At 43.6% G+C, this 121896-nt stretch overlaps 2 protein-coding genes and 1 pseudogene across 3 annotated transcripts; 1 reads left to right on the top strand and 2 right to left on the bottom strand.

The window, feature by feature from the left end:
• Positions 1-669: 669 nt before the first annotated feature.
• On the bottom strand, positions 670-15805 carry Rpn8 (regulatory particle non-ATPase 8). The gene is made up of 7 exons (XM_084590094.1): positions 15520-15805; positions 13333-13425; positions 12976-13073; positions 2094-2174; positions 1934-2025; positions 1739-1850; positions 670-1679 (listed from the first exon to the last, which is right to left on the bottom strand). The coding sequence occupies exons 1-7, from the start codon at positions 15692-15694 to the stop codon at positions 1389-1391; spliced, it is 942 nt and encodes a 313-aa protein (XP_084446220.1). The 5' UTR covers positions 15695-15805; the 3' UTR covers positions 670-1388.
• A 202-nt stretch (positions 15806-16007) lies between these two features.
• On the top strand, positions 16008-116856 carry Cpsf160 (cleavage and polyadenylation specificity factor subunit 1). Of its 2 annotated transcripts, XM_084590090.1 has the most exons (35): positions 16008-16160; positions 16502-16678; positions 22145-22279; positions 25432-25512; positions 28685-28839; positions 35454-35597; positions 35979-36032; positions 40046-40185; positions 43475-43585; positions 43680-43773; positions 43869-43956; positions 44059-44187; positions 44355-44412; positions 44491-44582; positions 46095-46250; positions 57427-57516; positions 58660-58773; positions 58860-58967; positions 60158-60367; positions 62443-62579; positions 66596-66697; positions 66802-66880; positions 67067-67173; positions 69809-69911; positions 69988-70077; positions 70410-70538; positions 70616-70768; positions 82448-82655; positions 88327-88553; positions 96987-97139; positions 101911-102087; positions 110016-110082; positions 113726-113935; positions 116343-116611; positions 116693-116856. In XM_084590090.1, the coding sequence occupies exons 1-35, from the start codon at positions 16146-16148 to the stop codon at positions 116738-116740; spliced, it is 4410 nt and encodes a 1469-aa protein (XP_084446216.1). In that variant the 5' UTR covers positions 16008-16145; the 3' UTR covers positions 116741-116856. The 2 variants fall into 2 exon arrangements, with proteins under 2 accessions (XP_084446216.1, XP_084446217.1); XM_084590091.1 differs by lacking the exon at positions 35979-36032.
• LOC146205425 (uncharacterized) lies at positions 40856-42424 on the bottom strand (annotated as a pseudogene).
• Positions 116857-121896: the final 5040 nt, after the last annotated feature.

Here is a 121896-nt window from a genome sequence, read left to right as displayed (position 1 = left end):
CTAAAAGACTATTTTCGATAAAATTTCATTTTTAATAAATGTCTGGTAGGGAGCTAACAAGGAACAAACTCTCAACGTACAGTTACATTTCCTCCTACAGTTCTGAAGATGTGCAACACCGAGTAACCGTATACAGCACCCACTGCATAGCAGCTATAGGTCCGATAGTGTGTGCCTAAACCTCAAACTAGCACTGCTGCTGGTCTACTTTCTCTCTCTCTAAACTCAAGCAGGTGACCTGGTGCCAGCTCCTGTCCCGCACATTTCTATCTACAGCTCGCCTTGTGCTCACCTAGCGTTTTCTTCCCTGTATTCACTCTTGGTGGAGCACCTAGAGAAGACTTTCACCATATCCTCTATATTTGTTCTAGGCTCCAGCCACCCTCCGAATGGCAACAAACCGACACAAAGTGATGGGAGACTGCAGTGTCCAGCTCGGACCCAGCTGCACAGAAGCAGCTGGTGGGCGGAGCTCCAAGAGTCACCGACAGCTCCTGGTCCTGGCCACACTATGTGACATTAAGCCGACCCAGCAGCATATGCTGCAAGCATAAGGCTCAAGCATCAATAAATGTTTTCACCACCATTCTACCTTGTCACCATGAAAAAAGTGCCCGTTCTTTAAAGCAGGGCATGTGATGTAGTGAAGAAGGATATAACACCAAAAAGCTGAGTTCGAACCTTTAATGAAAAAGAAACTCGCTTGTAAATACCTTCATAATGAACAAGCAGCTTCTAACAGTCACAAAAAACATACATTTAACAGCCGTTAAGCTTGCAATGAAAACAAAACTAGTTTCTTCCTTTCAATGCGCATAAAATGCACTGAATATTACCAGTGGCTTACATCAGAATGAAGTTAGAATACTATTCAGTATTTCCACCAGAATTAACTGGATAGAAGATAAAAAGGAACGTGGAAACAAAGCAAAATGCCAAGAACACTAAGAAATAAACACACTGAATTCTTCGTTAGATATAAACTTGAAAATTCAAAATTGCAGTTTAGGTATACAAAAGTAGCTCAGCTGTAATTGGTACAGATGCAGCATAATCTAGCATTTACATATGGCTAGTGGATATTCTTAACTTTCATCTGCTGGAACGGTTCCTTCGAAGGAAGAAAAAGAAAGGGCAGCGGCTGCCCCAGTAAGCAGAAATTCTCACTGGAAGCTTTACAAAGCATATAAGCAAGTAGCACACAATCACGCTTCACACTAGCTGGTTCAATGCCATCTTTACTATTGTTCCTCAGCAGGCAGCCGCTAGGTAAAGTTATATTGCAGACCAATGCACAACTTGCAGGACCTCGCAGTTGCGTGGACATGGCGAAAGATAAGCCTATGCAAATAGCAGCGCGAAAGGCCAGCTCTTAAGCAGCAGGTGGCTCAGGCCTTGACTTCTTTCTTTTTCTCCTCAGGCTTCTTTTCCTTGGGTTCATCTTTCTTTGCAGATTCTTTTTTCTCAGCATCACGGTTAGTGATCTTGTTGTTGATGAGGTTATGCAGGGCCACAACGGAGCGCACCAAAGATGCCAGGTACACAACCAGCATCTGGTCATTGGTCTTGATGTAGAGAGACTTGACAAAATCTTGGAGGCCCACATTAGGCAGCAGGTTAAAGATGTCCTGCAGCTGGTATATGATTGTGTGGTTCACTGGCAGTGTGCCTACGACCACCTGCAAAGGCCCATAAATTAACAGTGACACACCAGACGCAAACCACTCACATTACTTACCTGCTCCAGATAATCTCGTATGTGATGCACCTGTCCCTGCAGTCCCTTCAGGCCCATCAACTGGTTGGTTATTCTTTGTGAAAGTGTGCCCAATGTGGTGTCCTTGATGTCCCTGCATACGAAAAAAAGCGACCAGTGGTGAGCTCAAACTCAAAGACATGGTTCTATGCGTGCAAAGTTCATGCAAGCACTCACCGAAGAAGGTGCTCGACTCCAACTTCCTCAGCTTCTTCTGCTCCTATTTCACTCGGGACATGCTCGAACGTCTTAGTGGTGGGTGTACCATCCTAGAAGCACAGATGGAGACTGCTGAGTCTCCACAACAAGCTAGGTTACAAGGCCAGTTTTCACTCACATCATGAACTTCTTCAACAGCTATGTATGCCTCAGTGGGAAGGCCAATGGACAGCAGCTGAGCATCAATGATGACAAGCACCTAAAGAGAAAGAAAAGAACTGCTCCCTCAGTTTCAATGCACATTTAACAAAACATTAAACTTGCCACACACTATGCCTGACAACTAAGAAATTAGGAATTGTTTAAATATCCTTAAAAGATGATGAGACAGCTTAGCCACATGGACATATGCTACGGATAGGGTTCTCCCAATGGCGGACAGTCCACCTTTCCAGCTACCCACCCACAATAACCCCCCTTTCAAGCTTCAAGTTTGCAATACTAGGGGACTATTTCTGCGACTGTAATGCGGCCTGCCACGCCATTTCAGATGCTGCAGTGCGCGTCACTAGTCTTTGTTTTCTTTTTTCGGGATGGCATAATGCCATTTTAACGTCAAGTCAATTTTAATTTTTTTTTGCATCCATGTGCAAGCCGCTCCTTAAATATGACAAACGGTTGCATTTTGAGGATGCTTCACCACATGGGTAACAGTGAATGCGGTGAAGCATCCTCATGACGCAAAGGGGGCTGTTTGTAACGAGGCACCACTGCTAAGGCACTGCACTGCGAAAAGGGACACAGTGATATCTGTGAGCACTTGACAAATCAATGAAAAATCGCTGTCACATAGTTTAATCTGAAATGTATACAAAATCATATTCCAGGTGTTCGTTATATAAAATTGCTGTGATAAAAACTGTTTTCAGCAGTTTTGTAGAGCTGTTCGATAATTCAAATTTTCAGATAATTTGAACATCATTCTTGAAGGCTGAGAACAAGTTTTTGCTGCATTCAAAAATTCAAAAAGAAGAGCTGCATAGTTATCTGTGCTGTCCTATCTTTCTCTCTCAAGGCATCTGCTGTGTTTTTATTATCTGGTATATAGTACTGCTGCTTGGCCCCCATCTCCCCTGGCTGTAATATCCACCTCTCAATTTTCTGGGTGAAAAGAACCCTGGTTATGGATCATAGCTAAGTAATGAATTCATGCAGCGGCATTTATTAGTGTGAAGCAGTTGTGCTAATTAGTGCTCTTTGTTTCAATGAAGTGGCGTATTGGTTAGGGTGCTTGACTGCTAAGCTGGAGGCACCGAGTTCAATCCTGAGCACGGCAGATGACCTCAATGGAAGTGAAATACAAAAGGCATCGATGTAGTGTGCAACGTTAATGCACATTAGAAAGAACCCCAGGCAGACTAAATTAATGAAGAGCTCTCCACTACACCACCCCTCATAACTCATGTGTTGCATTGATGCGTTAAAACCCCTAGTTTACATTTTCAAATAATTTTTCAACTAGTGCTAAATAATAGCTATGCTTGCACATATTTCGTACCTAGTGCTCACGAGAGCTAGCAAAACAAGCTAACTAGCCATGGTCATGCTGTGCCATGTTACATATGCAAATGCAGGGTTGAGGGGCTGCTGGTGATGCAGCAACCCCTACAAGTTTGATGTGATTTACCTTGCCTACCGAGCCTGCACATTGTAATCCTTCTAAACATACTTACCATAAACCTTATTCACAATATACCTTGGCCACTATGCTAAAAAGACGGGCAACTAGAGAGCAGTCAAAACTAGAAAATTAGTTGATTTTGTACACATATACACATATAATATGGAATTGTAAATTGTGGGGTTTGGTGCTTGACACATATGCAATGAAGGACACTACAGTAGAGGGCTCCAGATTAATTTAGACTGCTTGTGGTTTCTTAGTGTGCATTGACAACAAAAAGCCTGTGTGCATTTCATCTCCAATAAAATACAGCCACTGCAAAAGCAGGGGTGGAAGCAGGCTCGAGCATTTTAGAGCAGCTCAGGGGGCAGTAATAAAGCCAATTTGGAGCAGCTTAGGAGCAATAAAATGAGAGTTCGGAGCATTCAAATTATGTCTTGGAGCACGTTTCTAGGGTCAAATGCTTTTAATAATTGCAAGTTTTTGTTTCTGACATACAAAAATATCCAATTTGATTCTTTTCTACTCAACGTTCAATGCTGTGCTGACTACGCCTGCATCTCTGACAAGACAAACAGCCAAAACATGCACAGAAATTTAAAATAACACAACTGACCTCTCGAGAAATTTTGAAAAGACAATAAGCAAACCAAATGCTTACTTCTATACGTCATAACAGAACTAAGTCTGACTATTTTGACACGACAGATTGAAGCATGGAGTCTATCCCTTTGAACTCCAAATTTGGAGTTCACATCAATGATCAGCCCATTTCCGTTCTCCTTGTGCATATCCTTTTTGATCCTATGCCTATGCTGAAAAATTCCAGGGCACTGGTCACATGTACCTTCAAAAAGGATAGACTGCACTTAAGGGTAGCCTTTTCCTCCTTCAGATTCTTTTGCTTCATAGCCTTCTGCCAGTAGCTCCTATTTTCACCTGAGCAACAGTGGCACTTCCTAAATTTGAACACATTGGTAATAGGCCCTGTACGGTTTTTCAACACTCTTGAGAAATACTAGAGAATGGCACCTTTGCCGTTTCACCCGTTTACGCTTCAAGTATGCTTCTGCTTGATGTCTGATGATGAGGCTTGGCACGCTTGGTACTAACAAACAGGAGCGATGGTGAAGTGCCTGCTTGTTTTCATAGCTGAACCCTTAGAACAACTCAAGTTGTCCGGTGCTGTTGGACAACTTTTCTAATGGCTTGAGGTACCCGCCATGACCGTTTCGCTCACTTTTCTCAATTCAAAAAGCTTGGAGAAAGTGCTATGTCAAGTGCACAAAACATTTTTTTTGTAATTGCTTCCCTCCAATTGCTTGTTGTGACTTTTAAAAGCTTACTTGCATATTTGTTATGCTCTATGCTTTTCTAGTTTATGAACCTTTTATACGTACTAAGCTCAGTGCAAGGTGCATTATAACTGCCACCGTTGTGCTGCCTTTGTTTGGACTAAAGCGGCCCCTAGTGTGTACACGGAGCTCACAGCATGCCACTGCCCCATGTGCTTCTCACTGACACTTAATCGAACTGCATCGAATCATATTCTTTGCAGGCAATACAATCGTTCACTGTGCAGAGCAAACCAGCCTTCCGCTCAATTTGATGGCAGAACATTGAGACAGCCGGTTTGGAGCAGTTTTGGAGCAATATTGTGGTTTGGAACAGGATGGAGCAGGAAAAGCAGTTTGGAGCAGAATGGAGCACCCTGCAACAGGGATCCAGCCTACAGCTTTGGGATCAGTGGCTGAATGCAAGAGCTACAGAACCACAAAGAAGGGCAAAATCAAAAAATGCTTGAAATCAGTCCTGGCCCTCCAACAGAAAAGGCAGGTGGCATCTTGAAAGCAGTTCTAATAATTATGAAAAAAAAAAAGCCAAATTATGCTTGGGAGTCATGCAAATGACCTTAGTTTAGAAATGGTCCGACATGCGTGCAGGCTACAAAAGTAGTACGGTGACAGGACACTGTGATAAATGCTTTCAAGCAGAAAACTTTTGGCTACTCCAAGTGACATTAGCACCATTAATGAATATACTGAAAAGTAGCAGCTGATGGAAAAGTATAAATGGCTCATAATAAATAACACGAGAGCTGCTAAGACGCACAACTGAAATACTGCAAATATTTGAAGCCATTGAGCGGGCTCAACAGAGAGCACTATATATATGTGTGTTTAATTAGACTAAGAAGCCACGATAATAGACCAGTTGCAGAACGTACAAGCCAGCTTACCTGTGAAGCAGAAATCAATGCACAATGGTGGCGGAGCCTGCCTCAGGGACAATAATTGAGTGCAGTGTATGCATCTTTACAAACATTTCATTGTTAGAGAACAGATTTTCGGGCATTACTGGCAAGAGTATGAAGACAGCAGTGACAAGTGGGGGCGAGGAAGCTGACTTGTAGGTTTTGCAACTGGTCTATACTGTATCAATGTAAGTACGGGCTCTTCCAGCATACTCTGTGGTAGTGTTACTCTACGGAGTAATAAAAATAAATTTCACAAACACATTGCCCTTTGGCAGCCATGCTATGCACAGCTTCATAGTAAAAGATTGAGAGGCTAGTCAATAAGAAAGCACTCTAGAGCAGTGTTTCAGGTGTGTATTTCCCCATCTTTCTGAATTATTTTGAGGCTGTTTCATGCCAGGTTCACTAGCCCCTTTTTCTAATAAGGTTTCCAGAAAGGATCACTATGAAGAACATTATGACGTGTTGTCATTAGCATCAGCGGCAAGTGAGTTGAATGAATTGAACCTCTACTATTGCGAGATGACCAACAAAGAATGAACATAACATGTCTTTTTCGTGGCATTAAATATAACGAAGTGGTAGAAAGGCCCAATGATCTTTAGCCCCTCCTGTCCTGTGCCCAGCTGTGGCCATGTTATTGCTGCAAACACAGCTTGCCACTACGCCAACCACCTGACCACTACAAACTCCATTTTCCTTCCCTTGATATTAACATTCAATAACAGACTAACGGTCTTCAGTTTTGCACATTGCATATCCTAACCAGGTCCATTTCTTTAATCAGCTTTCAGCCAGAACCATGCTTTTAAAAGTCCAGTTACATGTTTTTAAAGAACACTGAGGACAAATTGAAGTCGGTTTATACACATTATGATGAAAAATGAAAGACACTACTTCCCCTGTAAACTGAGCTAAACTGTAAGAAAAGGTCAGGAAATAAAATACAAGTGGCACTAGTACTGTAACCTCTTTTCACTAACTGTGGCGTATCAGGAAAGTATTTTTCCTCACAAATCCCAAAGACAAAGCTATGCTGCCATTCACTCACACAGTAATCACAGTTCTTCCGGTATTGACGTTAAAATACTGAAGTCTGAAATCCATTTTTATTTTACTATACCTTTTGCTGTTGGACAAAAATATGATGGGCTATTTTCAGGGTTGCAAATGCTAAAATAAGATTTGTAGCAATTTTTGGAGCAGCAAAACCTTAAGTTTTGGAGCAGCTTACAGGGAAAAAAATTTCACTTTACAGCACAAATTCAAATAAACCTTACTTCTGGGGCGCGTGCAAGCGTGCGCGCACACACACACAAATGGAGATGTGAATATCGGACGATATGAAAGCAATCCAAAAGAAATCTAGCAACCTATCACCAGTGCTTAGTACATTTCCTTTAGGAATCTGGTGTGTACCTATTTTTGTAAATAAGCATTTTATATTGCAAGGCAAGCTACCACACTAAAAAAAAAAGAAGAAAGAATGTCAGCCATAAAACCGAAGAGGTTAATTTTTCAAACATTGGGGATGGAATAAAAATGGAAAAAACTAGAGAATGTGTATTTCCTTTTTTGGTTTGGTTTGTGGGGTTTAATGTCCCAAAGCGACTCAGGCTATGAGAGACGCCGTAGTGGAGGACTCCGAAAATTTCGACCACCTGGGGTTCTTTAACATGCACTGACATCGCACAGCACGTGGGCACTTTGCTTATCGCCTCCATCGTAGTGGAGGATTCGATCCCGCGTCCTTGGGAACAGTAGTCGAGCGCCGTAACCACTGTGCCGCCCCGACGGGGGGGTATTTCCTTTTTTTGTATCTTTTTTTGCATTATCTTGCTCACAAGACTTACAAAACAATGTTCTACTCTGCAAAATCCACAGCTTGTGTCGTGCAAGGGCAGCTCAAGAACAGCCCAATTCAAAGCTGTGACTGCAATCAGCCTGTGTCGAAAAACGAGCGCAGTACAAAAACAAAATAAAAGATAAAATGTTGATTTAAAGCAAACAGAAAAAAAAAAAAGAAAGAGAAAACTGCTACCAAAAGGCGAAAGGGCAAATCCCAAAAGCAGATTGTAAGCAAAGTTAATTGATGAGCAAGTGCGTCTTCTGCCCGTGATTTGTATTCTAGGGGCTGGCGACGACGACTAAGGATGTTAGGTTATATAATTCGTGCACAGAGCAGACTTTATAGTATTGAAGCGAAAGCTTCACTACGCCAGCTTTTCGAGCCTCAGCGTCACGGAGGTTTTCAACTTCAAGTCACCTTAAAAGATACTGCGCCTTTCCTTTCTTATAAACCAATTTACAATGCAAGCAAAAGCTTCACTATGCTAGGTATAGCAGGTCTTCGTGTGACACTAAATTTGCCCTTCAAATGACCCTGACCTAATTAAGCGTAGGTGTCCAGGATAGTTGTTTTCTCTTTTCCGGGTCCTTTGTCTTTTTTGAGCTTTTCTACAATATGTGTCCACAATTTCGTGGTGTTAACCCAAATGTATACTGCGGATTCCTTTCCCTAAAACCGAACTTAAATAAAAAGCCCCGGCGCGGCAGTGCAGTGGTTAAGATGCCCCACTACTGTGCCTAAGCACCCAGGTTCGATCCCGACCACTGGTAGCTGCGCTTTGATGGAGACGAAGCAGAGAGGCATCCATGTGCTGTGTGATGTCAGCGCACATTAAAGATCCCCAGGTGGTACTCTGGAGCCCTCCACTACGGCTCCTCTTTCTCTCCACTTTCACTCCCACTTTCCTCTCTTCCCTTGTGGCGGCACGGTTCAGGTGTCCACAGAGCAAGTGTGAGATACTACACCTTTCCTTTCCTTCGAACCAATTATTTTATTTATAAACGGAAAGGCCGGCGGCTGCATTTAGATGAAGGCGAAACGAAGAGGAGGTGTCCCTGTGCTGTGCGATGTCAGCATACGTTAAAGACCCCCAGGTGGTCGAAAATACTATGCAGCCCTCCACAACGGCTTCTCTTTCTCTCTCTCCACTTTTATTCCCACCTTCCTCCCTTCCCTTACGGTGCAGTTTAGGTGCCCACAGAAACAAGCGTGACAGATACTGCGCCTTTCCTTTTCTATGAACCAATTATAAATGGAGAGGCAGCCCTGGGTTGTGCGATGTCCGCGCACGTTAAAGGCCCAGAGGTGGCCAAATTACTCCGTAGCCTTCCACTACGGGACCTACTTCTCTCTACTTCCACTCCCATCTTCATTCTCTCAAGCCTGGCAGATACTGCGCCTTTCCTTACTTATAAACCAATGTACAATATACAAGAAAAAATATGAAAATATGATTTTGACCTGGTTAGGTGTAGGTGTTCACAATTCTGTAGAGTCCACTCAAAAGTATAAGGCTCCTTCTTTTCCCCAAAATCTAATTTAAATAAAAATTATGAAAAACCTGATTGAAAAGCAGGTGTTAAAGAGGCGATAACTGCAACACTCAAAGCTTTTGCTCTATCACTAGGTTCAAGCCATGCTCAAACCCGAACAAATTCTTTCAATATTCCAGCATCGGCAAATATTAATTTTAGCAGCCCTGGGCTCCACTGCGGCATTATAGAATTCAAAATTTAAGGCTGCTGCGCGTTTCCCAACCTGCTGATACCCGAAAGATATTTTACATGTACCAGCTCAAGTTATACAGTAAAAGCTCGTTAATTTGAACTTCATGAGACCGGGAAAACAGTTCGAATTATCCGATGTTCTAATCATCTAATGGCCTTGAAAAAAACTGAAAAGAACCATTTTCATTACGGTAAATTTACAGTATTTACTCGCGCGTAACAACCCCCCCTCACACACACGTTTGCCACTGAGCATTTGAAAAAGAAAAAGCATTTGTCAGTGCGTCGCTCCGTTTCGCGCCGTCACTGTAGCATACCTCTGTCAATTTCTTAGCAGTGAGCCAAGATACTGCGCAGTAATAATATCACGGTGTGTTTACCTTTTCTAGTTAGCTCAAGCAGGGGAAGAAAGGGAGGGGGGGCTTACTTGGCAGAGTGCCAACACTCGTCCGGTTGTGCAGGCATCGTTTTCACTTTATCATGACGCGTTTGGGGCGGGCACGCACATGGTAGTGCAAACTCCTTTTGAAATGAACAATACTAAAACCCGGCGTCATGATCGAGACTGACCACGCGCTTTCGTTGATGACTGGTGGGTGGAAGAACGGACTGTCGCAAAAAAAAAAAAAAAAAAAAAAAAAAGTTGTCCTGTGTAATGATTTTTTTTCTCTTTCCTTGGAAACCCCTAGCATCCGTACGACGTCACAGCCTTTCATGGACATTGGCTGGGACTGCGCCGACATTAATACTTATCCGTATTTCCGGACTAACAGAGGTCGAATTGAGTATTTAGGTTGCAGGCTTCGAAGGTTGCGCAGAAGAGAAGAGCAGGCAGGTGCCCCTGCCCTTCAGCGCCGCCAGCCGCCACGCCGGTCATGGCGCCATTTAGGCTTTATCCACTCTTCCAGGGTTTTACCTGGTCTCATCTTCTGCTCCCGTTTCAGACGTGCGCAGCCTCTAACTATGCCTCATTATCACGGAGGCGTTCCTTTGGCCATGTGCTCGGCGCCAGGCCACCTAGACGCGGCGGCGCGTAGGTTGAATTATCCATAGTGGAATTGACTCGCGTTCTAATTAACGGCTTTTTTACACATGAACCTTTATGTAGCTTGGCCGGACTAAGTAGTGTGGTTCAAATTACCCGAAAATTACAATTATCGAGGTTCGTATTAATGCGCTTTCACTGTATTAGCACCTGGTGCACCTTAGCAACTGGTGCACCTCCTGCACTATCTAACGACAGGAAAGTGGGTCTATCGACAAAACAGCATAAAAACAACTTTTCTGTACCTGAATTGCCAACAAAATACCGGGAACTTGCAAGAGCCACATAAAAAACTAGATATACATTCATTAAAAGCATGCGGTGCCTAAAACACAGTGCTGAAGTATTGCTCCAAGTATTGCTCCACGACCCTCTTTGCAGTGTGCCGCAGTAGCAGGTGGTGCCTCGTTACAAACGGCCTTTTCGTGTTATGGGGATGCTTCACCGCACTGGCTGTGACCCGTGCAGTGAAGCATCCTCAAAAAGCAACGGTTCAGCGTACTCGAAGAGCGGAAGAAGCGCGTAGATGTATGAGAGAAAAATATTAGGAGCTAGAACCGTGTGACCCCATCTCAAAATAAAACCAAAATGCCAGTGACACGTGCTGCACTGTCTGAAATGTCGTGACTGGCCATATATCACGGTCGCAGATAATTTTCCCTCAGTATGGCAAACCTTTTCAGCTAATCGGGGCATTTTGATGTAGTGCGGCGCAAATTCAACAGATTTCACGCTCATGGCGCAGAAATATGCATCTGTAACAAAATGGTGCAATTGGCGCAGCTGTTGCATCCCTGTATTTGCGGACCGAGTAATGTTGACCTTGAGCTGAAGAGAAACCACGTGACAACCATGATGTCACTCAGCCGAAGCTGTGCAGAGGCCGCACTGCCGCCGGAGACGTGAGCTCGCCTCTGCCTAGTCACGTGATGGCCATGATGCCACTCTGCAACTGTTCCATCGGGGCTGCCTCGTCTCCGCAGGTGCCGCCACATTGCAATAACTATCGACATTGCCTCACCAATGGGTATAAAGTGACTTTGCTGCCATGTTAAGGGCAGCGGTCGTTATCCAGTAGATGTAGCCCACTGAGAGGCTACCGCACAGAGACGAAGAGAGGCCGATCGAACAAAATGTGAGGCTTTCGTTTTGGTTACTTAGGTTTAGCCAGTCCAAACCTTTGCTTAATTTTTTTCTGTTACATGCAGCAGGTGACAGCAAGCAGACAGGCTGTTTCTGTGTAAAGCTCTCCAGTTTTCACATCAAGTGCACCACATTTCATCTAGATGATGATGGTGGACTTAAATGACGTAGGGGCATCTTAGGCCGAAGAGTGGCAAACATAAGGAGAACGGTCAACTCAGGTCAATAAAATGTGCTGGGTGTGAAGTTTTGTGAAGTGCTGAAGCAATGGTGTATTGGGCCTAAAAATTCATTTAAAGGCTTATAATGACCTGTGCAAAAAATTAAAAGGAGACATGCATATTTTAAAAGGCTAAGGTGTTTCAGGAACAGTTCTTTCAAGGGAAAAGAAGGCAAGGTGCCTGAGAGTCGCATTAAAAAAAGAGCTCAGCCATCTTCTTAAGAATGAAAAATGGGCTGATGCTCACGCTGGGAAGAAATTTTGCGTAAAAAGCCTATTTTTGATAAAAATTTAAGAACTCTTTTAAAAGAGAACAGTGGAATGTTACCGAGAAAAATGGATGGGTGTGTGGATATTTGATTCATGCACAATTTGGGAAAATAATGTCTCCTTTCTGGTTGAAGTCTCAGACATACAATTAAAACATGTCTATAGTATTTTGGAGGGCAGCTGGCACAAGGAGTCTATAAGCTTCCTCATTGCCTGGTATGCAACAGTGGCCTGGCATCCAACATAGTGGAATTTTAAGTTTTGATTTCGGAGTAGACATTAAGTCCTTGATCAGGGAATTCAAGACTGTGCTCTTAAGCCATTTACAAGAGGATAGGGAAGTTATAACACTTAGGGGGTCTGCGTAAATGATGGATGTACATACTTGCTTTTCTATGATGTGTCTAACAGTTAAGAGGATACCATTACATTCAGCAGTAAATATGCTTGTCTGTCGAATGTTTTTGACTGAACACTACGGTCCATGTGCTACACATGAGACTTGAGTAGGCTTTGGAGAGTCAGTGTAGCACTCATTCAGCAGGAGCAAAAGTTTGGTTTATGAGGTTTAACGTCCCAAAGTGACCCAGGCTATGAGACAGCAAATGATGTCAAAAGTTCCTCAAAGCTGAAAATTAAATGTGCAGAAGACTCAGCCTGTGTATGATAAAACCACAAATAACTTTTACATTATAAGGTTGCAACAGCATTGCACAAGGAGAGTAAAAATTCAACCAAATATCCAAGACTTGCTAGCTAGCTGCACAAGCGCTGCCTTTGGCAGCATGTTTGCTTTCTGCAAAGAGCCAGTGCCCATAGCTCCCTTAGCCACACTTTGAGCACTTCCAAGACGAAAACTACTCACCGAAGTGCTGCAGTACCTTCGCACCAGCTCGTTGATAGGGATGTCACTAGGGTGTAGGTTTGGGCCAGTATGGTACCAACCGACAATCCGCTCCCGAGCTACAATATAAATATGCAACAGCAGTCACAGCACAATGCCTTTTGTGGTAAGGTATGCAAGTGTTTTAGTTTTGCATCATAAATGGCAAGAAGCAGTTTCAAAGATTCACTTATTGCATGTGAGCATAAATGAAGTTACAGCACAAGTAGGCTTCCATCCTTGATTACGAATTCATCTCTGTATTATTCCGACGAATGTATGTCGGTTGACAGGCATACAAATGACAAAGCAGCAGCAAGGCTACCAGCAAACCCTCACCATTCACTTTCTTAAACATGGAATACATGTTTTCGAGGTAGTCATGATCCAGAAACCATACAGTCTTGTCTTTTTCATCTTCGTCAAATGGAACTGCAAAAGCAAAACCGCACCATCATTACCGAGTGATCTTATCAAGCATAAAGCGACTCAGAACGCAGTACTACACTATGGCTGGTATCATATAACAAAACGTGGATGTAGGTGAAAACGTCCCAGGAAAAAAAGGTCCCCGGAAGATACGGCCCCGGAAGAAATTTCCCTGGGAGAAAAGGACCCTGAAAAAGCGGCCACTAGGAAAAAAACGTCCCCAAGGCTAAATAGCGACCAAAGAATGAGTTCTTCCGGATTTCACATTTTAATAAATTCACATTTTATTCAATTTTTTCTTGACTTTGAGATAAATGTAATCACCATTTGTGACCTGGGTCCTCTGGTCTCCTGATGTGTTTACATGCACTGCGAAAAAGCATGGCGAAAGAGCTATCCGACTTTTTACACATGGCGTGGTTCCAAGCTCTAGAGCTCGTTCAGCAATCATTAACACAGGTGTAATGAGCTTAGTAATATTACCCACAAAAAAGGTCCAAGCGGCTCGAAGCGTGGTAGTGCCGCCCAAAACATAAGGCTTCTCTAGAACTACATTGAAGACCTTTTGCTCCAACCCTTCCCTTGATGATGGCGTAGAATCCTCCTTGCTGCACTTCTGGTGGTGATGGAGATGCTGTGTTAGGGAGGCAGGCTGAGGCTTAACTAGACGTTGGCCATTTTTACCCTACTGCATCGCTCCAAGCTTCCGGTCCAATACAGCCAGTGGTCAGCTCTCATTTTCCCCACAAATAAGGCAAAGACGAATGCTGTCACTGTTACCACTGCTATCTTTCTTTTTTCTTTTTTGTTATGAATGCCAAGCATCGATTTGATGTTCGGTCACTTCCAAGCCGATAGGTGGAAATGCTGAAGCATATATCATTGCAGCTCGCCGCAAAAAATGCAATCCTTATTTGAGGACATTTTGACTTCACTACGCCAGTTTTTCGAGTCATCAGCCTCATGGAGGTGCTTCAAGTGACTCTGACAGATACTGTGCCTTTTCTTTCTTATAAACTAATTTACAATTGAAGTTAAATGTTCACTACGCTAGGTAGAGCCGGTCTTCGCGTAGCACTAAATTTGATCTTCAAGTGATCTTGACGTAATGAAGTGTGGGTGTCCACGATTCCATGGTGTCCACCCAAAGTATCTGCGTCTTCCTTTCCCCAAAACTTAGTACCGAAGTACTCAAGCTCAGTCCCGACTGCCGGTGGCTGCGTTTTGGTGGAGGTGAAACGAAAAGGCGTCCATGCACTGTGCAATGTCAGTGCACGTTAAAAATCCCCAGGTGGTCGAAATTACTCCGCAGCCCTCCACTACGGCACATTTCTTAAAGATCCTCAGGTGGACTATGACACCTCTTTCTCTCCTTCCACTTTCACTCCCATCCCTTACAGCACGGTTCAGGTGTCCACAGAACAAGTGTGGCAAAAACTGCACCTTTCCTTTCCTGCGAACCAATTATAAGAAAAATTATGAAATGACCGCGGACTGAAAAGGCTGTGTTACAGAGGCTATCACTGTAACACTCAGATTTCGCTTTATCACTAGGTTCAAGCCATGCTTAAACCCCCAGAATTCTTTTTTTTCCTACTTCGCAAATAGGTTTTTTTTTTTTTTTTTTTTTTTGCTTCTTTTTTTCCAGGGACGTTTCTTCCGGAGCCATTTACACCGGGTAAATTTTTTTCGGGAACGTTTTTACCAGAGCCCAACAAAACGTAACGCTAGCAGCAGGTCTGTCAGAAGATCCACTGCTTGCGGGAAAGCTTGGAATGTCACCTGACAAAGAGTGCTTCAGACGAAACCACAGATATTACATGCAACTTTGTGGTCACAGCTGGAATGACTTTTGCAGATAACAGGCGACACACGCAACCGGTGTGCGCAGTGTTTACTGCTGTGAATAACAACAATAAAATAAAGTCTGTCACAAGCGTGAAATATACACAAGTATTAAGTACATTGCAAGTCATGACAAAGCAATTTTAATACGCCAACCACAGAGCTGCCAGCAAAAAACGGGCTTTGTAAGTTAGTTGACTCAAATTAACAGTACACCACAGTCAAGGAATCCGTAATTCATCAACTACTTACCAGCAAAGCTGTTGGAAACATCCAAAACACCTTTTTCTTTCCATGAGCCTAGTAATATGCCGACAACTCTATCTTGGTGGCCGGTCTTTCCCATGCGATTAAAATGATCTACAACGCTCAGCAACACGAGCGGATGCACGACAACCTTCGAGACTGGATGATCTGTGCCAGTCATGATTCCAGCGGCTAATTTCTGTTAGAAACGATCACTAAACGAGGTGCAAATTTTCGCCAGAGGAACAAGGCCGCACGCTGCTAAACGCCACCTGCATTCATTGAAACAGCAAGCACTAGGCCTGACTTTGTGAAAAAAAAATGTCACCAAATAAAAGTTGTGTCAAAAACTTTTTTATATTTGTGTGGTATTTAAAATGCTTTAGTATATTTTATTAATTAACAACAATTGCCATTTATTTACTAAATTAAAAAAACAACAACTTAGTAGCGCATGTTGTGGCCACCACGTTGTGGCCACAACGGCAATATGCTAAAAGAACAAAGTGCAATCCTTGTTCCTTGCGGACCGCTGTGCCGGCTTTTGAGTTCGCACTCGGTGTTCTATGGAGTACTGTATGTTGTCGTAATCGCTCAAGACTTTTTTTGCTCTTTGCCATTAACTGTTTACCATGGAAACTATTAAGGTAAGCTAAGAGGCCTGCATACTTCATTAAACAAGGCCAACTGTCTGTAGCCCTTTTGTAATGAATGATGCTGACGTTCTAATCTCCAGTCGCGTGCGTGATAATCCTCAGTGTGCTGAACCGCGTTTACGACTTTACGGCTGCATGCTTGATAGCTTTCAGGAATATGATTTATCTGGTCATGCTGTTGACTATATTTTGATTTCTTCATATTTATTGCCTTTAGATGTTTAGTACATTTTATCCCGTAGCGTCGGACCTGTATTAGTAGTTCTCAATGTTCGCGCGTAATCGACCATATGCGTGTAGTATTAACATTTTCTTGTCGTTTTTCATTCCAGCATTTCGAGGAGCGGGTGAAGATGTCAACCAGCATGTATGCTGTATTCAAACAAACTCACCCGCCGACTGGTGTCGAACATTCCGTCTACTGCAACTTCTATAACCTGCGGGAAAGGAGTCTCGTCATTGCTGGTTCCTCTGTCCTGAAAGTGTTTCGTCTTGTACCTGAAAGCGATGTGAGCTCTTTTTCGCACCATGCTGATCAACCACATCGGTTTAAATGTGCAGGGTTATGCTGTTCGGGCGCATACCAGAAACCTGCGCGTAATTAGCGTAGTTATGTTGCCGCCTTTTTTTCGATGTCAGCGGTTTCTTTGTACTTTTTTTTTTTGTGTGTGTGTGTGTTGAAAATTGGGTCTGCTTAAGCAATGTATTTCATCGGTTCTTTCCTTATTTGTGCATATGAAAACCGCTGTTGCATGCGAAACCAGTTTTTGGGAGGGAAACTTAAGCCAGCCATAGGAACTGCGGAAACCAGCGCCAGGTTTACAGATTCGATTTTTTTTGGCAGCTGGAAACATTGGGCCTCTTTCTGCTAGGTCTTCCAACTGTGTTTTTTGTACTTCTACTGCATGAACACTGCAAGTACTTAGTCCAAATGCATTACTGCATGTAGCAGGACTCATTGTTTTGACCCTTCAGGGGTGTAGGGTAGACCATTGCTATGTGAAAAGTGAACAGGTATTAATCAACAGTATATAAGAACTTTTTAGATGCAAGAAGGAATAAATGCACTAAATGCAGGCTGTGTTTGTTGAATTCTCAGGTAATGCTTTTCACAAATTGATCATTCCATATCGCACTGTTGGAACTTTTTTTGTGTGCATAAAACACTACATATGAGATTGACCCAGACACCTGTCAAACAAGTTTTGGTGACAAATGCTATCTAGATGGGTGTAAAAATCGTCTTAGAGGCTGCAGCTATTTGTGATGTGACATCGTCTCAGATTTTTACTCGGCGTTTATCTCTGCTTCTATGGTCTAGTAGCCAGTCAGAAATGTGTTCCTTTGGCCAGCTTCTCCACGTTTCATGACATTAAAGCTTCCTTTTTATTATTATTATTTTTTTTTTTTTTGCCGTTTGTGTTTGGCAAAACTATATTAAGATTTCATTAATCTTGTACAGAGCAGATGCTGATGGAGGAAACCAGTTAGACTAAATGTAGGCTGCAGAAACATTCTGCCTCAGCTTGAGTGCTTGGCTGTCTTTGCTCTGATCTTCAGTTAAGTGATATCTGTAGGCTAAATGTGCAAAAGAGGGTAACTCATAAACCTTGTTACCATCGTGTATGGCCAGGCTTACTAGCATCAGTCATATCAGACAAATTTTAGATAAGGTCTTGCAATGGGTGGCTGATTGACGCTCAGCAACACAAGTGGATGCACAACCTTCGAGACTGGATGATCTGTGCCAGTAATGATTCCAGTGGCAAATTTTTGTTAGAAACGATCACTAAACGAGGTGCAAATTTTCATCGAGAGGAACAAGGCCTCGCGCCGCCTGATGCCACCTGCATTCATTGAAGCAGTAAGCACCAGGTCTGACTTTGCGAAACTCGTGATATTTTTTTTTTGTCCATGCCTGATAACTGGAAAGAAGGGATCTGCCATTATTATTGGCCAGAAGTATTTTGGAGCACAAACAATTGTTTATTATGAAGAGATGGGCTTCCATGTTTACTTGCACTGCTATTTTTGTTAAGTGTTTGTGAATAACTGGAAATATACTCTTGTGAGTAGCTGTCTGAAAATATATGCGGCAAATCTGATACCATTGAGTGAGCAAAGTCGTCTCAAAATTTCTGAACAATTTTTCTGCTCCACTGCGGTGGTTAGGGCGCTCGATTGCTGAACCCAAGCATGTAGGGGCGCATCCCAGCCACGTTGGCACCTTTCTGACGGAGGTGAACAGAAAGATGCCTGTGTGCTGTGCTATGTCAGTGCAAGTTAAAAAAGCCGAAGTGCTTGATATTTCTGGAGTCCTCTACTATGGCATCTCTTGCTGCCTGAGTCACTTGGGACATTAAACACTATAAACTAACATTTTCTTCTTGAAATTTTGCAAACTTGGCACATCTTTGCTGATTTTGGAGGCTTTTTTCAAAGAATAAACTATAATCAGAAATGTTTAATGTGGCATTTTGCACAAATGTATCTACGAACATAAATTCACCGATGAGATATGTTATGCAAATGTCATATAAGCACAGAACCATGACATGAAAAATTTATGACAATTAAAAAAAGATTTTTTTTTTTTTAAGTTTTTGGTATTCTTGCCATATATTAGAGACTAGACTTAGCACTACCACTTACCGCTGCTGTATGCCGCTACTGTAAGCAGTCAGCGGTGCATGTGCTAATTGAACCCTGTGTGCCGCATCCACTAGCATTTGATGGGAATGTGGCACCATCTGGCACCCACAGAGTAATCTGCAAATGTGTACTGACACTTGCGCAGTAGGGGTAGATGGTAGCAGTAAGCGGTAGCGCTATAGTAAGTCTATTGTACTCTACATTAATGCTTATAACCATTCAAAACATTTTGCATATTATTGCTGGTGTAGTGTATAAACAGCTTAAAGGGCCACTGTCCAGGGAAGGCCCTTTTAAGAAAAGGAGCCCAGTGTTTCGATCAGGTACCGGAGATAGTCTGTGCAAAATTCTACAGCGACACGCGCGCCGCAAAGCATCGAAAATACAATTCAAAGCTCCCTCATGCTCTCCTTTGAGAAGCCAGCTTCACCGCTTCCTGCGCTGGCCCGACGGGCCCCGATAATGACGTACGTGCCGGGAACGACGTCCATTGGTCCGTCTCGTTGACTGACGGGAGAAGGATGGGTGTCTACCGCTCGCAGCGCGCTTTTCCCTCGCCACGGCCAGACTGAATCCAGCGGCGCGCGCTCCCTCGACCGTTTTTTTTTTTTTCGCGCTCGCGGAGAGCCACGCCCCACCTCCCGCCAAACGCGGAGGAGGAAGGGGAATTTGTATTGCGGAGGCTAGACGACCTCGGGCAGGAGAGTGAAAAACCTTTGCGAGGGAACGGAAGGAGAGAGGCAGGATAGAATCGGGTGATTGCGGTGGCTGTAACTGCGTTATTAGTTACTCTTTTCAAAAACATTTTGCGGCCTTGCGTTCCAGGGGCGAAGTCTCACAGTCACCGGTGAAAAAAATATTTTCGACCGGAGGGTGGACAGTGGGCCTTTAAGAGACACCCTTGTTTACTTTTGTTATGAATAACTTTTAATATTCTTAAAGGGCAGTCATGAAAATTTTTATATGATGCTTCTTACTACAGTTGAGTGTGTCCAGCTCGTGTCAATTTCAAATTTGCTAATAGTTTTTTTTTGCAAAGTTTGGAGGTTTTAGCTCACAAAAGAGATGATAAACTTCAAATAGCTTACACAGCATTCTATGCAACCTTATCTAATAAACAAGATAAAATGACCTGTTTGTCTTTTGCAGCTTATGAAATATTATTGCTGGAAATATAACTTTTTTCCCAATGACTGTTAATTCCTTCTAGTTTTGACACCTGCTATGCTTGGCCTCTGTTGAGTGCAAGACTTGGTTTAAAGTATATGCCCACAAGGACTTCACAAGGTTGCTACAAGGCGTGTGATGGCACATAGCATGAAATGCATAACATAACACACGCGACCGTTTTGACTTTGGTGCTTGTCGCCGCTACCCTGACCCCCTAAGGTTGCAAAAACCCTTTCGGAGATTTGAGGGTGGGTGCAAAAAAAATTAGCAGGCCACTCACATCCACCAGCACCAAACCCTCCCAAGAGCAGAACCAATACAGTGGATCCCGTGGATCTCTGAATTATACAGCATCGGCACTTGACTTTGTGGATATAAATGACGGTTTTGGCCTAAAAGATGACATCCATTCCATTGCATTTTGCTAAAACAGAGGTAACTGCTGTGTCCAGACTGGATTATGTGCCCGCCTGTACCTTTGTTGAGGTGGTTCACTGCTTTCGGAGTCTCTGAGGGTACCGGACATGTTCTGAATGATTCCATGTGCCCAACAGTGTGGTGGATTGAGTTTTGGCCAAGATGGCCTGGGCGGCCTTGGCTTTGCACTGTGAAGTAGCTCAGCATGTCGGGCGAGAAATTAATGCATCTTTTTTAATGGGAAAGCCTTACTTGGCTATGCTTGTGAAAACGTGTCGACAGAAAGTAGAAGCAAAATGTAACTTGTGATAAGACGTCCCATTAAGATGAGACTGGTAATCATGAATGCGTATGTAACGACAAGCGGTATATAAATGTCATGTCATGCCTACTCATGCCATGTGAGTCATTGTTTAGTCATGAGTCGGTCAGATAGAGATCCAGTGGGCATGAATATGGAGTCCATGACTTATGCAAGTCAGTCATGACACTCAGAAGTGCTGAAGAGGCATCAGAGACGACTTGGAGCTACTAAAGAGCAACTAGTGCACACGCTTTTGCATTTCTCCTATTTCTTTTTATTTATATAATGTGCTGCAATAAAGAATTTTAACAAGGCAGTTGCATTTTGGTGGAGTTGAAGTGCAAGCATCCATGTACTGTGTGTATGAGTATGTGTTAAATAACCACAGGTAGTAAAAATTATCTGGAGCCCTTCACTGTGCATTCATTGTAGCCTTACTGCTTTGAGATTTTTGCAACATATAAACCTGTTCAAACCAGAGTTTCGAAATTTATGATTAAGGAATTTGTTCACACCCACCAACCTGAAAGTGCCGGTTTTCTTTCGTAAGGAATGAGTTATGAAAGCAGAGAGCAACTCACATATTGCATGACTGCTGAAAGAAAAAGTTTTGTTTCTGTATTTTGGCAAGTATTGGCAAGAATGAGCTAAGAGGAGCCAATACTCTAAAAGTGATATGTATATAAAGAAAGGGTCTCTTTAGAGGTGTTGCATTTACTACATCAGCAGGATTATGCAACTTGTTTCAGTTATTGCAAATATTAAAGCAGTATACAATTTTCAATTCATTTATAGTATGCGGGCAGAGTATGAAAAATATAAAGAATTGCCATGGTTCTGCATATACTTGATATTTGTGCAGTAATATTTTGGTGTGTATGAAATATGTTTTAATGTTCGGTAAATTTCAGAAAGATGGATAAAATTTAAAAATGATGAAAGATAACAGGGTGCACTGTGTGTACAAGCATTGTAGTCTACCTCTTCCAAAAAAATTTTGTTTTTTGTTTTTGCTGTACAGCCTGTACAGCCATCATCAAGCAACAATGTTGATGATTGGTTGGTTTGTTGGTTTGTGGGTTTTAACGTCCCAAAGCGACTCAGGCTATGAGAGACGCCTTAGTGGAGGACTCCGGAAATTTCGACCACCTGAGGTTCTTGTAACGTGCACTGACATCGCACAGCACACGGACGCCACTCCGTTTCGCCCCCATCGAAACGCAACCGCTGAGGTCTGGATTCGATCCCGCTTCTTGGGCACAGTAGTCAAGCACCGTAACCACTGCACCGCCTCGGCGGGGTAATGTTGATGAAGTAGGCAGTGAACCAAGTTTGAAATGGGAAAAATTTGTATTTCCTGGCAGCCTCATAAAGATAAAGGCTTATAGGTCAAATTCTTGTTCTTATGCACTTTTTTTTTTTTCTTTTTCAGTATGCTGAACAGAAGCACAGAGTCAAGCTGGAACACATGCATACATTTAATTTGTTTGGCAATGTGATTTGCTTGGAAGCTGTTCGTTTGTCTGCTGCACGGGACACACTGCTGTTGTGCTTCAGGGATGCCAAGGTAGGAATTTTTTTTTTGATCAGCATATGCACTGTTTTAATAAGAATGTCTGCTATGCAACAAAACACTTGCTCATTGTACATGAGGGGTTATTGGCTTTTAAAAATTGAACTTAGATCCCTTTAACTGCTTTTCGGACCCTTGCATTCCACGATAGAAGCTAAGCACAGCAGCAAATGTTACATAGTACTACGCGTTCAAGTTGACTTCTGGTCTTCTAATAAAAGCCTGGAAAGGAGTGTATGTGTAATTAATTCCATTCTTTGGTGTATTATTTAAAAGGATGGAATAACTGTAAATTTTGCTGTGCAGTTCATTTTGCCTATTTGGGTATGTTTATGATGGTTGGCAGAGAGGAAGGGTGATCACGTCAGGTGCTTGCATGTTTATACTAAATGTTGATGCCAAATAATGGAAAGGACCTGTATTCAGTGACAAAACATTGGCATGACCATTTTTGTTCAATTTGTGGCAAGTGTATTGAGACCAAGCCGTCTCAAGATACGTCTGTATTTTAATGTGAATGGTGTTATTCCCTGTAATACTTGTTAAGCCTTTTTAACAGGCATTTCCATTAATTCAATTTGATTTTCAGTTGCAGAATTGATTTTCAGGATGCTTTCAAATTACCTTTATGTTTTCACTTCCATTTGCCTGTCGTTCACAGTGCATGCTTTCCCTAACAAATTTTTATCTTTTGCAGCTTACTGGGGTAAGGATTTAAGTACAAGTGTATGTACATACAGCACTTGTAATTTATTATTTCTTAGACATTGCTGCATAGCTTGCTTGTTTTAAGTGTTTGTGTTTTTTACAGTTTTTACACAATGGTGAAGGGCGGTAAGCCCTTTACCATCATATGGCGTTCATATGGCTCTGTGTCGCACGATGGAACCCATGTCAGTGTGTTGTAAGAATAATAGAACTTGGCTTACAGTGTTTATTGTTTGTTGAGTGCATGCGAATGACAAATACATCGACTGGTATTCTTGAATTGGTTTTACTTCTGACAACAGTCACGGAACTGGCCTTTGTAGTGTAGTCATTCATTTCATTAAAAAAAGCTTCAGTCACAGCCTTCTCATTTCGTAACACCAAAAAATGGTCGGTGACAAAGTAACTTAATGTTTAATTGGCCCTCCCATCTGAGGAACAGATATGTGTAACATGCAATACAGTTTGAAATTTCCTTTTAATGAATTTCCTTTTAATGAGAAGGAATCTCATTGACATTCTGATCTTACGCTTTTCTTTAAATACCAGAGAGTCTCAGAAATAATTAGCAGTGATTTTATTGGTCAGTTTGGTTTTGCAAAAGCTGTTAATTTATAATTGGAGCAAATCCAGGACTGGCAATTTTATTAGATAATAACAGCATTCTTCAGGGCTTATGCACATCATTGGTTCTGGTGGGTGCTGCTAGTGTGGAGGGCTTCGCATCAACATTGGTTGCCTTTCTCTTCACCATATGAGTACACAAGTATTTTGGCTTCATTAGGAAATAGCCACCATGACTGCATAATAAGTCATGTGTTGTGGTTAGCAGTGTAGTATTGCACAGTGAAAGCCTGTACCTTGTTAATTTGAACTTACGTTGAAGTTTAGGTATAAAACGCCCGTTAAATTGCATGGGAGTCAGTTTTGTCACTGAAAGTTTGAACTATGCGTTGTCGTGCCTGTGCAGCCCGGCACTGCCTTCCCACTGTTCTGCATGTTCTCAGGAACTTAAAATTGAAAGTTTGTTAATTTGACCCTTTTTAACTCCGAAGTATGAATAAGCACACTCCAGCCAGTGCTTATGAAAGGCTGTGGCAGTCTATAGGTGCTAGGGGTCTAGCACTAGGGAATAAGGCAGGCCATATACTGGTATGATCAGAGCGATAAGCAATAGTCAAGGTAGCCTCATGAACAACATGCTGCGGAGTCTACCGCGCACACCGCTGAGGTATACGCAGCAGCAAGTGTGTCAAGAAATGGATGACTTTGTCTTTGAAAATAGGCCGACCACTTAGTTTCGGTTTTGCTTTTGCGAGCTTTGCACCAGCCCGCAAAAACTGCAACTATCAGCTGCACGTCAGCCAAGCAACTGAGCCCAGCTGCATGGTATTTTCAAATTCCGACTGGTGACACTGCGTGCTTTCCTCATCTGCATGATTCTTCTATTGCGCCATAACTGCGCTCGTAAAGTGCCATTAGCGCATCGTGTGATGCCTCAAACGCGATGCAAGCTGCATAGGAGGAGGCACCACTGTTACCTGTCGCAGTGTGAAGGATGCCAGGGAGGCCGATACGATATTTGAGCAGTTCTGCTCTGACGCTTTTGACAGTGTGCACACAGTCAACGATCAATGAGCAAGTTATTAGAAAGCAGATGACCATTGCCCACCCTTTCTGCAAATGTATTTATAGTGATGCAGATAGTTCTTGTCATTTTTTTAGGAGCCTTCGATAATTTGAATTTTTTTTTCAGCCCTCTGAAGTTCGAATTAACAAGCTTTTACTGTTGTATTGTTTTATTAAATAAGTACATGTCCTGTGTAGTCACAGTTAGTAGTGCCACTCTAATGTCCCTTGCTCCCTGTGCTCTTCGTTCGTAGGAGTTGTTTGCTCTGAGGCTTATATAATAACTTGCATCACCTTTGGAGGCAGGTATTCACATTTGTCCTAGTTGAGCCATTATTTAGTTTTGTCTGAATTGAATTTAGGGACAGAGGCGACATTTGGATGTCAGTTCAGTTTATTATTATTTTTTGCTTTCATACTACTAGTTTCAGTCAGAATAGGGGAAGCATATCTTCATTAGCTGGAGCATAGTGCCACCAACGTATAGTTGTGTAGTGCAAAAACAGGTTATGCACTTTGAGGTCTTCTGTGATCTGTTGAAAGAGCCATTTTTTAGCCTTCTGTAGAGATGGGCAACATCTCCATTTGCTTAAAGCTCCTCTTTTGGGATGGCATCGCCATGACAACCTTAGTAGGAAAAAAAGATGCAAGAGGAAGAAGTTTAAGTGAGCTTGCAAGTGTATTACATAATGCATTGCAGGGTTCAGTACCTGCTGACAACCCTGACAGACTGACAGGTCAAGGTGTCGTTAAGCAGAAAATAATAATGCGTCATATTGTGTGTGTGTTCACTCTTTTTCTTTTTTCAGTTGTCTTTGGTAGAATATGATCCAAGCACACATGACTTGAAAACTGTTTGTATAAAGTCATTTGAAAAAGAAGAGTTCAAGGTTGGTGTTTTTTGTCAGAGTAAAGTACTTCTGGTACAAATTGTGTGCTTTAGGTTGCTCTCATTTCATGTGCCTACAGATGTATCAAGACCGTCATATTTGCACAGTCATATTCTATAAAGGGAGTGCTGTAGTATAATTTGCTTGAATTTGTGCATTAGTGCATGAGATTTCGGGCACATGTGCTAGGGCTGGTTAGAATTGTTTTTGGGGCTGGCACTTTTGTTGGAATAAATTGTTAGTATTGTGCGGCAGGCAAAGGTGATGAAAGCACTGGTGGCAAAAGTGCCTTAGTTAGCCTAGTGACTAATAGAAGAATAATTCAACCAAATGTTGTTATAGGTGTAATGACAGCTAAGGCTGAGATTATATAGGTGGCTTCTCCTAATCTACTCATTTTCTTGACCCAAACTTGTGCTGAAATTGTTGTCCTCCTTAACCCCACACTGTCGAAAATTTGGTCTTAATATAATCGAAAAATAACAGAACAACCTTAACTCTCTCTTGGTGTCTGTAGGTATAGAAAGTAGATGTAGACAGGAGTGTAGCTTTCAACGAGCATTAGTTCAGCAAAGCATTCGTTTTATGTGGCAGTATATTTTTTACATTTTGTCACAGACCTCTCATCTGGGTTTTTTTTTTTTTCTTTTTTGAAGTACCTCCTACCTGGCTTTGCTTTCCCTCTTTTATTGTCTACTTTTCTCAAGTGTTACTGCTTTCAGAGTATCTTTAGACAGTTATATCTGCTATTAAACAAACTCATTTCAGTTATACAAACATTTTTCGCGACATCATTCTGTGTCTCTCAAGTCATACTGAGCACTTCAACAAGCACAACTCGCACTTTCTGTGGCATATTTTTATGTTGAGAACCACTTTTCATTACAGCCGTGAAGAAAAGTGGCCGTCAATTAGCTTTAAACTGAATTGGCTTGTAGCCCGCAGAATCCATATCTTGCTTTGCACACTTAATTGGCTCGACAGTCCTAGCCAGCCATAGCTCTACTCTACTAGGCTTTTAACTTCAAGAAAGGTGTACATATGCATGCTGGTTAATCATAATCTGCTAAAGCAGGGATCTGCTTTGAGAAAATGAAGGCCTTTGCTGCCCAGCAGACCGTTGTGCTGGACAAGGTTTGCAGGAGGTTGCACACAGTGATTTAGTTCGAGAACACTGCAGGCCTAATTTCGAAAGGGCTGCAAGAGGTTACTGCATTCTTTGTTTGCAAATGAACTCTGTGACAAACGGGTTGAGATATGACTTGGACACCCGATGTTTCTTGAAGCTAATGGAATCAACCTTACAAATATTTATTTCAATTCAGCGAACTTTCATTTTAACAAACATTTTCTCGAGGTCCCTTGAAGTTCGTTCCAGTGAAGTTTCACTCTATATCTAATATTACCTGTGTTAGATGTAGTAATGTCACATGGAGCATAGTCCAGTGGTTAGAGTGGGAGCTGTGCAAAACCCTTCTTATCCTACCTGTGGCATTAAAACTGCCAGAAATGAGGTCTTCTTTAAGCAGTTGAGCAGACAAGGATAGAGAATTGAGTTCATTATGAGCGATGACTTCTGGGATTAGAAATCAAAGTAAATTTTGCCAAACCTGCCCAAGCCCTGATGGGACACCAGTCTTTGAAGTCATATGTAAACACTACAGACACCTTATGAATAGAAGTTTAATGGACCATGTCGCAGAGCTAAATCCTCCATCAAGCACATACTGATTGTGGCAGTATGCTGTGCGGTAACGAAGAGGGTCCTGCCTGTGGAACAGGAGGGCCTTTTGTTAGATTCATCAAATGAAATAATGTATGCTCAGAATTATTTGCAACCAATTGAGCAACTTCTAATGTTCTTGGGTATGTTTTGAGTAATTGTATTGAAGATTGAATAAGGCATGTTGTAGTTTTCAACTGTTTTGTGTTGTAGACAGGGCCCACTTCGACGCAGCACAGGCTGCTAACTGGTGCAATCAGTCCCTGCTTGATGGACGGTTCAGCACTGCAACAGGGTCTGTTTGAGTTGCACTCATAAGCTGTTCATAATGCTTATGTATAATATGACCTAAGGTTGGTCAACACAGCAGGGCTCTGACAGGTTCAGCAAACCAGGCTTTGGTTCTGAATTCTTAGGGGCTATGGCTCACACACAGCTCACCTACTGAAGTATGGTGCTATATTATTAGTGCTGTACTTGAAACATCATTGTCATAGAGTTCTATAATGACTAGTTTTTAGTCTTTTGTCAGCTGTTATCTCTTACTCTGTTTAGTCATAGCACCATGCAGCAGTGCTACCTTTAACACTTCATTGTCTCGCATGATTGTTCGCTTTGTAGAATAGCTGTGCAAGTAGCAGATATTTATAAAAATATTCTATCCATATTGGATTTGGTTCTACCACTGTTGGGTTCTTATTCAATTAGGTTTAGCAGCATTATTTGAATTCTGTTCTATTCAATTCAGTTGCGAAAAGTACTATTCGAACACCCATACTCTTTAGTAGTAATAAGCTGCAATTGTGTGTGAGATGCTTCTTGAAGATGGATTCAGTTAGTGGTCTAAGCTTCTGATTTGAAACATGGATCATCCACGGGCTTGATTGTTTTGGTAGCTAGTATGAGTTGATTGTTAGTGTTGACTTTAATATTAAAGTAAATTTAGTTTTTTTTTTTTTCTTTTTTTCTGGATTTTCTTGCTAAAAAGTGTCGAATTAAAATAAAAATAGATGCATTGTTTGGCCATCAAGGTGCTTTTTTTCCTCGCTCTTGGCAGCATGTGTATGACTGGTCATGAGCATTTTGCAAAAGTTGCACTTATCCTAGTTGGGAGGCGTGTTTCTTGCAGCCCTGTTGAGAGTAGGTGTGCCCTTATCTATTACCTAGATGCATTTGGTGTGTGGGCAGTCTGCAGACATATTTATTGTGTTTAATCCATTAAAAAAAAAGATTTGAGGCATCGTCACTAATTAATTTCTTGACTTTGGAAAAATGGTGTTAACAAGCTGCTAAATTCTTCAAAATTGCTTGTATTTATCAAAAATTCTTATAGTAGAAGGTTACAGAAAGTTAATTTTTATTTCTGAATGAATGGCTGGCTTTTCTGATGTAATAATGGTAAACTGCTTGTAGTGTTGTTGATAAGCTGCTTTATTTTATTTTCTTTAGGCTGGCTATGTGCAGACTGCACAGCTGCCCATGATCCGTGTAGACCCATGTAATCGCTGTGCAGCCATGCTGGTCTACAGCCGCACAGTAGCAATTATTCCTTTTCGAAAGGATGCAGCTACCGAAGAAGCAGACCCTGCCATCGCCTTTGGAAAGTATGTCTTATAGTGTTTGAAAATGTTTTATGTTATGGTGCGGGAAAATCTTTTACGTTAATTTATTTACTTGCACTATTTATGTTCTTTGGCACTTGAAAGGCATCAGAAGGTGTGGATATGCTCTTTTTTGACCTAGTGGTACTGGCAGTAATTTATGCCATAGCTTCTTGGTGTACAAATTATTGTTGAGAAAGGGCCTAACATACCTAAATTTCATAATTTTCTACATTTGGTCAAGCATCTATATTGTAAAGCTGCTTAGATTCCTGGAACTCTGTCCTAATTCTTGGAGGGGTGTTAGCATTGTGGCTGCTATGACAGACATTTCAGATTGCGAATCATACACTACAAAAGGTTTTCCTGCTGACTTTGAAAATGCAGAATACAGTAAAATATGGTTTATTTGACATCCATTAATTCGGAATTATGGATAATTCGAACCAAGAGCATGGTCTCGCCTGACATCCATGTAAGTCTATGACGTCTGGTGCTCGTCAGTTGGGACAGGGGATCAAGCTGAGGTACGAACTGCGCAGCCAGCAAGCACTGAAATAGAGAGCTCTCCACACCTGAATTGCATGGAAAAGTGCCCACGCACTTCTTGCGCGCTCTGGCAGGCTCGGCAACAATTGGAAGTTCACCGTATTCGAAATATAAGCTCAATCCCATAGTTTATTTCATTTTCCTTAACTTCACGCCATCTCACGGCTGGGATCAGTCGTGCCCATCGGCTTGTCGTGCCATTTCGGATGCTGCTTGGCACGTCACTGTTTTTTTTTCTATTTTGGGATGATGTAATGCTTTTCTAAGGTCTATGAATATATCTTTCGCCTGCATCCACATTATAGTGTACTAGAACTGGGAAGTGTGCCATCTTAGAGCAATGGGGCGAGTTGTCAGCCTTGAGCAATGAAAACCATAGAGGTCACAGGGAGAGAGGAGAGTTGCCGCTTTGTTCGTGGCATGGAGGAAAAACATGCAGTGTTGGCCTCTGTACTTCGTTTTGTGCATTGTTTTCTGCTGTGTCATATTGTTTTGTGGTCAGGCCATGATGGATTATTAACTGCAGAGAAAGCCGGATAGATGACGTGACAAGAGAGGCTGCATGCGCTTGGTATTGTGCAACAGCAGTGACCGCTCATGAAAAAAAGCGTGATCCGTATTTGATGCTCCGCTGCGGCCCATCGATGTGAACCTTATTTGGGGTATATGACAAAAAAAAAATAATTTGTTTTCTATTTTGAGGAAGTTTACTGGCTAAAAAGGTAATATTAAAGTTTGCTCATGTTGATGTTAAATGTTACTTTGAGTAAAAATACCGCCGGCCACTTTTCCGAGGGCATGTTGGCTGGATTGACATTTTTGTAAACAACAAAATCATTTCTACAGCACACTTGGTACCACTCTGTTAACTCTCCTGCCCGCGGGAAAAGTGGTGGTCTTTGGGCGGTGTCATTAATATATATTTTTTCCTTTAACCTTTTCGCTGTCACAAACGTACCGGTACGTTCTCGCGCTTCGCCCCCACAGTGTCACCGAAGTACTGGTACGGTTTCTATCGTGCATTCAAAACATCGCGCTTGAGCGCGAAGCTGGTGCGTTTGGACAGGCTGCGTCATCTGTCAAATCTTTCTACAAGTTCGTATTTTCGCCCCGCGTTGTGTTGATACGTATATACTGACGAGTGTGGAGCGACAGCGCACACCCCCGCCACCTTCTTTGCTGCGGGGCGCGGTCGGTCCGTGCGCGCTACTCTATCGCGCTAAGCGATCTTGCGGCACGCTCCTTTCGCGGCGCGTGCGTGTGGTTACAGGTTCAAGGGTTGTTCTGCCATATTCCACAGGTTTGCAGGTTTTTATTTTTATTCTGTTGGCGTGTCTGCTACGATGCCTCCCGTTCAAGGGCTCGCGCCGTTGCCTTCTCTCGACACATGACTAGATCGGTGCTTTCACTCTCTCTTGCCGCGCTCTTGCTTGCGGCTAGCAGCAGAAAAGGAGGCTGTTTTACCCTCTGTCCATCTCTCTCTGTCATCTTAATTTCACAGCGTGCCGTTTATCTCCGTTGTGCGGGCTACCGAAAGTATGCCCTCCGTGCGTGCAGTTACTTTCGGATAGCTGACCGCGCAGGACCTTCGACTTCGGACTGGAGCAATGGCTGTTTTGGTCTTTTGATTATAAACACGAGTGTCAAGCTCGGATTTGGTCTCTAGAGAAGTAACGAGCAGTTTTTTTTCTTAATATTATTCTCATTTATCTAATTTATAATCAGGCTGATAATGATGATTTTAATTAACAACACCTACAAAACACTGAAATGTGCATATCCCGTTGACTATGTTATTTGTATAGCAATCATAATCCAAAATAAATCTCTATGCTCGTTCCCAGATATGCTAGTTCCCTGAAACCAAGCTGACACTAGGGGTGCGTCACGGCCAGAAACGCCCGACAGCGAAAGGGTTAAGAAACCTTGCTTGGTACAGGGCTGTCTAGTATTAAATTGTAGAGGAGGAATTCCTCTTAACAATGGTTTAGTGACAATCAACATATTTATTGCGTGAGTGATGAAAAAAAAAAATTTAAGGAAAAAAAAAGTATACAAAAGCATCAGAGTTTCTTTACACATATAAAACATAAAACATTTTCAACATATGCATTTTTTACAACAGGGACCAATGCAATGTTGCAGCAAATTCTAGCTTTCTGTGTAAAGTGTTTGCTGAGTTAGAAAAGAAAACAATAGTCGAGGTCGACACCTGGCTGTCTTCTAGCGGAAAACACGACTATCTGCGCTGCCAGCAGCAAGTAATCCCGCCCGAAAGACGGCACCCTGCAGGTAACAGTTGTGACATTCAGAGCACTGATATTTTCCGATCGGCGCACAACAAAAGTGGAACTTTTCGGGGCCGATTGCGAAACTTTTCGGACATGGTTGTTGATATTCCGGGTCGGTTTGATGCAGTTTCGCTGTCAGTGCTAAAGTCTGAAGGGCTGAATTCGTTTTCCGAGTCATCACTGCTGCTGTTCACATCCAGAAACGAGCTCTTAAATGCATCAACTTCCGTGGAAATGCGCCGTTTCCGCGCAGCAGCAGCAGACGACGTCAACTCTATAATGTAAACAAAGAGAGCCGATTACCCGACTCCAGAGACCACGTGGGCGGGCGCGGCACGGCGGAAAAAATAAAAACAAAAGTGAAGCTGAAAGAAGGGTTCTTCTATTTCCCACTGGATGACGCCACTTATCGAGAAGCGCTTTGAAAGCAGGAAAATTGTAATCGTGAAACCATCGATAGCAGGCTATCGATTGGAATAGGTGCGGGCAGGAAAGGGTTAAGATTTGAGCAAAGAATGAATTAGCATGAAAGCCCAACCTAGTTTGCTACTCTTGAATTTCGAAATCATGATCGATTCGCATGAATATGTGGTTCTTTTACGTAAACATTTTCATTAATTCCTATTTGGTGTTGTAAAGCGTTTGAAACAACAATTACACATAGTTTTCTTCGATGAGAGAACTTTACTTCCCATTCCAGTACAGTTTATTTCCTCGCTGATACCATCACATCGCAAGCATTAGTAGTTTGTTGCAAAATGAGCATTAGGGCCCTGCTGGGGTGGTGCGGTGGTTACGGTGCTCGACTACTGTTCCCAAGGATGCGGGATCGAATCCTGGCTTCGGCAGCCGCTTTTTGATGGAGGCGAAAAGCAAGGCGCCCATGTGCTGTGCGATGTCAGTGCACGTTAAAGAACCCCAGGTGGTCATAATTACTCTGAAGCCCTCCACTACGGCGTCTCTCATAGCCCGAGTCTCTTCGAGACGTTAAACCCCACAAACCAAACCGAACCAAATGAGCATTAAGATTTTTCTGTTTTGAATTGGATGCTGATCAAATAATGGCTGTAAAACCAGATTACAAATCTATTGTAAGCATATACGCACTAGCAAGAACTTCTCACCCTCGTGCAGTGATGATACTTTCAAACAGCAGAATCTGTTTGCTCGATTTCGCTCATTACCTAATGGGACACCCTCTAAAGCTGTCTCCATCAGCACCTGTCCATGTCTGTTGCATCATCACTCCCCTTCTGTTTTCCTCATTGGGTCCCAGAAGGCTACTGGGATTACAACAACCCATTTCCGCCCCGCTGGGGTGGCGCAGTGGTTATGGCGCTCGACTACTGTTCCCAAGGGTGCGGGATCGAATCCCGGCCTCGGCGGCCGCTCTTCGGTGGTGGCGAAAAGCGAGGCGTCCGTGTGCTGTGCGATGTCAGTGCATGTTAAAGAACCCCAGGTGGTCGAAATTTCCGGAGTCCTCCACTACGGCGTCTCTCGTAGCCTGAGTCGCTTTGGGACGTTAAACCCCACAAACCAAACCAAGCAACCCATTTTCAGTGTGCTAAGGAAAAAAGAAGTCAAAGAAATCTTCCCTGAATGCACTTTAATACATGTAATACATGCCCCACCACCGTACAGACTAAAGCCCCACATGGACTCCTGTCACCTCTCCCCCCCCCCCCCCTCTCATTTTCTCCTAGCGGACATGCGGCAAGCGATGGTAGAAGCTTCCAACACAAACTGGAAAAGCAGACGGAGGCACAGCCTCACACAAGCTATAGCTATAGTAGGTTCGATATGCCTGTGCAAGTCGTTTAGTGTTGACGTTCCTTGCGACTCGCATTGTTTTGGTGGCGTGTCATAGTGAAGTGTGAACTGAAGAGATCAGCAAAGAGACAGTGGGATCAGAAGCGCGTTTTATAGTATGCTCTAGTAGCTATGACCGCTCATGCAAAGAAGCGCAATCTTCAATTGTATCACATTCCGCTGGGAGCCGATTGACATAAAGCTTATTGCAGTGCATCAAAAGAGAAGATCGACAGTTTTGTTCGATGTCGATCATGAGAATTTACTGGCAGGATGATGCTTATTACGAGAAGTGTTAGAACAGCATTTCACAACATTGAACAGCCCCAGAAAGGGAGCTACAGCTCTGAAGTGTTTAATTCAGCACAGGCGCACAAGCATCCACTCGAGCCAAAGGAAAATTTGTGGCAGTCAGCATTAGAAAATTATCAAAATAATTTAATGGGTTGCAATATTGTTACAGGTTACAGTGGAATGTTAAGCTAATGTTAAAAACTGCAAATATCACATTGTAATATCATCACTTTAATGCTCAATAAAATTGATAAATATGATAAATATGAAATTGTAGTATATTTAAATGGGCTCTTTTTCAGCTCGTAGCTATTAGACAATGTTGCAAATATATCGGGAGAGTTATATCACAGAATGTATCTCACCATTTGTCGTTTTGATGCTTTATAAGCTAGCTGAAAATCACATTTATATATCTCGTGCTGATAACTGTATACCATGCACATCCTGACAAAACATTATATTTTTTTATTAACCATTCCTCTCTCTCTCCACGTATGGGACACTGTTTACAGGTAACATCGTGGTAGTTAGATGGTTAGAGTATAGCTGGGTATAACTGTGTCAACATGCAAAGTGTGCAAAATGCGCAAATTCACTTGCACGCGGTTACCCTGGCTGCAAAGCCCGGGAAAACGGCGTTATACATAAAAATGTGAGTAATCAAATTGCCACTATAGGTTCACAAAATTGCATGCTTTTTCACAGCAGCTTAACTGCATTCCATATTATTACGCTGGTCCCAGTTGTTCTCCTGTACGTGCACATTTTTTATTTTGCGACTAGGAGCCACAATTCTAGAGAACTACAATCTGGACATGAACACCATGGTGTGATGTATTAGGTGGAACTTACGATATCTAAGCAGCAAAATTTTCAAATCAGTGCCTTTGTAACCACATCAAATATTGCGCCGTGATGGAAAATACAACACAAATTGTGGCGATGGAGACTGCTCACCAAGCTGTCTGCCTTGTACTCGTAGCACTCCTCTTGCACGCAGCACCTTCTCGTGGCTTTTATCGCTGAAACGACCCGCTCTCTGCCCAGATACGGCACGCTTCCCAGTCTTCTAGTACGTGGTGAAGAAGAAGTATGTGTTCAGTTCCATATTACAGTTGGTAGTGAGCGCCTGTGTTGTGTTTTCTACTCTTGTGATTGTGTTTGCTGCGCCACATTTCTGGGTTCTCACTTGAGTTTCATCTCAAATGCAGACAACCATCATGAACACCTGATCAGATAAAACAACTCTTATGCAAGCATTTTCGGATGATTTTTCATGTCCATTCGGTAGTTTGAACTTTTGATTACTTAAACATTTTCTCTGATTCCTTAAATAACCATTGCCATCTCTAGTATTATATGCTTGAATTTGAACATTGCCTCCGCTATACTTTCAGTGGCAAAAGTGTGAATTAATGAGAGTTTACTGTGCACTGTCAGAGGAGAGAGAGCTTTCTGTTGGCTTGTACATGCTCTTGCATATGTCTAAGGATCTTTTTATGCGTGTTTACAATTGCCGTTTTCAGATTAATTGCCTCGTTCTGTACTCTTGTTGAGGTTTCCAAAGAATATGTATCGGGCACATTGGTTAAAACCTGAGCAGGCTTTTAATTTAGATAACTTATGTGTGACTGGTATTGACCTGAGGGTGTCTCATTTTTCCTATTCAAGCAAACCTCCTTTATTGGACTGGTACCCAGTGCTTCTGACAGAATTGGAAGAGAAGGTGAACAACGTCATCGACATGCAGTTTCTGCATGGCTATTATGAACCCACATTGCTCATATTGTATGAGCCCTTGAGGACATGGGCAGGGTAGGTACGACAGAATGCATGTGCATTGCCCTTTTTTGTGTTGGCACACTCACAATATTGCATTTTGTTCTTTTGTTCTTCTCTTCTAGCCGATGCATGTAAGGACACTCGTTTCACTTTTGCCTTTTCTGTTGCATTATTTGTAGGGGAAGATGCTCACGGTAGTTCTGTTAATCCTTTGTGGGATAACGAGACAGAATCGTCCCACTTTTTGCTCTGACTAAAATGCATTAGAAATCAAATCCATTCAAATGCAGTGCCACAGCATTGTGCTGCCATCTATTGTGGATGTGTGAAGATATCTCTGCTGATGTTTTTGAAGAACTTTCACAGATAGCCCCTCTGATACTAAAGTTGAAAAGTTTGTTTGTTTGATTGTAGAACTCGGAATTTTCGCGCCCGTCCTTCTAGATCCTCGACATTTCGGCATGAATGGTAAGATTTTCCTTTTCTGCCTATTCAGTGGAATGTTTTGTGCATGTGTTTGTGTCAGCGTTTTGAAAATCTCGGCAGCGGGACGTGCAACAGTTGCGTTATGGCCAGGGTATTCTAAAATCGTCAGCTTATATTGCTAAGCCTAACTGCCTGTATGAAATTGCAGTGGACTCTCTCACACGCGAAGAGGCGCTGGAACTCTTCTTCAGCCTTCCAGATGAGTCCGAAACCAGTGAGGATGAGGCTGTGAGTAGCGAGGAAGAGTTTGTGCCGCAGCTTGCACCACCAGATTCGAGTACCAATGAAAATTAAAACGAAGCCGGCCCATCAAGCAGCAAACGAAAGGAACGCCGACCAACAGTTTCAAAGAAAAGAAAAAAAAAGCAGGCTCGAAACAGTCAACCTGGATCACGAAGTAGATGTACTAGAAGATGAAGTTGGCGACAGCTGGACTACAAATTAACCGCAGATCCAGTTTGAGATTCCAAAGTCATGGGACCCTCAGTTTTCAGTAAAGCCTCTGGTGCGCGCAGCCGACTGTTTTGATTTGTACTTTGATGAAGAAGTGTTCCAAATGTTTTTAGAGCACACAAATCGTGCCGGAGCGCAAAAATACCCTAAGAAATGGGTGGTACTGACAAAAGAGAAGCTGCGCGCTTATTTTGGATGCTGCTTCTGATGAGCGTGACACCATGACACCACATCTATCACTACTGGAGCCGAGACCCCCTTTCCAGCTGCAAAGAAATCTCCAAAGTGATGTCCTTCAAGTGCTTTCAGTACATCCTGAACTCGCTTCGGCTAAACGACCCAAGCAAAGAGAAGAAGAGAGGGGAAGACTGCTACGACCGACTTGCAAAACTTTGTCCCCTCATCGATAAACTCAACAAGAAATATCAGGAAGAATATACGCCGTCATCTCACCAGACCATTGATGAGAGCATGGTTGCTTTCAAAGGAAGATCGAGTATGAAACAGTATCTTCCCATGAAGCCCATAAAGAGGGGTTATAAAGTCTGGTGCAGGGCAGACTCAAAGACAGGATATTTGCTTCAGTTCGAGGTGTATGAGGGGAAGAACGCACAAAGACCGGCCAATCAAAGCCTTGGTGAACATGTCATGCCTTCTCTGTCAGAAAACGTACATCCTGGAACGCAGCTATTTTTTTACTACTTTACCTGCACTCGTCTAATGGAAGCGCTCGCTGAGAGGAGCATCCTATCTGCAGGGACTGTCCGCACCAACAGAAAGGACTTGCCCGAGGAATTGAAGCGCAACAACAAGCTGAAGAAGGGTGAATACCTGTGGCGCTCTAAAGGTCAGGTCACAGCCTATCAATGGCATGACACTAAAGATGTTCACCTATTGTCCAATTTCCACAATCCAGCGGAAACTGTGGAAGTATCGCGGAAGCTTGCCAATGGTTGTTCAGTGGCTGTCACCTGTTCAAAAGCTCTGGCAGACTACAACGTGTCGATGGGGGCTGTGGACAAATTTGACCAGAAGCAAAATGCCTATACTTCTTATAGGTGCTCCAAAAAGTCCTGGTATAGGCTATTTTATTTTATTTTCGATGCTTCTGTTGTCAATGCATTCATACAGTACAACGCCAACAACGACATATCAATCTTGTGGTTTCGGCTTGTTTTTGGACGGCAAGAGAAAAGAACCACCACTCCTTACTAAAGGATTGAACATCAGCTACCACATATTCTGAACAAAAAATGCATATGTATATCTCAGATATCCAACATCCGCATGGCCCCTGCTTCCAAGCAATTCACACCAGAAGAGCCGAACGCCCGGCCGGGGGAAAGTTTGTACCAATTGGAAGCCGGGTTTACCCGGCGACACCGGGGATCAAGCCTGGTACCTACCGATAAATGGACAAATGTTCAGGCACTATGCTAGCTCTGGACCATTTAGAAGAACAAGGAGGGACGAAAGAGCGGCCAGAAGATGGTTGGAGTCTGTGATGAAATCAGATTCACAGGCAGCGGCCACAATCCGCAAAAAGTGCCCACAAGGCGAAGGTGCAGGTGGGGCTCAACCACAGGAAATGAGGTCCGCATAAAGTTCATGTGCGGGGTGTGCAAAGTGCCCCTTTGTGCCACTTCTTTTGGTGCCTTTCACACTAAATAGGCACGTAAGTGAGCCTAGGATGGTGCCTTCATGAGACAATAGGACAGTGTTGTCCCACTTCCAAGAGTTACAGAATATGTCAATGGGACATATACGTCCCACTTTTTTCTAATAAACTACTTATGCTATCAACCTCAACTTTGTTTCATATCATTTCTAAGGCCTTCAGGAGCTTAAAAAACCAAACCGTTTCCCTACATTACTAGGAAATAATATATGAACTCATAAAGGGTTAAAGCTCATCTAATTACAAATGTTGGAATAGAGAATATTAGTGCTGTCTATACAGTGCAACCTCGTTATAACGAACAGTTAAAAAATCTGAAAATAGTTCGCTCTATCCATAATTCATAATATAGAATTTCGTAGAAAATACACGCAAGATCAGCGAAATCCAGTCAGAGAAGGCACAGCAACTCGGAGGGTGCCTACTTGGGTCACGTCCATTTATTTACGCGCAAAGAACTGCATTATCGCGGCCTGCTTTTTTGTGTTGATCGCGTTCCATATCACGCCCTGTTCCACAGTTTGCAAACACTCAACAAGGACAAACCCACTGCTCTCAATAGCACTGCAGTGGCGGCGCAGTAAATCTAATGCAGCAAGCGCTTGTGAAGTCGGAATGTTCTCATTGTCTGCATGGCCAGCCTGAGCTTCGTCAGCGGGATGTTCAGAAACTTCCACAGCGATTTCAGCGTCCGTCAATACAGCCGTGGTCACCGCAATTTCGTCGCCGCCTACAAAGTCCTCTACAGTCATTGTTGCAGGCATGACACCAACAAAACACGAAAAATCATTCCAGGCTCATCGAGCTCGCGGAGCTCTGCTTCTGCTTCGTCGGGATCATCCCCATTGTCACTTGATGCACGGGCCTCTGCTGGAACAAAGCCTTCGTGCCGAAAGTAGTTGGCAATCGTTTCGCCTTTCACGCTATCCGATGCCGCTTCAATGCTCCCAGCAAGTCGACCTTCAAGTCCTGCTCCATAAGAAGCTTCACAAGAAGAGTGTCAATCAGTTTCCTCTTGTAAACTGCCTTGAAGGCCCTGATTTTATCTTGAGCGAAGTTCGTAATATCCGCTTTATGCCGAACCGTGTTCGCTATGAGAAGTTAAAAATACATGTGTTTGACAAAATAACTTCGGAAGAGTTCGATATATTCAATAATTCGTAACATGCGTGTTCGTTATATCGAGGTTTGACTGTATGTAGTAGTAGATGCTGCTACTATGTTTTCAGTCTAATCGGACCACCTTTCAATTCAGGTACATGTCGACGCCCGTGTACAAAAGGCACATGAGTTGGCCTGCTCCAACATACAATGTACACTGAAACATAAAATACGTAATGCGTAGCGTACCATCCGACAGCATTTGTGTGCATTCTTTGAGTACTACCCCACTACGCAGGAGCAGCATACTGCATAGGGTGTGGCCCGATATATTGAGGCGCCATATATACCCTGTCCCATCTTAGCAGCATCGTTCACGCTGCTTGTTGTCAGGCCAGATCTGGCCCCAGCCGCATCATGAAAGCTGATGATAATTTCATAAGGCTTACAGCACAGATTTCGCATGCTTACCGCGACGGTGTTGCCTGCGAGCGTGGCGGACAACGGGGCTCTGACGTTCATTTCTCCCTAATCGTCGCTGGGCCTACATTGCTTTACATCAAAGACAGCGGACGATAGTGACCACTCGATCATGAAACTTCCTTACTCTCAACCCCACTGTACCTTAGTAAAAGAAAGCTATGACTATTTTTGGCAACACCTTAGCAGCAGATCTAGCATGCACGAATTACTATTTCTCTTTCTTTTTTCTTCAGTGGGCATTGTCACAGCTGCATATAAACCTCGCACATGTTTCTCGTAGGCGAATTGCAATCCGACAGGACACCTGCTGCATTCTGGCGCTTTCATTGAACTTGCAACAGCGGGTGCATCCAGTCATTTGGTCTTTCACGAACCTTCCATTCGACTGCCTACGAGTGCTGGCTGTTCCGAGGCCACTTGGTAAGTACTTAGTCATTCCCACCAATTTAGCCGTTTAGTGGGATAGCATCAACGATGTGCGCACAACCTTTTAAGGCTTTTTTTATTATTATTTGTTATCATTTTTATTATTTTTTTGATCATCTAGAGGCATCTTCACAAGGTTCATGATTTCATCTACATGAAATCTCGGCGGTACAGAATGGTAGGGCCATTTTATTTCTAGTAAATGGGATCACTTTTCGGAAACAAAAAATAACGATCGGCATCACAGTCCTACATTGTTCTAGGAAGTGCTGTAGCGTGCTGCAACTTTTCATCTCTCATGAAGTGGAATGCATTTCTAAATGCTACTGTCTGAGTTTTTTATTGGGGACACATCAGGTAATAAAAGACGTAATTAATTGTTTTAAATGTTTTTTTTTTTTCTTAAAAAATGGGCTTCAATATCATGAACGTGCAAGTGTGTTAATTATTTATGAGCCATTCATGTTATTTTTGTGAAATAGATCCCTAATATATGCAGATGTTAACATCTTTTTCTGTAGTAAGAAATAGTATGTGTATGAAAAGGTTAGTGGTATTGATTAGGGGCAGCATGGGTTCTTCAGTTTATTGACCTGACCCAAGTCAGGAAAGCTGAGCAGTGATGGTCACGATAGACTTCTCATGTGACACCTGTCTGGGCTTGTCACTCTGTGGTTGCTGATCTCTCGTATGCACTCTCATACTCATTAAATTCATCGTTATTATTCCTTGTGGCTTCTGTTGCTTCCTCTTTGTCCCTTCTATATGGCAGAGTAGCTGGTATGTTTGGTCCTTCTCGCGAGCATGCCTCTGGCAGGTGGTAGTTGGCAGGTGACATGGCTGGTGAGCAGTCTGTGTAACGTCATGCGACAACATGTCATCGTCAAATTGGGCAACACTTTTGCGGTGGCAGTCGAAACCACCTGTACCCTTGGATTCCAAGTCAAACATGCTAGTCCTAGGCAATGCAGGCGCATTCATGCAGCTTGGTTAAAGCAAGGCTTTACATCTATGTTGGGTGGTCTTTCACATATTGTCCTGGATTACAGCTGTATGCTAATAAGTATGTGCGACCCGAAGCCGATGTGAAAAACCAAAGTGCTAACACACCTAATTCGAATTTGGCCTAAGCATGCTAAATTGACTGCCGTTTTATGATTAAAGAGTCATAGCATAATACGATCTGCAATTCTTTACCGTGATCTGCCACCACATGCTCCACTGCGAATGCCCAGGTTGCCTTGACGGTGCCAGATGGCAGCACGCCCGCCTGCAGCGTCGAGTCCAGTTGGTGCATATGCACTGGCGGAGTGAGGTACAGGGTCACGGTGGCAGATTTTGGATCATGCTGTGCTATAACTATCTATTGAACCATTTTTCAGGTGTTATACACAAGGCAAATAACCATCGCGTCAGGAAGCAACCACAGTAGATAGTGTCACCTGGCGAATGACCGACCATTTATTCTCAGCTCGAGGATATATCTTAGTCCGAAAGAACGATTAGCGACTGTATTGGACTCTGACAGGGTCATTGCCACTCGTCACTCACTTAATTTTGTAGCTTACAAAAGCTCTGGTCTCGTACTCATACTTGTGGTGAAATGGTGGCCTGGACGAATTACGCTAGTGAAATCGCCGACAGCATATTTGGTGTGTGTGAGAAACAAAGTGCGGTTTGTGTATGCTGACCACTTGCGACGATCCTGCATCATGTCTTTAGTGTCCTGGCTCGTGGCTTCCATGGCTATGGCCTAACTAATGCTCGGTCCCATGTTATTTCATCGTTAGGAAGGGCCAGCAGTCGGCATCGTATTGCTTCGGAATGCAATCCCGCGACGAGCCGGTCCCGCAACGCCTCGCTGAGAAACGTGCCGAATTCGCAGGCTGTCGCTAGCCTCTTCAATTCGACTATAAAGTCCGTGATGTTCTCATGGGTTTCCTGTCTGCGCTGGTTGAACCGATAGCATTTGGTGACAAGCGAGCGTTTGGGAGCGTAGTGCTTCTTAAGCGCACTTACTACTTCCTTGGATGAAGACTTCGCCGGCGTCTGTGGCAGCAGTAAGCTCCGGAGCGTGACATAGGCCTTCTCGCTTATAGCCATTAAGAAAACGCAGTTTCTTGTCATCTGTAACGTCGTTGGCAGCAGCGAATAACTCGAAGCGTTCCAGGTACACTTCGAAGTCGCCGCTGTCCGGCTGGAACTCCGGTAGCTTTCTGACGGTGTTGGTCATCCTAGTAGCCTGGCCAATCATCTCATCCTCGTCGCCAATTGTTGTATCCAGACGCCAGGCCAACAGGAACAGGAGGCTTTATTCCGAGGGGCAAGCTCGCAGCCTCAAATCAACAACTCTGTACATAGAGAACACGCGCCGTCTTATACCTGCGTGAGCTGCCAGCGCATGCGCAGACATGACAAACGCGATCAGCCAACACAATACATAGCGAGCGTCTTACTCATGATACAACACCACGCTATAACAGGTACAAAGTGCATTAAGTTCTGAGGTCTCCTATATATATAGATATATAGTCTGTAATAGGAGGTACCATTTTATGAATTTTTTTTAAAGGTAGGGCCACGTTGGGCTGTATCTATGTTACCACATTCTAATCGAAAGAGCCCACTCTCACCAGAAGTGGAGGTTTCACAATCTAGAAAAAGCTAAAAATAAAATTCATGCATCCTCACCCGTGGCTGATTTCACAACTGCAGTGTATTCTTTCAGTCCTGAAAATGGTAGCATTCCTTCCAAGAATGTTGAGTTACTCGTTTTCTGCACTTGCTCGTGCACTCTCTTTGGGAGAAAACCCCACACAAACACTAACTTACCTGTGCATGAAATGACAGCAGTTGGCATTTATCGTCAATTGAGAGAAACATGCAGCGAGTGTGTCATGAACGTGCTTATGGATGCGATAGTTCACTGAGAGCCGAATATCATCTGAGAGCATACTAAAGGAGCCATGGCATGAAGTAGCTGATTGGGTAGCATCATTTCTCAAGTGAAAGAATTGTAACTGGCGACTTTTGACTGACAGTAGAACAGATTTGCGCTGTTGGCATCTCTGTGAAGTCTGTCATAGCATTACACTGCTTTTTTGTTACATTGTGCACTTGGTACATAAAATAAATGTTGAAAGCATGAAATCAATGAGGTTTGCCTGCATCTTGTTTCACTCTTTCGACTTCAGTTTGGAAAAGCAATGTTAGGGTTCTCATTCTGTCAGATGCTTTCTATAGTGTTGCCGCTGATTACATTTGCGTCTCTTGTATTTTTCAGGAGGTGTGCTTATCATGGCTGTGGATTCATTGCTCTACCTAAACCAGAGTGTACCACCTTACGGTGTGTCACTCAATTCTTTCACTGACTTCAGCACTTCATTTCCATTGAGTAAGTCTTGCACTTTAGAGGAGTCTGCATTTTTTGTGGCGCAGTAATTGAAAAATGTGTACATTCTATTTTTCTTGTGGTTATATATAAACAGAGGCTCAAGAGAATATCAAGATATCATTGGATTGTGCTCAAGCTTGTTTCTTGAACTACGACAGGCTGGTACTCTCTCTCAAAGGGGGTGAACTGTAAGCTTCCTCGGTGTTCTTGCCTTTTAGGTTTCCTGTGCATGAACAGAGCATATAATACACTGTTTATTTTTGTTTGTCTTTTTACTCTATAGGTACGTGCTCACGCTTTTCAATGATGGCATGAGAAGTGTTAGGAACTTTTACTTTGACAAGGCAGCAGCCAGTGTACTCACAACAAGTGTGAGTTGTGACTTATTTATGGGATACCTTAGTGTGTTATCCTTCGTATCACATGAAGTAATTGATTAGATTAAATTTTTTTGCCCTTTTTTTCTTCCACAGATGACCCTCTGTGAAGATGGCTACCTTTTCCTTGGCTCACGGCTTGGGAACTCTCTGCTGCTTCATTATACTGAGAAGGCTGCTGAAATGGATGAAGTAGCTAAACGGGATGAGAAGACAGAGAGTGAGGTACAGCCTGTTTATTCCTCCTTTGTTTTTATGTTAGCATTTATGCTTGCAGGCTATTGCATTTCATTGATAATTTGTGTCATAACAGTTGGAGGCTGTTTTATGGTAGGAACTTGGATAATTCTACTTGTTGTTTACAACATATTTGCTTATTTCATTTTTGTTAGGCTACTGACGGCCCTCCTTCAAAAAAGAAGAGGATGGATGCCATCGGTGACTGGATGGGTAGTCACAGTTTATCTTTTACAGGATTATTACCTTTAATGCATGCTTTCACCTAACCTTTTTGGGCTTTTCTCTCAGCTTCTGATGTTGCACTCATTGATCCTGATGAACTGGAAGTATATGGAAGTGAAACCATGGCAACAAAGCAACTGACGTCTTACACTTTTGAGGTATGGATGGACCTCTACTTTGCTTCTCATGCTTGGATGCATTGTATTCCACCCCCCCCCCCCCCCTCCTTTTTTTTTTGTGATCTTTGGTGAAGGCTGCATTGGTAAATCTTGCCACTCACAGAAAGGTGGCGAAAAATATATATGTAGTACTTTGTTGAATGGCAGCTTACCACTATCTCTCAAGCTGAAAATATATAACAGCTGTGTCTTAATGGTACTCACATATGAGGAGGCTAACGAAGAGAGTTCAGCTTAAATTGAGAACAATGCAGAAAGCTATGAATGGGAAATGGTAGGTGTAACATTCAAATACAAGAAGCATGCTGACTGACTCAGGGAACAAATGCGAGTTAATGACCTTCTAGTCAAAATCGAGAAGAGATGGGCAAGGCATGTAATGTGAAGTCATCTGGGGGTCACAAGGAGTGACAGACTGGATTCCAAGGGAAGGCAAGCATAGGAGGGGGCAGCAGATAGTTAGGTGGGTAAACGAGATTAGGAGCTTTGCTGGCATTATATGGATGCAGCTGGGACAGGACTGGGTTATTTGAAAAGTATGGGAGAGGACTTTGCTCTGCAGTGGGTGTACTTAGTGGGATGATGATGAGTACTTTATTAGGATTAGAAATGTGAACATCCTAAAAGGCTTTGGCCTACGAGCCTGTCAGCTAAGTAAGGTATGTTGTCCAGCACACTTTATACTACTCGCAGGTAATGTATAAATGATCTATATCAGTGGCTTTTTTATGTGGCTTATGAATGCTGAAGAAGGGCATCATGTGACATCATCACTTGTGCTATCTTTGAAAATAGTTCTGAGAGCAGGGTTACAAGTTACGAGGACCAGGGGCAGTCTTGTTAGGGTAGGGCATTGCTGCCAGCTGTGCAAGCGAAAGGAAGGTGACAGAACTATATTAAGGCTAAATATTGTACCTATGATTTCTTCAACTTAACTTTGAAGGACATTTGGCGAAACTCTTTTGAGGAAAGCATTGCTTGTGATGTGCTGTGCCAGTGACAAAGCTTTTCTCCTTATTGTTGAAGAGGTGTTTCAGGTCACTTACTATATATACTCTCATAACAAGCATACTAAAATAATAAGTGCACCTTTTGTGTTAGTCACTAAAATTTTGTAAAACTTATTTGATATTTGAGTCCAGTGTCAGTTTTATCCTGCATAAAAACGCAGGTCCAAAATTAGTACCCTGTATAGTGGCTCAATTGCTTTAGCATTAGACTTTTGATCCTATGCTCACAGGTTTCATCTGACCGGGGTGGACGTATTTCAGTGGAGTTGTTTAAGAACCCCATATGGTCAGTCTGCAGCCCATTTTTGTGGCATAGCCCATGCATCACCTGGGGGTGATTAATGGACAAGTTTGGTTATGTTTTGTCTGGCAAAAAAAAGTATGTTCTTAATGGATGTAAATATGGTAAGCAGTGGTGTGGCAAACTTGCTATGTCTGCGTGTGCTCTGTGACAGCAAATAATTTCTTTGCATTGCTTCAGGTCTGTGACAGTCTCATCAATATTGGGCCATGTGGAAAAATATGTATGGGCGAACCTGCATTCCTGTCTGAGGAGTTTGCAAACAGCACTGATCCGGACCTAGAGCTCGTTACAACGGCTGGATATGGGAAAAATGGAGCCCTGTGTGTGTTGCAGGTAAAACCGTGGCACTCTTGTGGTTAGCTCTTCATGCTTTTGTGAAATTTATTACTTAAATTTTTGGCATACTGTTGTTGCTGTCACTTCTTTGCACTGGAAGAGTACTGACAGACTTTATTTCTTTCTCTTGGGATTGTCAATCATAGTTTTAAGTTTTTATACCGCACAAGTCTCGGCATTTGTATAGCTTGTTGCTGTATTTGCTCAGAAGTAATCATTAACTGGAGAGCTTGTTTTACTTCTTTGTGACGCGAGTCCCAAGAAGTGTGGGGTCAGTAGAGGACTTTGGGTTACTGGCATTAAACTTTCTTTGTTGCGTACAGTTGTTGTCAGCATCTATTCAAACTACAGTTAAAATATGAGGCCACTTTTCAGGGGAAAAAAATTTTATCATCGGATACAAAGAGGAAATTATTGGTTTGTACAAAAGAGTGCCCTTTTCTATTCTTTGATATCAGAGTGTTCAGATACACAGGAAAAAGAAATTTAAATTTGCCTTTATTGTTAAAAAAATGTACTGAACATGTATATCCCATGCCAGCAGTCATAACTAATATTTACCTTACCACAAGGAAAACTGCTTTTGCGATTATCATATTTACTCGCATAATTTGCGCCCTCTCTTAATTTGCGCACCCGTAACTTATTACCTGGATTTATAAAAAACACCTTTTAACCTCATTGCGCGAAAACGCCAGCATGCACGCGGGAACGCACAAGCAGACCGCATCAACGCGGCGCACTGCCAAGGCCAAGCCAAAGCAAGCCAAGCCAAAGCAAAGCTGCTGTGCAGTAGTGCTCGTTGTGCATCTGCCGCGTCCATCTCTTTGTTGTTGGTGGCTCGGCGTTGTGCATAGTGGTTTGACGTATTGTTGTTCGGTTGCAATGGGCTACCACAACTATCCGGCGAAATTTAAACTCCAGGTGATTGAATTTGCTAAAGAAAATGGAAATTGTGCTGCTGCCAGGCAGTACAAGCTTAATGAAAGCCACGTGCGGTACTGGTGAAAGCAGAAGGCAGAGCCAATAAATGCAAGCCCGGGAAGGAGAGCATTTCGGGGACCTAAGAAAGGTAAATTCCCGACCGTTGAAGAAGAACTTGTGCGTTATGTTCACAAGCATCAAGCCTCCGGGATCGCAGTGTTGTGCGAGATGCTGCAGTTCCAGGTGAGGAAAATTGCACGTGAGGAAGGGATCCCAGCTGAAGCGTCAAAAGCAAGCAGGGGGTGGGTGACCCGTTTTATGAGACGCCACCACCTGTCTCTGAGACGGAGGACAACTCTCTGCCAGCGTTTGCCTGTGGACTCCGAAGAGAAAGCAATGGCATTTCATCGTTTTGTGATAGCGCAGCGCAGGACAGGAGGTTTCATTATGTCCCAGATCGGAAACGCCGACGAGACGCGGCTGACATTAGACATGCCACCCAACATCACGGTGAGCGAAAAGGGAGTTTCGTCTGTTGCCATGAAAACAACCGGCAGCGAAAAGCAATGGTGCATTGTAATGCTGGCAGTGACCGCTGACGGTCGCAAACTACCACACTTCGTCATATTTAAGCGAAAGATGATGCCAAAATTGGGGAAAGGTAAAAGACTCATCCATGTTCGTGTCCACGCAAAAGGGTGGATAAATCAGGTACTGATGCTCGACTGGCTGGACACTGTGTGGGAGAAGCGACCAGGCGCTCTTTTGCTACTGCCATCGATGTTGGTCCTTGATAGCTTCAAGGGCCATCTCGTCGACAGTATCAAACAGAAGTTGAAGGAGATGAAGACCAACCTGGCTGTCATCCCAGGCGGCCCAACATCAGTTCTGCAGCCGTTGGATGTCTCCATTAACAAGCCGTTAAGGACAACGTGCGGAAGTTGTACGTCGAGTGGATGGTTAGCGGGGAAAATGGTCTCACTATGACTGGAAGAAAGAAGAGGCCTCCTTTGGAGACGGTCTGTGTATGAGTACTGGCAGCATGGAACAGGGTTTCTCCCAACATTGTGGAGCACAGCTTCAAAAAAACTGGACTGTCACATCCGCTTGACAGAACCGAGGATGACGCTATTCGGGACGCCAGCAACGATGGTGACGACTGCCGCGATGATGTCAGCCATGGCTCGGAATCCAGTTTTTCTAGCAACGACTCTGACTAGACAAAGTATGTGCACTTAATAAAGGAAAATGTTTTGCTTGTATATGATGCCTCACTTTTTTGGATATATATATTGCGCGTTACATCCTTTTTGCGGGTGAGTTTTTAAGGCATGTTTGCGAAATTTTCGCGTAATTTGTGCACCCCCTTTTTGAAGCCTTAATTTATTGAACAAAGTGTGCAAATTATGCGAGTAAATACGGTATATATGTAGAGACATCACCTGTGCAAATAACCAAAATAATTGCGGTATTAAAAACCTCGTTGATAAGTTGTTTTTTTTTTTAATTGCCAAGGGAAAATGTATGATCCAAACTACCTAATATTAAAAAAATTTAATTGCTCAGTGAGGTACAAAGGCATTTAGAATTGATACTTTACTGCATAAAAGTGTAGGCTAGCATTTATAGATATGAAGTATCCACAGCTTCATTTTTAGCTCTTGCAGAATTCAGTCTATATTTGTGTTGTCCTAAGGGAAAAGATTTAGCAACAGGTCTGGTTCGCAGAAGAAATGACGAGTCGGGATCGCTTCCTTGTTTCAGGATGCTTCACCCCCTTACACGAGTGACACGTAGAGAAGCCATCGCGATAGCTTACAGTCGCTGCGCTTTTGCTCATGCTGCTTCCCTGAGACCCGGCCCACTCGTATGCAAGCGAATGCAGTAAAAGCTCGTTAATTTGAACTTCACAGGACCGGAAAAAAAGTTCTAATTTCTGAAGCAAACTGTGCTTAAAACAGATGTCATGATTGGGACTGACCGCATGCTTTCATTGATGCCTTATGGGTAGAAGGATGGATGACTGTCGCAGAAAAAAAAAAGTTTTCCCGCGTAATGGTTTATTTTATTTGGAAACCCGTAACGGCTGTCCGACGTCATAGCCTTTCTTGGACGTTGGCTGGGACCGCGCTGACAGGAATACTTATCCGTATTAACGTTGGTCGGATTAACGAGTATTTAGTTGCAAGCTTCAGAGGTTGCCAACTCCTACCTTCTGGCACCATAGGCCGCCGTGGCGGTCATGGCGCCATTTCGAATTAAAGAGCTTTCACCGTAGTTGTAGTTATCAAATTGTTCATCCCTATACCCCTAAGACGCAGCAAAAGAAGCCACCGTGTTTCTCTTCATCAAGTCATGTTTCCGCAGAAATGGGCGCCTCGTATGTTAGCTCGTTGGCTTTTTTTTGATGCTTCGCCCGGTCGCACCTAGGCAGTGCAGGAAAGAAGCTATGGCAGGTGATCGTCGCTGATCAGTTTTTCACATGCTCAGTTGGTTGCAACACATATTATACGACTACAGTGTGTCGAAATTTCTGACATAGTAACCTGGAAATTGTGTTATTCGGGAACGTGTTAACCAGGAGAAAAAAATATTGTAACTCTATGGGAGATGTTTTACTGCCTGCGATTTTAAATTTGTGAAACGGGACATCGTATGAACAGGGAACATGTCAACAGCTCTATGGGAGATGTTTTACTGCCCACAATTTTGAACGTATGTAACGGGAAATCGTATAAATGAGGAACATATCAACGAGGTTTTACTGTAATGGCCGTTTTCTAGTGACAGAATTACTAAAAGCTGTGGTTTTCAATAATGGATGTTTTTAAAACAAATGCAATGGTAACAAAGCTCTTAGCAGTTTTATTTTTTGTGGTACATTGCACAACCTGATATACAAAGAACTAGTGTGCAATGTTTCATTAAAAAATTTTGGGGGGGACAAAAGTTAATGTACGCATAAGATGAAATGGCAGAAAGTTTAGTTTTGAAAAATAAGATTTGATGTAGCTGGATATGTCGGATAGGAATGTGCAGGAGGATTAAAATTGGCCATATTTGTAGCTTAGGTCATCCTTAGTCTCGTCTTTACTTCTTTTAGCTCGTGAAGCTGCTCATCTCTTTTTTTTTCTACTTCCATGCATTTCTTGTGGCTGGGGTGCACTGATGTGAGCATTTCCTGATGCACTGTTGGTCACCTGTCAAGCAAGCTTTCAGCTTCTTTATATGGTTAAATCTGTTAGCTTCTGCAGTTTGCGCTGGAACGCTCCGGTTTAGCTCCAGAGTATGGAACCCTTTTGGTGAAAATGTCATGCATCCCTCTTTTTCAAGTTTTTGTTGTTGAAGGCAAACAAAAATAGTCATGCATGCTTAGAAACAATTAATATAACTGAAAAGTTAGTATGACTGCAAAAACATGGAAATATATTTTGGTATGTGGAAACCGGAACTGTAGCTTTTGGTTTAGAAAAATCTTTAAATTATCTATATCTGTATCTTTAAATTATTTTTAGTTAGAAGAATAATTTCTTTGTTAATTATTCAGAAACAGCTGTGTGATGAAATAAAATTTGATCAATTTATTGTTTCAAAAATAAGTTTTCAAAGTGGCATCATATCTTAATTCTTTGTGTAGCAAATTCCTTGCTATTGCAAAGTTCCTCAATTCCACAATGCCCCATTAAAGTGTGGGTATTTGAAAACTCCAGTAACAAATGCGCTGCGGCTGTTGACCTTGATATAACGAGCTCGCTCTTCCCACTATTTCTTAGCTAGTGCTGAGTTAATGGAAATTGGACAGAGCTGAGCAAAAATGGGTAGCAGTAAAACACAAACTGACATGAAAGAAATGCCTACAATCGCAATGAGTGATTGTATTCGATACAATGTGTTTCAGCGCTGATGGCACATCGACGTGGCAGACACAGCAGTTTCCACAGCTTTTACTTTTTGGGTGTGACACCACAATAGTTCATGCTCAAAAAGAGCGAGAAATAACAGGACAAAGAATGCAGACTTTGGAGCGAACAGTGTGCACCTATCACTGCGACACGGTTGCTCGCAAAATTCCGGCACTGATATCGCTCTCGTGTGAGTTGCAGGAATAGCATAGAGTGCCGGTGACACGAGGCAGAAAGTCTGTTTCTTTTGGCAATGGTGGCGGGCAGACCGGGAGCTGGAACATGCTTAAAGGAGCAGGTTCTTCTGCAGCCGGCAGTGGCACAACTGTGCACCCTCACCTCTAGCCTGGCTATGGTGCTTGCGTCAGCCTCCGGCTTCTCCACCACCCCAACTATCACCACCCCACTTGTAGGCGGGGCAGCACTTGTGCCATTTTCAGTGGGATCATGCAGAGTTCTATTATTTCATAATTTGAAGTGATAGGAGGTGTACTGTACATATTTTCAAGTGGATTTCTCTTATATTTATCTCTTATTTTGGTTTTCATTTTGCAATGTCCTTACAAGTCGTCACGCAAAGGAGGAGGAGGAGGAAGATGAGGAGGAAAGGCAGGAAGATTAACTGGTATAGGGACTGGTTTGCTGCCCTGCACGGGGGGAGAAGGGTAGGTGGGTATAAAAGTTGTGGGTGAGAGAGGGATGGTTGAAGACAGTACAGTCACATCACAGACATGTCACATCACGTCACAGTCATATCACATAACATAAAAAATCATAGCCTTTCGATCAGTCCTGTGCTTTTCATAAAGCGGAGCAGTGCCTGGGAGGCCTTCACCGCAGACGATCGCCGTGGCCAGGGACCTAGGATCTTAATTTCGGTCAGTGGGCATCCATCTAGATGCTCCAGCGCACGGCATAGACGCAAAAAATGTGTTATAACAAAAACCTGGATAAATTCGAGCTCCATTCTGAGAAACGGAGCGGTTTCTTCGTGGTGTGCAAACGTGAAGGGGTGAAGCATCTGAAAACACACGCTTACATATGAGTGAACTGACCCTGGCACGGAAAACTGCGGCAGTCAGCCGCCACAGGTTTTCCCCTAGGTGCAAGGGGGGAGAATCATGAAGAAGAAAAAAATGAGGGATAAATTTTGCAGACTTTCATTACTGATTACAGTGGATAGGGCATGTTGCAAAGTCTGGACTGAAGTTTTTGAGCACTAAAAAAGGAGCTGCTAAGACATTGTGCCAAGAAATGCTGATCAACATTTTTATGAATGAAATTGTCAATAGATGTCTTTGTGCCTCATTTAGCAGTTGCATTTTTGAGAATTAGGTGGTTTTCTTTATTGATGAAATAGTCACTAGACATCTGTGTATCTCATTCAGCAGTTACATTTTTTAGAATTAGGTGGTTTGGATGACACATTTCTTCTGATGCATGTTTTCCGAGCATTTTTTTTTTTTTTCAAAACTTTATCAACAAAGTTTAACTGTATTTGGTAATTAGCTGCATTTTTTCAACAACCAAAAGCGAGAAAATTTATTTGAAATGACCTCACCTCTCTTACTAAAAATTATTTGTCCGATAGTCTTACAAGTAATTCGGCATGTCTTTTCGTTTCTTCTCTCTCGGTAATCTACTCCTGATAAGGATGTTTCTCTATATTCAGTTTGTGACACACAACTTTGTTACTCAGCGGGGTGAAAGTATGTAGTGCACAAAATTTTCAGCCAAGGCACTGTGGGCCTGGTGCGCTGCAGCTTTGGCCGAACATGTGGCGCCGTCTGGGAGGCGCCGCTGTAAAACGCGGCTGTCTGGATCCGCAACCGTGGGTAGCACCGACGCTGTGTTCTGATTTCTTTTTGGGTCCCCGTAAGAATAAAAAAATAAACACCGACTGAAACAAGGGCCTGTACTTACTTAGTCATTTCGAATCTCATATCGCACCCATTGCTTTTCGTTAAGGCTGCGCATTTCCCACGTTTTTTTTTTTTGTACAGTACTTCACGCTAGGTTTTTTCAAGCATGCACGAGCGATCGCCTGTTTGTAGAGAGCGCGCAGCACGTGAAAAACGCAATATAAACGGGTCTTCTTTTTTTTTTTTTTTCTTTTACTTCTGAACCCAACGTGAGCTCTAAAAGAATTGTGACAGCTACTAAAAGTTGTTGTAACCAGAGCTGGCAGGCCTTCGGTCACTGCCTGTGTTGTAGAGAGCGCGGAGCCTTCCTGCCCAACGGGAACTTTTTTTTTTTTTCTAACGACTTCCTAATGATAGTTTCCAGCTGTTCTCGGCGCTCGCTTTTGGGAAGCCTAGCCTGACGTGGAGAGAAGCACGACATGGAGAGCGGAGCACATTGCAGGAGTGCGTGCTTTCTTACTTGCCACACGTTCATGGTTCCCCGCAAAGAGAAAACGTCCTTTTAAACTAACAGCTCGATCTGCTCTTGTGTTTATGGGTGTCATAATAGTTATTAAAAAAAAAAAACCATCGGGAAGCAATCGAAAATCAAGTTTTTTTTTGCGGTTTCTTCGGAAATCATACGAGAGCAATGTGTCGCATTGTTAACAGTGGCACCCGGCCTTACAGACGCAACTGGCATCCGTGATATTGCGTGGGTTCGCCAACAACTACATACAAAAAAAAATGAATTACATATGTGGTGAAGAGATGCCGAAAGGGCTGAATAAAACTTACCTCCAAGCTGACGTCGTAGAAGGCGGTTTTCATTTCGGCAACGCATTTTCTGAAGATATCCGAGGGCCCTTCTGCACTGTGAAGTTCCCCGCGCACTCCATGCACGTGCTGGCTTCGTACAGTTTCTTACCGTGCACCAAGCAGTTATTCTTAAATTAAGTCTCAACATTCCCGATCGCCCGAAATCCCCCGAACAGCACGCGCTGTGGAGTTTGCTCAGCCATGGCTGTTTTTCCGCGCACTGAACCGTCACCACTCGTTTCGACACATCGAATAGAAAATAAAAACTACGGTAGAAATGCCGAGCGCCGAAAAAGCACGTGCACGCAAGGCCCGACGCCTTAGGGTACATCTCTATATACAGCCTGCTCGGGCCGTCTTGGGGTAGACGTTTTTTTTTTTTTTTTTAAGGAGCCTCGAGCCTTTCTATTGACCAACGGAGCCCAGCTCTCGGCTGTCGCTTCTGGGGGGGTCTAGCATGCCGTTTCCACATACACTGACACCGAAGCGAAAAGCCAGTGCTGCGCATTGCACACTGGCTTATTTTTTGTTTTATTTATGTCTTTAATTTCAAACTACCATATTGTTCGGGTTCCGAATTCCTACTTCAAAGAAGAAAAAAACCCGTAGAGCCGCCAGCAGAAGCGCTCGCGCGCCGACGATGCGCTGCACCCAAAGCGCCGGCGGCTTTCTACCAGACGGCATGAATGGGTAGCGGCTTTCTTCGCTTTGCTTTTAGTTCATTTTTCAACACACACACACATGGTACATGTGTCTGTTATGTACGCGTGTGACAGGAGGCAGGAAATGACTGACAAACGTTTTCTTCTAACAAGGTTTCTGCCGAGAAGAGTAGACTTCGCGTTCACTCCGCCGCCTCTCTCCGACGAGCAGACATACCACATATGGGTACGCCGGCGGGAGGTGGCGCTACTTGTTCCGGAGCAGTGGCGCCTCCATACCAGCGCACTAGGCCCATACTCTGTCACATCGCTTGCAGCACTGTGGAAGCTAGGAGCCCTGTTCAGCCAATCGCGAAAAATAATTAAATGGGCTCATCCATGCTGCTTCGTCTGCTCGGGGCGTATGCAGAGGTGGCTGAAAAGAGAATAAATAGATCCTGTCTATGTACCAAACCTTGAAAAAACGTTCGTAAGCTTTAGAATAGGCTTTTGAGTAATGTTATGTTTGTCACATCCGCGCTTTTAGTTTATCGCACACAAACAAAGTTGCTGTGGTCACTTCAGCTAAGTGGAACCAGCTGGTTTTTTTGAACTGCACCATTTCGTCACCAAACTAGCTTTCTTGTTTAAGCCTGGAAGAGGCGAAATCATTGACTGAAAAAAAAAAAACATGAGGGTTGCAACGCTGCTGAATGTGGAGCGAAAGCTTTGGCTGCAGGCGACCGAGCGTTGCATCGAACTCAACCGGTGTTCCGTTGAACGCATGAAAGTTCACCGGCGTTCTAGGCAGAGTACCCGGTCTCGAACCCTATCCCCGCCGGTTGCGTTTGGATGGAGGCAAAACAGAGAAGCGTGAGTGTGCTGTGCGATGTCTGTGCACGTTAAAGATCCCCAGGTGATCTAAATTATTTCGTAGCCCTCCACTATGGTAGGCTGACTAGAAGGAGAGGTCTGATGAACGCGGCGTACTTTCCACAGAGAGGGATGATCCTCCGAGCGTGCCAGCCGCTGGGGCCAAACGGAGTGCAGCAGTCTGGGGTGCTGTCAGCATTCCGGAGGAGACTTGGAGCGCATCCAATGAACGCCACGCAACAGGAGCGGCGGTGTACCGTCCAAACACATTTGCCGGAGAAAGTGTGACAGATACTTCGCCTTTCCTTTCCTGTAAACCAATTATAATTATATGTAGCACTGCAACGAATGCCAATAAGAGGCAAACGATGAGAAGCAAATGATAAGAGAGAAAGGGTAGGCTTTCGCCATTCTCCTCTTAAGAGACACCGTGGAGGAGTCGGCGGTGGCCTCGGCGCGCTAGCTGTGCACCGTGTGACATCACTCCCTCCTGGCGCATGTGCAGCTGGCGCAAAGGCAGCGGCACCTCTGAGTCACCCGCACAGCGGAGGAGTCGACGGCAGCTCTGATGCGGCTCTCCAGCTGTGCTCCGTTGGACGTCACTCGCTCCTCGCACATGCGTGGTTGGGGCCCTCCGGGGCTCCGCGAAATCGCTCAGACCTAGCATAGTATTGCTTTCACAACAAAAATCACTTGTCACTGTAAAAATTGCATTGAAAGAATGTGAAAGCATTAGTGCCGCTGCAACACTTTTGTAATTTTTACCTTTTTTTTACTTTGTAATGTGTTTATTTTTATTTTATATTTTACTTTTTATGTATTGTTTTTTGTTTTGTTATTTATAGCCAATTGTTGTTTTATTTTTCTCATTGTTTTCGTTTATAATTAATTATTGTTATATATTATTTTGAATTAACATCATTGTTAATTATCATTATTCTTTTACATAGCCTACTAATCCTTTTTAGTAATTCGTTGATAGGAGAAAAGCTGCTGTATCTGTCACATTTTCTCTGTGGACACCCGACCCGCACTAAGCCTTGTGGCCTCGCATTTTGCGTCCCCATTTCGCCTCATCAGCATAGCCTATTGGGGCTTTCGCCTTAAATATAACGGCAATCTAACACTCATGAATGTTTCTTTAGGTAAGATGAGGCCAAATGAGCGCTGGATGCACATTTATGACCAATGAACAAACCTAGAAACCCAGTAAGTACGAGTTGATAGTGAAGCGCGACGACCTGCTTCAAAGCGTGCCGCTATGTTGAAAACTTGATTTCAAAATACGCAGAAGTCACAAACGCTAAATTTGGGAAATAGCGTATATAAATCGTGTTTACGTTAATTAATGTTCGATTTGAAATACCATTTTACAAATGCGCGCTTTAAAGCATGTCATCCCATATGCTTTACAAAGACTTTATACTGGCATTACACTCCACAGTGACAGACCGTCGCCTCTGCACTCATCGTAGCTTTAGTAGTGCTGCAAGGAACTACTGTGATAGAGTATACTTAAACTGCGTATCAAAACCCAGCCTCGGCAGTTGCTTTTCAATAGTGGCGAAAAGTAAGGCGCCCATGTGCTGTGCGATATCGGTGCACGTTAAAGAACCCGAGGTGGTCAAATTTCCGGAGTCCTCCACTACGGCATTGCTCAGAGCCTGAGTTGCTTTTGGGACGTTAAACCTCATGAACCAAACTAAACCAAACCATTCATATCATTTTCTGTTTGTAAAATAGGAAGAAAAAACATGCAATGTGCAAAACAAGTTTTGAGTTTGGCGGATCGAATTGGTGTTGGGTGCACATTTTACAACTGCATAGTGTATACGAAATTAGTGTTTAGAAAAATGATTTGGACTGTAGTGCATAAATTTATCGGTCAGGTAGCAGACCTAGACTTACACCTTCGTTACGCAGGCAGTGTTATGGGCAAACTGTTGTTTGAAGGAAGCTGCAAAGGGTTGCAGCTTCCTGGCCTCTAGGTCTGGGGGCCAAGAATTTGGCATCAATTTAGATTATTTACTGTTTGTACCATGTTAGGTATCATCTTCTCTCGAAAACACAGTTCAATGTTTGGCACCACATTAAGCAGTATTTCTCTTGCCAGCGCTCTGTTCGACCTCAAGTGGTGACAACCTTTGAGCTGCCTGGCTGCTTACACATGTGGACTGTCATGGGCCCAACACTAGAAAAAAAGGTATGTATGTAGAGAAAACTGGGCCTTGCTTTAGTTGAACATGCTTACGAGCTGGTTGGTTTATGTCCAAGAATGTAAACTGCGCTAAAGACTGTGCCAGGAGACGCTTAGAAGCAAGGTTTTCCTTGAGTCTTGTGTTTTGCACAGTGTAATACTTGAGGGTCGCTTTCATAATTGCTCTTTAACTTGTGGACCAGTTGTATAATTAGGCTTATGCATTGGACCATAATTGTTGCATCTAAATTTCAGTGAGGTTTAAGATTTGGGATAACGTTTTAAAATTTCACATTTTATAGAGAAACGCTCTGCAATGGTTGGGCCAACTGCGGGAATGCGTGCCTGGAAGTGACGGTGAAACCACGTACCGTGCACAAAACCAAACTGGTATAGTGGCGAGCGCAATGTGTAAGGCATTTAACTCCAGGAAAAGCTCATTAATTTAGTCCTCAATAATTTGGAAACCAAATAATTTAAACTGTTGGTATGGTCCCAAAGCCAACACCCGTTCTAATGTGGCCGCTGCGAGTCGTGCACACGTTAATTCGAACTGGTTTAAAGGCAGGTCGCGCTCAAGTGCAATCAGCACAGCAAGTGATTGTGAACATAGCAGTTCTCAAACCTAAGCCGCATGCTGCAGGGTTGATTGTGCAGCTCTGACGTGCACACGATTGCAAGTGTGACGAACAGATGCCCTCCTCTCTCAGAATATGCTGGCCACTTTGGTTCAGTTTTGCTTTTATGAGCTGCACACTAGCCGCAACTGCGCATCAGTCAGCCAAGTGGCACATCAGTGGTGGAGGGGGTTCTTGTCAGTAGTTTTATCTTAAAGGTCTATAAATAATTTGAACTTCAGATAATTTGAATAATCTTTCGGCTCACTTGAAATTTGATTCGATTTCAAGCTAATTTTTATCGTTCATATTTTCTTTTCAACTGAAAAAAACTTCGTAATTGCATGCCTCTACATATATTCATTTGTAAATTTTATTGAATGCCGCACACAATAAGAGATTCCTGGCATGTTCAGTGTATATATTTATAAAATAAATTTTTGTATTTTGTGTCTGTTAGGTGACATCAGAAGTGCGCACTTTTGTTCATTTGTTCAACCTGTTTTGTCTCCTCTTTGTTTGCATGAAACAGCCACAAGAAAAGAAGGAGGCACCAGATGACTCTGCTCCAGAAGAAAAGACTGCAGAACAGCCTCCGGCGAACACGCATGCCTTTCTGATTCTTAGCAGGGCTGACAGTAGCATGGTATAACCTTTCACATCTTATAGCTGACTTTTGACGTCAATGCTAAATACTTTCTTGGACTTTTGTCCTTTATTATTTAATTGCAGATTCTTCAGACTGACCAGGAGATAAATGAGCTTGATCACAGTGGCTTCAGCACACAAAACCCAACTGTGTTTGCAGGCAACCTTGGTGATGGACGCTACATACTACAGGTAGATTTTCTCGGCTAAAGTTGGTTGATTTCTTTGTTGGAGCATGGAGCTACTACAGTAGAACCGCGTTGATATGTTCCCGGGTCATACTATTTTCCATTTGATGCGCTAAAAATCGCATTCAGTGAGACGTCTTCCATAGAGTTACACTATTTTTCTCCCGGTTAATACTTTCCCGGATAATGGTTACCACGTTCGAAATTTCAACAAATTGTGACCATATGCATAATACGTTTTACGATCAACCGGACATATTCTAACGAGCGCTCGCGACATGAAAAACTGATCAGCGGCACTCGCCCGCCTCAGTTGCTTTCCTGCAGTGCCTAGGTGCGAAAGGGCGAAGTATCAAAGAAAGTCAATGAGCCAACACATCAGGCGCCCTTTCCCGCTGAAACATGACACCATTAGAAACGCAGTGGCTTTCTTGCTGGGCACAATATTCGCATGCGTACGAGCGAGCCAGGCTTAGGGGACGTAGCAAGAGCAAAAACGCGGCGGCAGCAAGCCGTCACTGTGGCTTCTCCACATGTTATTGGTGTAAGGGGGCAAAGCAGCCAGAAACAACCAAGGAAGCGATCCCACCTCATCATTTTCTTGAACCGGATTAGTTGCTAAACCTCTTCTGTGCTTAGGACAACGCAAATACGGACTGAATTCTGTGAGAGCTTAAAAAGGAGCTGCACATACTGAATGTCTGTAAAGGTTAATCTACACTTTGCGCAGCGAAAGTCTTCCTTCTAAATGCCTTTGTATCTCACTCAGCAGTTAAATTTTTCAAAACCAGGCAGTTCGGGTCATATGTTTTCCAGATAGTACATTTTTTCCCCAAATTTTTAGAAAACATGTATCAACAAGGTTTTACTGTATGTACCATGGTATTTTGCTAGTGGCTTAGGGGCACAGCACGCCTGCCTAGGTAGGTAGGTAGGTGTCTGGCATTAGTATTCTCCTGATGTCGCCTTTTGCGGCCTGTTGCGACATGCCCATTTCCATCGTATTGGTGCTACCCAAAATTTTTGTAGTACCCCAGCTTTTATGGGCTAGAGCCAATTGGATTGTGTAGCAGGTTGGACGAGCTTGAAAAATCTAGGTTAGTGCCAACAATCACAACCAAAATTGGTGTTGCAAAAGCTGACATCAGCAGAATACCGCACCAGGTTAGCGTTGACGTAAGCTTGTATGTACAGGTTTGCCCCATGGGTGTGCGCCTCCTGGATGGCACGAGGCAGCTTCAGCATATTCCTCTGGATGTGGGCTCGTCCATTGTTTCTGGCTCTTTGGCCGACCCGCATGTCATCATTCGCAGTGCTGAGGGACTTGTCATCCACCTGACACTTCGAGGAGATCCTGCTTCAGGGTGCCGATTGGCTGTTCTGCGGCCCCAGCTGACAGCTGTGGTAGGCAACTACTGACCTCTCTCTGTCCTGTGTGCTTCTGGTTAATTTTGCTTGCCGTGTCAACTTTCCAGCAAGCTGTAAACAAGTTGTGCCAGCACAATATTTCCCACGAAGAGATGCAGGCATAATTTATGCATTTCTAGCCCCTCAAACAGTTTTTATGGAGGAAAGAAGGTTAAGGTTAATTAACCCTTCTTATCCATGTGCAATAAAATAAGGCACATGACACTCAGTTTCTTTAAATATTTTATTTATGTTACAGTGGAATGTGCGACTATGAATTTCTGATGCTAATACAGATTGTTTTGCAGTTCTGGTGACATCATTAGAGTAATATGATCATTAATGCTAAATTAATATTTCAAGCTGTTTTGCTCTGTCGTGGTTTCTAAGATAGTATCTTGGAAGCTCTTAGCGAATTTGTACTGAGGCATATCAGTGAGCTTAGCCACCACTAGAGATGATGTTGGCAGTAGGAACCATGCGAATAACATGAAGTTATTTCGAGTACATTTCCTACCTTTTCTAGTTTTTTTTTTCTGCGAAATCTCCAGCCAGTGTCAGATTTAAGGGAAGGAGTTAGGAAGGCAGTAGGTGGTGACCACCTGCATCAAGCAAGACATTTTATATCTGAAAGCCCCATTTCTTCTATGCCGAGATATCCACAAATACGCCCAAATTTTCCTTTCCCTCCCAATCCCCTCCAAAAAATGATTTTTAATTGTGCTGCTGCTTGACATTAAATGTTGAGTCGCACAGCACCTTGTGATAACAGATTGTTAGAACCTCCATTGCGTATGTGCTGCACATCCATACACATCCATTGCACGGCATGTGAGACCCTGTGCTACTCTGAGACTCTCAGTACCGCACGCACATGTGCACTAAGCAGTCGCCATCTGAAAAAATAATGCATGCAACTACTCTTGCATCCGGCATGCTGCTTCCGCGGCACCTGACTGCAGTGCCACCACTTTGAAGTGCTTTTACACAGTGGTGTCCCCGGAGAAAGAATGGCTGAAAGTGGAAACTCTTGTGTTATGCCTTCTCGGTTCAAGCGGCCCTTGTGCACTTCCATTGAGCAGTCATGGTGGTACACTGCTTTCTTCAGGCTCAACTAAATGTGTTGTTAATGACATGCTGCACAGTGCAGCTTTGCATGCGGAAACAAAATGCATGCTACAGTTAAACCTCATTGTAACGAACCTCCATGTAGCTAATTCTTCGATGTTACGAAATTTTTCAATTCCCCAACCCTGCGCCCATTGAAGTGCGTGTATTTGAAAACTTCATGTAACGAACATGCTGCGGCGATTGACCTTGATATAACGAACTCGCGGTACCGACTGTCTCCTAGTGCCGAGTTAGCGCAAATTTGGCAGAACCCCGCAAGTTTCAGGACGATAAAACGAACTGAAGGGAGAGGAACGCCTATTATAGCAACGAGTGACCGCAGTTGATACAGTGCGCCGTGTTTCATCGCCGACGCCGCATCTCCGTGACAGTAGGTAGTAGGTTACTTTTCATTGGATGCAGCTATTAATCTCCGTGGCAGTAGGTAGTAGGTTACCTTTCATTGGATGCAGCTGTTAGAAATTGTAACAGAGGTATTCTACAAATTGTTTTTTTTATTGCTATTACATGTTTCCCCTTCTCTTACTTAATACCTGGTAGATCTTACTTGTAAACTATACCAGGCATTAAATGAGATGCATAGCCATCATCATCATAATTTATTTATACCTGTAAGTTACGGATATTAGTAAATTATGCTGATGATGGACGAAAGCAATTTGTTTGCAATGTCATTGTTTCTTTTCATAGTTGTGCTTTGTGGAAAAGTGTTAGGCTTTAGCTAGAAGTGTTTCTTCTGATATTTGAAATCATTTGAAAATATTTGATTTGATCTGCACTGAATATTTATTATTCGTATTCATTCGCACCCCAAAATTTGATTTTCGCATACCTCGAAATATGGTAAAGCAAAGAAGCTCTCGTATCTTATTCCCACTTTTCTGAAGTGCATTGATGCTATTTCTGCTGCCAGCTATTGGTATCTTCATCATACTTTGCAGAAAGCAAAAATTTTGGGCATCTGTGTCTACAAGGATGTGAGTGGTCTTTTCACGACCCAATATCGAGAACCAGATGAGGCGGCCAAGCCACAGAAGCCTCTTCCTCCTCCAAAGGAACCTCTTGACACATCCACCAAGTATGTCAGATTTACTATTTTTGGGCGTGATTTTGACGACTGCAGAAGAGTATTGGCCTTGGATAAGCTGAATGCTGGATCTAATAAGAAGCAAAGTAATTTAGTATGATAGGATTTTATGCACTGCATATGTACAATAGCCAACCGATCTTTTGGGCTAGAATAATTCAGCCTTGCACATTATATTTCACACGATGAGAAGCCATCATGCACCCCATGGGAACGCACATATATTCATGACCATTATTTCAGACTGTGAGATGTCAAAAGTGGGATTTTACGACGGGTAGTTCATTTCTATGTATCATTGTCACAAACAGCTGGTCCCCCTCTATGAAATACACCACCTTGTATTAAATAGTCATTTAGATGCACTGGCTAGGATAGGCTTGGCTATCTCTCTTTTTTTTTTTTTTTTTTTTTTTTATTACGCAAGGTTGTCATAAGGCTTATTAACTTGGCTTGGATATTTGCTGTTCATTGTTGCCGCTTGAGGTAACTGTGTGCTTCTTGTTGCAGAGAGTTGCAGTATACTGCATGACCATATTCTGTGGACATCAAAACTGGTGTGGTGGAATTTTGGCCGACCAGCAATTATGTGGCAACCATGAGTGCAATTGCACTCTAGTTGTCAGAGTTAGTCATTGAATGTCAACCATAGCATTATTGAGTACAGTGGCAGTGATGTTAATATGCTGCTGAAAGTAGATGAACAACATTTCATGCTTGCCTGTTTCATTTTCCTCCAGTTTGGAATAACTTAAAAACCTAGTTTGAATATTTTTGGCAATCCAACTATGGCTTAGAATCCGTGAGGTTCTACTCTATTCGTTACACCCACTGCAGCATTTTAAAGGCTGCAGGGTTTGTCTGCTGAACCCAAGAAGGGTGGAAGTACTGCTCCAATCGCTCCATTCTGCTCCAAACTGCTTTCCCTGCTCCATCCTGCCCCAAAATGCAATATTGCTCCAAAACTGCTCCAAACTGGCAGTTATGATGTTAAACAGTGTCATTACACCAGTGGCAAGATATAATGCATCTTGCACTAGGCTTAATACAAATGAAATTTTTGTAAGGGAAGGAAGCATGGAGAATAATAGATATTTGTTCGCAAGTAAAGTTATTATGAACCACCGTTGATTGGAAATAATGGCGAAAAAAAAAAAAAAAAAGCACTGTGCATGTGACATAGCACCTCCTCTCAGCCGTTTGAATCGCCGGTGGAGAGAAGCGAGATCAGCAAGTGAAGCAGAAGCAGGTAGCACTAACTACTGTGAGCCGTTAGGAAGGATGTGATGCAGGTGATGTCGCTCTGGACAAGCTCGCCGAACTCGCGGATCGTGTTGCGGATTACTCAAGGCACGTCAGCTTCAGCGCCATGATTGCTCCGCCTTCCACTGCTTCCACAGCCTCCCAACTTGTGAGCATAGAAGAGTGACTGGATGCTTTAGCTAGGCGGCTTGATGACCTCGCACCCCTGCCACGTCGTTCTCCGCCGAGATTCTAGTCCTGCCGCCACTCCCAGGCACCGTTGCCCTCGCCTGACACCACACTAACCTTCCGAAGCGCGGCAAGACTCCTCCTCTTTGGCTGCGTGCTGGTACCACCGTATTTTCGGCAGCTCTGTCCGGAAGTGCACCCACCCGTGCTCCGTGCGCACACTTTTCAGCGAACTATAAACGAGGTTGCGCGAGGCCTCGGCTTCATTTTGGCCTACATCGATTATCTCGTCGCAAGCTCCTCCGGGAATGAGCATGCGGCTCACCTGTGCGCCCTTTTCCAACGCCTTGATGATTACGGCCTCATTATCAATCTGGACAAGTGTCTTTTCGGCTTCGCTACAATTGAATTTCTAGGCCATCTTGTCACTCCACAAGATATCCTTCCTCTCGACAGCAAAATAAAGGCCGTTCATGGTTCTTAGTTATGTCTTCTGTCACAGACTCAAAAAGGTAATGATGCCGCTTCCTGCCGTTTCTCTTTGCACCGCCAGCACTCAGGACATTTGACCATTAGCCGCCTGCACCGCTCGCCTTCTCATCGATGAGGTTCCATACACAATAGACTTCTTCCTCACCCGCTCATCACACAAACGTCCTCCTTGGTTAGGACTTCCTCTTCCTCACCCGCTCATCACACAAACGTCTTCCTTGGTTAGGACTTCCTCTCCAATCACCACGCCATAATAGACTGTGCCCATGCTCAACTTGAGTTATCCAAGATTTTCCACCCTCTACATCACTTTAAAAGCTCAGAGAATTCTCGAGCCTTCTGAACTTTCACCTCCGCTTTCTCCCCAAGTGTGCCAATTTTCTGAAGCCTCTAACCGACCTTTTGGCTGCCAAAAAAGATCTAGCTGCGCCACTTGAGTGGACTGACGACACTACAGCTGCATTCGCTGATGCGAAGAAGGTGCTCACAGACACCACTTTGCTAATACGCCCCGTTCCTGACGCTCCCCTGCGTCTTGTCATTGATGCATCTAGCGTTGAGTTTGTGCAGTACTTGAGCAGCACGTCTCGAGCTGGCAGCCTCTCGGTTTTTTCTCACAAAAGCTAAAGCCACCAGAGGCTAAATACAGCACCTTCAGTTGAGAACTCCTCGCGGTGTGCCTCGCCATCAAGCATTTCCGCCACTTCCCATTTATATCCCAAAGCTGCTCCAAAATGCTCAAGCCTGCTTCCACACCTTTAGACCTCCGCCATATTTACAAACGGACAAGACTATCGAGGTCATGTTCACGATCCCACGGTAGGCAAAAAGCATGGGAGCGGCACTGGCGCCAAGCTTGTCAGTGCACGTTATTGTGGTCTGAAGGCGCCTTTTTGGCAGACAAAATATCCATGTGCTCAGGAATTTATCAGCCCATGCATAGGGTCAAAAAGGATCATGTAATACCCCATATCTGGGTGCTTTGAGGTGTATTCTAAATAAATAGAATAAAATAGATATGCACAAGATAGGGAGCAGAAATGTCGTGCCCATTAATCTGAACTCCGAATTAGTATTGCTGCTAGAGCGCATCAAAGTGGTAGACTCTACATTTGAATCTATCAAGTCAAAATAGGTAAACACATTAGGTCAGACTAGATGTTCAGTTATAAAGTGAACCAGCAAGTGTTACATTTGTTGCTAGTCTGTTCCAAGTTTTTGCTGGGGTCGGCCTGTGTTATCTTTACATGCTTTTTTCAGTTTGTCTTGTCAGAGATGATTGCGATGTTGGAAAGGCATTGAACTTGCATAAAAAGGAATCAGATTGGAGATTTTGTATTTCAGAAAAAGAAAACTGCAATTACCAAAAGTGTTTGAATTTAGAAACGTGCTTCAAAACTCTTGTTTTATTGCTCCAAAGCTGCTCCAAAGCTGCTCCAAAATGCTTGAGCCTGCTTCCACCCCTGCTCAAGGATGCGGGATTTAGTCTTGGCTATGACAGCCGCATTTTGATGGCGGCAAAATGCATAAGTGCCTGTGCTCTGTGCGATCTCAGTGCGGGAACCCCAGGTAGACCGGATTAATCCAGACCCCTCCACTGTCATGTCTTGCATAGCCCATTTGCAACTTCAAGATGTTACACACCACTAACTATAGCCATCACTTATTTATTCATTTTTGGTGCTATATAAGTCATGCCCTCGATAAAAACAACCAAGGAGGTGAGTACCCTCCTTATTTGGGCTTTGGCCTTACATGGGAAAACAACAGTACAGGGAGAACAACGGGGGAAGCCCAAATAAAAAATAAAGAACTAAAACAATAACAGTTTTTCACACTCTTGTTGATTGCTATCAAATTTCAGGGCTCACGTAGGCAACCGTGTATTCCATTCTTGTATGACTGGTTTATGTATACGCGTATAAGTAGGCCTGTTGCGTTTTCCTTCTTCTTAGTGTGTTCATTTCAAATAAACACTGCCACAGGATAGAATCGCAACTATATTGTGAATCAGCTTATTCAGTGTTACTTTTAGACTTCATCCATGACTATTGCTTTGATTCATGTTTAAGTTTACTTTTCAGTGGCCTTCTTGATGATGAAGATGAACTTCTGTATGGTGAATCAGAGGAGAATCCTATCCAAAGAGAACCAGTTCGAACGGAATCGAAAGAAACCAGCTCTGAGTGAGTTGGTTTGGTTTTATGGGGTTTAACGTCCCAAAGCGACTCATATTTCTTATTTCTTGGGCTCAATAAGTTCTGTGTACATAATTTTTTCCTTGTTGCAGGACTGACTCTGTGTTTGAAATCAAAGAAGTTACGCCTACATTTTGGTTGTTCGTAGCAAGGGAGAATGGTGTCTTAGAGGTGAATCTTAAAACTCTTATTGGAAACGGAGCAGCAACAATGTTCTGTGGCTGCTTAACTCTTCACAAGGAGCATGCACTGGCTTTAACAACTGAGCATGTCCTACTTTGTGATTACTAGTTGGCTTGCTTTCCATGAATTTTTTATTTTTATTTGTCTGATTTGCATTTTTTTTTTTCTTTCCAGATATACTCGCTGCCTGACTATAAGCTGTGCTTTCTAGTGAAAAACTTTCCGATGGGACAGAAGGTGCTTGTAGACTCTGTGCAGATGACTGCCCCATCTGGGACGAAGTATGTTTCTTTATCCTGTTTCATGAAGTAACCATGCTTGTCATTGTTCAGTAATTTATATGTTAAAGGGCCACTGTCCAGGGAAGGCCCTTTTAAGAAAAGGAGCCCAGTGTTTCGATCAGGTACCGGAGATAGTCTGTGCAATATTCTACAGCGACACGCGCGCCGCAAAGCATCGAAAATACAATTCAAAGCTCCCTCATGCTCTCCTTTGAGAAGCCAGCTTCACCGCTCCCTGCGCTGGCCCGACGGGCCCCGATAACGACGTACGTATCGGGAACGACGTCCATTGGTCCGTCTAGCTGACTGACGGGAGAAGGATGGGTGTCTACCGCTCACAGCGCGCTTTTCCCTCGCCACGGCCAGACTGAATCCAGCGGCGCGCGCTCCTTCGACCGTTTTTTTTTCTTTTTCTTTTTTTTTTTCGCGTTCGCGGAGAGCCACGCCCCACCTCCCGCCAAACGCGGAGGAGGAAGGGGAATTTGTATTGCGGAGTCTAGACGACCTCGGGCAGGAGAGTGAAAAACCTTTGCGAGGGAACGGAAGGAGAGAGGCAGGATAGAATCGGGTGATTGCGGTGGCTGTAACTGCGTTATTAGTTACTCTTTTCAAAAACATTTTGCGGCCTTGCGTTCCAGGGGCGAAGTCTCACAGTCACCGGGGAAGAAAATATTTTCGACCGGAGGGTGGACAGTGGGCCTTTAAAATTGCATAAAGAAACTAGTTTTGTTTCATATTGTTGCTCCTCATTGTATTATCTAATTGCTTGAGCAGCACAGAAAGGCATCTTGTGTGAAATATTCACTTTATTGTGTTATGTAATGTTCCCATGTGGCTAGCCTTAGTGCAGTGAAAGCTCGTTAATTGAACTTTAATATTTTGAGTTTTTAGATAATTCACTGCGCAAATTGTTCTGGCCAAGCTCCATAGGAGTCTATGTATAAATAGAGCTAAGTTTTTTAGGTAAGCAGATCTGGCAGCGTGTGCTGACTGGTATTTGGCACCGAAAATGGTCTGGAGCATCAGAAGGCTGCAGCCCAGCTGCCTCATGGTTGTCCAAATCTAGTTACGGAATGAAGACAAGCTGCTTTGCAGTCTCTATCGCGCTCTTTCCTGCAGTGACGACACAGCGTTCTCTGTAATGCCGTAAGCACTGTTCTAACGCTAGCCACAGTCTATTAAGTGCAAAAAATATTCTAGCTGTGGTGGTCATCGTGCTGTCAGTGGACAATCGAAAGGGTAGAGGGGGGGGGGGGGGGGAATCTCGCGGGCTGAACACCAAAGCCCCCACCCCTTTCCTCTGGGACCTGCAGTTTTTGGAGAAGAGGCACATTCATGAAGTGGGAGAGGGCCCTGCGCTTTTCTCTGCTGCCGTCCGATCCCCAAAGTGGAGGGGAGGGGGGTGGGGTTTCTGTTTCTGTCGCTGTTTCTGTCGGCGAGGAGATTGTTTTTGGTTTTTAGTGTGGCTTCATTTCGTGCCTCACTGTTTGTCCAAGGAGGCTCTCTTTAAACATTAACAAATGCAGCTTCACGCCGCAAAAGCCCATTAATTCAAACTCAAGTTGGTTCTGTCATCGTTCATTCGAAATTCATGCCACTGCACCTGGTCGGCCTTGCTCTTGGCACTTGGGTAGGAAACGCCACCATGATTAATAGGGCCAATTAGGGCAGCCAGGTCAAGGGAACTTCGTTGCCTTCAGATCAAAGAGTAAATAGGGAAATAAGGTAAAAACCACGTGAAACCGAACCGATGATTCGCCTGGAAGCTGTTGTGGTGGTTGCCTCTCCGTGCCTCGTGACTTCCAAGACTTGCGACATCCACTAAAAACTCACTAATTCCACTCTTGCTAATTTGAAAATCCGGATAATTCAAACTGTCAGTGCTAATTGAGACACTACAGGTCTTGCACTGGCCAATTCGAACCGACTTCCGAAAGCAGGCCGCGTCCAAGTGCAATCTGCACAGCAAGTGGTCGTGGAAAAAAGCACCTCTCAAACTGGAGCCAGTTGCACACATCTGACATGGGTTCAACAGCCAGCGTAATGAAGGAACAGCCATGTCTCCGAGAGTATGCCGACCATTTAATTTCGGTTTTGCTTTTATGAACTTCATGCCAGCCCATGGCACTGGCCACTATTGGCCAGGCATCAACGAGTCAGCCATGTTCAGCTACACTCAATTTTGGAGGCACAGTGCATTTCACTCACTTCCATCTTTGAGAGCAACTTCAACTGCGTCAAAACTGCACTTGCCTTCTCATACAAGATGCAGCTGCTTGTTAGAGGGCACTGTTGCTGCCTGCTATCGAATTACACTGTAAAGGATGCACGGGATGAAATGTGGCAAATAGTCATTGCTGCACTGTCCTTATACCATAAGTGGGCAGTCATTTCCCAGTTTTTCACTAAATAAATATACCAGGCAGTTCTTGTTAAATTTTTTCTAAGGTCATTCGATAATTCCAATGTCGGATAATTCGGATATTTTTTCCAATCTCTTGAAGCTCAAATTAATGAGCTTTTACTGTGTAGTAGTTGTCATAGTCTGTTGTTTAGTCAATGATTGACTTTATGTTAATGGCCTTTGTGAGTGTTGTATGGGCAGTAGGGCTAACCTTCTTTTTTTCTTGCACAGGTCGTCTGAGAAACTTTCAGACATGTCTCACGAGTCAATGCCAGTAGTTCATGAAATTTTGGTTGTGGGACTCGGTATTAGACAATCGCGACCCCTTCTTATGGTGAGCTCTACAGCTGTCACTTTGGAATGCCTGTAGTCCTGTGGTTTTCATGCTCACACATTGTTTAACATTTCAGGCCCGAGTTGATGAGGATCTGCTGATTTATGAAGCTTTCCCATTTTATGAAACACAGAGAGAAGGTCATCTCAAGCTTCGTTTCAAAAAGGTGTGATTTTGCAAGCATAGTATAAAAGGAGACACACTGTCTTTGCTAAAAGTGACCAACCTGCTTTCACCACTGCTCGTGCTGTCAAGAGACTTACTATAATCTGGAGGAGGACAGCACTAATGCAGGTTCACATCATGTCAGTTATCTTTACAGCTGTTGAAGGCTGGTGACAGCAACATTGCTGTTCCGCTGCCATCTCATTTGTTATGTGGTCATGGTAGTCTGGTTACTTTTGGCAAGTCCGGTTCCTGCATGTGTGGTTTTGATGTGTATGCTTGGTTCCTGACATAGGCGGTTTAATTGAATTGAATTAATATTTTATGGTACAGCTCTCCCATGAGATTTTCTTGAGAGAACGAAAGTACAAGTCGCAGAAACCAGAAAATGAAGAAGAGGAAAAGGCATTTCAAAGTCGTCAGTGGCTTCAACCATTTTCTGACATCTCTGGCTACTCTGGGGTTAGTCTGCACCTTTTTTGCCCTTCTACGTTTCTTTTTTCATTTATCAGCTGTTCTAGACTGTCATTGTTTTCCAGGTGTTCCTTTGTGGCTATCGACCGTATTGGCTGTTCATGAGCTCGCGTGGCGAGTTGCGCTGTCATCCAATGTTTGTAGATGGTCCTATCTACTGCTTTGCCCCATTCCACAATGTCAACTGTCCGAAGGGCTTTTTGCACTTCAATAAGCAGGTAAGCAGTACTGCTTTTTCACATTTTGGGCTCATGAATACACTTCGTTCACTCAGGCTGAATCTACACGGTGGAAAGTGTCAAAAATAAGAGTCCTTGAAACAAAAGTGCAGTGATCCATGCAGTGGGTATACAAGTTGCATGGTGTTTTATTGCACTCTGCAAAGGCTACTAACCTTCAAGGGCTGTGCAGCCATCAGGCAACAATCTTGTTAAGGCGGTCACCACTTGTTGTCTACATACACGACACACTTTTTAAGGTCATGCGGAGCTACATAGTATGGTTACAGCTTCTGACTCCTTCCTTCAGTATAGTGTAAGGCAACGCGAAGGTCGGACTTGGGGAATCAGGCTTTATTACAGACCTGAAGCCTTGGTCGCACACTGCAGCCAAACACACTCCGCGATGACGATGGGTATCTACAAGAGGGAGCAGGATGAAGATGAAGCAGCACGTTCAGCAGTGTGGAAGATGAAGCGCCACACAGTGCTCACACTATTTCGCCCGCGCAGTTCAAGCGGCCAGCCTGGCCGCAATTAGTCCGCAGGATTGCGCCGAATAAAAGGTTTCATACGTGAAACGTGGACAACTTCAGTGCCACGGTAACGACAGTCCGGAGGAGGGTAAACAGGGGAGACGCGATAGTTGACTGGGGAGGTTTTTGCAAGAACTGTGTAAGGACCAATGTAACGGTGCTGTAACTTGTCACAAAGGCCAGGAGTGCGTAATGGGGTCCAAAGTAACACCTCGTCGCCGGGACGGAACGAAACTTGGCGATGGGTTGCATCATAGCGGTACTTGCGGTCTTCCTGGCTAGCTTCCGTGTTGACGCGAGCAAGCCGGCGTGATTTGGCCACTCGGGAAAGGAACTGGTCAGGAAGAGAGGATGAGGAACTGGCATGTGTAGGAAGAAAAGAGGCGTCAAGAAAGGTAGCGGGAGAACGGCCGTAGACGAGGAAAAACGGGGTGTAACCTGTGGTCCGCTGTACAGCCGTATTGTAGGCGAACGTAACAAAAGGAAGTATTACGTCCCAGTTTCGGTGGTCCTGGTCGACATACATAGACAACATGTCAGAAAGCGTGCGGTGGAACCGCTCAGTCAACCCATTGGTCTGCGGGTGATAGCTGGAGGTCAATTTGTGATGTGTGGTTGAGGCCTCAATAACTTCGGCTACAATCTTCGACAGAAATGTCCGACCACGATCGCTGAGAAGCACTTGAGGGGCCCCATGGCGCAGTACGAGCGATTCCAAAAAGAAGGTCGCGACCTCATGTGCTGAGCCATTAGGCAGGGAAGCGGTCTCAGCGTAGCGTGTTAGGTGGTCGACGGCGGTGACGATCCAGCGATTACCTCGTGCGGACAATGGAAGTGGCCCGTATAAGTCTATGCCAACAACGGCAAAGGGAGTAGCAGGGCAAGGTAGCGGCTGTAGTAGGCCAGCAGGAGGAGAAGTGGGCCGTTTGCGGCGCTGACATGGCAGACAAGAGGCGACGTATTTTGCCACACTTGAGGCGAGGCCTGGCCAGAAGAAACGGGCTTTCACGCGGTGGTAAGTTTTATGAAAGCCTAAGTGACCGGCTGTAGCATCATCGTGGAAAGCCGCCAGGATACGGTTGCGAAGCGCTTTCGGAATAACGGGGACCCAACGGGTGCCTTCGGAGCAATAAATATAACGGGAGAGCACGCCGTTGTCAAGTTTGAACTTTTGGAGTTGCCTGCGCATCCTAGCGGTAGGAGGGTGAGAAGCACCGGTGAGAAGGTTGATTAGGGAAATACAGTAGGGATCTGCTCGCTGGTTTGAAATAATGGCGTAGTGATCTGGAGCAGCGGCAAGAGAAGCACAGGTTAAGGTTGGGGCTCTGGACGACATTGGGACGTCGAGGGTGCACGCAGGAAGGCTCGAGGAAGCACTAGGTGGTGATTCTGAGAGCGGGCAGCGGGAAAGAGCATCGGCATCTCGATGTTTGCGTCCCGATTTGAATATGACATCAAAGTGGTACTCCTGCAAACGCAGAATCCAACGGCCCAGGCGTCCAGTCAAATTTTTGAGGGTTGATAACCAGCACAGAGCGTGGTGATCGGTAACGATCGTGAAATGGCGGCCGTAAAGGTAGGGGCGGAATTTCTGAACTGCCCAAACGACGGCTAGGCACTCTTGCTCAGTGATGGTGTAGTTGCGTTCCGCTAGTGTTAGAGTTCGACTGGCAAACGCAATTACCTTTTCCCGAGAAGCGGTATCACGTTGCAGAAGTACGGCGCCGATACCGAGGCTGCTGGCATCGGTGTGAAGAATGGTGGCAGCAGTGTCGTCGAAGTGAGCGAGAACAGGGTCCGAAGTGAGGGCATTCTTTAGGGTTTGGAAAGCTTTTTCGCATTCTTCGGACCAATTGAAAGTAGTACGGTCTGTAAGGAGGCGGTGGAGCGGTGCAGCAATGGTAGCGAAATTTCGAATGAAACGGCGAAAGTACGAAGACAGGCCAAGGAAACTGCGTAGTTCCTTAGTCCGCTGAGGCCGTGCAAAGTTCAAAACTGCAGCAAGCTTGTCAGGGTCGGGTCGAATGCCATCGCGGCTGACGAGGTGGCCCAGGATCTTGATTTCTTTCTTGGCGAAATTACACTTTTTTGTGTTCAGCTGGAGACCGGCGGATGCCAGGCACGTTAGTACTTGATCAAGGCGGCATAAATGATCAGAAAAAGTTGCAGAGAAAATAACTATGTCGTCCAGGTAGCACAAGCATGTTTTCCACTTAAGTCCTCTAAGAACAGTGTCAATCATGCGCTCAAACGTAGCGGGGGCATTACAAAGTCCAAAAGGCATGACATTGAATTCGTAAAGCCCATCGGGAGTAGCGAATGCGGTTTTTTCTTTGTCGGCTTCGTGCATCGGTATCTGCCAGTAACCGGAACGCAAATCCAAAGTGGAGAAATATTCGGCGCCCTGAAGACAGTCGAGGGAGTCGTCAATTCGTGGCATAGGGTAAACATCTTTTCGAGTGACTTTGTTAAGTGCGCGGTAATCAACGCAAAAACGCACGGACCCATCCTTTTTTTTGACCAAGACGACCGGAGATGACCAGGGGCTAGCTGATGGCCGAATAATGTCTCGCCGGAGCATATCATTCACATTATCTTCTATGATTTTACGTTCTGATAAGGAAACACGGTAAGGGCGGCGGCTAACAATAGAAGTACCTTCTGTAATAATGCGGTGCTGTGCAGAAGACGTTCGGCCCAAGGTCGGAGAAGTGACATCAAAGGAGGCTTGGTGTTTTCGAAGTAATTCCTGCAAAGCTTGGCGGTGAGTCGCAGGAAGGTCAGGATTGATGGTGCCAAAGAGAACACAGAGAGAAGCATCGGAAGAAGCTGCTGGTGAGGAAGAGGGGGCGGTAAGGGTGGTGAGGGACACCGGGTGAATGTCCAGGACACAAGGAAAACATGTCCCTTTAGTCAGCACAATGGGCTCTGGGGAAGTGTTCGAAGCAGCGACAAGCGCTGTGCCATGCTCAAACCGAACAAGACTTGGTGGTAGCGCGATTCCGCGGGTCAGATGGCGATCAGAAGGCACGATTAGCACATCTCCGTTATCAATGTCAGTAGAAGTAAGCGCGACAAGTTGTTCGCATCCAGGGGGCAACACTGAGTTAGTAGCGGCAAGCAGGCGATAACGGGGCTCGGGAGGTTCAGAAGACGGATCGCTCTCGTTCATGTAAATGACCCTGTCGCGACACGAAATGCTGGCTGATGCGGCAGACAGAAAATCCCAGCCTAAAATAATTGGGTGAGCGCACGGTGACATCACGGCAAATTGTACATGGTGGCGGACACCATCAACAAAAACTCGCACAGTACACTTTGCAGAAGGCCGAATTATTGCACCATTAGCTCCGCGGAGTTCAGGTCCATCATAAGGCGTTTTCACTTTTCGCAAGCGGGAGCACAAGTCAGTGTGTATCACAGAAACAGCGGCGCCCGTGTCAACCAAAGCCTCAACAGATAATCCTTCAACCCGCACTAAAATAATATTCCAGGGACGTTCCGGAGGATTTTTGGGATGGCCGAAGAGTGCAGTTTTCCCTCCTAAAACTGCAGTGGTCAGTTTTCCGACAGGCGGGGGGTCGTCAGAGAAGCTTGACGGAGAGGCGAGGTGGAGCGGCGAAAAGGCGAAAGAGAACGGCGTCTTGAAGGCCTGTAACCAGCAGGCGGAGCGGGGCTTTCTGGCGGGGGTGATGAACGTCGGGGATAATCAGGGAATGAACGGTGATTAGAGCCGGAAAAGCGAGGAGGGTAGTCTGCTTCAAATGATTCGTAGCCGCGGCGTTCATTCTGGAGCCTGCGACGACAGAAGCGGGAAATATGGCCTCGGTACCCGCAGTAATAACACACAGGGCGGGCTGGGCGCCAGTTGGGGTAGTATGTCGGCGCCGCGGCAGGTGGTGCCAATGCAGCGACATGAGCAGTGGTAGGCGCCGGTGGCGTAGGTGCTCCAACTGCGGGCGGCAAGGACGTGATCTGGGCGTACGTTGGCACCTGACGGATGGTAGGAGCGACCGATGTTGGCGGGGAATGGGTCATTGAGGCCAGCTCTTCTTTAACAATGCTACGCAGGCCGGCACTTGAATTATGTGGCTCAGATGCAGGGCGGCACGAATTACCTTGAGCCGAGAGCTCTTCACGAATTATTTCGCGAATAAGCACACGGAGGTCAGCTTCGGCAGTGAAACCAAATGAAGTGGGATCAGGCTGCAGGCGTATTGACTGTAGTTCGTCAAGGCGTTGACAAGTCGATATGATGGCGTCAATTGTGGTTGGGTTCTGCACGGCCAGGGCGTTATAGGCGAGTGGACCAATACCTTTAAGGACGTGCCGAACCCGCTCGGCCTCTGGCATGGTGGCATTTATGCGCCGACAAAGTGCGAGAACGTCTTCGATATAAGAGGTATAGGTCTCATTGGACCGCTGAAGTCGGGCTTCTAGCTTCTTTTTGGCGGACTCCGTGCGAACAGTAGGAGCGCAGAAAATCTGGCGTAACTTTTGTTTAAAGGTAGGCCAATCCGGAATCGTCGACTCATGATTTAGAAACCACGTTTTGGCCACATCCGTCAAATAAAAGGACACATTAATTAATTTAAGAGAATCGTCCCATCGGTTGAAAGCACTGACCCGGTCGTAGCTGTCGAGCCAGTCATCAGCGTCGTCGCCGCGGAGACCGGCGAACATCTGAGGGTCGCGCTGACGGCTACTGACAGTCCAAGTGGCAAGGGGAGCTGGAGTCGAGTTGGTAGCAGCCGGAATAGCGGAGTGGCCCTCTTGTGTCATGACGATGGTGGTCGGGATCAAACGGCGGCCAGAACGAAGCTCCAGGTGGATGCAGGTGACGAAGCAGCGGGGAAATCAAGGCGCACCTCCACCACGTGTAAGGCAACGCGAAGGTCGGACTTGGGGAATCAGGCTTTATTACAGACCTGAAGCCTTGGTCGCACACTGCAGCCAAACACACTCCGCGATGACGATGGGTATCTACAAGAGGGAGCAGGATGAAGATGAAGCAGCACGTTCAGCAGTGTGGAAGATGAAGCGCCACACAGTGCTCACAATAGTTTCAATTAGGAGTTGAAGAAGGCTTTTGTGCTTGTGAAACTTTTTTGACATTTTTGCAGCTCTCAAAGTCTGAAAAATCAGTTGCCAACTTTGTTAATCTGTTGCAGGTATCACTAAACTTGCATTTCTTCTATTATTGCCGTGGGAAGGTTGAGTTGCAGACAGTGTGTGTGGGAATTCTGAAGTGCTTGTCGCTTTGGGCTTATAAATTAGCAGCAATATTGTGCTTGTGTACCATTTCTGGCATGTTGTTGGTTTTAGGAAACTGGATGGCAGTACACACTGAGGTTTCATTTTGTGCATACTGCCATTTCACAGTTCGGGGCATGCCCCCTCGAGAGGCAATGAACCCCAAGGGGTTGAAATTTCTGGAGCCCTCCACTAAGGCACTTCTCATAGGCCAAGGCGCATTGGGACGTTAAACCCCACAAAAAAACCAAGCCTTGGCATACTATATAATGTTAAAAATGAATCGTTTTGTGGGAGTACATATTTTTTAAATGTGTGAAGCTGTAATGATAGCAGTGCCACTGAGAGGCTCCCTTCGGACAAATGTACTACTTCCTTTCACGGTAGTAAGTGTTCAGAGAGGAGGTCTTGCAGTAAACGCAGATGAGTCAGCAAATGCCTTTATTGCTATGTATGACATGCGGTTCGAGTTGTTGAACTATCCCAGTTGTTGGCCATTGTTTACACGTGTGTGCAGCATTGAGTGTTTAGCAAGCAGTGACTTGCAAAGTGTCTACATGGGTAAATGACGTGTTGTCCTGGACCTGCTTTACAAGCGGGCTTGTTGGTCTGCACTATTGGGAGCATTGCATACTGTACTTAAATGTAATAATGCGAGTTGTGTCGCAGATCTGTGCTCCGCTGATAATGTTTATCTCTGGAGTACTTCAAGCTTAGGTAGCGCTCAAGTTTTTGCCATCAGACCAGTGCATCAGGTTAGAAACTGATAATGACTGCATGCTATTTATAAACGTAAAAATGATTCTGGTGTTCAGTGGAGGAAAAATTTTGTAACGAATGACTTTCTTCACTTCAGAATAAAAAAACTCGTATGGTAAGTTTTTGACCTCTTTACATGTACTCACAACTAGAAGAGCATTTCTTTTCAGTGTTTAAATACTTTCTATGGATCATTTATTCCTTCAGTACTATTCGTATTCATTATACAGTAAACTCTCACTTGAGTTAACTTCAAAGGACTAAAAAATAGAGTTCACTAAAATTTTCTAAAATATGGAACAGCATACATTGAGTCAAAGCTGAGAAATGCAGTTTATTGGATTACATGCATTTATATATATAAAGCGCATAACGGTTATATTGCTGCCTTTTTCATTTTGAAATAAAATCAACTTTTCTCTTGCACTGTCTAAAAGTGACAGTGCACAGTAAGGCACAGGAAGCAACAAAATTGTCCAGAGAGTCCATGCTTCTGTACATTTCCATGGCCACAGCATTTTGCTTAGGCAAGAAGTTAAACAACTTTCAGAGGCGACCTACAGCCTCTGCTAGAGTCACAGGACTTGAGTCTAGTTGTTCCGTTTCCTCTTGTTCATTCCACTCTTCTTGGGGATAAACACGAGAAAGCAATTTCTAGATCTTCTTGTTCAGCTCATGTAACTAGCTCACTGTCGCACTGGTGACAGCTGGTGAGAGATCTCTGTCCACATCCCAGGGCTGGTCACCTCGTCATGGTGTTCCTCATATTCGCTTTCACTACACTGGGGGAAAAAATTCAGATCTGTGCCAGCAGCTCTTAATTGTAGCTGGTTTTACTATCTACAAGGAGCCTGTCACCATCTTGGCCACCTGTCTGACGTTGACCTGAAACATTTTTGCATAGAATGCATAAGAAATCTGCTGGTAATTTTTTTAAAGTTTATTATTCTGAAATATTCACTAAACTGAAGTTTGCACAATTGAGAGTTTACTGTACTATTACTCTGCAGTATGTTGACGTACTATGCCTAGCAACAAAAGATGATGTTTGCTGAAAAGAATGACATTTTAAAATTGTCTATTCAGTCAATTCAGGCTAGCAGGGTCAACCCTATAGAGGACGTCTTGATAAGTCTGCTTAACAAGCCGCCATCAGTGCTTGATCATTTTTGAATGATACTCAGGTTGAACGGTTGAAGTGCAGTGGTGCATTTTGGCGCGAAGCACTCAACACACACATTGCTAAATGGACGTCAACAATGTGTGCAGAACAATTCTTCACAGTCACAACAGTTTTTTCTTTTTGCCTTCATTTCTTCATTCACATTCAGGAACTATTTGTTGAAAAGATACTTGGTCATCCATGCTGTTTTTTTGTTGTTGTTGTTGCTTCTATAAGTGCATGACAAAGAAGAGGCATCTTTAAAGCATTGTGGTTTCGTATTTCCTTATCACTAGTGGCTGTCACTAGCATTCCAGCACAGCAGCACAGTAACTCTTTTGACTGCTTTCTGCCTTTGCAGTTGTCAATTTTGAGTGCCATTGTCTTGCTTGGAAGAGTCTGATAAAACATACCTGTCTGTCTAATTGTCGTTGTAAACTTCATCGTGGGATGATTTATTGATTAATAATATCCTGTAGTTGTTCATCTCTCCATGCTCTCGCCACTTCATGGTCGGCCATCCTTGCTTTCGCTGCAAATCATTTTCCAGGCTATCCCATGCCTCTTCTGAAACCGGATTAGCCATCCATTGCTTGCTTCAAAGCCCTGAATGTCCTGAAGTAAAGCAGATTCCTTTGCTTTGGCCTATTTCATTGGGCTGGGCATGGGAATCGCAGACCATGATGGAGCCATACCTCAACAGCACTGTCCACTGCCTTGAAATATATTGTGTAGATTTATATCCTGGTGGGATTGAATGAAGTTCCTCCTTCAATCTTTGATATTCTTTCACTATCGTTGACATCTTCGACACTGCAGTCCCATACTGCTTTGCACTGTCCACTTGCCTTCGACCATTTTCTTGATGGTAAAATACTTTCGTCTTGTCTGATGGAGATGAACATGAGTGCACAAACTGCTGTCCTACCGTTGTTACCCAAAACTGAAATGGCTGAACGGAACAGGGAAAGAAGAAAAAAAAATTAAGAGGGATGCTTAGAACTTTGTAAGGATATTAAGGCCAACGCCTAGTTGGACATTTCATTAAACTTTTTGCACATTTTATTCACGCTTTGTGACATCTAATTCTCCCAGTACACACTTCAATCACAGCAGCACGTATCTCCCACATCCACTTCCTGATGGTAATTACAAGTGGCATTTTAAGCTGCTCTAGCCTCTTCTGCCGTATTAAATTTCTTTGTCTTCCTGCCTGCTACTGGGGTCTGGTGTGTCGCCACTCATGGCGATGTGGAATGAAGCTCTGAGCTCGCATGGAGACGTTTACAAGGCGGCAGAGTGCGCTTCAATCAGGCTTCCGCTGTTGACATTCCCTCCAGCAGTGATGGCACCCTCCCATGCCATCGTTAACATTGCCCTCCGACTCTGTAAGGACACCCTCCAGCGTCATTATGCTAGACAAGGAGAATTATGCACTGGTTCCCAGGAAGTTGGCATAGAGTGGCGGTTAGTAGCAGTTAGTGCACTCAGCTGGGGCATGGAAGGGTGGTGGTTTGGGTTTAAGTGTGGACTCACTTCATTTGTTTTTCTTATTAACTTAATTTTTTGTACCTCTCGACGTGACGTTGAAACATAGGGATTAAAGGCCCTCGCCTTAAAACAGACATATCATGTCCTGCTCTAGCTTTGTAACATCACTGGTCCTTAATCGCATCAATGCTACCACCTTTGGAGGGGGCAAGCTTTGGTTACGCCAGCACTGCAGACCACAAAACTTCATTGAACTGGTTGCAAAAATATGCATGGTGTCGCTGATTGATTTCACCTGAAAAAATATTCGCCGTTTCGAAGTTTAACTGAAACATTTTTGCATAGAATGCATAAGAAATCTGCTGGTAATTTTTTTAAAGTTTATTATTCTGAAATATTCACTAAACTGAAGTTTGCACAATTGAGAGTTTACTGTACTATTACTCTGCAGTATGTTGACGTACTATGCCTAGCAACAAAAGATGATGTTTGCTGAAAAGAATGACATTTTAAAATTGTCTATTCAGTCAATTCAGGCTACCAGGGTCAACCCTATAGAGGACGTCTTGATTGCAATTTTGAAGTGAATGGTGGTGTAGCTTAGCCTGCTGCATCGGTGCCAAAAAACTGTCAACACGTGCAGTTTACTTGCAAAATCAGGAGACAGTAGCAACAACAGTGTTTATTTTTTTGCCCTTTTCTAGCCTGCGTTACCTTTATTCTGATTGAATGTAGTGTCTTTGTTAATAGAATGTGATAATCTATTCATCAGGTCAACTTCAATTTTCTCTTAATGTCTTAACTGTTAAACAGTTTTTAAAAAAGTCTTTAAATTGTTTTTAATAAATACTTTATCATAAAGTGTTCATATGAAAGTATGGTAGCGCAAAGGAACAATTCTGCAAAATTATGTCAGAAAGTGAGTGCAATTTGCTGATCAGAGTAGTGCATATCTTGAAAAACTGCATTCCTTTGTTCTTGAGGGCTTGAGGGAAAATGTCACAGCTTGATTCAAGTACATAGAAAGCATAGAACATAACCAGTCTGTTTAATTATGCTATCAAATTCATAAACGTTTGGGTTTGTTTTTGTGTTGGTTGAATACAGGAAATGAAGCCTCTACAATCAAATTTTCAATTTCCCACTTTGGTGTCAGACCTGTGACAGCTATTCAGTGAATCTCTTTAATGTTCCCTTGAACAACATTTGTTTTGATTTAGGTAATACTGTTCGTTCTTTTCATACTACAAATGGGTTGTAGGTTTGGTATTTGAACTTCTGTACTTGTACAACTTATAAATGACCCTGCCGTGGTGGTGCAGTGGTTAGGGCGCTCGACTACTGTGCCTAAAGATGCAGGATCGAATCCTGGCCGCAGAGACCGCTTTTTGATGGGGGCGAAAAGCAAGGCGCCCGTGTGCTGTGCAATGTCAGTGCACGTTAAAGAACACCAGGTGGTGGAAATTTCCGGAGCCCTTCACTACGGCGTCTCTCATAGCCTGAGTCGCTTTGGGACAAACCAGACAACTTATGAATGCTCAGCTTGCTTCCTGAAGGAATGCTCAGCTTATGAGTGCTCAGTTCGACATGTTTTCTTGTATACCTAATTGGCATTAGTTTTCAAACGAATGAAGTACTAGAGAATGTCGTGCCTTTTGTCTTGAAACGTGATGTTACTGTGGCAGCACTGTTGGTGACAAGAGCTTTCGCAGTTTTCATGCTCTGGATATTTTCCTTGTAAATTCAGCCTGTGGTACAAATGTTTTGAATAAATAATACGAACTTGGCTCCTAAGCATTTTACTTCTTAATGCAGTAGAACAGTTTGCCTTCCTGCAATTATTTTATACCATTTTCAACAGAGAGCAATTCTTGAGCCAAGGAGCTGAGAATTGAATAAAATAGCTGTGGGGAATTCAGAGCATCAAGCCTGACCATGATTGCATTAGCCACATGGAGTGTCAGCACTTCGGACTCCTTTTTCATTGTTCTCTTGATTTTTGTACTTTGCTTTTTATTAATCGCTATTGTCCTGGAAAATGTCGTGCTCGAAGTTATGCTTCTTTCTCTCGTAATTCGAGAAAGTGTATGTTAAGTCAACACAAGTACTTGGCGTTAGAGCTGCTCTTTTCTGGAAAATCTCGGCCTTTGGTGAAATTTGCATTTTGACATCCTTGAAAAATGATCTCGCTATATATAGGCTTGCTTCCTATTGGCTGTATAATGTAATCAAGGATGTCAGTACAAACTTAGTCTGCTGCACATTCTTTGCGAGCAGATTGACTTGAAAAGGACATCAGAGGTTTGTATACCTTTGATGTCTGCCAGGTTCAACTTATTGTTTTTTAATTGGTCTTTGGAGGCTGTTGTGACTAATTAGGAAGTCAGTGGTTAACCTTGTAGAAGGGAGTTATGAAGCATATTATGGTTTGCAATGTTTGCAGATTTAAAGCTGTGCGTTTTGTGTTACTGTGTTCAGGGAGAACTTCGGATTAGCACACTTCCAACACACCTGACCTATGATGCCCCATGGCCAGTGAGGAAAGTGCCGCTTCGGTGCACTCCACATTTTGTCAACTACCACGTGGACAGCAAGACCTATTGCGTTGTCACGAGTCAACCAGACCCCTGCAATCATTTGGTTCGGTTCACAGGAGAAGATAAGGAGTATGAACTACTGGAGCGAGGTTTGTTTTTGTAGTCTCTCTTTGCCTTTCGAAGTATTGTAAGCTTTGACAGCTCAAAACAACTTGCCACCAAAAAAGACCTAATGTTAGGTGAATTGCACTTCAGATGGGGTAGGACTGGGTAAATGAGTTCATATGTGTACCTAGTCATAACAGATGTGTGATTAAGCATGGATGTCTATGTTGACAGTATTTGGATCCTGCAGACTTTTACAACAGATTGAAACCTTACACACTGTCAAGGTTTGTTGTGACAAGTTTTACTATGTGATCAAACTTAGTATTTTCAGTTAAATGAAGAGATCTAACTTTCAGTAGTCACAAAAAAAAAACTACACAAGGATGAGAGAAATGGCATTCTCTGATGGCACTTCGTTGCTAAAAATCTTTTGCTATGTAGCCATCAATGCACATATTTTGCAGCTGCTGCAGTGGCTCAGGGGCTTTGGCATTCAGCTGCTGATACCATGGTCAGAGATGCATGTGGCGGCTGTATTTTGAAATACAGAGGTGAAATAGAAATAAAAACACTAACGGTAGCCACTTCGTGTTTGCGTGTCAGCGGGCCTGACATGATGGGTTATGTCTTGTTGAGAAAGCCATGTCTGGGCGTAATTCCTTTGCCAGCACTGCTCTCCAGGCTTTGTGAAGAAACGCTGGTGGGATTATGCCCTTCACATTATAGCCCTAACTGCAACTTCTTTCTCGCTTTGAGAGCTTTCGCATTCAGTCTTGCCAACAGTGTACTACTTTGTGCCCCTTTGATAGGGATTTCTAATGTCATTTTGCCAGTGGCATTGTCCAAGCTAGAACCTTAAAGAAAAAGTCAATCCAGAGGCTTTCGTTTCATGTATGTCATCTTTGGTTGTTGTTTTTATTATTATTATTATGGGGGGGGAAGGGGGTATAATTTTTATACTTGTTTTTTTAACGCTAAATGAAAAAAATGTTGTGTGCAGCAAAAAATTATTTTCTTTGCTCACTTCAGGGTGTTTTTGAAGGAAAGAGCACTTATTGGTGCAGGTTTTTTTTTTTCGTTTGTTTTACTTTGATTATATTGAATGTCTGAACTTGCCAACTCAAAAAGTCGACATTTTGCTTCAACTCCCTTTATGTATTTGTATAAATTATATATTCAGTAGAAGTTTCAAAAGGCCGGTCTACTTAAGAAAGTAGAGCATTGAGACAGATGCAGCTGCTCGTTTTTAAAGTTTATCATAAAAACAGCGCATATGAAAGCTCTTATTCATGTTAATGCGAGCGAAGAAAGATCAGCAAAATTATCTATTTACACTACATTTCGCAATACCATTGAGACAGTAGGTCATTGCCACAACTAGATAGCATCTCCACTTGCTGGAGGCCTGATGTTGATAGCTGTGATTAATAATGAGGTCGGAACTGAGAATTTCGGCTGAAATTTGTCTGGATCCACATATAATACGAGGCGGAAACCTAACATTATAAAATTGGGGGAAAATCCTCTCATTATATGTGGAGTTTCACTATATTTTGCCGGCAGTTTCAGGAAAGGTATCCATGCCATCTTTCTCTCTGTCGCTGAAGTTGTACTATCCGTACTGTTTGTTTTTCTCTGTCCCAGAGGTTGTACTTCTAGTTTCCTTCCTTTTCATTTGCACATTGAGCATTGCAATATTTATTTATTTGTTTATGGGACTTTACTTGTTCTGTACACCACATATTGCACCTGTGTTATGGTGTGTGTGTTGCACACGATGAAAGAGGTTGACAGCATTGAGTGTGCCCAGCGAGAAGCAGCGACCGACCCCCCCCCTTCCCCCCCCCCCCCCCCCAACCCTCTGTTGGCCACCCACTCTAGCTTTTGTTTGTTTATTGATTTTCAACTATTTTTCCCTTTCAGCACCCAAAGCTTTTACATGGGCCTGCTCTTCTCTCATATATGTCCATTGCATTTGTGTGTTTGCATGGTGAAAAACAGCTTCCTCCATTCTTTTCTCCTACCTTTCTCTCGCTAGCTTTTTTCCCCCTTCCTCTTTGGTGCTCTGCCACTGTCGGGCCTTTAAGGTGCCTGCGCACGCTGTGCATTCATTTTTCAGAAAGATCGTGCAAAATGTCGTTTTCCTGCTACAGAGCGTGTAATTGCTGCTGCAGGTGACAATTTCATCTGTTACAAAGGCTACTACACAAACCTTTTGTCAGTTCGGCCACTGAGATTGCAAGAAGAAGGGTTGTCATAGTGAGTTGGCGTGCACTTGGTTGTTGCAGGCTGTTGCAGTACTATGAAAATACAGAAAACTGTATTTTAATAAGAGGCCAACCCTCAAGCAATGTGTGCTTTTGTTAGATACTTTACCGTAATTGCTGGATTGCAACGCAAGCTTCTTTACCAAAAATAGAAGTGAGAAGTCACTTCTGCATTATAGCTGATTACTATGCAGAGAAAAACTATGCTACAGATCTCAATATCTCATTGGGTCTCAAAAGATATGCGTTATCATCCAACTCAAACCAAATAACTATGCAAAAACACAAGGAATACATTCACGCATATATGTTTCTGGCTGACAGGATTTGTTTGCAGCCATGTGAAACTAATGTGGCCAGCACTCAGTACCCAAGGATGCTGGTGTGGCTTGCGCATTTGTGTCGTCAGCAGTGGAGTTGAGATTTTAAAGTTCAATACAGCTGATATTGCATGTTAGCCGTGGTAACCCATTTTGGGTGCATGGAAAGCTTGGCATTGTTGGTATCTGATGCACGTTTTGACGACATTGAGCTCACATGCTGCCGCACAATTTTTGCAACAAGTGCCACACATAAGGCAACTGCTTGACTAAATGCTACCATGAATGGTCATGCAGTTGAGCATCTTGGTCAAGTTTTACTTACAATGAGGCCTCTAAATGGACAGTTGCCACAGCAATGGTGTGGAGGGACTCTGCATTCATCTTCATATCAGTCTTGTAAGCAGTGCTGCAAAAGGGGCTAGTTATAAAAGCATATTTGCGTGGCTGGCTCTCTCGAAGAAGAATAGGCACTCAAAACATTTGCATGGTAATGGTGATTAGTAACTGCCATACTTTGTTACGGCTTGAAGATAGTCTCGCATTGGTAAGGCAAAAAAGCACAGGAAAACATCCCCCCCCACCCATGTTTCACACCCACAAAGTCTGCCCTCACATTGCATTCATGGTCGCATTTCATTTGTATAAACACTGCAGTTGAGATGTACAAGGTGCGCACAGGTGCTTGAAAACCTTGAATACCATTGAATTACGGAAGTCTGTTTTCAAGGCCCTTAAAAACCTTGAATTTATGACTGGTCCTTGAAGATTCTTGAATTCCTTGAATACTAAATTTGAACTGGTGTTTTTCGTCATGAAAACGTTTTTGTTGCTAAACTTTTATTCTTGACTGAGTTCTGAATGAACTGCGGGGAAGGAAACGTATCGATTTTTAGCCTATTTAGCGCATTCTCGTTAGGCGGCTGGCAACACTGCAGTGAGCGCGCATCCTGGGAGGGTATTTTTGCAGGTCGTGAACACGCAATCACGTGACACAAAAGTGACGTAAGCTACTACGTCACTTCTGCGTGTCCTGTCGACGTTTTTTTTTTTTTTTTTTCTTGTTTTTTTTTCTACTGGGGCAGTGAGAAAAGCGCTTGGCCGTGGGAGCGCGGCTTCGAACTGGCAGAGGGAGAGCATCTAGCCGTCCGCAGGCTATCTTCTGTATTTTTTTTCCTGTTAGTAGGGAGAGGTTGAAAGGAGGGGCGGGTAAAGCCCCTCAATAAAGGGGTGGGCAGGCTAGCCAACGTAGACAGCGTGGTTTCAAACGACTGACGGCTTGGAGCTGCCCTCGGTAAAGCAGTAGGTACGCTTGCTTCCTTTCTTCTTTTTCGCTAGCTGTGAGGTATGGGCTGGTTTGGCTTGAGAGGCAGCGGCGGCAGTGCTGAAGATTTGCTGTCGTTTGCTTGGCTCAATCAGCCGCTTTTGCACCTTAAAAGTTACGCCTCAATTATGTACATAAAACAACTATATATATATATATGTAGTGACGTATCCGCAAGCTAAGTAACATCTTGTATAACTTCACAGCTTAATTCCAAACATCAACGTTTACGCGCCGCAAGATGCTGTAAAGTTATTTGCTTTTTGCCACTAAAAAACTGCATGTGTGTGGGCCCCCGTGCGTGCCAATATTTCATGCGCAGGTACTCAATATATTTGAGGCCCCGCATAAGGTCAGTACTCTTGCACGTTTTCATTGTAGTGAGGAAGCAAACTCACAATCTCTGCAGCGCGCTGCGAAGAAGCAGACTCGCGACTCGAAGTCCCTGCGTCGCTTCGAATACCAGCTCTAACCCCACCAGACCACCGGAAGAAAGAGAACGAAAGCAAAAGACTGCGAACGCACATCTGCGCTCACTCATTCCCCCGGGGGAGGAAAATTCTGTTTACTGCTTGGAACCATGGGGGAGGGAAGAAAACTGTGTTGGGGGAGGAGCCATGGCGTGGACAACACTAACTGCCGCGAGCGCTTCCTCTTACAAGCAAAAAAAAAAAAGAAAAAAAAAAAGAAAGACTCCGCGAGATACGCGTACGTGACGTGTAGGCTACGTCACCTGTGTGTCACGTGATTGCGCATCGTCGACCTGCAAAAACATCCTCCCGGCTGCATCGTCCCATCGCTATCGCATCGCCATCAATCACCGAGCCCAACGTTTTTAGATAGGTTTACCGAGCCGTGCGGCCGTGTCTACGCTGGCGTTGCCCTAGTGCTTGCATTTTTGGAATGAGCGTGGCTTCTGCCTGTCAGCGCACGTGATATTTTCATATGTGACATAATGCCCGGAAAGAGCAAGTTTCAGGCTACGTGGCTCCACCATGACGAATACAAGCAGTGGATTGCGCCTGATACAACGAGTCCGCATCGGGCTAAGTGCAAGCTTTGCGGTAAAACTGTTGATGTGACTGCCATGGGTGAATCCGCTTTAAAAAGTCACATGAAAAGCGGCAAGCATATTGGCGCAATGAAGGTAGCACAAGGGAGCGCGTTGAAAAGGTACCTTTACTTTTCTGCGGGATATGACCAAACTTTCACTGTGATATTTTATGAAGCTATATTTAATTTTTTTCTGTGCAATAGAAGCAAATCTGCATAGTGATGTTTTTTTTTCTTTTATGGAATAAATATTTCAGACGTTTTGAGAGCACTGTTTGAAGATCTTTGACATGGAAAAAAAAATTAAGCCCTCGAAGGGGGCCTTGAAAATCCTCCTATGGGGGCTTGAAATTCCTTGAATATCCTTGAATTTTTTTCTTTGCCACCTGTACGAACCCTGGATGTAGTTAAACATGGTGCTTTACCGATGAGCTTGCATTGCTATATTGTTGTGGCTCAGTAGTTAAGGGCACTGGGTTACTGAGCCAGGGGACTTGGGTTCGATCCCAGCTTCGTTTAGATGGAGGCGAAATGCATATAGTCTATGTACTATGTGGTGTGATGTTAGTGCACAGCAAAGAAACCCGTGTGGTTGAAATTGTGCGGAGCCCTCCACTGAGACACCCCTCATAGCCCAAGTCACTTTGAGATGCTAACCTCATAAACTAAACCAATCTCGGTCATGAATATACATGATGCTTCTGCTAACAGGTACTGGTGTTACACTGAAATTAATCGTTTGCTGCAGAGACCCGGTACATATTTCCAACCATGGACAAGTTCTCGCTGCAGCTGCTTTCTCCAGTCAGCTGGGAGACCATCCCTAATACACGGGTGGATCTGGATGAATGGGAACACCTTACATGCCTCAAGAATGTCATGCTTTCTTCAGAGGGTACCACCACAGGCATGAAAGGCTACTTGGCCCTGGGCACCAATTACTGCTATGGGGAGGACGTCACCAGCCGTGGCAGGGTTTGCACCTTCTTTTCACTATTTTTTTCTTGTTCATCTTTATTTTACTGTGACAACTGTGAAACGCTTGTTTATGGTTTTTATGTCAGTGCCGTGGTAGTAGCAGTACGTAACCGGAGGGTAGTTGCCACTTGAACCATTTGGAGGGTGGTTATAGGGTAAACGGTAAAGGTGGTTGTTGCCCCCCCCCCCCCCTCCCCCTTTTTTTTTAGTAAAGTATCTTGTACCGCTCATATTCCGCACCGCTGTTTGTCCCTGGCGGTGCCGCAGCAGCCATCGCGGAACTGTGTCTGCATCAGACAACAGATATGTCAATCCTTCTACCCTCATACGCGATCCTGCTTCTGGAGTTCAAAACTACGCACTCCCTAGAGCAGGTAACTGAAGTAGGGATTGCAGAAAGTAGCTGCACAACTAAGAAGGCACAAGGTTTCTGTGGAGAGATGTTCCCATCTGCATGGAAAGTCATCAACCATTTCATCGCTATTCTTCTTGTGGAAAGAGAGAGAAAACGGCTGCAGGAATGAAGGGGGGGGTATGCCTCGGCTTCTGGTGAATGACCCAGGTCATTAGGAACCAGTGATCCTTGAAGGTAGATAGGTCATTATTTCGGATGGCAGTGCCGCAGCAGCAAATTTCCCCTGGCTGCTGTCAGCATGAACCAAAAGGTAAGGCGGCACACTTTGTGCTTTTATAGGGAGCACGTCCGAAAACAGGCACCACAGCGCTGGTAGCATCCTGTGTAGTCACCCTGCTGAAGCGAATGGGTCATCATAGATGGCAACGTTTAATTTCGTTGCCCTTGTTGGGTGGTTGCCTAAAACGTCTGTCCCCAAAGAGTTGAATGGGCCTATTCAAGTGAGCAGCCCTCCCGAACCGACACCCGGAGCACTTGTCGCTGTGTACACGTGTATGAATGATTCTCCACGATTCTCTGAACAGCATGGACAGAGACGTCGGGGCTTCCACATTATTCTTTACTCTCACACCATAACAACGCAGGAGGTGGTGCCTTGGGTCGCTGAAAATACCTGTCGCTTGCATCTCGCCTTCGAGTAGAGAGTCAGCCGCGTTCATGTTTCTTCATATTTTTTATGTCTCGGAGCCTGTCAACAAGCGCTTTTTGAAAACAATGTTCGCGGCGATCGTTTTTCAGGACTTGAAGCAGCGCCCAGTGACAACAGTCTATCAGTTAATCATAATTTCACGATTTCGAAGGCACTGGTAAAAAACACATTTCCAACCAGCCTCTTTGTCAGCCGGGGAACTGAAAAAAGCGAAAATGAGAAACTCCACTGGCGAAAAGTTCCGGCTTTGCGTACGTCTGTACACGACTGCTCCCCTCCTTCTCATTCTCCTTCTCCTGCTCTGTGTGCACGCATGGCATAGCGCGGCTACACCTGGCACACGCGCCCAGACTCCACAGACGGCTGTGGGCTGCGTGGCCACGGCTGCGCATAGGTTTTGTAGTTCCTCTCCTCTCCGTCAGAAACCGAGCACTGGCGTCGCGGAGCAAACTCCAGCTTGGGTTCCCTATAGGACTTAGTGACGTGAGGAGGCCAAATGAGGCATATACTGTACTGAAGGGCGGGCATGTATTGTTTTATCGAGGATTACCAGAGAAACGAGAACTATGAGTAGATTTCCCTATCATTAAGGATATAGTAGCTGGTAATATAGTAGATGAATTATATAGCATTAATGGGAGGGTAGTCTGCACCATAATTAAGCTAAATAAGCAGTATAAGCTGAAGGTTGTACAAGCATATCCACCTACATGTAGTCATGATGATCAGGCAGTAGAAAGCTTCTGTAAAGATGTAGAATTGACAGTGGGGAAAGTAAAAAAACATTATACTGTACCGATGGGCGACTTCAATGCTAAGGTAGGTACAAAGCAAGCTGGAGACCGGGCAGTGGGCAACTATGACATTGGATTAAGAAATAGCAGGGGGGAGTTACTAGCTGAGTTTGCTGAACACAATAACTTTTGAATCATGAATAGTTTCTTCAGAAAACGGAAGAACCGGAAGTGAACATAGAAAAGCCCTAACGGGGAGACTAAGAACGAAATTGACTTTATACTCTGTTCTAACCCTGGAATTGTGCAGAATGTAGAGGTAATTGGAAAGGTGCAATATAATGATCACAGGATGGTAAGGTTTTGAATTAATATGGATTTGAAAAGGGAGCGAAACATTAGTAAGGAAGAAGTCGATCAACGAATTAGTAAGGGGAAAATTAGAAGAATTAAGGCTCTCGTTGCAGAATAGATACTCACTGCTAACTGAGGGAGCCGACCTTAGCCTAGAAGCAATGAAAAATAATTTCAGAGATATCATTACTGAGTGCGCAGTAGAAGTAGGCGGTAAAATTGTTAGAGAGGATACCGGTAAATTGTTTAAGGAGACGAAAAATTTGATTAAGAAATGCTGAAGTATGAAAGCCTCTAACCCAACAGACAGGATAGAACTGGCAGAGATATCAAAGCTAATCAATAGGTTCAATGTGGCCGACATTAGGAAGTATAATATGAGGAAAATTGAGCATGCTCTAAAGAAAGGTCATAGCCTGAAAGCGGTAAAAAGGAAATTAGGCATAGGCAAAAATCAGATGTATGACCTGAGGGACAAGGCGGACAATGTCATTACTGACATGGACAAGATAATCAAGGTAGCTGAAGAGTTCTATATGGGTTTCTGCAGTAGCCATAGTAGTCAGGACAAGAATGAAATTGGCTGTAATGAAGAGCAATCAGACATTCCACCAGTAATGAAGGACGAGGTTAAGAAAGCCTTAGAAGCTATAATGTCGGCTAGATTGCCGGGAAACAGACAACGCTTACAGATTACGGGTTTCTTCCCGCTACGAAATAAAAAGTGTAAGCTACTTTCGTCCTCATTAAATGTGTAGTTTATAACATTTTTTTCAGCCTAGCCCGGTTATAACAATTATCGGTTACAACAGTGATATTTCCATGGCACTTCAATATTGTTATAAGTGGGTTTGGCTGTATACTATGGTCCAAGCGAATTCACTGAATAAGGATTGTACTTTCTGTAGAAGGTTGGGGATGCTATTTTCAGTCACTAAGAGATCCTGCTCTGTCTTTTAGCGCAACAACCTTATCCTGTTCCTTTTTCTGTATACTGAAACTATTGGCCAAATTATTTAGCCCTAATACCTTTGGGAGAGAGCCCGTTATACCTAGTGGCACGGGCAGAGGTGTATTATTCTTTATTACTTTCAGGGAGCCTCACCATAATATATGTTTTTGGGAGAGAGAAAGGTAACATTTGTTGCTTGATCTTGGTCTAGGTAGTCATCTCAAGACAATGAGTCAGAGCCTATATTGCCTAGCACATGAGTGATATAGAGTGACCAGAGTATTGGACAGAGCACAGCAGGAGGAGGTGCAACCATGTTACATCATCATCATCAGACGGACTATGCCCACTGCTGGACGAAGGCCTCTTTCATTTTCCAGTCCTGTGTTAGCTGCATCCACTTGACCCCTGCGAATTTCTTGATTTATCCACCCACCTAATTTTTCCACCCTTTTTATCCACCCTTGCTATGCTTACCTTCTCTTGGAATCCAATTGGTTCCTCTTAAAGACCATCAGTTATCCTGCCTTCGCACTACATGCCATGCCCATGCCCACTGCTTCTTCTTAATTTCGACTAGAATATCACTAGCTCGAGTTATTTCTCTGACCTACTCTGCATGCTTCCTATCTCTTAACATGAAGGAAAGAAGCCAACAGTCGTCGAGGCCAAGGAAAGCGTTGGGGATGGTACTTTGTCTTTTTTTTTTAATGTTTACTTGGATAATCACAGAAATTAGTAATGTAATCTGTTTTAGGGGAAAGATAAGCACGAAGTAGAAGAAAAAACAACGTGCCGATGGTGGGAACCGAACCCACGACCTCCGAATATCGCGGGTTCGGTTCCCGCGAACCCACGAACCCGAATATGGGTTCGGTTGGGTTCGTGGGTTCGCGGGAACCGAAGCCGCGATATTCGGAGGTCGTGGGTTCGGTTCCCACCATCAGCACGTTGTTTTTTCTTCTACTTCGTGCTTAATTATCTTTGCTCTAAAACAGATTACATTACTAATTTCTGTGATTATCCAAGTAAACATTAAAAAAAAAAGACAAAGTACCATCCCCAATGCTTTCCTTGGCCTCGACGACTGTTGGCTTCTTTCCTTCATGTATTATAATGAGCACCCTCATTTCCCGTTTTATTGCCCTCTGCATTGTCCACAACTTAAGCAGAACTTTTTTCGTCAACCATGTTTCAGCCCCATAGGTGAGTACCAATAAGATGCAACTGTTATACACTCCTCTTGAGTGATACCGGTAAGCTGCTAGTCATAATGTTTAAGTACCTTCCAAATGCGCTCATTCATTGAACCATATATACAATGTATGTTACAATCTTTGGTAAATTTTCAAATGAATGGACGGATACCTGCATCGGGATCTTGTAGCAGGATGGCGAGGAAAATGAGATACCTAAATGTGGTCGATTCAAATTTCAGGTTGGCATGCTCTCTATATGGCATTTTGTTTTACTGATAAAGATAAAATAAAAGTAAATAAATAAAATAGAATGGTATAATATTGCAATGGCAGTAACATACTGGACCCACATGGTATGTATTCTAAATTTTAATCTGTTTCTGTTTTCATGTGCCAATTAGCTCTTCTGGGACCATGAAAAACGAGTTGATTCTCAGGGGTCTTGGAAAAAAAAAAGTTTTTATCGCCAATCCTGGCGTAACATATCAAAAGGTAGCTATTTAAGTGCTCTTCCATACGCAACTAATATTTACTTGAGCTTTAAACTTTAGATAAAAAAAAATCATTCACTTCCAAATTTAGAGGAAAAAAAATCATTTACAAAATATTAAAGAAGGATGTATATAAAATTAGGAAATGGGGATAAGAAAGTTTCAGAATATACAAAAGGTGGTATAATGCCTCTTTTTTTATGAAGATATGCGTTATGTATATGCAGTTTTCCTTCTTTGATGTTAAGTCTTTCAGGACCATGGAGTCAAATACATATTTTTTTATTTACCTTTATAAATGTCACAAAAAAAAAAGGCCTCACTCTTGAGAACTTGCTGAGAAAGCAAATAAGTAAGGGCTTGAATAAAAAACTTCATAGTAAAAAGTATTTCAGGATATAGAAAAGATGCTGCATTGCCTCATTTATTAGTTTTTAAAAATTTCAATGCACCTATCAGATTTTTTTTTTTTTTTTGGAAGCAGTGGGCATCATTCAGCTCCTGCAGCAGTGATTGAGAGCCTCGTATATTCATTCTTGCAACTGCACTGACAAAATGCAGTGAAGCACCAAAGAACAAATCACACCTGCCAACCCTCTTGATTTCCTCCCAAGACTCCCAATTTTTCACTGCACTTTCCAGTTATACAACCACTGCCCTATATTTCTCGACAAGCTGCCTCTGCCCGCATAAGAATGGGTTTTTGTGTAACCGACACTGCGGAATTTGCAACTCTATTGTAATTGCCTGCCTCACTAGCCCTATTGGCTCATTAGGTAAACAGCCGATCAAAACCAAATCAATCCCAAGCCAAAGTAACTGCGGCTGGTTACATTTCACATTTGCTGTTGCAACTGCTTATGTGTTAGTTAAGGGCTAGCTAGGCCTCCTGTGCGCTGCACAGTGTGAAGAAAGTTAGAATTCTTGTTGGCTTGAAGTCATGGCGCTATCAAAGCTCAAGAAGAGGTAAGTATTTGCAGGCGTTTTTACGATTTTACACTTCGGAATTTCCATGCTTCATGACATTGAAAAAAGGCCAACATTTGCATTTTGCACATGCGGATGCGACATTCACATGTTTGTGGCAACAACTGTGATTTGAAACAAACTGAATTCCACGCATCAATCTGCAACACAGCCCTCCATCATCTGCTGCTGATTAAGGGGCATCAGTCTTTACCATGCTTCGAGCGAAACTACACTGACAGATTTTTGAAGGGAAAACGTTAGGGCATGTAAATTCATCTTCACAGAGCATAGCTCAGTAAAACAACAACGGACAAGAAGGACAGAACAAGTGCTACTATCAAAAAATGTTTATTGCGGTTCCAGAGCATATGTATATACACTTCTGGCTCGCAAGGGGAAAGAAGAGAAGAGAGACGACAAAGTTGTCACTTGCCACTTAAGCCAATAAATCCAGCTCAGTCTTTGACAGAGCCACAGACGGTTTGCTGACACATTCATCTGAATGTGCTATCAGCGATGTTTCCACGATTTTCCCAGTGAGGCAAGTGCAGTGGCGATACAAAACAATTGCTTGGTCAAAAAGAGGATAGCACGGTGTTTTAGGGTTACGCTTTTTACAATGGGCTGCTAACTGTCCGTCTATGTGCATTTTGTTGACTTTATTAGTGTGCTCTTGCAGCCGGACGTTCAGGCATCATATAAAAGCGGAATTTTGCAAACGACTCTCCTCTGTCCTGGTACCAAGGCATCTCCCTGTGTTTGATATTGCAAGCCTGCCTTCGCGTGCCTGTAGGGCAACTTAACCTACATAGGCTCAGGAGCTTTTCTCTTACCTTCTGCTCTGTCCATGGCATTCGTGCTAACCTCAGATTTCCATTTGCGATGCAGGCCCTCGGCAATGGAAACAGTCATGTGCATAGGGCAACGTGTCACCCCAAATGAGCTACCTGTGATTGAAGACTTTCTTCAACTTTGTCTTGCCATCACTTAATGATAGCACTCGACAAGGACTGCACGATATTCCTCTTAACCAGCTTCGAGTGCACAGAACAGTATGGCAGGGGAGGCTTGTTGGCTCTTGGCTTATGCCCCCAGCACGCGTGATCATTAAATTAACACAGCCGCAAACCTAAAAACCAAAAGCTTTTCTGCTCGGGGAATTCAGTGGTGAATTTGAGTGGCTCAAAACATGCATTAAAAGAGGCTGAAAGAGATTCTGAAGCTAGTAAAGTCTGCTGCCGCAAGGTCCTTACAAAAGGGCACGTTGGGCATTGCCTGAAAGCGTTGTGTTGTGCTGGTGTGTGCGCTGGTCTTCCGCTTGTGTTCCTGCCTATCCCCATATTAACAATGTATCTTTCTAAAAAGTTGCCAGCCTTTTTTGTAGCTTAGTGTAAGTTCGAGATATGAGAAGCTTTCACCCTGTCATTTCTGCACTTCTTGCGGAAGTCTTGGAAGATGTGATCACCACAGCATAGTGTCCTGTTACCTTTGCTACTGGTATACTTGAAAAGTTTTCGTTAAAGTGGCATTGAAGGGAAATATCTAGCTAAGCAGGACAGGTAGCTTATTCTCTACGAACACTAGCAGCGTTTTACTTTGTAGCATGGTGACTGCGTTGCTGAGAAAGTTACTATTGAACTCTGCGAGACCCTTTTACATTCAAACCACCCTCAAGAAAGGAACTGTGAGGACATTTCACAATGTCTTGTGAATGGTGGAATCTGCTGCCATGCTGCAGCCTCTGCTGCCTCGCTAGCCTTTGCACCCCTACCAGAAGACAGATGCCGTCAGCTGTCTGTGCTGTATTGCATGTGTCTGCATCTTGTTGCAGTGCATGTGTGCTGTAGAAATAGGCTTCGTGGAAGCGGAAAAAACTACGTGAAGTTATCAAGCTCAGTCACAGACTGTAGAACAAACTGCTGATCGTGATTACACACACACATATTTATTTGGTGATGATGATGATGGTCTTTTGTGTTTTGTGTGCTGTCAGGTTCAAATGTCGAGGGGTTCAAAAGAATGCCAGCAGCAACCACGCTTATTGCATTTTATTTACCACCACATCTAAATCAAAAATGAGCATGCCTTGCTCATTGAATGGCGAACTGTGCTGTCTGCTATCGTGTGTGTTCACTAACTGTTCAGTAGGCGAGATCGTAGGTAACCTTTGTGATTGATTGGGCTATTGCTGTTAAAAGTTTAAGTTGGCAAATTCCTTCTTATGGTTTGTAAGCAGAAAGGAATCAGAGTGCGTTCTGTCCAAATATAGTTACTGCCTTCCAGCTATAGCAGTCTGCAGGGAGAGCATGCATAACCTTGAAAATTTTGTAACAAGCCAAACAATAGGTGATGCTTGCATACACATGGTACTTCTCAGGTAATTTTCAGCATATCTCAAAACATATATGCATTTTTTTCGCTGCACAAAAATATTGAAGAAACATTGAAGACGACGCGCTGACATCGCAACTTGCTTGTTGACAGCATGGTGCAGACTTGCTTTCTTTCATCCATGTGTAGTGTGCTAGGACTTTTTCACATATTTTTGTTATTAGATTACTGATCTATATAGTTAGGTTTGCAATATCCTTATGCTGTTCCTGTGTTGATGTGTTGGGTTTGCTTATGCTGCAGTCCCCTTCTCTCTTCCTTCTTTTTTTTTTCCAGATCATTATTCTTGACATTATTGACGTTGTTCCTGAGCCAGGTCAGCCACTGACAAAAAACAAGATAAAGATTGTGTACAGCAAAGAACAGAAAGGTCCTGTAACTGCTTTGTCACAGGTGGTGGGCTTCCTCCTGAGTGCCATCGGCCAAAAGGTGAGAGAGTGCTCTCAGCTTCCTACTCTTTTTTTCTGCACAGCTGCATCAGAAATCGTTTACTGATTTTTAGAGAGATATGCAAAAGCAGGAAAGCAGGAGAAACAATCATTGAAAGAATGCTCTAGGCAGGTTGTGAACAGGCCTATGTGTACTTATATGAGTGGTGAAAATCTGAACCTTCAAAGGAAAACTAAAATGCACTCAGTAGCAGTCTATTTCTGCTGCTGTCGCTCTTGTTTCATAGTGGGGCAAACAAGTATCCCAATTAGGTTGTCGAGCGCCGTAACCACTGCGCCACCCCAACTACTGTTCCCAAGGATGCGGGATTGAATCCCGACCTTGGCGGTCGCTTTTCGGTGGAGGCGAAAAGCAAGATGCCGGTGTGTTGTGCGATGTCAGTGCACGTTAAAGAACCCCAGGTGGTCGAAATTTTCGGAGTCCTCCACTACGGCGTCTCTCATAGCCTGAGTCGCTTTGGGACGTTAAACCCCACAAACCAAACCAATTAGGTTGTTTTAACCTCATATCACTACAATTCGCCTCGTGGGCTGAGCTGTGCTCTATAGGAGGCAGTGTAATACATGTATAAAATATCTTGTGACTTGTGTGGATACTGCATTCTGAGTAAAGCATAGTATTTTCTGGCCTTTTGCTGGTGTCAGTAGTGTATGTAACCTGCTAGTTATGCCTTGTCCTGTTACATAGTAGGTGAGCTATATACCAGTTGTCCCAAATAGATGTAACCAAGCATTTAAAAAAGATTGAGTGTCCTAATCATCAGTGCTTTATTTCTTTTTTTCCTCCAAGGTTTAATTATTATTAATAATTATTCGACGAATTAGCTAAATTTTTGTTTGTTGGTTTCAGGAGCAGAGTGTTAGTTCATAAGCTGCCGACTATTTTCGAAAAGCAGGTGCTAAAATGTTTACATTAAGCTGCTGTTTATGTAATTTTTTTTTTTTTTACAAACCGTAAAAGATCACTTGCATAATAAAAAATTTTTCGCGCAACTGCACTGCTGCTTCTACCTCCCAAACTACATCTTCGAAAACTGCAGACTAGGCCACATGAACCAGTCCTCTGTTGCTTTCCCTTGGATAAGGCACAAAACCTCAGTTGCATTTAGCTAGGGCACCTGGTATAGTACTGACTAGTGTGTCAAACTTGAGCTTACAGAAATAAATTACATGCATTTAAAATTGCACAGCTCTTGTGGGTGCAGTTTAATTGATTGTTCCTTTTTATATAGTAATAGATGGGGTTGTGCTAATATTCGAGATTTTGAATATGAAATGAGTATGTTTGTTGTTCGATTCAGGTTTGAAAAACTGATACAGTCGAACCCGGATATATCGAACTCGAAGGGGATCGCAAAATAGTTCGATGTATCGATAATTCGATATGCCGAAATCGGCTTGTGACGGCACTTACGATGCGAAAAAAACGATACCGTATTTGTCGCGTAATCAACCCACTCGCGTAATGAACCCACCCTCCACTTTTGCACCCGAGAATTTGAAAAAAAAAAAAATGCGTAAAGGCCAGCTCGCTCACATGCAAGCGACTGAGCGATCTCGGCGACGAGCGGCAGCGACAGAGTAAAAAATTTCAAACTTGTTGGAACTGCGTCTCTCTCGCCGCTCGAGCCACCACGGCAGCTCAAAACAATGTCGCCGCGGCAGAAATCGCGAGCGTTTTCACTTGCATGTCGATGGCGCGCGTCACTCCGTTTCGGTCGTCGCATCCACAGCTCATTTCTTGGCAGCGCGCCAAGATGCTGCGCAGCGATAACGTCGGGGCGCGTTTATTTTTTGATAGCTCCTGCGGTGGCGGGGAGCGAACTTGGCAGAGTGCCCGTGATGGCTTGATTGCACAAGCTACGCCGCGCTAGGGGCGGGCGTCATGATCGCAGCAGCTGACTGCCTGCTTTCGTTGATTCATACACGCAGGATAAACGACTCCCGCAAAAAAAAAAAAAAAAAAAGCCGCCGTTTAACGTTTGAACAGCATGATAAGAAAGGATGACTCAAAAAAAAAAAAAAATGCAAGGAGAGAGCTGCCGCTTTTTAACGTCCGCAGGCGTCATAGCCACATCAGCCGCCGCGCGCCGAGGGTTCGCAACACGCGCTGGAGAAAGCGTCCGACGTCTGTCTGAAAACTGGCTGAGCTGGCTTGGCGCATGCATAGCGCGGGCTGAAGGAGGGAGATAGCACGGCAAAAGATTGGGCACACCCACGCACATGGCTTGCAAACGCTGTGTGTTGGCGCGCAGGAAACGATAACTGCAGATGCGCCTGCCGCTGCCCAGACCAGCCGTCGCCGAACTGTTCCTTCTCATTCCTTCCGCGCATGGCTTGAAAACGTCACGCGGCAAACGGCCAAGGGTGATGCGATCGTTTTTGGGGAAGGCACACTTGGTGCGGAGTTCGATATATCGAACGACCGGTGAATTTAAGTTCGATATATGACGCGGCTTTCCTATACTTTTACATAGGATTTTCAAGGGGATATTCCGTGAGTTCGATATAACCAAAATTCGATATATCCGGGTTCGATATAACTGGGTTCGACTGTATTCACAATTTTTGAATAGAAGAGAGCCCCACTATAGTTAACTTGAATATACAGTCGAACCCAGATATATCGAACTCGAAGGGGATCGCAAATAGTTCGATATATTGATAATTCGATGTACAGAAATCGGCTTGAGACGCCACTTGCGATCGTGAAAAATGATACAGTATCTGTCGCGTAGTCAGCCCACTCGCATAATGAACCCACTCCCCATTTTGCCCTCGAGAATTTGGAAAAAAAAAGGAAACCGTTCGGTGGCGCGTCCCTCAATTTCGACCCATCCACAGCTCATTTATTGGCAGCGCTATACTTTTCATAGATCCTGCGGTGGCAGGGAGCGAACTTGGTAGAGTGCCCGCGTGATGGCTTGATTGCACAAGCCTGGTTCGATTTATCGCGCTGCGCTTGAGGTTGAGCGGGCGTTGTCCACTGCTACAAAATCTTTTTGAAACGTGATAGTTGCAAATGTCTTTTGAAGCGAACAATGCTAAAAGTTGGTGTCATGATCGCAGCCGACCGCGTGCTTTCGTTGATTCATAGATGCAAGAATGAACGACTCTCGCAAAAAAAAAATCTGCCGCTTCAGAACGTCCGCAGCCACCATAGCTTACGCTGCGCCGCACGTTCAGCCCGACAAGAGCAACTCTCGCAAAAGAAAAAAAAAAATGCTGCTTCTGAACCTCCGCAGCCGCCGTAGTATACGTTCAGCACAACGGCAAGAATAAATGACTCTCTCAAAAAAGAAACTGCCGCTTCTTAGCATATGCGGTGACATAAGACACGCATCGCAAGTCAGCTGCCGCGCGCAGAGCGTTCACCACACACACTGGAGAAGCGTATGCCACGGGCTGAGCTGGCTTGTTCGCGCATGCGTAGTGCGTGCTGCTGCGAACGAAGACCGAGAAAAAGAGGAAGGGAGGAGATAAAACTCAGCAGAAGAGTGAGCATACCCTTGTGCTTCGTTCTATCACATTTTTCCCCTCTCTTGAACACCACTGCTGCATTGGTTCCCTCTCGTTCCTTCACACACGACTTGCAAACGTCACTTGGCACGGCGCTGCCCTAGACCAGCCGTCGTGGAACTGTGCCCTCTCATTCCTTCTGCGCGTGGCTTGAAAACTTCACGCGGCAAATGGTAGAGGTGATGCGATCATTTTTGGGGAAAGCACACCGTCCAATGCGTGGTGCGAAGTCCGATATATCGAACGACCGGTGAAATTGAGTTCAATATACAACGCAGCTTTCCTATACTTTTACATGGGATTTTTAAGGGCGTATTCCGCTAGTTCGATATAAACAAAATTTGAATTATCCGGGTTCGACTGTAGTACAAAGTCCCAGTTTGTCTTCCACGCACAACTGTATATTTTTGCCCCCATTATAGTAAAGACATTTTTGATAATCAGTTATAGCAAAGTGTGTCTTGTTGTGGCGATGTACTTCGCACAGAATGACATCGCCGCACGCTCGTTATCATGTATTGCGAGGCGAATTTTCCTTTTTGAACGAAAAGAAAAAATAACGCAGTTTTTTTTTTTTTTTTTTTTTTTTTTTTTTTTTTAAGAGGCTTTATTACTAGGCTCATCAGCTCTAAGGAGAAGCCGTCTTTACATAGCCAGCTTTACGTAAGAAAAGCATGCAGCGCGTAGGAAGAAAAAAAAAGGCCGACTACGAACATAGGAAGTGGGCGGCACAGTCTGTCCGAAAAATATGAAAGAGTAAAAGTGCATCGAGAAATGAGGAAGGGAAGAAATGATTAAGCATTCGCACGCACCACAAGGCAGTGGTGGAAAGAAGAGGCGTGGCATGTGCGGTCTGTGTTCTGTTCACAAGACTTTGGTTCGGAGGGTTTTCTTTCTAGTGTGTAACAAATTTGCATTTTTAGAGTGGTTGCTGAATTGCATTGTAGATGTCTGTGCAGGCAGGCACTGACTTCTTAAACTGAGTATAACTGTCTTCATACCTTTTATTCTTCTCTATATCTTGTTTGAAAAGTGTACTCATCACTTACCCTTTCACTGCCGTCGTCTCTTACTCTGTCTAGTTTATTATGGTTATTTCTGTTGTGAATGTCAAAGAGGTAGGAGAGCACTGCCATTGTGGGCACAAGGTTTATGATCTAGTATCACGTGTGTCTCTTGGCAAACCTTTGCTCTGACTTGTTTTTGAGTGTGGATGTCATTGCTTGTTACAGATATACATATGGCAGCTGAAAGACAATGAGCTGGTTGGAGTGGCATTCATTGATACTCAAATATACATCCACTCAGTGGTGACAGTAAAGAACCTGATTCTAGTTGGGGATGTCTTCAAATCAGTTTCACTGCTGAGGTACCAAGAAGCATCTAGAACACTGTCTCTGGTCAGCAGGGTAAGCTCTCTTTTTTTATGCGTTCATAGCCGTGTTTGCATGAATGTGACAGCAGCACATGGTACAAATTTTCTGCTGTATTGCACTCGTGTAAATGCGGGAGATATGACAGGAGACTGCGTTGTGCTAATCTGCCGGCAGGGTAAATAAAGAGCATCAAGTAGAAAGTAGACTTCCGTGGTGAGCGGAAAAAGGTTTAGAGGCTCCCAGCTGGGTCTGTACAATACCTCTCGGCCAGATAACAAAGCAGGCAGCACTCAAGGTGAGGGGCTGGTCTCCTCCACCACATGCCCTGGGCTTAGCACCACTTCCCAACAGACTTGATGTGGTGCACGTCAACAGAGGCACATTGGTTCTGCGAGATAGAAAGCATAGAGCGATATTGAGTGAGCTTGCGCTATCTTTGAAGCTTGCAAAAATTGAAATTAGTGGGATGAGAAAGAAATTGTAGCAAATTCTAAGACATTAGACTTCTGTTAACTCGGATAAAATGAACAATGTGAGTCCATTTGGTTGATTTACCTTAGGACTCGGAGTAAAAACCATACGCGGAAGACTAACTTCTGCAGTGACCATGAACCATGGTGACCCACACTACAGGACTCATTTGGTGTCTGTGTGGCACTGTCAAGGAAAATTTATATATTACATAAAATGCTTTTGTGGAAAAAAGAACACCTCCATAAGATGGCTTTCATACACCTTTGCGCAGTACCACAGTTGCTGCTTTGGGGGAATACACTTTTTTGAGGGCGAAGCTTTCTTGCCGGTGCAGAAAAAATAGAAGAGAGGGAAAAAGACAGAGAGAGAGAGAAGAGGAGGAGAGCTTGAGCTCTCAGAAACGTGACACACTCAGATCTAGCATCACACGTGCTGCTCACCATGAACTAGAATGTGCGTGCACTCAAAATGCACTCACTCACACACATTATTGCACTGCAGAGATGGCCAAATATAGCTGCCGCACGCATTTCCTGTGGCGTATGGAAAGGTGCATTGAATGCCTGCTCATGGTTTTTCTAGCAGCAATGCTGTAGAAGGAGCAAGATAAGAGATGGTCAGTTATTGGGCGAGTTGGTGACGATGTTCCATATCTACAGCACGATAAACGGGACAAGAGAACACAATAACGACAAACACAGCGCTGTGTTTGTCGTTATTGTGTTCTCTTGTCCCGTTTATTGCGCTGTAGATATGGAACAAGATAAGAGAAGTGCAGGACTACAGTACTGGCACATGGAGCAGGATGGGAAACAAAAAATCAGGGGAAAAAGAAACACAGAAATAGCAGCCACTGTGGGATATAGTGAGGAAAAAATAGACCATGAAAAAAAAGGAGAAATGCAATTTTCCGGAGAACATGATTTGGAGAAGAACTTAGAGCGAGAGAAACAAGGACGGGAAAGAAGGCACTGGACGAGGACTGATTTGCAACTGAAAGAATTGGAAGCGAAACGACGTGCTCAAGGAATCAAACGTGAATGCCCAGCTGTTCAGTGATTTGAGGAGGGGGCTAGAAGTCAAGGAGAACTGAACCAAGATAATGGGCTTAGAAAAAAAAAATAGTTGTGGCTTAGCTCTAGTTAACGCTAGTTTAATTGCAAAAGCAATGGCGGAAGCTTCTTTTGTCTGCGACATTATTTCCCTTATCATGCCCTATCAGTGTAAGGTGCTGCATTATTGGGGATCCTTTAAAGGTATGACGCGAGAGCATAAGCTACCATCCCACATATAAAGTCACGCTTCAACCAAGCCGTATGGACGTGCCTGCGTGTCGTAGAGGTAACAAGAACACAAACAGTTCTGGCAGGCTAATTCTGATATCACCCTCCCATATGAAAGGAGTGATCCGAGTTGGTAGCTCCTGCCCATGGCAAAGAGGTAACGTGAATTCAAATGTCATGACAGGCTGATTTTTTTATGAGGAGACCGTAGCTACGCCTCTTCACGGCGTAGCTGCGGCCACCCGAGGCGCTTTGGTTGTCGAAGTATTGCTTTCACAATAAAACTTGGCTGCACCTTCCCTGCCTTCAAGCAGCAGCACAGGAGAAATTACAGGTGGCATCATGAAACTATCCCATGGTGCATTGCACCACTTCTCTGTCTTCATACAGGCTATGTTCCATGCTTCCTTTAGGAGTCTTCTACATACTTTGAGGGATGTAAAAACAGTCAGAACTGAATGTCAAATTTTTTTTTATTTTGTACCACAGCTAATACTTGATCACTTGAGTTACAGACAGACCTTTTAAATATATGTTGTGAAACCTGCAACAGCCTGAAGGGAAACAAATTATTGCCATTTTTTAGCTAGTGTGTTCGTCCCACTCCCCCCTAAGTTTAAGTTAATTTTTTACACCCTCACTCTGTTTATCTTTTCATTTGAAGTTTGTTGTGTTTCGCCTTCGTGTACAATGTCAGTACAGTTGAAACTCGATTTAACGAAGTTGAGGGGAGCCGTGAATTAGTTCGTCAAATCAGGAATTTCGTTAAATCGAGTCATGCATTTCTCGGTGCTGTAGTTTATTACATTCGATTATAAGGTGCGGCGGCACCTAAAAAGCTACCGTGCATGGCATCAAACTTGCGAAGCCTTAATCCTCCCAAAATGAAATGCGGCCAGCAAAAATGACCGGCACCTCTAGCGTGCAAGAAACAAAAATTGTTGCTCATCAAGAAGAGCCTGAGAGGACTACAAATTTATTTTCCAGCAAAGACGTCGGTGATCTTTGCCTGTGTGCGCTTTGTGCATGAGCAATGACCGCATCAATTACTAACAAGCTGAGCTTGAGAAAAGCATGCACTCAAAGGCACGGGGAAATAAATATCCGCAGAAGCACAATGGCGAACGAACCACACGAAGCACAGCAGAAAAAAGCACCGAACAGCAACACTGCCCCTTGGTATGCAACACGAGACTTTTTAACCACTGTCACCATCTGGTGAATTCAACTGAACGCTACAACTTGTTTTGCGCCGAGCAGTTTGAAAAAAAGCGGGACAAAGGTGCCCCGCGCTGTTACCGTGGGCTCACAATAAATTTTGAGGGTGCTTTCTATAAAATAGACCAAAAATAGCCCCTTTCAACCTTCATTTCTCGAAAAAAAAAAAAGGTTCGTTGAATCGGGACAGATCACGGAATTGATTTTGTTATTTCAAGTTAGTCAAAGCATTGGATCCTATGGGTGTTTGAGGGGGAATTCGATATCTTCGTTAAATCAAGACTTTCGTTAAATCGGGTTTCGTTAAATCGGGTTTCGTTAAATCGGGTTTTGACTGTACATGTTTAAAGAACCCAGGTGGTCAAAACTTTTGGAGTGCACCACTATGGGATCTTTAATAGCCAATGTCACTTTGGGATGTTGAACGCTATAAACAAAACGAAAACTAACCAAAAAGGTGCCACACAGTACGCCAGAAACAATTGTAGGTTTACAACTGGTCTAACTGACTTTGATTTCTTGTCCTACAAATCTCGTGCTTCGAAGCATCAGCATTGAGGCTATTGATGTGAAAATGCACAGGTCCATTTCTTTTGTTGACCATGACTGACCATGTTCATGCTTTATGAAAGCACCATAATATATTTCCTAGAGAATAGCGGGAACAGCCTTGAGCAGAATGCACAGCTATTTCAATTATTTTCGATGCCACCTGTCATCTAATAGCTTCAGGCATGATAATTTGTGCTCCACCATTGGGTGTGCACCATAAAATGGAACATGGTAAATTCGGCAGGCTAGCTATTTTATTTTCATTACTACACACCAGTCTGTGGCTGGAAGCTTTTAGCAAAACAGAAGACACACGATCACTTGAGCACTGGGGGTTATAAGTAAGTGCCTACACTTTATCACATTTAGCATAGATACATTCTTGGCCCCACATTCTGTCCACATCAAGGCACTGTGGCAGAGTTACTCGAAGAGGACAATGAGGAATACCTTGCTGGAGTTTTGCTCTGAATGTAATATGATGGCTGGGACTTTTGTCACTCTGTTGACATTTGCTAAGCAAGAAAAAATGCCTTAGTTACTGTGAAATTTCAAGCAATTTTTTCTCCGCTACTGTGATTCAGACAGGTGATGATGTCAGGTGTCATTGGTTTACTGTGTTTAATTTTCCAAAGCCTACGCCAGCAACGTTGGTTGTGAGTGAACAATCTTTGGTCAGATGTCACATGAGCTCGCATGGGAATTGCAGACATCTCGCAATGCTCACATTAAACGTGGTGGCATGCATGGAATGAAAGTGTTCATAACGTGGTGTATAATGTGAATTAAAGATCGCCATATGTCTCAAATGGTTGAACATTATAAAGAAATTGATTTTGCTTAGAGGATTTCAAGATATTTAGGTGTTATATGGGGTTCGAAACCAACCATGACCCTGTAGTTGTAGGCCAAACACACCACTGGCTCTGCCACGCAGGGCACCTTTGTACAGTTTGAGAATAGGGTGGGATTTGTACGGAAGTCATCTGTGGCGTTTCATGTACAGTGGTATTTTACGACTGTATGCTAATGTATATGTGTAAGGAAATGAGGGGTTCGTTGTGAGACACATGCGAAGGGAGCCAACAGCCACTGGGACCAAGGAAAGCCTTTGTTTGTTTGTTTGTTTGTTTGTTTGTTTATTTTGTCAATCAGTGTGAAATATTAATGTAATGACAGAGGTGATTTATTAAAAAGTGGAGGAAACATAGAAACAGAACACAACCCACCAGTAGCATGTGGTTATTTTTTCTTTTACTTTGTAAATAATTACCTCCATCATTATGTTGTTATTTGGCATTCATCCCATCCATTAAAGTGTTCCTCATAGCCTAACTTGCTTTAGAATGCTTAAACCCTGCAAACCAAGCTGAAATTTAGTATTGATTGACAGTAAAATGTAAAGCACTAATACATTTCTTGGTGTCAGTGACTGTTGGCTCTCTTCGATTGTGTATCCGCTAATTAAAGAGGACCACAGGCTACAGTCTCATCATGCTTTTAAGGCCCATTTGCCCATAATTTTCTGCGTCATTCTTTTGCAGTAAATATTAGCGATACAAAAGGTATTTTTATAATTGTACATGTAACCCTTCATGGGGAAACGTGGGGAAAATTGAGCATGCTCTAAAGAATGGTCGTAGCCTGAAAGCAGTAAAGGGGGAAATTAGGCATAGGACAAGGCACTGAAGGACAAGGCAGTCATTGTCATTACTAACATGGACAAGACAATCAAGGTAGCCGAGGAGTTCTATACGGACCCCTACACTAGCCATAGTAGGACAAGAATGAAGACAATCAAGACAAGAATGAAATTGGCTGTAATGAAAAGCAATCAGACGTTCCGCCAGTAACAAAGGACGAGGTTAAGAAAGCCTTAGAAGCTATGAAGAGGGGGAAAGCAGCTGGAGAGGGTCAGGTAACTACAGATTTGTTGAAGGACGGAGCGGATATCGTGCTAGAAAAACTGGCCACCCTATGCCTGATGACATCGAGAGTACCGACACCATAGAAGAATGCTAACATTATCTTAATTTATAAGAAAGCGGACGCTAAAGACCTGAAAAATTAGACCAATCAGCTTACTATCCGTTACGTACAAGGTATTTACTATAAGGTAATGGCGAATAGGGTCAGGACAACCCTAGACTTTAATCAACTAAAGGATCAAGCAGGATTTCGGAAAGGGTACTCTACCATTGACTACATCCACACTATCAACCAGGTAATAGAAAAGTGCTCGGAATATAACCAGCTTCTCAACGCAGCATTCATTGATGAAGAGAAAACATTTGACTTGGTTGAAACCACAGCAGTCATGCAGGCATTGAGAGATCAGGGTTTAGGTGAGCCATATGTGAAAGTAATGAAAGATATCTGTTGTGACTGCACAGCAACCCTAGTTCTGCATAAAGAAAGGGATAAAATTCCAGTGAAGAAAGGTGTTAATCAAGGAGACAGGACCTCCCCAGTGCTATTTACAACTTTCTTAGAAGGTGTATTCAAGGATATGGAATAGGAGCAATTAGGAATCAGGGTCGATGGAGAATAATATCTCAGTAATATGCGATTCGCTGATGACAATGTCTTGTTAAGTAAATAAAGGGACCAATTGCAACTAATGATTAATGATCTAGACAGGAGAAGCAGAAAGGTAGGCCTAAAAATTAATATGCAGAATGTTAAATAGCCTGGGAAATGAACAGCAGTTTAAAATAGGTTGTGAAGCACTGGAAGTGGTAGGCGAATATGTCTGCTTAGAGCAGGTAGTGACCGCAGATCCGGACCACGAAAGGGAAATAACTAGGAGAATAAAATTGGGATGGAGCGCATTTGGAAGGTACTCAAACATTACGACTAGCAGATTACCGGTGTCACTCAAGAGGGAAGTGTATAATACTAGTTGCATCCTACCGGTACTGACCTATGGGGCTGAAACATCTAGGTAAACAAGAAGAGTTCTACTTAAGTTGAAGACAACACAGAGGCCCATGGAAAGGAAAATGGTAGGTGTAATGTTAAGAGATAGGAAGCGTGCAGAGTGGGTCAGAGAAATAACTAAAGTACTGACATTCTAGTCGAAATTAAAGAGAAGAAATGGGCATGGGCAGGGCATGTAGTTCAAAGAGAGGATAACCAATGGTCTCTAAGAGTAACCAATAGGATTTCAAGGGAAGGTAAGCGCATCAGGGGGTGGCTGAAAACTAGGTGGATGGATGAGATCAAGAAATTTGCAGGGTTCAGGTGGATGCAGCTAGCACAGGACTTGATTAATTCGAGGAAAATGGGAGAGGCCTTTGCCCTGCAGTGAGTATAGTCTGGCTATGATGAAATCCTTCATTTTCTCATCTATGCAGTAGAAAATCTCGCCTGATGTCGCCAACAGGGGGATGCATATCTGTGGAAGGGGGCCGGTGGTTGCTGTGCACATGAGAGAGTCATACGTATTCTTATTTTATGCAGGTTAGGTTAGGTTAGGCTAGGCTAGGCTAGGCTAGGCTAGGCTAGGTTAGGTTAGGTTAGGTTAGGTTAGGAAGATATATAACCTTTATTATTAGAAAGTGGCTGTGTGTCCACATAACCCAGGTTGAGTTTGTCCTCAGCATCCTTTTGACATATGCTTAATGGTGGTAGAAAGCTGCAGTGTGCATTTGCTTTATGTAATTTTTTTTTTGAGAGTTTTCAAAATACTGTGCTGCACAAAATTATCTAAATACGTGCTATTGGTTTCCTTTTGCGTCAAGGTGTGCAATAAGGGTAAGAATATCATTTTGTCGGTCATAGGCGTTGAGTTGTAGGACTTTGAAGTCTGCACATTTGAAACTGAAAAAAAAAAATAGTATTCTTGCCTGCATAACTGCATTGTTTGTCGAATGTTTTAGGAGCACAATAAAGAAGGCTAGTTGGTGCTCCGTGACTTCAATGGATTCAGCACATAGTTATTATTATCATGGACACGCCTCTCTCTGCCTATCATTACTTTATCATGCTCTCCACTTCCCTCCCCCCTTATTGAGCAAAACGTTACGCTATGTGTGAACCTTGAACCATGTGTGACCCTCTGGGGCTAACTGAAATGTAGCTCTCTGATATATTATGCCATCTTTGCATTCAACGTATACCTTTAATATTGTTTCTTTCTTGCGAAACAAAAAAAAAAAATCTGTTTTGTGAAATGGGTAGAGGGATGACCAAAGCAAACTGTATTCTATTCGTACAAAAATGTCAGGACACTAAGAAAAAAAAGCATCTGGCACGATGTTTGTAACCTATATGCTGGTTCCTTTAGCACAGAAAAATCCAACGCTGCATTTTGCCCATTGTAGTCTTAGATGCTTATACACCAATGATTTTATTGTTTATTACAAGGATATTATATGCTTTTGTGTCTTGGATATATAATTTGTTTTCTTATCATTTTTTGTGTGCTCTTAGGATGTCAGACCAATGGAAGTTTATGCTGTGGAGTTCTTCATAGACAACACTCAGATGAGCTTCTTGGGTGAGTTCATTAAAAGAAAGCTCAAAATATATTGTCAACACGAGACGTGAACACAAAGCATTGCTGCCGAAACAAGGTCAGAGAAATATTAAATGCTGAAAACACCTACATGCAACAATCTTCGCACCATCAAAGTGAAAATCATGTGCACTAATACACAGTCTGTCTCATGTAAAACTTTGTTTTGTTTCTCCTATGTCAATGATCTTGATTGTGTTACATTCAGCACTGATTGTATATGTGGTTTTATCCTATAAATTACCCAGTAGATGATTTTTTTGTCTGACATTTTTGACTAATGCTTTAACTTTATCCTGTGTAATGTTCATTGGTCTGAATACATATATAAGGATCCCTGTGAGGACTATTATAATTGCAACAAGGGGTGCACAATCTTAAATTTTTCTAATATAATTTGAATGTGAAGCAAAAATGTAAAAAGTAAATAAGCAAATGTTGTCCGTGCTTTTTTTTTATGATTGTTTATGGTTTTTGCAACTGAAGTAAATAGTTAAATCTCGTTATAACGAAATTGTAGAATATCTGCTATTTTTCATTACATCCAGGTTTTCCTTATATGCAGTTTTTGTGTGAAGACTCAAAAAGACAGTGCAAGACAACGATCAAATAAGAATTGATTGTTAGGGAAACCACCTTACAGTAAATTTCGATTATTTTAAGCTACAGAAGCAGTAAAACATTTGGAGAACGCGCTGAAGGCGCGGCTGCGGTATCAGCTTCCACCGCCGCGGCTCTCGCACGGTGCGTCTACAAGGGATCAGAGAAAGATGGATGGAGGAGGAATCAGTCTCGAGGAGAGGGCGCTTGTTCACGCTGCCGCTGAGCGAGGAAGCGCCTGTGACTTCACGCATGTTCCCGCTCCCCCACCCCCGTTGCCCCAGGCACGCTTTGCTGTTCCTGCTACCGACGCGCAGGAGCTCGCGGGCAACTGCCTGGTGCCTGGCAGCCCCCCCCCTCTTTTTTGTTTGTTTGTTTGTTTTCTTATTTTTTTGCTACTTTTAAGCTGGACTATTTTAGTGCCATGTTCCAAAAGTAAAAGCTGCGGAGACTGCTGCGTTTGCTACGTAGATGCGTCATCCGTGCTGAAACACTGCTTATTATTTGTATCAACTGCGGTCGCTTGTTGCTATCGTAGATGTTCCTCTCACACCAGTTCGCGTTTTATCGGCCTGAAACTTGTGGGGGTCTGCGAAATTTACAGTAATTCAGTACTAGCTAATTTGTTAATCAAGTTCAATCGCTGCGGCATTTTCACAACATGGAGTTCTCAAATACACACACTTCAATGGGGGAGGCGTGGCTTCTGATAAACCACTACTAGTACATTTGTTGTCGAATGAGGGAAAGCTCATTTCCAGGTTTGTCCAAGTAACTTTGGGCATGCACGTCTAGCAGCATTCAACAACACAAGCGAAAAAGTTAAAAAGAATAGTGTTCAACCCTTAAAGGGTACCATCTAACTGAGCTGCTCAGCACTGTAACCATGTTATTAAAGCCAGACTTCAAGGTGCTTGCTGCACAAATGATGCAGCACAATGCAGAGGCACTGCAATCAGTCCTTGTAGGAGTAGCATTTGCTGGAGAAGATAAAAAAAATAATTCCTGCCCCCATTTTTACTGCAGCTCTTCACTAACCAGATGTGACCACGGCAGTTGCTTCTAAACATAAGCTCTGGGAACTATGAAACTGTTTGGAACTCCTGCACCGTGCCACCAGGAAGAAAACCATGCTCAGCCAAAGTTTGCTGGTGAATGAAAGTCTAAAGCTTAGCAAGAATCTCGCTGCATTTGGCATTGTTTAAACCAAATTGTCATGTGAATTCTCTAATAAGTTCTACAGTTCGGAGACTGCTGCTCAGTTACTCACAGGTGTGTGCCATTCAGCTTGTGCACACTGTTTAGCATGAAGTTGCGCAGAGGATAATCAAAAAGGTTGGTGTGTGGAAACGTTCTACCAACTGTATGAAGCAATGTCTCTGAGAGTAGCCTTGCATGTGGGATATTTATAATCCCACGTGACCAGCATCGGCGCTGTGCCCCTGTGCTCGCAGCATGCACCTGCACCAGCTTCTGGAGCCTCATGCTGTGTGGGATAAAGTCATTAGGAACTGGACACTCGCCCTGTCTGTCATAGGTTTGTTATAAAAATGGTCTGTGAGCATGCTAGATGTGTCCAGGTATGTCATATGAAAGCAATCAAGTAATGTTGCCCCACCACAGTGGCTCAGTGGTTAGGTTGCTCAGGTCCCTAAGGTGTGAGTTCGATCCCAGCTGCAGTGGCCACTTTTTTATTGATGCAAAAAGCAGTGTGCGTGTGTTGTTTGATGTCAATCCACGTTAAAGAACCTTTGGTGACAGCGATTTCCAGAGCCCTTAACTATGGCGTCCCTCATAGTCTGAGTCGCTTTAGGACGTTAAACCCTACAAACCAAACCAATCAATGAAATGCCTTCCAGAGAAAGGATGATTGCGCCCCACCATGTTGGCGCAGTGGTTATGCTGCTCAACTGCTGATCCCAAGGAGGCGGGATCGAATCCCAGCCGCCGCGGCTGCTTGTCGATGGAGGCAAAAAGCAAGGCACCCGTGTGCTCTGCAATGTCAGTGCACATTAAAAAAATCCCAGGTAGTCGGAGTTATTCTGGAGCCCTCCATTACGGCGTCCCCATAGCCTGAGTCGTTTTGAGGCGTTAAACCCATAAACAGCATTTATTTATTGCATTCATTGTATTATGCATGAAATGAGTTGAAGGCTGAGAGTGAGAAACTAACTCGCATTATTCTGCTTCAAAATGGCATTTGTATTTCTTTCTCACTACATATATCCTACATGGGCTACTGTGCGCATGCATTTTAAGCCCCCATGTCAGTGAGGATGTGCACCTTTAATCTATATGAGGCAGTGCGTGGCATGTAACGTACACATAAGGATGATATGTATCTGATGTCAAATCTACGTCAACATAGGCATGATGGTGTCCAGCCATTTCCACACACGAGCAAAAAAGAGCATTACCACAGAGCTTCCCTGCGGCATTGTATTTGTAAAAGCTATTTTGTGCAGCTGTGCTTTCGTGTGCAGAAGCATTTTATTTTTTTTTTTATTTTTTTCCTTGACAATGTCACGCTTGCATCACATAAGTTCATTGCACAGGACTGCAATGGCTCACAGTGCGCTGCAAAAGTTCATCTTAAGCAGAATTTTTTTACATTGAACCTTATGGGAAATCAGCCAGTGATCTCACATTGTTCACCTGGTGCAAGAATTCATCTTAATGAGAGTCTGCATATTTGTTTTTCCTGATGTGCACTTCTGTTCCCATTACATTTTGCTTCATTATGCTAAGGTTTCATAGTGTCATTATGTTTGTCTTCAAGTGACTAATGTAATCGTGTCAGTGATCACATATATGTACAAGTGGACTCTAGAGATATGGATGGAGCTAGGGTTCCACAGGTTATCTTGGTGTCAATAAGCATCTCGAGCAGAAAGGCTTGTGGGCCTTGATGGGTCTACTTGACAAGTGTCATATATGTGGCTGTAATGTAGGACCTAGAGTGGCCTTTCTGAAGAATTTTCATAGCATGACTGACAGCAGTCTTCAATGTTTTGTGCACTTACAGTGATGGATGCAGAGTGCAACTTGCTTCTCTACATGTATCAACCTGAGTCACGAGAAAGCTGCGGTGGGCAGCGATTGCTGCGGAGAGGAGACTTCCATGTAGGCTCACCTGTGGTGTCCATGTTTCGTATCAAGTGCCGCATGGGAGACATCGCCAAGTACGACCGTCGTGCAGCAGCCACCATTGATGGCCGACACATCGCAATGTTTGGTGAGCTTTGTGTCTGCTGTACTTTCAGAAATGCGTGTAAATCCAACAGTGCAGCATGCAAATATGCTGCTGCTGTGACCAGGTGTTACCTGTGTTCAAGACAGCTTGATTTTATCTCAGTCCTAACCATACATTTAAGAATCCAACTCCTACTGAAAATAAGATTGCATTCTTTACATAGATTATAAGCTTTTAAAACATGTTTACATGGTTATTTGAAAGTGCAATATTATGAAAACAAAGTATAAATTTTGTAGAAACTGGAAAAAGGTAATTGGAAGGCAGCTTAGAATAGCACCTGCTTGCTTTTTTTTTTTTTTTTACCGTGTAGACAATATGAGTTCTTTTAGACAAAAGTGCCTCAGTGTGTCTGTGAGGTCACTGAGTCAAGGATGCTATGCGTGAGCCGAGTGTGACCGGGCCAAGTGCAAGAACTGCCCCTGATAAGAGGCATGAGGGAGAATCTGCGTCGTCGGAGGTGGAGAGGCCGGCACCGCGCCGCCACCTAGCAAACAGAGTGCAGAGAGAGAAAGCTAACATATGTCAGTGAGCGCAGATCATCAGCTTACTCAATGCATCATAGGTGAAATGTGCATAGGACAACAACAGTAAAAAGGATAGAAAATTTAGTATTATTGAGCCATGAAGCCAGCCAAAAGTGAAGTGTAAATGCAGCAAATGTAAAGCATAAAATTATTGGAAAACTGGGAAAAGCAGAATTTATTGGCACTACTTTCAGCCGATGCGATTCTGCAAAGAGGTAAAGAGTCATTCTAAAATTGTGTTCTGCTTACGTGCTGAGCCATGTCACTCATGAATTCTGATGGCGGAGGGGTGGAAAGCGATTGAGCTATGGACGCTTGAGTGGCCGAAAGTATAAATTTGTTCCCTTTTTCCTTCAATAAAGAGTTGGTAGTTTGCGCTCGTCCCGTGCTACGTGTCCCTCTTACTTTTGTGTCGTGTTTGTTGCGCAATTTCACCATGACTACAGTAGACATTTACCAACTAGCCCGCCAACAGCTCCTGTTAATGCTTATGGAGTTCGTCGCATTAGGCTGTCTTGAGCATCTCATATATCTTCTTTCTTTTTTGCTGGTTACACTAAAGTCATACAAAGAACTCGCACATGCTTTACCTAAACATAAGTGTGTATATATATATATATATATATATATATATATATATATATATATATATACACACTTATATATATATATATATATATATATATATATATATATATATATATATATATATATATATATATATAAATGTGTTGCAGTCCAAAAGTTATTGTTGTTAGTAGCTTTGGTTAACTCTTTCCCTACCATGCCCATTGAGCATTGATAGCCCACTTATCATAACTTTGCACGTCTTCCGCTATCGTTATACTGTGCCATTTGGCATGGAATCAGACAGTTGAAGTTTTGTTTTGATGTTGTTTCCTTTTTTTCGCTTGAGGCACCTTTTTTTTTACTGCGTTCCGAATGCACAATACTAAGTTGAAAACAAGAATGGCCAGCTCAAAAACGTTGCAAAATCTCATGGCCGATACCCTGAGTAGCAGTGAATCTGAACATGTTGCCTTTACTGTCAGAATTCAGTTTTGACAGCAACGATGACTGAAACCAGGCTGAAACATTGGCATCTGTGTGCCGCTTACTTACTGCTTACCAAGAATACAATTAAACTTAGAACTTCCTTTTTTTTTTTTTTTCCCCCGCAGATAGTGGCCATTGTAGGGTAAATATTTTGTATATTTCAGAAGAAATTTAACTTTTTTTCTTTTCAGGTACAATTGTATTTTGACAAGTTTTGTTCATCTTGGTGTGGGGTTCAATCCATGCTGCTGTGTACCCACCTGTGATAAAATGGGTGCAAGCTTTTCACTGGCCCAGTGCTCAGTTTATCTGGGGCAGAATGCTTGAGAAATGGCTCTTTGACCCCACCTTGTGCCATGATGCCCTTTGGCTAGACCTGGCCTTATCGGCATAAAAAATAGTTGTTGCCATATTCTGAGATGGAAAGCTAGTATATTTCTGCATGGCTGCTTGTTCGAAAAAACTTTGCACATTGAGAACTCCACTAAAATGCTGACAGTGCATCGCAGCAATGAATCTGCTTCACATGTAGGAGATGTGGGATTCGATCTTCACTGGCACTGGGTGCCCACGAATGATACAGTGAGTGAATGAGTAGTCTTTTATAATCAATGGAGCTGGCACAAAAGCTTTCCGCTGTCTTGATGCTCGGCTTATCTGGGGTGAATTGTCTTTGATGCCACTTCGTGCAAATTGTATTATGGGACTTTTTGGATAGTGCTACCTGTGTGCTCTAAAAATCTGTCATTGTAATCTGAGTGCTAAGGGTAGCACAACATTTTGTGTGACATGCAATTGTCTTCCAGCAACCCTTGATGGCAGCCTTGGCTATGTCTTGCCGATACCAGAGAAGACCTACCGAAGATTGCTTATGCTGCAGAATGTGCTGGTGACGAATATCCCACATTATGCTGGTCTCAACCCAAAGGGATTCAGAATGTACTGCTCTCAAAGGCGTTTTCTTGGGAATCCACATAAAAACATCCTGGATGGTGAACTCATCTGGAAGTTCATGCACTTGTCTTTCATGGAGCGCAGTGAGCTGTCAAAAAAGATCGGCACAACTGTCACTCAGGTAGGTGTGGCAGCATTTACAAGTTGAGTGCTCTTTGCCTGATAAACAGTATGCTTATTTTACCTGTCTGTTGCTTTTCAGATTACTGATGACCTCCTAGAAATTGAAACCTACACTGCACATTTTTAGGTTCCATAGCCATATGCAGCTTCTTGTACATATCTGTCATTCTGTCTGCATATTCATCATTACTGTGTATCATTAAAGCAACCTGATTTTATCTGTCTTTCTTTTTTTGCCTTCTTTGTTTTGTTTTCATTGAGCGAAGGCATTGCATTATACATATGCAGTGAAACATTGTCATCTCCAGATTTTTTAGGAGCGTAAGCATGAACAGCTGAGCAATGATCCCCGCCCACCAGAGTCCTTAGTGGCTTGCAATTACTATAATACAAGAGAAAGATCTATTTTGATTACTTCTAGTCTCGGAACTGGAGTGGTCCACATGCTCTGTGGCAGAGCACCTGAATCCAGTGCTCTTGCATTCTGTCACTCGTGGAACACTGATGCTCCGGTCAGAGCAGGTAGGTGGTGCTCTTGAACCGACAGAGGAAGTACTCGTCTTGTTATTCCTTTGGCTTGCCTGCACTTCAAATGCGCACGTCGCCTGTTTTCACTACTGTAACGGATCTGTGTTGCTCCCACTGCTTCTTAAGATAGTGTAGGCACCAACAATTATTGTGATTCTTTCATTCTCGTTCACGCAATCAAGAGTAAGTATGCACAATGAGAATTGTGCACCACTTTTTCAAACATAACAAAGTTGTGATTCATCATTTTCAGTCTTCCTGAGCAGAGCAGTATAATTGAATGGCTTCAAGTTTAAGAGTTAGGAGCCCATAAGTACAGTTTTTGCACATACTGTTGTATTCACTGTCCGAGCTGAGGTCTTTAAAAATACTGCATTAATTGATACTACTGTCGCACTCCAGCTTGCTGTTCTTGAGAGCCAGTGCTAGTTAACAATTGGAATTCCCATCCATAGAGGTGGCAAGCATTGATCGTGTGTTACGGAGGGTGGAGCCGGTAAGCTGTCAAAAATGGGGAGCACTGCTGTTGAATACATCGTGCAAAGTTACGGTCGAATCTGCCAATTTCGGCAGAGCAGTCATGACTGCTCAACAGAGCAACCTTGTATCGGTGATCACTCCTTCTCTGAGTTTGGAATACAGTTACTCCGAAAAATGCAGAAAACGTTGCTCTGGAAGTTTTCCAACACTGCAATGGAAATTCACCATTCGTTTTAAGAATGCCAAAAGGACCGCATATGATGCTGCAGCCTCATATTAACGTGACAGCGTTAAGTGCCCCGTGTCGCAGAAAAGCTGGCATCAGTGTTGGCGTGGTTGTAACGTGAAAATCACCAGGAAGAAAAGGAATAAAAAGCCTTGCAGACCTACGAAACCGAATTCTGTTATACATACATAGCTTTTGTATTAAAATTGTGATGCAACCATTCTTTGTGCAGCGTTCAGGGTGGTGTTCATTTCCCATTTAGCATCCATCTGCTAATCAAGTTGGAGGTTAGTTATAAGAATTTGAACCGATATGTACCTCCAATTGTATGCCATTAATTGTAAGTCTAGGCTCCCATTGAAAAGTGAGAGAGATACTGCTTTCTTTTCCCCAAAAGCTGACTTAAACAAAAAAAGATATTTAAAACTTTGCAGAATGAAAGGGCGGTGTTAAATGCACTATCGCTTCTACTGTTAAAGCCAAGCTTGCGCATCCCCCTAATTTTTGCTGGCGGTTTTTGTACACGGCTGCTCAGCAAAAGACTACCTGGCTTCGCTTTTTTAAGCACAGTGTTATAGAAGAACAGGGTTTTTCTGCTCTACAGCTGTGCAACAGCAATCGAGGTGATTCTTTTAAAGGAACAGAACACTGGAATTTAGGTCTCGATTTTTTTTCGCCGCAGTGGAAAGATTGATGTCTAAAATGTTCGATGTCATAACGGTTTTGTTAGAAACGCTGTAAAAAATTTTTACCGGGAATTTTTCGATCAATGCGTGCGCTCGTTTTTATGTAGTCCAATGCTGGAAACCATGAGCAGCGACCGTGATAACGGCTGGTGGTCGACAGAAAGGACGTACCGAAAACAAATTCTTTCACTCGCCAGACAGTAATCGGACATTTTTTTGCGTAGAGTAACGTCCTTTTCAGTTTCACACTCGGTTCAGGTGACTGCACAATAACGCACGCCCTCGTCGACAAAAGTTTTAGTGGGCACTGTCATTGCTTCATTCACGAAATTGCAAACAGTGTGGCGCCATCTAGTGGCAAAACCTGAAAGCATACCTCTCTCAGTGCAAAAGCAGGGGTGGTTTTTATTTAAGGATGCACTGGAGAGAGTGCAAAATATAATAAATTATGGCAAGCACTCCTAGAAGAAGAAAGGATAACGTGCAGTTGCGAAAATCAGCGATATTTTGCTGACATGTAGTCACGTGGGGGGCTACACTGAAAGTACTAGGGTTTCTCCGCTAGATAGCGCCTCGGTTGTTTTTATGCGATTTTCAATGATACTGTTGTGCTCGATCTGTACTATATGAGGCAAGATCTTTTCATCGCCATAATATCATGACATATTTTGGCCAGTGTTCTGTCTGTTTAAAATGGTCACACTTTTGTAGCGAAAGCTACACTAGGCTAGCAGAAGTGCATTTCGTGGTGCCCAGCCGGAGCCACAACTGTGCATGTGCTGTTACCACGACAACCGGTTGTGCCTAGAGTTACTATATAGGCTTTGCCAGAGTTGCTTGAAGGTGCCGCATAAGCAACCAAGTTGTGCAGCGAAGCCATACGTCATATTTGAAGGAGTCAAGCAGGGAAACTGGATTGACAGTCGCAGTGATTACTTCGGCGTCCTAATTGAAATATGTCACTGCCGCTTCAGCTTGCGCATAGCACGCCGTCCCCACATCGGGTGATACAAAGCAGCTGGAACGGCCGTCAGGTTGGCTTCAGATATATGGTTGCTTGGTGGCGAAAGAAAAGGAACATGCAACTCTAGCAAAACCTATCTCCTATCTGTCACACATCTATTGCACCGGTCCCCTTGCGGCGCCCGCGTGTGACATTACTATCTGCTATGCTCATCGTCGTCTTCATCGTGATCATCTGCCTACCGTGCAGCTAAGACTATAAGTCGCAGCATGTGCGCTCGCTAGATATATGTGCAATGGATGAAAAGGCGGACAGCAAGCGCACGTACCGAGAACAGCATCAGCGGAGGCTGCATAAAGAAGCGTCGACAGACCCAGAAGTAATTGCATAGCGCGAGGCCAACAACGTGCGAATGAGGCAAGGAAGACTAAGCGAATGTCGGAGATGCCTGAAGAGGAGGAAGAATGTCTCGCTAAGCGACAGCGCCAAGTCTCAGATCGGCAAAAACGCCGAATCGGTGCCGAAATACCAGGAGAAAACCGTTCAACAGTACATCACGAAAAAGTCAAAGCTCAGCAAGTGTATGATGATGAAGTTAGACATTAATTTGGCATCAAATCCTCACGTTCTTCTTCATCGTGATCATCTGCATACTGTGTATCCAAAATTGACAGTGGCAAGCTACTTTACAGACCACTGGTTGGTCTTAGTGTCTGTAAAGCGTAACATTGAATAAACGTGCTTAACACATATCGAAAACTGTGACATGTCGCAATTGCTTAACTGGTGCAGCCCAAAATATCGGATAAACAAGCTCAACCAAGACAAACCCTAGCTTTCACTATGTATAGCCTGGCCTAGCTGAGCTAAGCCACTGCAATTTTTTTTTTTTCTGGAAAATGGAAGAACGGCGCTGTACACTGCTTACTGTACAGTAAAATGCAAGCATTGCGATGTCACTGCACATTAAAGAACTCCAAACGGTCTAAATTTCCAGAATTGTCCACTACAATGTCACATATAGCTAATGTTGCTTTGGAACGGTAAAAACTACAAAAAGAAAAAAACTCAAAAAATGTTACTTGAAATATGCATGTGTCAAAAACATCCAATGCCATTCAAACCTCCACAAAGTGCACCCTCGACTAGAGCATAGTGGCTGGCCTGTTATATTCACAAAGTGCAGCGCATAAAAAAAATATGCCAAATGGGAGCACCATCGTCGTTTGCAATGACAAGGAATTGTAGCTTGCGTGAATGTACAGGACAAAAAAACGCTGGCTTTCTCTGTGTAACACAAAATTCAACGATACATGGTGACGTAGTTCCATTTTTTTACGTAACGATGGAAAGAATTTGAAAGAGTAATGCATACGTGTGGAGTTACAGATCAGTCTCTCATATTTCAACACAAACTCTGCTGTCCCTTGATAGTGGGAACAAAAAACTCATTCGAGTGCGGAAGGTGGCCGAGGCAACTAGGCATGCATACCGCATCTTAAAAAAAAATGAAGGCGAGAGAGAGACTAGAGGTCAAATGGCGGCTAGGCATTTGTAGATGCCGCAGCGCAGATCAAATGGCCACCGCACAAACCTTGCCCATTTGTGCCTTCCCTCCTGTGCTCACTGCTCCCACTGAGAATGCATTGCAGTGTGCTGACAGGACAAATGCTGAAGCCACAAAGGGCACATCCTTGTATGCCGTAGGCCACATGCCTCGTTGTGTTCCTGTTTCCATGATAACTAGCTGCTGATTCATGGCTGACTCACGTTGCGCCTAGCTGTTTCGTGGCAGATCTTGCGCAGGTTTTAATACAATCTGCCATCAAGCTCAGGAAGCACCCAGCACAGCTAGGCGCACTTACCATCTGTTCTCCTGACAAAAGAATGTGAGGACAAAAACAAAGAGAATAGGGAACCAATGAGGTCCTGAACTGAGGATGCCATCCACGTGTGCTCATTGTATAAATTTCCTCCTCATTCAATATGGCACATTTCTCATTTCATTTCACCCCCACTTTTGTCCCCTCAAGGTGCAGTTGAGATGTCCACATCTTAACCGCAACCTGAAGTTAGGCAGTTCTCTGTTCTCATGGCTGATGCCAGAACAGATGGCACCCTGCCAGCCTCCTATCATATTACATAGTAAAGTTATAGCCATTACTTTCATCAAATAAAGTAGTGATGTTAGGTACACAATTGTTAGCAGCCATGTGACAAGAGTTCAATATAGTGAAACCTATTACAGTAAAACTTCGTTACAAGAGAAAAAGATCTCTTGTAAGCAAGGTCTCTTGTAACCAAAAATTCTAAAGGCACTGTGTTGATCAGTTTACTGCACATCTGCATATAAATGCATTCAATCACATGCAATAATAGGAAATTGTTCAGGATAGCTA

Source organism: Amblyomma maculatum, chromosome 1 (assembly GCF_055883805.1).
Source record: "Amblyomma maculatum isolate TAMU_Amacu chromosome 1, ASM5588380v1, whole genome shotgun sequence".
Classification (NCBI taxonomy): Eukaryota; Metazoa; Arthropoda; class Arachnida; order Ixodida; family Ixodidae; genus Amblyomma; species Amblyomma maculatum.
The sequence above is the reverse complement of the archived record's forward strand: the minus strand, read 5'-3'. Positions and strand labels throughout refer to the sequence as shown.

Bases quoted from the DNA above. Each gene is read 5' to 3' on its own strand.
- Rpn8 (XM_084590094.1), bottom strand. From the start codon at position 15,694: ATGACTGGCACAGATCATCCAGTCTCGAAGGTTGTCGTGCATCCGCTC. The intron at 2,026-2,093 runs GTGAGTGAAAAC...CTGTGCTTCTAG, and splicing joins CTGTTGAAGAAGTTCATGAT to GATGGTACACCCACCACTAA. The intron at 1,851-1,933 runs GTGAGTGCTTGC...TTTCGTATGCAG, and splicing joins GGAGTCGAGCACCTTCTTCG to GGACATCAAGGACACCACAT.
- Cpsf160 (XM_084590090.1), top strand. The intron at 46,251-57,426 runs GTAAAACCGTGG...TTCTCTTGCCAG, and splicing joins GAGCCCTGTGTGTGTTGCAG to CGCTCTGTTCGACCTCAAGT. The intron at 58,774-58,859 runs GTATAACCTTTC...ATTTAATTGCAG, and splicing joins GCAGGGCTGACAGTAGCATG to ATTCTTCAGACTGACCAGGA.